The sequence below is a fragment of the Saccostrea echinata genome, unplaced genomic scaffold (assembly GCF_033153115.1).
Source record: "Saccostrea echinata isolate AGI-Se365-2 ecotype Australia unplaced genomic scaffold, CSIRO_AGI_Sech_v1 ptg000064l, whole genome shotgun sequence".
NCBI classification, from domain to species: Eukaryota; Metazoa; Mollusca; class Bivalvia; order Ostreida; family Ostreidae; genus Saccostrea; species Saccostrea echinata.
In genome coordinates, this window is record NW_026889813.1 from 8099606 (window position 1) to 8232500 (window position 132895).

A 132895-nucleotide genomic window follows, 5' to 3' on the forward strand; every position below is an offset into this window, starting at 1 on the left:
TGAGCACTGTTAGTAAACCTATCTCATTCTCTCTCACATTGGCCTCTGTTTTATTCAGCTATTATTTGAATGTCTATCTGACATTATTTAAGAAAATACTTCTTGTCAAAATTGTAAAATTCTGTTATTCTGTTGACCCTTCAATTACATTTACAGTTTTTAACTATCATAGGTGAATAACAAAGTGGAATAACTTCTGTCAGTAGAATACAAAATGATAAATTGACCAAATGGTGCAGAATTTCAAAAACCTTGTAAAAATAATCTTATTTATTTCAGTTTTATATATATTCTTTTTCCCTCCTAAATGTCCAGGCGCAGAGATGAATGGAAAATTTGAAAGAAATAATGCATTTTCACCACAGATTCAACATAGCTCCATCCTAACACCAGAGCCTTTAACCCAGAGGCCATAAAATTTACAATCTTGGAAGAGACACCCTTGCTTATCATAGCCATGCATTTAGTTTGTTTACTAAATACCCATGGGCAGAGGGGAAGATTTTCAAAGAAATACTGCATTTTTAGTATACAGTCAACAGAGCCAAACCCCTGACCCACGTGGCGAAGTGGTTAGAGCGTTCGCTATAAAGTTGCAGAGTAAGGAGTTGATCCTTACGTCGCGGGTTCGAATCCCACTGTGAGACGTGGAGACCGGTCCTTCGGATGAGACCGTATTTTCAAAGAAATATTGCATTATCACTATATTTCATTTTCATAGTATACATGTATTCCACAGACATGCCCCGACATTAACACTCTAATCCTGGGTGACAATTTTCACAATTTTGAAAGTAGCATCCTTGCTCATCATAAGCATGTATTTAGTTCATCTGCTAAGTACTCAGTAGCAGAGAAGATTTTCAAAGAATTCATGCACTTCCACAATTTTGGAAAAGGCAAATTACTTATCATAACCATGTAGTTAGTTTGTCTGTTAAATTCCCAGGGATAGAGAAGATTTTCAGAGAATTGATGCATTTAAACAATATAAAAAATAGAGCCCCTCTCGTAGACCTTGGGCACGTTTTACCATAAAAAAAAAGAAGAAAAAGAGGCCCAAGGGCCTTAACAGTCACCTGAGTATAATACTGACAACAATTTAGAGGATCCATAGAGTATAAGATTAACTGAAAGGTGAAGCTTTGTTCCCCAAAAGCAAGAAAAATAGGGTGATCAGGATCAACAATATTATTTGTCTAGTATTCATTAACAGTTCATAAATTAGGTTCTAATCTGTTCCCCATTTATCACTCTCACCAGACAGTATGTAAACAAACTATCAGTGCTTCTGTACTCTTTTAATTCCTTGTTGAAATCTCTTACACTGGCCTCCCTTGGTCTTTGATGAACATTTAATAAGACAAGTTATTTTTGTCTCATTTTTATTTATCTATTATTTACAAGTCTACCTGATCATTAAAACTATGAAAGTACTTTTTGTATCATACAATAAAAATTCTTGCATAATTCTCCTATTCTATTAACCTTTCAAGTACATTATTTACAGTGATTAATTATCACAAGTAAATGGCAAAGGGGAATAACTCCTCACAATAGACTACAAATTAATAGAGCCCTGGCCTGGACCAGAACACTTGACCAAATGCTCCTGATGTTTAAAAATCTGGTAAAAATACCCTTCCTTATTAAAACTTTTACTTTTTTTGCCTCTGAATGCCCAGGTGCAGAGAAGATTTTTAAAGCATTAATGCATTTTCACTCTATAATTAATAGAGCCCCGCCCTAACATCAGAATCTCTGATCCAGGGATCATGAAATTCACAATTTTGGAAGATGCATCCTTGCTTATCATAACTATGCATTTGTTTAAATAATACCCAGGAGCAGAGAAGAAGATTTTCAAAGAAATAATATACTTTCACTGTATGATCTATATAGCCCCGCCCTAGCACCAGAACTCCTGACCCTGGGGCTATGAATTTCACAATTTTGGTAGAGTCACACTTGCTTATCATAACTATGTATTCAATTTGTTTCAATAATACCCAGGAGTAGAGAAGAAGATTTTCAAAGAAATAATGCACTTTCACTATATGATCTATATAGCCCCGCCCTAGCACCAGAACCCCTAACCCTGGGGCCATGAATTTCACAATTTTGGTGGAGGGCTCAGCGCTTATTATATTCATGCCAACAGTTTGACTGCTTGATGTCCTGGGGTAAAGAAGAAGATTTTTAAGGATTGCATTAATTTTGATGGTTTTAGCCCCACCCCGCAGGCCCCAGGGGGGCAGGGGCCACGAATTTCAAAATTTTTGTTTCCCTTCACCCATAGATGCTATATGCCAAAATTGGTTGAAATTGGTTTGCTGGTTCCAGAGAAGAAGCTGAAAATGTTCAAAAGTTTACGACCGAAGGACGACGGACGACGCACGACAACGGATGAAAAGAGATAGCAATAGGTCACCTGAGTGACTCAGGTGACCTAAACAAAAAACAAAAAAAATACGCCTAAGATCAAAGGTTTAAGTTGATTGTAAAATTTTACAGAATTGATAATTCTGTTTGAAATTCCTAGCTTAAAATTATCTTGTTAAATTCGTTTCAAAACGATTAAAACGATTTTTTAACATTTGTAATATAGAGAGTAATAAGCATAGTTAAATTTTGGTCTTTTGTAAAACTGGCCGCAGAATCCCTGAACAAGGGGCCATGACATTCACAATTTTGGAAAAGGCTTCCATGCTCATCATAACTATATACTTGGTTTGTTTGCTTAATACACTGGAGCAAAGAAGATTTTCCCAGAAATAATGCATTTTCACTATAAAATTACTATTAAATCAATAGAACCATCTCCCGCAGTACCCCTCGCCCGGGGCGGGGGGTGGGGTGGGGGGGAGGGGGGTCTCAAACTTCACAATTTTGAAAGAGGCACCCTTGAATTGAAGTGATATCACTTATTCGAATAGGTGATATCACCTTTTCGAGATGACTAGGTGATATCACCTATTCGAATAATTGATATAACCTATTCGAATAGGTGATATCACCCATTCAATTGGAATGAGTGATATCACAAATTGGAATAGGTGATATCACCTAATTGCAATTCTTACATTATAAAATAATGAATGCTCCCTTCCTCAAGACTATCTAGTTTTCCATTGGCCCCAAGAAAATTTGGGCTGCCCAGTTAATCCAAAACATTATAAAGACTTTATGTTATCGATCCCTGTAAAGATATATAAATTGCACTCGCAGATTAGTTTTGCAAAATTTATTGATAGTTTCTGAGTTCTCTCAGTTATGATTATTCGTGTTCAAAAAGAATGAATTGTATAAATCTTGTCACCTGACTCACGAGATTTTTCGATAACATTAACAAATTATAAACTAAAGTGAAAGTAAACGAGGCTTTCAGAGTCTCTAGTCTTGAGAGGAGTTTTATTTCAAAAATAATTTGAATAGATGATATCACCTTTTCGATTAAGTGATATCACCATTTCAATATGATAAGGTGATATGACCCATTCGAATAGGTGATATCACCAATTCAGAAGCTGAGTAGGTGATATCACTTATTCGAATAGGTGATACTGGTATCACCAATGGAATAGGTGATATCACTTATTCGATTAGGTGGTATCACCTATTTGAATAGGTGATATCACTTTATGGCAGTAAATACCGAAACGGCGCCTCAGAGAGGAAACTGAAAATAATGGAATGTTTGCGACGGACAAAACAAATAGCAATAAATTAAATGAACTTAATACAACATTGAGTTCTTCGAGACCGGTCCTTTGGCTGAGACCGTATTTATAAACCGAGGTCCCGTGTCGTAGAAGATGCTGGCACGAAAAAGATCCCTCACTGTTCAATGGCCCTGAGTGCCGAGTATACGTCAAAATTTGCAGCTCTCCACCGCCAATTTGTGGCGTCTCCATATGAGTGAAAAATTCTGGAAAGAGACGTTAATCAAAGAACAAACAAACAAACACATTAAATAAATTCGTTATAAATGACCCCCCCCCCCAACCGAACAAGCATCCACATAGGAACACTAACTTTATCGGATTTTTTTTTTTTTTTTTTTTTTTTTTTTAGATTTTGGAATCTCGGAATCTCTCTCTCTCTCTCTCTCTCTCTCTCTCTCTGTATTACAAACTCAACGCACGATTAGAAAGGATATACACTTCTTTCATGAGTCTATAGTTATTATTTATATTTAAGGTATCTTCAACCCTATGTGACGTCATAGGTTTTGAGCTTCGTGGATAATAAGAATGATTCTCATTAAAAAAATTGCTTTCATTTGGTGTAATAGAAATATTGTAAAAATATCTTTCAATAGTATATTTCTTTTATAGTTTGTCAATAGTAAAGAAAAAAGTTTGGCAAGGGCAATTACTTCTACTTATGTTTTTTTTTTTTTTCATACATGTTCATATTTATACTTCTAATTGAAAATTTCCATGATACTAGTATTAAGAATTTAAATATATTTATAAAATAATAGTTAAAAGTTAATATAATGATTATTTCGTAAATTCAAGCCGTTTTTAAGCATCTTTATTAAGGTTGTTTACCGAAATGTTCCATATTTACATTTTGATATATATGCTTATATTTTAATTTATGTCTGACATCTTTAAAAAAATGTTGCCTATGTATTTTATAATATCAAACAAAAGTTTAAAAAAATTATTTCTACTTTGAAAAAAAGGTTTTGGATTTTCCTTTATTAAATATAGATATTATTTCTACATATTTATGGAGGATGAATTCTAAAATTAGAAGAACATTTCGTTTTAAATTATATATATTGATATCTTCTATATATTGGATATCATCTTCCACTTTTTCAAAATCCCCCGCCCCCTCCCCCTTTTTTGAAATTGCCGGATTCGTCTAAAAAATGGTGAACAACCTATCAACCCGAATTACTTACCACGCACATGTACATGTATTCAGTTTATGTCTAGTTGACAGATTATTTAATTTTTATGAAATAATATTATTCTGAAATGACCATAAATGAACATGAAATTTCAAAAATGGATAACATTACAATTATTGAAATATGTATCAAAATATTAAACAAAGTGACAATCACTTTTCTCAATGATAACTAAAACGTGTACGTCATATTGCAATGCTGTGAGGAATTTTAATTTCAATAGAGATTGGTTCATAGTAGTTCATTCATTGATGGAATCATAGGAGTTCATTCACTGATTCATTGTCTAGTATTCCCTTTAGGTGTTTAGTGATGCCTTTAGAGTAAAAGAAAAAGGTTTACAGAACTGAAAAAATATATTATGTAACATATCTACCGCAATAAAAATATTAAAAGTTGTAATATCAAGGAAGCTATGAGACTAGTGTTTTAAAATGTTCTTGTGTATATTAATTAAAATGTCTCCAAGCCCGATGTTTATTCACTAAGTATTACATGTGGTAGCTAAACACAGTTTCGTATAAAATCCAGGGTGTTTTCCCAGAGAGAAAAATAATGGGAAGGGATTTGCCTGCTATTTATAGGAGGTCTATATATAAAAGGCCTAAAAACCGGAGTTCTATATCTCGGAAACTAGAGATGGTATCATCACCATTTTTTCATAGAAGTGGTAACTGACCACTAGTACCCTACCCTCAAAATTTCAGACCCCGGGACAGGGGACTTCGATGTCCCCGAGCCCGATGTTTATTCATATAGTATTATATTGTAAGTCTAAAAACCGGAGTTCTATATCTCGGAAACTAGAGATGGTATCATCACCATTTTTTCATAGAAGTGGTAACTGACCACTAGTACCCTACCCTCAAAATTTCAGACCCCGAGACAGGGGACTTCGATGTCCCCGAGCCCGATGTTTATTCATATAGTATTATATTGTAAGTCTAAAAACCGGAGTTCTATATCTCGGAAACTAGAGATGGTATCATCACCATTTTTTCATAGAAGTGGTAACTGACCACTAGTACCCTACCCTCAAAATTTCAGACCCCGGGACAGGGGACTTCGATGTCCCCGAGCCCGATGTTTATTCATATAGTATTATATTGTAAGTCTAAAAACCGGAGTTCTATAGCTCGGAAACTAGAGATGGTATCATCACCATTTTTTCATAGAAGTGGTAACTGACCACTAGTACCCTACCCTCAAAATTTCAGACCCCGGGACAGGGGACTTCGATGTCCCCGAGCCCGATGTTTATTCATATAGTATTATATTGTAAGTCTAAAAACCGGAGTTCTATATCTCGGAAACTAGAGATGGTATCATCACCATTTTTTCATAGAAGTGGTAACTGACCACTAGTACCCTACCCTCAAAATTTCAGACCCCGGGACAGGGGACTTCGATGTCCCCGAGCCCGATGTTTATTCATATAGTATTATATTGTAAGTCTAAAAACCGGAGTTCTATATCTCGGAAACTAGAGATGGTATCATCACCATTTTTTCATAGAAGTGGTAACTGACCACTAGTACCCTACCCTCAAAATTTCAAACCCCGGGACAGGGGACTTCGATGTCCCCGAGCCCGATGTTTATTCATATAGTATCATATTGTAAGTCTAAAAACCGGAGTTCTATATCTCGGAAACTAGAGATGGTATCATCACCATTTTTTCATAGAAGTGGTAACTGACCACTAGTACCCTACCCTCAAAATTTCAGACCCCGGGACAGGGGACTTCGATGTCCCCGAGCCCGATGTTTATTCATATAGTATTATATTGTAAGTCTAAAAACCGGAGTTCTATATCTCGGAAACTAGAGATGGTATCATCACCATTTTTTCATAGAAGTGGAAACTGACCACTAGTACCCTACCCTCAAAATTTCAGACCCCGGGACAGGGGACTTCGATGTCCCCGAGCCCGATGTTTATTCATATAGTATTATATTGTAAGTCTAAAAACCGGAGTTCTATATCTCGGAAACTAGAGATGGTATCATCACCATTTTTTCATAGAAGTGGTAACTGACCACTAGTACCCTACCCTCAAAATTTCAAACCCCGGGACAGGGGACTTCGATGTCCCCGAGCCCGATGTTTATTCATATAGTATCATATTGTAAGTCTAAAAACCGGAGTTCTATATCTCGGAAACTAGAGATGGTATCATCACCATTTTTTCATAGAAGTGGTAACTGACCACTAGTACCCTACCCTCAAAATTTCAGACCCCGGGACAGGGGACTTCGATGTCCCCGAGCCCGATGTTTATTCATATAGTATTATATTGTAGGCCTAAAAACCGGAGTTCTATATCTCGGAAACTAGAGATGGTACCATCACTATTTTTTCATAGAAGTGGTAACTGACCACTAGTACCCTACCCTCAAAATTTCAGACCCCGGGACAGGGGACTTCGATGTCCCCGAGCCCGATGTTTATTCATATAGTATTATATAGTAGGCCTAAAAACCGGAGTTCTATATCTCGGAAACTAGAGATGGTATCATCACCATTTTTTCATAGAAGTGGTAACTGACCACTAGTACCCTACCCTCAAAATTTCAGACCCCGGGACAGGGGACTTCGATGTCCCCGAGCCCGATGTTTATTCATATAGTATTATATTGTAAGTCTGAAAACCGGAGTTCTATATCTCGGAAACTAGAGATGGTACCATCACCATTTTTTCATAGAAGTGGTAACTGACCACTAGTACCCTACCCTCAAAATTTCAGACCCCGGGACAGGGGACTTCGATGTCCCCGAGCCCGATGTTTATTCATATAGTATTATATAGTAGGCCTAAAAACCGGAGTTCTATATCTCGGAAACTAGAGATGGTACCATCACCATTTTTTCATAGAAGTGGTAACTGACCACTAGTACCCTACCCTCAAAATTTCAGACCCCGGGACAGGGGACTTCGATGTCCCCGAGCCCGATGTTTATTCATATAGTATTATATTGTAAGTCTAAAAACTGGAGTTCTATATCTCGGAAACTAGAGATGGTACCATCACCATTTTTTCATAGAAGTGGTAACTGACCACTAGTACCCTACCCTCAAAATTTCAGACCCCGGGACAGGGGACTTCGATGTCCCCGAGCCCGATGTTTATTCATATAGTATTATATAGTAGGCCTAAAAACCGGAGTTCTATATCTCGGAAACTAGAGATGGTACCATCACTATTTTTTCATAGAAGTGGTAACTGACCACTAGTACCCTACCCTCAAAATTTCAGACCCCGGGACAGGGGACTTCGATGTCCCCGAGCCCGATGTTTATTCATATAGTATCATATAGTAGGCCTAAAAACCGGAGTTCTATATCTCGGAAACTAGAGATGGTACCATCACCATTTTTTCATAGAAGTGGTAACTGACCACTAGTACCCTACCCTCAAAATTTCAGACCCCGGGACAGGGGACTTCGATGTCCTCGAGCCCGATGTTTATTCATATAGTATTATATTGTAAGTCTAAAAACCGGAGTTCTATATCTCGGAAACTAGAGATGGTACCATCACCATTTTTTCATAGAAGTGGTAACTGACCACTAGTACCCTACCCTCAAAATTTCAGACCCCGGGACAGGGGACTTCGATGTCCTCGAGCCCGATGTTTATTCATATAGTATTATATAGTAGGCCTAAAAACCGGAGTTCTATTTCTCGGAAACTAGAGATGGTACCATCACTATTTTTTCATAGAAGTGGTAACTGACCACTAGTACCCTACCCTCAAAATTTCAGACCCCGGGACAGGGGACTTCGATGTCCCCGAGCCCGATGTTTATTCATATAGTATTATTTTAGTAGGCCTAAAAACTGGAGTTCTATATCTCGGAAACTAGAGATGGTACCATCACCATTTTTTCACAGAAGTGGTAACTGACCACTAGTAGCCTACCCTCAAAATTTCAGACCCCGGGACAGGGGACTTCGATGTCCCCGAGCCCGATGTTTATTCATATAGTATTATATTGTAAGTATAAAAACTGGAGTTCTATATCTCGGAAACTAGAGATGGTACCATCACCATTTTTTCACAGAAGTGGTAACTGACCACTAGTACCCTACCCTCAAAATTTCAGACCCCGGGACAGGGGAATTCGATGTCCCCGAACCCGATGTTTATTCATATAGTATTATATAGTAGGCCTAAAAACTGGAGTTCTATATCTCGGAAACTAGAGATGGTACCATCACCATTTTTTCATAGAAGTGGTAACTGACCACTAGTAGCCTACCCTCAAAATTTCAGACCCCATGACTTATGTTTAAATTTTGAATTGCGAACTGCGTTCTGGAATGCAGTTCACTTTTGAATTGCGAATTGCGAACTGCGAACTGCGTTCCAAAATCTGATTGCCTATGATTCAACCCTTCCGACAAGGCAGCCTAAGCTGATTGAGACCAGCTTGGGCACTTTGAACTCTATCGTCCACGTAGTCCCAAAGATGTTCGATGCGGAAAAGATGGTCTTTACGGAGACCAGTCAAGTGGATGAATTTGATAGTTTGCGAGAAAGTCGAGAAACAATGGCAGCATTGGGACGGGGGTTGACATGCCGAAGAAAATAGGCAAACGACGCACGCGTGCGCGAGTGAGAAGAACACCAACGTAAAGTTGACGAGTTCACAAACCAAAATCGCGAAATCGATTTCCTTCAGTTTTGGGGTGAATGTAACGACTATCATTATCGGCCGCAGCAGCGGCCGATCTATTTGTGGTTGTGTTAGAAAGTGCACTTGGGGAAATGAGACGTTATTTCTTTATTAGTTCATTAAATTAATTCTTAAATGATAACATGTATAAAATCATGAGTGAAATGTTTTAAAAACTTGCTTTAAACTAAGTCTTCATTGTTGTTATTATGTTTCAATTTCATTATCATTTCTCATCAGATAATTGATAATTTATGATTATAAAAAAAGTTTACAATAGGTACTCTCCATCATGGGAGTGTGTAAGATATGAAAGCAAATCGTTATGATTTTCCGGATAATAATGAAGTGGTAAAGGTGCATGATGAATAAAAATTGAAAAGATGTTCAACTAGTAAAAATTGTTTTGAATATGCTGCAGCTGCGAATGACAAAAGGATAATTTTTTCTACATTTTGCACCGCGCCGTGCAGCATAGCCTACTCTGCAGAAATCATGGGCATTATCACGTGACAAAGATCCAGGATAATTTAGATGACAATAAATTCTTATCACTTATCATTGACTTTATTACATCGATGAATCAATCTGATGAGCAAAGGCACTAAAATTTCTATCTAATTTATTTTTTTAAAATTATTTATTTATTTATTTTTCTTTGTAGGCAGTCTGAAATAAAAATGATCACTCTTTCAGCTTCGAATATCTTGTGCTTTCCTTGCATGGATGCTTTCAAAATTTGGAAAGTACTTTTTGAAATGCTAAATTTTGTTTGCGGCCGATTTGATCCTTTGCATCAATTTTACTTGTAGTCTAATGTAATAATGGCAATTTTAGGGTAATGCGATGGGATTATACAGGTGGCGGGATGAATAGCCCAATCTTGGAGCTGTTACGCGTCAAAGTCATTGTCACGGTTGGTTGAAAACCTTTCTAGGCCCTTTTTGACGATGGATAAGACGTTCTATGGTGGAAAAATTCACAACAAACTGCACAGAAACCTGTTGTTGCCTTTGTCCTTACTTAATGGGCAATGCAATAACCAGACCCCATGAAACTTCCGTCAACCGTACCATGATTGCAAGAAATGTACATCGTCTGTAAATACCGAAAAACGATGTGTTTAACTAAAGTGCAGCAAGTGGTACTAAGAGATGTGTTGAAAAACATGTCGTCGTCAATATGCACGTGTTTTCGGCTTTTTACCACTTTCCCTACGTGACGTCATACATTTTATGGTTGAGTAATTCTGAACACTGACTTTACTGCACAGTAAGGCCAACATTTTTTTATTTTCTGTTTTACGGGAATTTTTTTCAGAAATTTGAGTCGGGGGGTCGAAATAAAAATAAAAATAAAAGCTCGAAATTTAAGCAGTCGGTCAGAAAAATGAAAATAAAATGAAAAAATGCAATAAAAATTTTTACTTTTAATTAAGGATGGAATTTTTTTTCTATGACCTTAATTTGTTAGGGAAAAAGTTATTTGAAAAATTGATGTGTACAAAACACAAAACTGATAATGTTAATGTACAGTGTATCAATGAACTATTTTAAATTTAACTTTCTCTTAGAAATTTGGGGCAGGGGGTGCATTTCTAGTATTAACAGCTTGCAGTTTCTAACATTAATGCAAATCAAACATACAAATCTGTAGTCTTCTCTCAGTTGTCAAATATCATAGTGTCACCACAGTAAAACTTATAGGACTTAAATGTCACATCCCTCATAAACTTTTCAGGAACTTTTACTTTTCGATATTCAGCAAATTACAAGATCTGAGGATTTTGGACTAGCTTTGGCAAAGTTATGGCAAAAATACAGTGAGACATTAAATGGATCAGCTAAACTAAATTAATTTACAGAAGTGCACGTGAGACATGATAAAAAGAAAAGTTGTATAATATTTTTCTCATCGCAATTCAAATTAATATATACGTAGGTGGAAAAAAGTACCCCAATCTCTTTACTGAAAACATATTCTCATCGCAATTCAAATTAATATATACGTAGGTGGAAAAAAGTACCCCAATCTCTCTACTGAAAACATATTCAAACTTCCTCAATCTGTAGTATATTTGATCTCTTTTCATCCTTATATTTTTCTTTCTAAGCATGCTAAATTTCAACATAATTGTAGAAAATATGTACATTTTTCCTATAGTATACACATGACAATATTCTCTTTACTGCAGAATTCAAAAAATTAATTGTTGAAATTGGTTCTTATCCACAACTTTTGAATGATAAAAAAAACAGGTCTTGAATTTAAATAATATTTACAACAATACTCTTCCTTAGTGGTAAAAAAAGTTGTTTTACTAAACAAGAGATAAATATACACTATATCAGCTGTTATTAATAGCTGATGTACATTAATTTGTTAGCACGCAAAATTCCATAAAATGATAAAAAAGGAAATAATGTTTTGTATCAATCAAGCATATATTTTCGTAGGTAATTTTGAATTCCAATATTTGTCATAAAACGAGTGAAAGTTGTGACTCAAATTTCCTCAGTCACGCAACTTTCTACCAGGGGCCTGTTTCACAAAGGTTTCCTAAGATATGTCGTAAGACATAACTTAAGATATGCCTAAGTTATAACTTAGGAAGTTTCTAATATTTGTCACAGCTGTTTCACGAAACAATCTTATCTTAAATTTATCCTAAGACATTTCTTAAGTTGTGTTACGAAGTTATGAAATAACTTCTCCACTCTGTCTACAAATCTTACTGTTTGGAGGATGTCAGTATGAGTAAAAATCTTTAGTTTGAGTCGGGTTTTTTCAAGTAAAAAAACAGCTTGAAAAGGGGAGGGTCGGGAGGTTAGGGGTTACCCTCCACTTTCAAAGGACTTGGACAGAAGTATGGTTTAACCTTGACAAGTTTCCTACACACACACACACACACACACACACACACACAGAGTGACACACATACTACCCCCCCCCCCCCCCCCCGTCACAAGACGTGTATATTTTTAAACTAATATTTGTGCTATTATATGTTTGCCTTTTATTTTGCTCTTTATAAGGTAACGGAGGTTTGCAATTGTTTATTCCCCCCTACTATATATTTTTCTACTAGTATCGTTTCAATTAGAAAATGGAATAAATTTAAAACAATAATTGCTTCGAAGGACAAGCAATCTAACAGAGACCTTATTTTCTTTTTATTTCTTCGCGAATGAGTGCTCCACGTTAGTTGTACATGTTACTGTGTAATTTAAAATAAGAATTTTTCGACAGATAAGAAATTCCAAATTCGCGACTGTGGAAACACTAATCAGAAAAAAAAGTTGAAAAAAGGAAATATATTATAATCTTCATGCATAATTATACCATGACAAATCAGCCCAAAAGGGACAGGGGACCTAATATTCTGTAACACAACATACATTTGGTCAGGGGAAGAGTTGAAAAGAAGTGGAGTCATTAAGCGGAAACAGAGGGAAAATGGTCCAAGTCTTGCACTTCAACGCCTCCTTCCTCCCATGGGAGATAAGATACAAGCAATTTTTTGAGAAACAGCTATATCAGGAGCTGAAGAGAACAAATTTGTTCCCTTATCAAACTATAATCTTTCAAATACTAAATATCGATTCAAATACTAGTAATATTATCAGATTTGAAAATATATAATAATGGTTCAAATTATATGCAAAGTTTAGTAACACAGACAATAGTGTATATAGCGTGGAATTTTTTTGTTAACAAAAATCGTGCTATTTAAATGATAGGGAATTAATCCAACATGTGTAACTATTTTATAGTAACATTGGGAAATCCACGAATTCGAGAGAAATGAAACATTCCATAAGTACAATGTATTTGTAGTTTCAACTTCACCAATGGACATTTTTATATACCTTGGATTAATTTTGACTAATGATACAGACACATCTCTGACAATTCTTAAAATCCCTTTCTTAGGTATTACATACAAAGTAAAGCAGTTATAACCTGAAGGGATCACAATCATTCATATAATAGTAATCCTTTGGATTTTTTCTCTGCCTGAACACACACAGTATCTTTCTGTAAGAATCCTTGTACATGTACCTACAGCCGTCATATTTAGTTTCTTCCTAAGTCATTGATTTACTTGTCTTAAAGTTACGACACAACTTAGGAATATCCTAAGATAAGACGAGGTTAGTGAAAAGGATAAGTAATGAACTTAGGAAAACGTTCTTTCCTAAGATATAACTTAGTCCTAAGTTAGCTTTGTGAAACGGGCCCCAGTTCTACAGTGTTCTGTTCTGTCGTTAATTGTAAAAGAAAACATTATTGTCTTAAAATTAAGTTTAAACAAATCTTCAAGACGTATTTCAATGTATTGAAGCAACTGTCAAAGATAATACGTACTCAAAACTTTTCAAAACAAGCGGTTAACATGGTTAACAGAACCTTAATTTCCACGTGGCCCTCTGCATGACATTTGATCAAGATTACTGTTTCGTCTGTTTCATTCAATCTTCATTAAAAGTTAATCTGAAATTTTATTATTTTTCTAATATATGACATTGACATGTCACTTTTTAAAATGACTACTTAAAAATAAATGAAATCCTCCGATTCTGACATTTTGGCGCTATGCTGTGCAGTGACTATTCACACTTCGAATACTGTGATTGGATGAATATATTTACCTCAGCCAATGACAAATCGCATTTTGAAAGGCTTGTGAAAAGTTTATTTATATCTCTTTTATTTTTTCAGTGACTACAAATGAACTATCGGCGGGAGAAATAAAAATAAAACGTGAATTAGGGACTTTTATTTTTATTTCATTTTAGCCCAAATTAGGGTCGGCGCTCCCGTAAAACAGGATATAAAAAAATGTTGGCCTAACCAAGATATCCCTCTGACCAATTTACATAATTTTCGATTAAGCAGTAAAAAAAAATTCGCATATTATATGTTACCCTGCGTTTCTTTTTCCTTTCAGTATATTTATATGGATTAACCTCATGAAAGGCCTATATTTGTATTATACTAGTATATACATGTATATGTCAGATATAATTATTAATTCATATAATTTATGTTTTTATTACAAGAAAGATCATAAAAAATTATTATAATATTTATCATTTATGAATAAAATGTTTAAGATCTTTTACTTATTTTCAGCCATGTCAGATTTAAATGTAACACAACGCAACCATGGTAACGATACTACGACCATTACCACAAACCTATCTTTTTCCACTTTCGGATCACAGGAAACGGGACAAAGTGTGATTGATTACATCAATTACGTTTTCCTCCCAGCAACTGTTACCATAGGAATCACGGGGAATATCCTGACCATTATCGTAATGAAGTCCAGACAATTTTCTGCCGCTCCCTCCTCATACTTGCTGATTTGCCTGGCTGTCTCAGACAGTGTTCTGCTTTTGATCCAACCGTTAAATAAATCATTTGTTATGGATGTGATTGGTCAAGACGTCAGAGCGTGGCATAGCGCAATTTGCAAGCTGTACTTCGTCATAAGAAGGACTTCGAAAGTAACGTCATCGTGGTTTGTCGTCGGTCTTTGCGTCGAACGTTTTATTGCTGTGTGGTTTCCGTTAAAAGCAAAGTTTTATATGACAAAACGTACACTGGTTGTTGGGATTCTGGCTGTTTACGCTATCACTTTTGCCTTCACAGGCGCGTTTAGTTACGCAACAGACGTGGTGAAGGGAAGATGTCAACCGGACGTTTACGATCGGGAGGATTCGTTTGCTAGAGAAAGATTTGGCGCCATGTTAAGGGCAGGAACGGTCTTGTATTCCGTTGCCCCCTTGATTATATTGGTAACCCTAACACCACTCATTATCGGTAAGCTGATTCACCACAATCAGAGAAGACAAAGGATGACCGGATCCGCTGCAAACAATAATAAAGATGACGGTCGCGTTACAGCTATGCTAATTGGTATCGTTTTTGCCTATATCATACTAGTGCTACCAATTACAGTTCTTCATAACGCCGCATACGAACTCAAGATCAGCGCATTTGCTAGTGACAACGCTGGTTTTGATCTCTTCAAAGAAATTTCCCAATTGTTGGAGCAACTGAATTACGCGTTGAATTTTTTCCTGTATGTGATGACGTCACGGCGTTTTAGAAGCGTTCTGTGGGAAGTAATCACCTGCAATTCTTTTAATTTTCAGAGGTCAAAGTCAAAGAGTACCACCCTTATGTCAAAACTGTCGAAGTAGATATTCTCACTTAAAAGTTGTTTTTCTTTCTAGAAACTTTTGCAAGTACGCATTGTATTTACTTGGAGTATTTGTTTATTTGAGGTTCAAACTCCTTGTTAATTCCAGATTAATTTATGGGGAATAAAGACAAATTTGCATACACAGGGCATAAATACTTCCCTCCTTAACTCCCAATAACTAAACAAAACACCAGACTATCATATCACTTTATATCCAATCTCATTACAAAACATCAGACAATCAGATCACTTTGATCAGTTTTTGTGATCATAATAAAGAATCCCAACAAAATCAAGGAAAATATTTAAATTATGTTTCACAGAAAGGATAGTTGAAAGTCCGGACTTTGTCGTGCCCGGACTTAAATGTCACTGTGTTACATGTATTTGCATTCACTTGCAAAAAAAAAAATCTATCTGGCATTACATCGAGCACTTTCATTGCTTCATTTCACACTTTATCTTCATATAGCTACGTTTTTAGCTTTCTCTCATTGTGTCAAATACAAACTAAAAAAAAAACAACAAAAAAACAAAACAAAACAAAAAAAAAACATAAAAAAATAAACAAACAAACCAAAAAAATATCATTTCCTACCCGTGTCTTAGACCGATCTTATAAAACAAGCCAAACTTCAACACAATTCCTAGAAAAAATCGAGGAAAAATATAATAATATTATATATATATATATATATATATATATATATATATATATATATATATATATATATATATATATATATATATATATAATATCAATGATAATTAATTTTAATTTGAATTGTTGAAATAAAAAGTTCAACTTTGAAAGAACGAAGTTCACTTAGGGCCTTTTATGGCTCTAAGAATTTCTTAAAAGTCATTTTCTCGCTAGTCCATGTATTATGTCGACATGAATTGCTTCATTATCCTCAAATCCTGACAATTTCTTTAAGAATGGCCCCCCAAAAATTACGCAGTTTTTAATATTTTGCATAGACCCCAACCAAAATGTTTCAATGATCCAAAATATTCAATTATATAATGAAAGAACTATTTCAGAATATTGTAATCCATGTTTTATTTTTTGGATCGAGGGGTGGGCCCATATTTGAATTATTTGCTGAAAGTACCTAAAAAATACATTTATTTTCTTCAAAATTCAAGAACATTTCAATTTCACAATTCCTGTTTTTCATACCTGGATACTCAGAGGAAACTTTTTAAAATAGGAAATGAAAGTTCTAAGTCTCTACTTTATATTGATGGTTGAAATGGGACACTGGGACTTGGTCAGTTAAGTATATAGACAGGGCCATTTTATGGATAAAGTGAACCTAGCTCTTTAGAAAACAGTAAATATTCTGATGAAATTCATAGAATAATTTTATCTTATTGTCTATGTATAAAAATTCAATATTTTTTATGTTGATTTGTAAATTTAAGTTGTCATAATATATATTTTATTTCTTAAATGGAATATTTGCCGGGAAGACAATAAAACGATTAAAAAACTTTTAAAGTATCTAGTCGTGACTTCTCTGTGCTTATATACACTGTCTGTTTTATTTTCAATGTTAATATATTGATCTCTAAATAACCAAGATCACCATGTAATAATCTTGCTCGTTTGTACATACACTGTATTTTATACATGTACGTACAATAAGGTAACTTAACTAATTTATTATTATTAATTATGCCCCGTATCGAAGATTCGGGGGGACATAGTTTTTGCCCTGTCCGTCCATCTGTCTGTCTGTTTGTCTGTCCGAAAAAACTTTAGGATTGCCCATAAATTTTGATTGGTTGGAGCTATGGCTTTCATATTTTACAAGTGTATTCCTTGTGAGAAGACCTTTCTTTGGGTACCATCATAATTGACCTTTCGACCTTGGAGTTTGACCCAGTTTTGCAAAATTTATCGAACTTTAACCTTGGCCATAACTTTTGAACGGTGAAAGCTAGGGCTTTCATTTTTTCACATGTGTAATTCTTGTGATAAGACCTTACTTTGGATTCCAACAACTTTGACCCTTTGACCTTGACCTTGGAGTTTGACCTACTTTTGAAAAACTTTAACATTGGCCATAACTTTTGAACAGTTAGTGCTAGGGCTTCCATACTTCACAGGTGTGATTTTTGTGACAATACCTTCCTTTTGATACCAACAACTTTGACTCTTTGACTCTGACCTTGGAGTTTGACCTACTTTTGAAAAACTTTAACCTTGGCCATAACTTTTGAACAGTTGGTGGTAGGGCTTTCATACTTCACATATGTAATCCTTGTGACAATACCTTTCTTTGGATACTATCAACTTTGACCCTTTGAACTTGACCTTGGAGTTTGTCCTACTTTTGGAAAACTTTAACCTTGTCCATAACTTTTGAACGGTTTGTGCTAGGGCTCTCGTACTTCACATATGTAATCCCTGTGACAATACCTTCCTTTGGATACAATCAACTTTGACCCATTGACCTTAGAGTTTGACCTACTTTTGGAAAACTTGTAACCTTCGATATAACTTTTGAACAGTTGTTGCTAAGGCTTTCATATTAAAATGTCTATTCCTTGTGGCAAGACCTTCATTTGGATACCAACAATTGTAATCCATTGACCTTGGAGTTTGGCCTACTTTTGAAAAACTTTAACCTTGGCCATAACTTTTGAAAAATTGGTGTTACGGATTTCATATTGTATTCCTTGTGAGAAGGCCTTTCCTTGGGCACCATTAATTTTGACTATTTGACCTTAATCTTGATGTTTGAACTTTAACCTTTTCCATATCTATTCAATGGTTGCCGCTAGGGTTTTCATATTTCACAGGTATATTCCTCAAAACAAGACCTTACTTTGGTTACCAACATACATGTATTTGATTTGCATTTGAGAAAGTTTAACCTTTGCTATAAGTTGCCAAACGGGGGCATCAGTGTTACACAAACACATCTTGTTTATTTAAGAAATAAGTGTGTATTTGTAATATTTGCTGTGTACGAGCATGATAACTGACCTGGAAATGAGAAAAATCCTTATGCATATTGTTCGACTGGAAGGTAAATTTTTAGATGGGAGATCAGTGTTCTAACACTCTTCAAACATGTGTTCATCATTTCTTCTTTAAAGAGTTCTTGAAAGAATTCTTTAAAGAACTCTTGAGCATGTGAAATTTGCTGATTTTCAATTTTTTAAAAAATTTATTATCATTATTATCATTTTGATAATCATTTACATTTTTTCTACTTTGAACAGTAAGGATAGCAGTTGTAATTAGTATCGAACATAAATATTCTCCTTTCCGTCGGAGGTAGGATATAAGGTGTCAATTATGATGGTTTATAACAGTTTTATTAGTAATGAGTGTCCATATATATACACTGTATATACCCGAGAATGGAGGATGACGTCGTCTCCTCTCTGTTTTGCGGTTTGAGTCTATCGTCTGTTTCATTCATTCTGGCGGTTACCAGGTCAGTATATTTTCTTTTTTCTTGAAAAAGCTTCCAACAATCATTAAGAATTCAATTATTATAAATATCAATTTCAAATTTTTATATTTTTGAATATAAAGTAGAAAAACAAAACAAAAATAAAAATTTTGGACCAAAAATCCAAACTTCTACATATAGAAAATTGTCTGTATTTCCATGTTAGGGGTTTCCTTTACCATATTCTCCAAAAACATACTGTCTTTTATTAATTTTCAATCTTAAGTTGAAAACGATTTGTCATGTAATCATTTTCAGCTTTAGATTGAAAATTAATAAAAGACAATACCATATACAAGGTCTGGTGTTTTAATAGTTCACATTTCTATTTAAAAACTGAGACATGGCTTTTTGTCAGGCACGTAGTATCGATTTTGAAAAGGGGGGGGGGGTTCGGAAAAAAATTTGACAACTTACATGTAGCTTAAAAATCATTCCAAAAAGTAATTATAAAAGAAATTTTAAAAAGTCTGCAGCTACGTTTAGTCAACATTAAAATTACTGGTACTTGATAAGGAACCTTTAGGAAAAATTCCGTCCAGGAGGTATAGGTTATTTCACATATTTGCAGTATAACCGGAGTCTGGCAATTTGAAAGGCAATTTTTGAATATAGATTTAACTTTATCGAGGGAATTACATGCACGAAACCTATTACATATCTGCAACTTTTTCAAAAACTTTTCCCTGACAAATTTAATTTTTTTAGGATTAAAAAAAGAAGAAGAAGGTGCATTGTGACAATTTTTCATACGAATTCATATCCTTTATTAATTCTATGGAGACTCCAAATATGTTTTTAACATTTTCATGTATGTCAATCATAAGCAAAAATGATTAGTGCTGCATCAAACGTAAAAGATCGAAGGACAAATCACACCCTTTTATATAATTAGCCTTTTATAGCCCCCTGAAATCGGCATCGAGAGGGACCTTGAATAGAAATTTAAAATTGTAAACAAAACGTCAATGCAACTATACCCTGACCCCTTTAAAAAGGAATTAAATACGAACGTTTTAAAAGGGAAAATGTTATTGTGACGTGTATGCTTTAAAGAACTTAGGGGGCTGGGTGGTAACGAATTACCCAATATGTCTACATGAAAAGTAAACATTATGGTTTTATAGCCATAAACAATTCATTATTAAGAGAAGGAAAAAAAACACGTTCTCTCTCAGATATTTAATGCATTTTCCTATATTTTTATACGGGGCCCTTTTTTTCCACGAGGTTTCAAAGTCTAAAAAATGGTAATGTTTATCCATCCCTATCATCCTTTCTTGGATAATCTTAATTATTTTCTCTCCCTACATTAAATTTAACCATGTACGATTTCCTTAGAGCCAACGATGAACCGGATATTTTTCAAATAAAATTACTGAAGAGAAAATAGTAAATTTATTACACTTATACATGACAGGCAACGAATTTTATCAAGTAGAGAATTAATTGTAGATCAAGCGATAATTTACTCCGAAGAAGAAGACAAGAACATTGATGTTATTTCCGGTATTATAGTGTTTTTATTATGTTCTAATCCTTGATCCTTAACAATGAAAATGTCCTTTCGGTCGGTTCTATTGATTAAGGTGAACGATAAAACAAAAAAAAGGGAGAAATATCTAGCTCCGTACGTTAATGACCGATTTGGCTAATTTCAATTTTAAATGATGATAAATCACAATCTATCAACCAATCCTTAGCTTAATTTTGTAAGAAACTATAATATTTCATTGATTGTCAATGTTGTAAAGTCTTACGTGCTATACTTTGTGGGAAAGAAAAGGGGAGCAACGGGAGAGCACAAAAGCTTTGGGACATTAAATGTCATTCGTCTGTCCACATATTATAACATGTATTTGACCTTTTCGAATATACTATGATTTTGGCCTCGTGATTTTGAAGTTTGACCTACTTATGACCCCCGATGACAATGTTTGATCAAAGTGTTACATAGGAATAGATAAGAAAAATCTTTAAAAATCTTCTTCACAATAACAGCAAAGTCAAGATTGGTGATATTTATATGGAAGCATCCTCATGTTGTGTAGATTCAAGTTTGTTCAAATCATGGTCCCTAGGGGTTGGGTCGGGCCACGATATGTGATCAAAATTTTACATTGGAACATATAGGGAAAAAACCTGCTGTTGAAGAACAGAAGGGCCGTAGTTTCTAAGCTGCGTGTTTTGGCCCATAGGCTTCTTGCTAATAATTTTAGCATATAGTTACACACCATTTTTAGTGATTTTTAGTGATTCCAGTGCTAAATAAATATTGGACTAACATTATCGATAGTCTATATGATATCTTTACAAACGTTGTAAATAGATGTACCTCCTCCCCCTAAAGAATTTAACCCCCGACCTCAAGGGGAAATCTTTATCATCTCTGGTTTTTCACATCCCTCTTTCTCTTAGAGTACTGAGTCAAACGTGCATTCATAAAATACTATGACGGGAGACCAAAAGTAATAGCTCTTATTAAAATATGACGTTTACATATAGGAAAACACTTTAACAAGTGTTGTTGAAAGGCTACCTTTTCTATAGCTGAATTAATATCTAAAATTTATTTTTAAATCTGTTTTTGTTCCGAGATTTATACCCATGTGATGATTAGGTCTTATCCACAAGTATAAAGAGTTGTTATCAGTCGATAGCATCGTACGTATGCGCATTGCATAACAAAGTTGTAGAGGAAAAAAAAATCCACTAAGAGAATTAATAACAAGAGGCCAATGGGCCACATGGGTCACTTGAGTAACTATGGCCTACTTTATTAGCATTTTTCCCTAATATATTCCTGTGTAAAATTAAGGTAACATATTATGACCCCGTCCTACCCTTAGCCCCCACCCTACCCTCAGGTGTCATGATTTGAACAAACTGGAATCTGAAGATGCTTCCGTATATATATGACCAATCATGGCTTTGCTCTTCTGAATGATTAATTGATTGATTGAATGTTGTTTTAAGCCCAGTTCGAGAATTTTTCACTCATTTAGAGACGTTAACATATACCGGTGAACGGCTTCAAATATAGACCTTTACTCGGCAGTGAGGGTTCTTTATCGTGCCAACGCCTACCGTGACACGGGGCCTCGATTTTTAAGGTCTCGATCATCCGAAAGACCCGCAACTTTTACTTCAACTAGATGAAATCCCGCGCAAGCGCGGGGAATTGAATTTATACCACTACCGACAGAAAATATACTGTAGTTTCTACTGACAGCCCACAAGCTTATAACAGGAAGAAATACTTTGTTCAAAATCCCTCATGAAGTAGATGTACAATTTACGTCTCCCCCCCCCCCCCCCCACCCCTTTTGTAAAAACTTGAAAAGTGACAATTTCATTAAGTGACTTTTATTGTGAAACCTGCTATACTATTTTATGGATATTTTACTTCAGATGCTCTTATTTCATTTCCGTCAAGGATAAAGCAGCGAATATGCACATTTTACTGGTTTTTTTTTTTCGGGGGGGGGGGGGGGTCAAAGTTACTTGGGTCTTGGTTTATAAATATGTATGTACCTCATTGATATGTAAAAAAATTACTTTACTTTTTACATACCAATAAGGTACATACATATTTATAAACCAAGACCCAAGTACCTGTGTAAAAATTAGCTTTTAACGCCCTATGAATAGGCCGAGTATTTGATACATAAGACTGTATTCAGGAGGAAAAAAAAAATGAAATGTATTGATTGAAGCAGAAATTTTTAAGCTTTAATTGTATTTGAACAATACCTTATTCATTAATTTTCTCTTTTCATGTAAGCAAGTTTATTACGAAGTACGAAGTACTGAGGAATATATACAAACGAAGCACTGAGGAATTCATACAAATTTTACCGATAAATTTATTAGGAAAACTTACTACATATATTTAATAGTCTTTCGATATATAAATATATTCACAACTCACAACTTATAGTGTTATCAATCATTTACATTATTCCAATGACCATTCACACAAGAGTTTTTTTTATGTTTATCAGCTATAATCACCCCGTTTTTCTTTTTAACATCGGGCTCGATGCTATATGATGTTCTAGAAGCTTCCGTCAATATTAAGATCGGTGAATGACGAAAATAATTTGCACATTTCCCTTTTTAATCGGTTATCACAACTTATTTCTTTTATATAATTTAATCAAGTATTGATTGAATAATTCAGTAATGATATTTTATGAAATAAATAAACGATTGCTTGTTGTCAGTTTCATTAAAAATTACCCCTAACTTAGATCCGCCAACCGGAAACACCACCGTATTCACGTTTTTGCTATTTCATGGCTGTTTATAGAAATTGAAAGTAGACTTTTAATTTAATGTGCGATACTTACTATGCGAGTGAAATCTAAATATAGTTTACGGACATCTTCTTGTATCTAGTGTATTTATAGAGGAGTTAGTAAGAACCCTGGTGCACCCATTTCGGAGTTTATTTGCAAAATTTATTAATTTATAAGTATAGAAGTGTCGAGCGCTTGGTGAAGGAACAGTTGTTACCTATTTTTTATCGACTTAGGTCAGTCACGGCCGTGATTCGAACACATGACCTTCAAATCACGGAGCGAACGCTCTGCCGACTGAGCTATCGTGACGGACTGTGTTTTGAATGAAGAAGACTCATGGATTTATCAGTATCTTCTCAGGGGCCGAAATTCGGCCCCATTCCCAATTGAAAATGAGTTAAATTTTTCCCAATTTGGCAGTATTTTTTCCCAATTGTTGAACAATGCTTTTATATTTAATTATCTTGGAAAAACGCCAAGTAAAATTGTCAGATTGCCTGTAATTTTTCTATGTTTAACTAATTTAGCAAAGGTACAGGCATAAAACATGTTTAAAAAACTCCTTAAACATCGCGACTTTTAATCCGAATTTCCTCTGTTTTCTGAAAATGGTGATATTGCGTAATAATATAGATTTATTAAGTAATTTCCGCATACTCAATTGATCTATGAGTGAATGTTAAGAACTGTAGGCATTTTTTCAGATAGAAAACATATTTTCAATGTATTTTTACATATTTAAAAAGGGGACTTTGAGAAAATGTGTACTTAATTAGTATAATATTTTGCAGGAGGTTTATAATCTCCAGAGACAGATTCTAATGACCTAAATTGGAATTTCATACACACATGTACTACCAATATTTGTATAGATACTTTATACTCATTGAGTCAAGTTTAGTTGTGTTAGTCTTACTATTATTTATAAGTTATCTTGTATGATGAAGTTGGATCATATTTAATTGTCTGTTTAGTTGCCCAAATTAGAGTTCATGCTAAAATGTTAAATGAATTACATCTGAAACATGATGTAAGCAAGATTTTTAATTTTTCCCAATTTCCTCAAATTGCCGATAATTTTTTCCCAATTCTCAAAAAATGGCGTTTCCCAAAATAGGCTGATAAATCCCTGAGACTTTAAAAGATTTTTCTTATGTACTCCTATGTAAAACTTTGATCTCTCATAGTGGCTCAATCCTACCCCGGGGTCATGATTTGAACAAACTTGAATCTTCATTATGTCAGGAAGCTTTCACAGTTTCATCTTTTCTGACCCAGTGGTTCTTGAGAAGAAGAATAACCCACCCAATTTTCATTACTTCTTAATTATCTCCCCCTGGAAGAGGGTGTGGCCCTTCATTTGAAGAAACTTGAATCCTCTTTACCCGATGATACTCTGTGCTAAGGTTGATTGAAATTGGCCTAGTGGTTCTGAAAAAGATGAAAATGTGAAAAGTTTACGACGACAACAACAACGGTAGAAACGGACAAATTTTAATCTGAAGAGCTCACTTGAGCTTTGGCTCAGGTGAGCTAAAAATGGAATATTACTGAAGGGTTTTTTGTTATTCATTTTCAGTCATGACTGATAACAATATAACACAAAGTGCGAGTAACGACATATCAAATACAAGTATTTCCACAAACCTGTCGGTTTCCACTTCCGGATCACAGGAGTCGGGACCAAGTGTGATAGATTACGTCAATTACGTTTTTCTCCCAGCAACCGTTACCATAGGCATCACTGGAAATATCCTAACCATTATCGTAATGAAATCCAGACAATTTTCCACCGTCCCCTCCTCATACTTGCTGATTTGTCTGGCTGTCTCAGACAGTGTTCTGCTTTTGACCCAGCCATTAAACAAGGACTTTGTTATTGATTTGATTGGTCAGGACATAAGAGCGTTGCATAACTCAACCTGCAAACTGTATTTCATCATTCGAAGGGCATCCAAGATGACGTCATCATGGTTTGTCGTTGGTCTTTGTTTTGAGCGTTTTATAGCGGTGTGGTTTCCCTTAAAAGCAAAGTTTTATATCACAAAACGTACACTGCTTGCCGGTATTCTGGCTATTTACGCTATCATTTTTGCCTTCACGGGTGCATATAGCTATGCCTCGGAGATCGTTAAAGGAATATGCCAACCAGATGTGTATGACGCAAAGGATCCCGCTGCTAGACAAAGATTTGGCGCCATGCTTAGGACAGCGTCGAGCTTGTATTCTATTGTTCCTATGATAATTTTGTTGACTCTGACCCCGCTTATTATTGCTAAACTGGTTCGCCACAACCAGAGAAGAAAAATCATGAAGCCTCAGAGTTCAACTGCACAGAGGAGTAAGGATGATCGCCGCGTCACGGCTATGTTGATTGGGATCGTTCTTGCCTATATCATATTGGTGCTACCAATCACAGTTCTTCATAATGCCGCATACGAGCTCAAGATCAGCGCATTTGCCAGTAACGACGCTGGCTTTAATCTCTTCAAAGAAATTTCTCAATTGTTGGAGCAGCTGAATTATGCGTTGAATTTTTTCCTGTACGTGATGACGTCACGGCATTTTAGAAGCGTTCTGTGGGACAAACTCACTTCCAAACCATTTCACTTTTCAGAAATTGGTAACGAAAAACAGTGAAAGAAATCAAAGCTATTGAAATGAATTTTCTCATTTAAAATCTTTAATTCCTTATTTTTTTTAAATGATACTGTTTGACTTGTTCGCAACAAATCATTCGCGATTCATCCGCATCTATTAATTTTTATTACTCATGAAACGTTCTGCATAAAAAACTCAATAAAAGAAATGGAAATATTCATGAGTTAAAGAAAAATATTATATTATTTTTTGCACAAAAATAAAATTCGATTTACAATACATATTTTGTATCAACATATCATATTGGGGTGGCATCTTTCCTCATTTGAAACATATAATTCTTAGGAGGGAAAGCAATTCTACAATCATTTGGAAAACAAACAACCTTCATACGGGTGAATTAAAAAAAATGACCAAATGCATATTTATCAACCCACACTAAAAATACAGGCAATGATAATAGATTTCTATGTCTCAGCATATGTCTTTAGATAGTGTCTAAATACCTGCCAAATATCTCGTTGATATATCAATTAACAAAAAAGTTATGCCCAAAAATGATGCTAAAATTGTCAGGAGTGCAATACCTTTTTGTGACATTTTGAAATTTTAATATTTTTTGGAGATCTGTAAAATAAAAAATAATGCTTCATGTTGAAAATAAAGACTTTCCTGATAATATTCAAAGTATTGAGCTTTAAATGTGGACTGTTATAACTTTTGTTTAATCAAGTTGTGGTCATGGCTGATGTTTAAAAAAATGTTATACCATGTCAGGAGTGCAACAGAAAAAATGTAGTGTTGCCAAAAAAAACATCAATTGTAAAATTCTGATAGAAAATTAAGACAAAAAAGAATTTTGGAAGTGTAAAATAATAACTGATATATATTTTAAAACTTAAAAATGTTATATAAATCACAAGCAGCATTAATGAGAGTCAAGTATATGTGCATACCCCAAAATGTCAGGAGTGCAACATTTGATGTTTTGCTCCCAAGCATAAAAAAACTATTATCATTATATGATTTTCTGATTTTTATTTTGGAAAATAAAGACACAAAGAACATTTTTACCAAATACATTTATTAATTACAGGATCTGTCTGTGCTTCAGATCCATATTTCTATGGTCAGGGATGCAACACATTTTTTTAAAGATTCAAGTTGTGTGACGAAAAGACTTCTATTCATGCTTAGAAGTATTCATTAATTAATAATGATCTTTTTGTATAATTTAATGCTAAATTATTGACAGTTTTATTATTAAAATCCTTTCTTTTTCAATTTTATCAATTCAGATGTGTTTTTATCTTTTTTGTGATTTTTTTAATGAACGTTAAAAATAAACACACTAAAACATTGTCATAAAATTCAAGTAATTCCTCCTCAACTTCACTGAAACAACAGAACAAGTTCTTATGTAATTTTCACTTCACAATTCTACTTTAAAGGCCCCAATGCATTTGGTCAGGAGTGCAGCAAATATGTTAGAATTATAAATCATCCACTAAGAATAAAAATAAAGAAAAAATGATGAGTAGAATTTTTCTGGTGGGTTACTCTGTTTGTCCTCTAAAGGAAAATATGCTTTAAAATATATTTTATCTTCTAAATATACATTTAAGCTAGTGTTTTGGCATAAAATAGGGTATAATTCCAGATAAAATGCGAATTTTAAATACTTTCATCTGTTTTAATTATGAAGTATTAGAGTATAAGTATTGCACAATTTCATTACCACTTGATGTTGCCAACACTTTATGATTTTTTGTGTTCTATGGTTTTAATTTTAAACTTTACTGCAGTCAGGAGTGCAACAAAACTGCTTCATAATTACCGATGCTTTTTAACCATCTTTACTAAAAAATAAGTTGAAAAAAATGCTTGATACTATTTGATGTTCAAAACACTATGTCTATATCAACAAATTACAGAAATTTTACAGTCAATTCAGGGAATAGTTTTCATCATTTCACATATATTTTAAATACAATTTATATATATTACACTTTGCAAATAATCATGTTTTAAGGTTTTCAAAATATGAAAAACTTGCTGTAAACGATGAAAAATATCAACACGACAAATTGATTTACAAAGTAAGAATGGGTTATTGTGTGTTATTATTTTTAAAACAATGTTAGATAAAATACATATCAGATGTCAGGAGTGCAACACAATAATGTAACATAGGGTCACTTCAAAATCTAGTATTTTTTGTAAGAGAACTCGTATATAACAATTCTTTTTTGGCTTAGATTTAAAGAATTGACATAAACGGACAGAAAAGTGAATTTTGGGGAATTTTATTGCTTCATATTTTTTTCATATTAAAACTTTACAAACGAGAATTGAAAAAATAATGTAAAATAACAATCAAAAAGCCAATTTTTTGTCATATGTACAAGAGAAGATACTCATTCAAGGTCTAGATTTAATCATTTATACCCCTGTTACCATTTTGAAGCATAAAAAACTATAATTTCTTGTGAGTATGTATTTTAGAAAGTCTTTTAAGGTGTAATGATATTTTCTTTTTTCAAAAGAAATTTTACTAATGAAAATTATGAAACTTTTTAATCCAATTGTCTATTCTATTGCCACTTCAGGATTTTAAACTAGAATGCATTTGCAATATGATGATATAAGTGTAAAATATGTTACAAGTAGTTGAATTTTGCCAAAAAAATTCAGGTTGGTGGTCATTTTTTTTAATTCACCCATACTCATCCTACCTCATCTGACCCTAAAAACGTCCAAGACACTCACCCTATATGATCTAATATCATCATTGAAAACTATTCACTTCGAGTCCCCGAAGTCAAAATCACATCCACTAATGAATGCTACCATTATTCTGAATGCACTTTTAAGAAGTTCAGTTTCATGATTCATACACCTTTGTCTTCTAGGAAAGGGTTGACACAATCATTGGCGCCAAATGTCACGAGTAAATCTTCGCGCCTTTTCCTAGGAATGTTCTATTGAATGGGTGTGATTTCTTCTAACCTAGTTTTCGAGTTTAAATTTTTTTTATTTATCTCATTTTTTGGAGAAATAAAACACATCGTATATGGGCAGGTAACACTAAAGCAATGGATTTGCTAAGTTTTCCTTCTTATTTATTTCCCGGTTATAACTTAAGTAGACTAGTCCAATTACTTTCATATACAAAACGCAATTCTACAAGTGATGTTGGAAACAAAGATAGAAGAAGTACATCATATCCTTTATAAAGATTTGAAATAATTAACATGTAACAGACAAAAATTTCTCAAGTGGAAGAACTGGCCATATATACATGATAATTCTGATACCCTCTCGTCATTCATGCAGTGGTTGATGCATTGAAAACACATTCTGCATGTCTTTCATAACAATAATTTCTTGTAAATAATTTCCGTATACATTTCTCTAAAGATAAAGCATTCTTTAGATTAAAAGTTTTTCATTCCAAGACAATAAATGGATATTCAGTCTTCAGGTATATATTTAGATGATGTCATTTTTCAAAATCGACATCCACTTCCACAATAAGGGAAATTGTATGCAGTTTTCTTCATCATGATAATCTTTTGTCAACATTTGGTTAATTTTTCTGGTGTGACACATTTTGACACGCTTCTAATACACAACAATGCGATTACCTCTTCATTTAACTTTGCCATGCACACCCATATATGGCATTAGTTCTTATAATAAGATTTTTAAAACATTATTGTCTTCAACATTCTGGGAGTAAAAATTATTTGTAATCAGAAATTAAAAGTACATGCTACAATTTAGACTTCTTAAGGATATTCATTTCTTTCAATAACATTTGTATTACAATTGGCATTATAAGTACATGTAGTTATCATACTTTCAGCTGTCTTTCGGCATTTATGATCTTCTATGCAGTTGAAACTAATTCACATAACCTTTACACAGCCATATCTTCCCAACATAAATCAATTATATTATAATTTGTTTTTCTTACTTCACTTTAATTAAAAACCATTTAAGGAATCTTCAATATCTTGTCATATTAACTTAAATGTTATCCACGTCATTGCATGTACTGTACATTCACAGACACCTGACGTTACTTATTTTTCTTTTAATAAAAAAATATACCCCCTACCTATATAATCAATTGATTATATAGGTAGGGGTATATTTTTTTATTAAAAGAAAAAAAGTAACGCCAGGTGTCTGTGGATTTTCAGATTTGGGCAAGTTGTTTTTTTCTTTTCCTGGATTCCATCTTAAAAAATTGGACGGAAACATTTATAATTATCATGCTTATACGTTCTGTAGATATTGATTGCTTTTAGTCAGGCAAGCTTTTTGTCAAAGCTATTACTTGTACAGTAGATAATATTCTCTTATTCAATACATTTATTCCGACACCTTGTCATATATTAAAACATAGGTAATCAGAGATTACAGAGCTAATCTAGTAGTGTGCATCCCTAGATGTAACATTTATGCAATTTTGGTCCGATAGAGCTTGCAGTTACTTGGGAATGGAATAACCTAAAAACTTTAAACTAGTCACTCGTCCAGAAAATGTAAGTCATATCCAGCATCTGAAGCAAGTTTGAGAGTGTTCATCCTGTGATACATCATCCATGCAAGATTGGTTTACTTTAACCTGGTCACTCATCTGGAAAATGTCGGTCAGATACAGCATCCAAAGCAAGTCCAGCAGTGTGCATCTTCAGATGTATCATCCATGCAAGTGTGGTCAACATAGGGCTTAAAGTTACTTGGAAATGAGACCTGCTCTAAAAACTTTAACCTGGTCACTCATCCAGAAAATGTAGGTCAGATCCAGCATCCGAAGCAAGTTCAGTAGTGTGCATCCTTAGATGTATCATCCATACAAGTTTGGTCAATAAAGGGCTTATAGTTACTTGGAAATGAGACCTGCTCTAAAAACTTTAACCTGGTCACCCATCTGGAAAATGTAGGTCAGATCCAGCATCCAAAGCAAGTCCAGTAGTTTACATCCTTAGATGTATCATTCATGCAAGTTTGGTCAATCTAGGGCGTATAGTTACTTGGAAATGAGACCTGCTCTAAAATGTTTAACCTGGTCACTTATCCGGAAAATGTAGGTCAGATCCAGCATCCGAAGCAAGTTCAGTAGTGTGCATCCTTAGATGTATCATCCATGCAAGTTTGGTCAATATAGGTCTTATAGTAACTTGGAAATGAGACCTGATCCAAATACTTTAATCTGGTCATTCTTCAGCTGAAATTGCAGCATCTGAAACCTTGACTGGTACAATGAAACATACTAGAAGCATCCCCCCCATTCATCTCTGATTAATATAGGGCACAGAAGTACTTGAAAAGAAAACTGCACCAAGAACTTTAACCTGGGACGCCGATGCCGAGGGTATTACATAAGCTCCCCCAACTTCGTTGAGGTGAGCTAAAAATGTATGTGCATTTGTAAACATGAAAAATATAGAATTCCAAAAATTTAATTTATAAGATCATTGAAACAACATATCTTTGTATTCTTTTTTTCTTTACTTCATTATATATAATTTATATATATATATATATATATATATATATATATATATATATATATATATATATATATATATATATATATATATATATATATATATATATATATATATATATATACACTACTTTTAGCGGCGTAACACAGTTTATGTTGTAATGCAGCATTAGACAGCCGACATCGGCGGGAAAAGCCAAAAGGAGGTAAATCTCATAAAAGTTTGTAACTGTATGCGTTTTTTATCCAACAAGTTGAGTGTTTTGTATCCCCGAGCCGTTGGCGAGGATAACTTAGATAATCAAAGTACTCAGAAGTACACAGAGCTGGCTCATCTACAGAGAAGTGAACAAAGACCGTTTTACATGAAACATACACTGTAATAGCAGATGAATAACAAGATACTGGAAGAATATGTAACACAAAAATATATTTATGACATATAGTATAAATAAAAAATGTTTTAAAAATTAAATAAAAATGCTGTTTGAATTTAACAGCGTAAACAATTTATCACATGTATCGTTTCGGGGTCTTATATCACTTACAGAAGTAAATAAACATTGATGCAGCAAGGTCAAATTTATGCACAAACGAGTCCTCAGCGGGAGTTTTAATTTTCATAAAGGTGTACATCGGGTCATGTGCTCCCCGCATTAGTGTTAGCCTGGTATATAGAATGTGACGCAGACAGGGAGACCTGATGAAAACCTTTCGCATATTTTAAACAAATAATTAATTGTGGAAGAGGGGAGAAAGTACTAGTATATTAACATTAATGGTTTTTTTTGTTTTTGTTTTTTGTTAAGAGAATTTCTTGGTTAACTTAATTTAGTGTTTGTATTGCCTCAAAGGTGGTTGAGCATACGTACTATATTCTTACTCGTAAATCTGATTTGGCGGTGAGGAAGCAGCATTTCCGGTTGAACACCGTAACATAAGCCGGCTATTGCTCTTCGAGCAATGAGCCCGGCTAAAAATCGTATCAAATCAGAATTCATGGGAGATCCTATAAATACGGGCAGATCTCTGGATTAAGGTAAGCTTATTTCAATTTAAATCTGGCAGAACTATACTTCGTTAAATATTTCTTGATTATATATGTTTATTATATCCAATGATACATTAACCTTGAGCTAAGATACAGAATCGGGGACACATGAATTCTGGAATTCCCTGTCCTCATGGTAATATTGTACAAATTAATCAAAAAGGATAAAATCGGTCACCAATACAATACATACTTCCTGATAAGCTTACAATGGGGATTTATCTCCATTTGTGTGTGATTTTGAATTTGTTCGCCAATTACACTCGGAAAATTATTTAAATATTGAGGTATAGCAATTTAAAAGCATTAGATTGATGCAATAAAATTTCATACCTGGGTCCCTCACTTGCCCTTGGGACAACGTTAATAATCTACACTGTTTACAGAATTTATTAAATGTTTCTCATCTTGACCCACTGAGCTAGATCAGTAAAAACAATGTTATATCAATGACTTATTTTAGACAAATTCGCTTCGAATGTTTTAATTGGCTTGTTAAGATGCTATCCTTGTAAAGTTTGAAGAGATTGACACAATCTAGTAAGAAAGTTTTACCTTGGATGAACTACCTTGGTCTTACGATCGACACAGAGAGCATTTTTTGCGATATTTCATTAGTTTTACGAAATATAATTTTCCAGTGCAGATCAATTTTCATCATGGACACCTCATTATCTAATTTCCAGCAAAAAACCAAGCAGAATCCACCCTAAAAAAATTGATAACATGAAAAAGACTCTAGCCGTACACATTTATTAGCATTTCAAGAATTAACACTTTTGGTACGATAGTCCCCCCCCCCCCCCCATCTTTTCTTTTCGTCAGAAATACCACAGTTAATAAAACAATGCCATCCATCATGTCATATACACTCAGTCCTGTCGCTATGAAAAACATATTTTTCAACAGATTGAAAGTAGTGTATGTTTCTCAGACTTTTGCAACAGTCTCTATTATACAGCTTCCGCTGTCGAAATCGTGTCCTCCCTCTGTTGTGACTTTGGACTGCTGGCGTCTAGACACCCGGATGATCTCCATTAGCAACCAACGCGCTACGTCACTTGAAGATTTCCAGTCGAGGCTCTGCAGGAGGAGGGTTGTTCATTTGTTGTTCTAAGCCCTTGTAGTCCTCTACCAGTGACGTCAAGGACTCCAGACTCTCACCGAAATCCGCCACCTCCATGCCCTCTACTGACGTATAATGATGAACATGAGCCTGAAATTTACAACCTTTTTACCGGCAATCCATTCTAGCTCTATCGCATGTGTACATGTAGCATACCAGGAAAAAGATGTACGTGTAGCTTATATAGTATTACATAACAATTTTTGATTTGCTTAAAATTTTATTCTACTTGGACATATTTTGATAGTGAGCTATGAATTAGTGCCAAACATGAATCCTGCTAAAATAAATGCACCTACCGTGAGCACATCGATGAAACAATTTTCTTCTATAGTATATGCACGTGCATTTGACATTATATTTTTATTTTGTCCTTTGAATATTTGCATGCACATCAAACGCCCTTAAAAGGCACAGATATAATATTATGATTACCCAATCTCAGGAATAAAACAGAGGATGAAATACCTTTCTTTTATACAGCCTGTTGAAGCGGTCTTTGAGATCCACAAAGGTATTGTGTACACAAGTGTTATTGGCCAGGGTTAGGAGGGAGTAATTCTGGCCTACAGGGGGTACAGAACAGAGACCAGTTTTCCAGCCTTCATTATTCCAGTGGATAAACTTCAAATTTGGCTTCAACCTACAAATTTTTTTTTTCTTGAAATCAGTAAAAATCTATGTTAAAACTTATTATTCCCATTCATGAATTCATTTTCACAGTAGCTTTGCATACCAATGAATTCGTCTAGATAAAGAGGTTCATGAAAACTGAAGTGACAAAAGACAGCACTTACAAGTATAAAATGTCTAACCGTTAACAGTATAATGAGGTTTGAGCTGAGTACATGTAGTACCTTTCAATGTTTCTCCTGACGTCGGAGATTTCCACGTTACCGCGGACCATTAATGCGCATGCCAGATACAAGCTATGTTTAGGATCCGCTTTAATTAGCTGATGGTCTCGAGAAAAGGCATCCGAGAACATTTGGTCCAATCTGAATAAATAACGATAAAATTAAGAACCTTTCAGTGTAACAAACTTAACTCTATTGAAAACTTAACAAAAAACTCGGAAATTAGCCACAACCATCAACTTAAATTCTGAAATTAATTCAGCAGTGGACTTTTATTTTTTTTGTTTACCTTCTGGGAGGAAGGTGAACATCGGACAGAGAAAATAGTGGTGTCTGGCTGGAAACTAAATAATGTAATCTTGGGAAAGGAACAAGATTCATCGTGATCTCGTTTAAGTCCACGTTTAAAGATCCCTCAAATCTGGCAGAACTATCAAACAAATAAAAAGTACATGGATACATATATTGAAACAATATTTTCATAATTTTGTAAATGTAAAGGTCAGTTGTTATACTGAAAATAAAAAGCAAGTAAATCCCACCTGGTCATGTTTAGAAGCAAATTAGCTAAAATGTTGTTCATACTGTCAAACGGTCTTTCGTCTGATGGCTTCGATAACCCTCCTTCTCCCTCCGAAATGGCGCTTCCGGCCTTCACCCCGCTGGCAGTGAACACTCTCTTGCCAAGCTTGGCTGAAGGGACAGACTGGCTTATCTTATTAACAATGTCCACAAGAGCCTGGTTTTCTATAGGCAACACACAGTCTGCTTTATCAGTCAACTCGCGCATGGCTAATACGCTGTTGTACGGAGACGTCACAACGTCATCTTCTGATGATGGATAAACTGCAGTAACAAATCTTTAAAAAAAAAAAAATAGGAGACACCGCTTAAATGATTGCGCCAGATTGCAGTGTTCTATCCTATATCATCTGCATGTCACGCACATAGAAAGTTGGTAGATTCTCCTTGCAAATCATTTACAAATGCATGGTCAAAGTCCACCCTGAAAACGGGATTCATTGAAAAGTTGTTTTGACAAGATTTGATTCAATTTACTTTTGCTTGAGTGCCAAAAACACATTTTGTTTTGTCAATCCTACCAGGCTCTAAACGCTCTGACCTTCTGCGTAGCCATTATCATTAAATTATTTTCCTCTTGGGATAAAGTTAAATCTTACAACTACTGCATTCCTTCCTACCAATGTCATTTAAAAACGACAAGATTATAAGCATAATACATGTAAGACATCTAAAACGGAAATGAACATTTGTCATATCCCAATTTTCAAGGCAAAAGTCACTCGGTTTTAAGTGCCTTGCAAAAATTGTTCATTCATGTGAGATGTCACCATATCTCGGTGAAGGGCTCAAAAGCCATTGAGCAGTGAGGGTTCTTTATCGTGCCAACGCCTACCCTGACACGGGGCCTCGGATTTTAAGGTTTCGTCCAGAAGACCTGTGACTTTCACTAGTGCCGGGCGCTTGGCGAAGGAACAGTCACTACCTTTGTTAATGTCTTAGGTTTGACGCGGCGCTGGGAACGAGATTCGAACCCTGTACCTCCTGATCATAAAGCGAGCGCCCTACTATTTGGCTACCGCAACCGGTAAAAATTAAATCGAAAATCTTTACAATTTCTTTCTATTGACTATGGAGTTAAAAGATGATTTATCTAATTGTTATCATTGAAGTTTAATTAACCGTCAAATAAGATATTATTTTTCAAGGTCAAAGTTCAAGGTTATGTCAACTCATATCGTTTATTTGTTCACCTGTTTTTAAAAGTGAAGCTGGCGATAAACAAGGTACCCCAAGTCAGAGCTACAAACATGTGAACATGTATTATTTACCAATGTGAAGGTGACAGATCAAGCCTTATAATGTCAACTCTCATTTTTCATAATTCAAAATAGTTCTCATGAAATCATCAATTTACCCACAACAAGAATACAAACGTGTATCATTTACCAATGTCAAGGCAAAAGATTAACTCTATAATGTCGACTCTAGTGATGCTATTTAAAAGATACCTCGCCATATTCACTGAGGTAAAGCTAAATAACTGAAAAAGGGGAATAATGCTAAGGGTAAAAATAAATCCCCAATCTATCTGAATACGAAATTCAATGGCAACCATTTTAGATCATCACAAATAGCAGAATAAATTGTTGCTGCAGACAAACAAAGAATATCTTTGGAATAGAGCACATGTCAGTCCACCTAATTCAAATCATTTGAACAAGTACGATTTTCAAAAATCTCGGATTTTTTTGCCAGAATTTTTCGAGAAAAAATTTTTTAAAAATAGAAAACAACAGCCTACAGCAGACTGTGCTCTTGATGCTCACGACAACTTAATAAGTTTTAACTCAGGTAAGCTAATAATACCTGTACACATCTGGGTACTCGTCAGCCAAAAGGTTCAATATAAAAGTTCCCACCCCGGAGCCCGTTCCTGAAAAAAATGGAAGTCAATTAATGTTGAATTGTTCATACATTTTACAAAGACAATTGCAGCAGCGTTTAATTATGAAATATACAATACAGAATAAAGCAAAAGTCAGTTAACACAATTAAATGTGAGTGTTGTTCAAAGATACAGTGGTACTGGTCTGCATCCAGTAAATATTTGAATGATTACCTTTTTTTTTTTGTTTTATTAGATTATAGATGCCGGAAATGACTTGCAAGCATGACATGCCCTGCACAAGAACTCCTGACTCAGTCGTCAAGAATTTCACAAATCTGGTAAAAACATCCGTGCTAAAACTCTGCTAAATACCCAGGAGCAGAGGGGGATTTTCAAAAAATTAATTGATAATCATTATACAATGCATGATCATTACATCCCCACCATAACACCAGAGTTCCTGGCCCTGGGATCATTAATTTCACAATTTTGGAAGATGAACCCTCGCAAAATCATGCACTTAATTATCCTGCTAAATACCTAGATGCAGAGAAAAAGACTTTTAAAGAATTAATGCATTTTCACTATATACCGGTAATCCCTACACCAGAACTCCTGACCCAGGGGTCATGAATTTCACAAATCTGGAAGAGGCACATACCTTGCTCATCATAGCAATGTACAAGCGAAGTTTATCTGCTATTACCTAGGAGCAGAGAAGATTTTCACAAGATGCATTTTCACTCTATAATACAGGAGGAGAGAGGAGGCTATTCAAAGAATCAATGCTTTGTTTTTGTTTTGTTGGGGTTTTTTTTGTTTGTTTGTTTGCTTGTTTGTTGGTTTTTTTCTTTCAGTTTTTTGCATGTGGGCCTTTCCCGCTCCCATCACAAAATATGATCTAGTCAAGAGGGAGCCTCCTGGAAAAAAATTCTGGTTCATTGATTACGTATCGAATTAAATAACTCCCTAAATCTTAACTGTTCAATTTCATCTCAATATTGTACATATAGAGGATAGGATTTTTTGATATTTTCACGAGTGTGAAGCACGAGTGAAAATATAAAAAAAAAAAAATCCTGTCTCACGAGTGAAAAAAATTCCATATTCATCTATAAAATATTGAATTTTCTGTTTATTACATTTTCTTTGATTTTCCCTTTGCCTCTTTCTTTTCTTAACAGAGTCATAGGCTTGACGTCATAGTTGAGCGGTTGAGACGTCATAGCTTAGCAGTTGTGATTGAAAACATTACATAGCATGGATTTTAGCAACATATTTGGGACGAAATTTGCAGTTTTAGCCCTATCAACATGCTTAGTTACTATCTCTACCTTATGACAGGCCAGAAATTATTTTTTACTTACTTTGATATCCTTTCACACTGTGAGAGAATATCATTTTGGTATCCTTTCACACTGTGAGAGAATATCACTTTTATTCAATAAATAAATCACAGTATTTCACTGTTGAAAATGTAATAAATGTACATTGTACACATTGCGTTTGATCGTTTCGGATTGAAGAACGTAAACAATTCAACTTTTATAATGTCTAATCGTGGGGAGGTTGGCAGAACGGCAAAAATTCAAACTTCCGTTAAAAACAAACATGAATACAGGTCCAAAATTTCGTCCAGTTTCGGCAATGAGTTTGAGAACAAAAATTCGTGAGGACCACTTAACTTGCCCGATATGTTTTGGTGAGTTTGATAAACCCAAAGCTCTGCCATGTTTACATTCATTTTGTCAGGGTTGTCTGACAGATTTCATAGTGAGTCGTGGTTATGAGTCTTCGGGACAATTTCCATGCCCCGTTTGCCAGAAACCAACGATGATTCCACTTGGAGGTGTGAGTGAATTTCCAGACAACCATTTGCTATCAAGTCTTTCAGACACTGTGGTCAAGAAACCAATGGTTCCTCCACGCCCTAAAGGCAGCCCTATTGACGGAAGTCTTCGAAGTGGTAAGTAACTCGAATTTACTCTAAACAGTGAATCACTGTCATGCTTTCGCCTGTTAATTAGTCATCGATTTACTTTGACATGACTGTATTTCTGGACAGTTATAAGGATTTAAAATGGATGGTTATTATTTAATGTGACGTGTAAATCTGCTTAGAATTATGTAATTTTGTCATATGGACATGCAACTGCATTGCATGATCATTTTGTTGAAAAAGATTGAAGATGATAAAGGATGTTTTTCTAAATATAAATATATTATTTTTTGCAGTCTCTCCAGTTTCTGGTAATCTGTACCCACAAGCACCAAGTGACATTCCATCCAACGTACCAGCTACTGCAACAAATGCCCCCTGCAATGATGATCTTTTGCTCAGATTTGGTCATCATGGAACCACCATAGCAGACTTCATGAAACCTTATGGACTGACAGTGGGAAAGAACGGGGAGTATGTAGTAACAGATCTGGCAGGGAGTCGAGTTTTAGTGTTTGCAAATGCTGGTGAACTGATTGGTCGATTTAGCTGTGACTGTAAAATAAGTGGTGTGACAATGACTCGTGACAATTTAATTCTTCTGGCAATAAATGGTGCAGGATCGGCAATAATGAGACTATACAATATGGATGGTCATGTGCTTCAAACTATTGGAGATTATTATCGCTTTGATAAACCCAGTGGTATAGCTATAACTTCAAAGAATCAGACTATTATTTCAAACCTGGAGGGCAATAACATTTATGTATTCACAGATCAAAATAAAATGTCTGTAAAATTTGGATGGCATGGTTCTGGTGACAAACACTTTGATGGACCAAACTTCATAGCAGTGGACAGCAAAGATCATATCATTGTCAGTGACTCTGGTAACAACTGTATCAAAGTTTTTGACACAGCTGGGAACTTTAAAAGGAAGTTTGGCAATCTGTGTTGTCCCATGGGAGTTGCCGTAGACAAGCGAGATAATGTCATAGTTGCTGATGCTGGGAATTTCAGGGTGCAAGTGTTTGACAATCATGGTAACTATCAACGATCGTTGGTTCAAAACACAGATGACATTGCACCTGATGTAAAGCCTTTGAATGTTGCTGTAACAAGAGCTGGAAATGTTGCTGTGATGCTGAGAGGAACACAATTTTCAGAAATTCGAGTCTACAAGTGGTTGTCATAAAAACTTTGTGTCTAAGGACTATTATCCAATCATCAACTTTATCTATGCAATACTGTTATTTTGTTACATTACTTAAATAATATATGAGGTATGGAATAAAAGAACCTGATACTTCATCATACTTGGATGAAACTTATGATCATATACCCCCAGATTACACACAATCAATAACAGCTAGGCTTTGGATTCCCTTCTATAAAGTGCTACTTTTAAGTTGAGCATTTATTGAATTATTTATCATGTGATCTGTTTAACTTACTTCGCCATATAAAATTTTACATACATGTTCACATATATATGTACATAAACCCATTTTATTGACAGATGTAAAGAAATATGTGATAGGGCATTTATGATTCTTTTTCTCTTTTTTTCCATTCATCCTGGTGTTTGTCTATTTTTCTTTCATTTTCATTAATTTTATTATTAAAAGAACTAAATATTAAGAAATTTTGTTATATTGTTATCATCATGATTTTGAATCAACACAATTAAATTTTACACTAAAAAGTGATCATTTACCTAAATCCTCTCTGCTATTTTATAGTAATTTAATGTACTCTCCGCAGATGAATTATTTTCTGTAGAAATTGCATATTGCAAATTTGCACATATTAAAAAAAAGTGAAAGTAAAAAGCCTTTTAAAAAAAAAAAAAAACCTGTGAACTCTTGAAAAGTCATGTTGCTATAGTTATTTGTTGTGTTGTATTAATAAAACATATACCAGTACATGTTATTGATGCTATGCCACCCCTATTCTTTATGAGACCCTTTTCTCTGTCCCTTATCTTGGGTTCATGGGCAATGAAATAAAAATTTAAACTGAAAAAGTTTGAATTTATTTCAAACAAGAGTTGCAAAATCTGGCTCTGAAGTAGGGGTGTAACCATACAGCTAAAGCATATCATGGTATAATCGTATATCATGATACACTGGGACTGTATCACCATATGTATCACAATATTTCACCTTTCATAATTTTTTTATATAATTTGTGTGTCTCTGTTCTGAAATAGGAAATTCCCTATCAATATAAAAGGATACATGTAAAAGTTGTAGATTGTTTCTTCAGTTTAAAATACATTATGTAACATTTAATAGGCTTTGAACATTGAACGCAATAAAAACAGCTTAACAAATTCACTTTTATTAGGTAAAATGCTTAAAATGTTATATTCAAGATAAACAGGTACCAGTAGACAGTTTTTGCACCATGATACAGTACAATTTTTTTAAGTATTGCAATATTTGGGTATATTGTTACACCCCTAATCTTCAGTACTTCAATTTAACCTAATATTGCTCCTGACCAAGGTAACATGAATCAAGGTCAAGGTCATGAGACTCATTAAGGTCACCATCATGGGACAAAGGCATACGAGCATTCTGAATTCATTCATTCCAAGCAAGTGTTGTTAGTTTCTTATTAACCAGAATTTCAAGTTCCCACTGCCTTGTGACTTAATTACTATTGGAAATATGTTCTTGTTGTTCTCCATACAAAATTTGTTCTGATTTTGATACATGTACTACTAACTGAATTTATCACTTGCTTTGCGGCTTTAAATCATGGACACCCTGTTCTGATAATGATTTACTAGTGCTGTGATCAACAGATGAATTATCATTATTATAACAAATTTTCTCTGAAATGTAAATTGCTTTGTTATAGCTATAAATGTGTCATAATTGTTTATTTTAGCCAGAGTTTGAGAAGTCAGTTTTTGTAATCATCAGTTGAAGACTTCAGTAAGAGAGAAACCATTTTAATTTGATGGTTAAACCCCAAATCAGCAGTACAAATGAGTACATCTTTATTAGTTATCTTCATACAAACTCTACCAAACATCACAGATCTTTATGAAACTATAGTAACTATATGTACAAGCACTTCATGGCCGTAGGAACTGGGGGGGGGGGGGGGCAGGCACAGGGGGGCTGTGCCCCCCCACTCCAGTAATTTTGCCGACATATAGAATACTATAGAAAACATAGCTACTATCTGCTTGTGCCCCCTCAATTATAACGTCTGATAACCTTTTTTTTTTTTTTTTTTTTTTTTTTTGCTTGTCTGCTTGTCAAGGAATTTTGGTAGTTGATAGCGCCCCCCCCCCCCCCCAACTGAAAATGTATGGTTGTGCCCCCTCAAAGTGAAATTGCTTTGTGCCCCCTCAAAGTGAAATTGCTTCCTACGGGCCTGCATTTATTGCCACAAAGCTCACCCTGAAAGAAATCTGTGTAAAAATAAACAAAGCTTACCTCCACCCATTGAATGCAGAACAAAAAAACACTGCAGACAGTCACAGAATTCTGCTGCCCTCCGGATAACCTCTGATAGTTTCTCTTTGTACATAGTTCCATACATTTTGTGTCCTACTGCCCTATATAAAACAGAGTGAAAAAATCAGTAAAATAGAACACATGCATCAAATACAGGTACTTATTTATGTAATGATAATAATTTTATAGTGTCCAAGAATAAATCTTGAATACAGAAAAATGATGTTATTGTGAATCATCACGGACAGCTGATATTGCTTCCTGAAGTTGAGTTAATCTTTTAATGCCCCTTTCAAGACATCCAACTGTTATACCTGAAAACTTATGACCTTCTTTGATGCTGTGACCTTCTGCCTACAAGTAAATTTTTTTTGGCACAGACATTTTCTTCATCATAATCAATACCCTCCTTTTCCTTTAAAGTTTTTAAAAACTTAGTACTGCCACCATAACTTTTCTGCTTGAAACTTGCAATTAACATTTCTGTTAAACATTTTTGTTAAATCAATGGAAGTATCTGTGCTTCACAATATTACAGAAAAGCGGGAGAAGACTTCATCACAAACAAGAGGCCCATGAGCTACGATGCTCACATGCTTTCAGAATGAATTTGATAGTAATGTAGATTGTTTATATGTAAATATATCTGAAAAGAAAGTAGAATTTTATGTCATTAATAATTTACTTTATAAGTATTTCATCAGCAAACTTGGGTAGCCTATCTGAGTTTTTTTTTTTTTTATAATTCTGGTATGTCAGTCATAAGGTCTGTGTCTTGGATGTTTTAATCCACCTATGTACTTCCAGTGTCTACAGTATCCAGCATGACCTACCAGTTATTTCCTGACCCTGAGACATCAGTGATGAGCTGCTGGTAATCAAACACTTCTCTCAGTGGTCCCTTGGTCATCTCACTGACCACGCCCTCCTCCATGTCTACTAGGACTGCCTACAAATAACAAAAACAGTGATCTGTAATGAATAAATAAATATGATATATTGTAAAACCGACAGTAAAACCATAGAAATTGATTTGCTTGGTAAATGTTAGTAAGAATATCCGAACCCTACTCTTTGCTAAACATTAAATTTAGCAAAGGAAGTTCCATATAAATAACTGATTTATGAGCTACAATCAAGTACATATTTTATCTCACATTAACTCACTCTTGCTTTTAGAGACTTTATCTTCCCTTGTCCTTGTCCCAAAGGAATATCTGATGGGTTTTCATATCGAGAATCAACATTCCTAAAAAAACTCCCAACAGATTCATCATAGACACCATTCTGTAAAAATGAAATGCAACTCACAAAATTCGCTCTTCTGTTGTGTAACAGGATGAGGGAAAATGTGAAAGACAAACCCGGAATAGTATATAGCCACACGCTTACTGGCAATTATGACTACAAATAATATGAAATGGATCACCCGCCACTAGTTTACCTGCATATTGTACCTACTTTATTGACAGCAGCATGCTCCCGTAATGCTAAATCCCAGAATCTGCACCCAATCTGGTTTCCACATTGACCGACTTGAAAATACAAAAATATTTAATGCAATAATAAAAGGTAAAATTAATGATTCAAAAAATCTTATCGAAATAGTCTCCAACTCCAAATATGCAATAGCTTTAAACAGATTGGGACCAATTTCCCAAATGGGATATAAAAGGCCATTTGGTATATATTATCCCATTGGGGAATGGGAGATAAATTTTTGTCACATTCAGTAAAGAATAGTCTCTTGTATATTCTCTATACAGAGAAACAGTGATATATAGGCTCCACCCAAAAATGAGTCATTTAATTTTTACTATTGACCGGCAAAGAGTTATAATTGATTTTGATTCTGATTAGTAGATTGATTTAATGTGGTTAAATGATATGATGATGACTTCCAAAAAAAAAATATAACCTAAAAATAATAATAAAAAAAAAAAACACAGGGTACTGTAACATAATCATGACAACTTGAAAATTTGCTAGCACTTACAGTCATCGTGCAGATAATGCATGGGAAACAATTGAGTTGAACATTGCATATGTGCTGCTATGCGTTGGGCAATATTTAATCCCTAGGGGGCTAACATAATCAGTGTTGCCTTCAATCCCAGTCAGTATTTATTTAACATTGCAAAACTTTTTTTTAATTTAGCTATAAACTGGTCCAGCACAATACCCTGATAAAGGTATATAGCTTGATAAAGCTATATAGCTTTATTAAGGTATTACAAATACCTTGATCAAGGTATTTTATGTAATGAAAATACAAAAAAAATTCTTAAAAAATTAAATTTAAAAGTCGAATTATGAGTTGTGGTCAGTGTGTTCATTCATGCATGAAAAGTACTCAGGTATCAAAAAGACAGCATAAAAGAATGACATGACGTGATTTTATACTGATTTCTTTGTGTTTGAGTACTTTACATGCATGAGTGAATTTACTGACAACATGGACAACAACTGAAAACTCGACTTTCAGTATTTATTTTTTTTAGGATTTTTTTTTGTATTTTCATTACATAAAATACCTTGATCAAGGTATTTGTAATACCTTGATAAAGCTATCTAGCTTTATCAAGCTATATACCTTTATCAGGGTATTGTGCTGGACTTGATAAACATGTAAATTCGCATAAATATAAATTGAATGCAATAACTTTTGGTAAGCAAATTTTTCCATAACCTTACAGTTTGTGATATTCATTACCAAGAAGTGTAGGATCTTTCGAGGGATAAATCTCCTAAAGTGGGGATACAGAAAAATTTGCACGCTATCATATATCAGAGACAAACATGATAAATAACTATTGTTATTTGTGTTCTCTACTGCTATTTAATTCAATACAAATATTGTATAGCATTCCCTCTATCTTATCTTATGGTTTATAAATCAATGAATTCATCTAAAACAATAACAACAACAAAATATTTACCCTGTACAACAATTGACTGAGTCATTTCGGATTGTTGTGGTGCGTTACGATCAACGTCAAAACAGAGCTCTTTTTTGGTCATATTTTTGGAACTTGACAAGCGCAAGACAGACCCTAAAAATATCTAAGCAATCATACGTAAAATATTCGTATTATAGCCCCTTTCATCGCATTTTGACAATGTTTTGTGATAGCTATATGTACTGATATCTATTTTTATGCCCCCGTATCGAAGATTCGGGGGTATATAGTTTTTGCCCTGTCCGTCCTTCTGTCTGTCTGTTTTTCTGTTTGTCCGCAAAAACTTTAACATTGCCCATAACTTTTGATTGGGTGGAGCTATGGCTTTCATATTTCACATGTGTATTCCTTGTGACAAGACCTTTCTTTGGATACCATCATATTTGATTTTTTGACCTTGGAGTTTGACCCAGTTTTGCAAAATTTTACAAAACTTTAACCTTGGGCATAACTTTTGAACGGTTGGTGTTACGTACTTCGTACTTCACATGTATAATCCTTGTGACAAGACCTTCCGTTGGATACCAACAACTTTGACCTTGACCTAGGAGTTTGACCTACTTTTGAAGAACTTTAACATTGGCCATAACTTTTGAACGGGTGGTGCTAGGGCTTCATACTTCACATATAAGACCCTACTTTGGATACCAACAACATTGACCCTCTGACCTTGACCTTTGAGTTTGACTTACTTTTGAAAAACTTTAACCTTGGCCATGACTTTTGGACGATTGGTGCTAGGGCTTTCAAACTTCACATATGTCATCCTTGTGACAAGACCTTCCTTTGGATGCCAACAACTTTGACCCTCTGACCTTGACCTTAGACCTACTTTTGGAAAACTTTAACCTTGGACATAACTTTTGAACGATCTGTGCTACGGCTTTCATATTTCACATGTGTATTTCTTGTGAGAAGGCCTTTCCTTGGGCACCATTAATTTTGATGTTTGACTTTTGAAAAACTTGGACTTTGACCTACTTTTGGAAAACTTTAACCTTGTACACAACTTTTGAAAAGTTGGTGCTAGGGCTTTCATATTTAAGATGATTTTTTCCTTGTAACAAGACCTTACTTTGGATACCTACAATTGTAATCCATTGACCTTGACCTGTGAGTTTGACCTACTTTTGAAAAACTTTAACCTTAGTCATAACTTTTGAACGATTGGTGCTTCAGCTTTCATATTTCACCTGTATATTTCTTGTGAGAAGGCACCATTAATTTTGACCATTTGACCTTGATGTTTGACTTACTTTTGAAAAACTTTAATTTTTTCCATATCTATTCAATGGTTGCTACTAGAGCTTTCATATTTCACAGGTACATGTATATTCCTCGAGACAAGACCTTACTTTGGGTACCAACATATTTGATTTGCATTTGAGAAAGTTTTTATCCTTGTCGTGCCGTCTGCTAATCAGTACTGATAGAAGTTTGTGTAATTTTCAAGATATTCATTGAAAATTAGTTTTCCGTATTTATTTTTAACTTCATGTTTACATGTTTCCTAAGATTGCTAAGAACGTAACCCCCCCCCCCCCCCCCGCCCATCACTCTGAGGTTAACGACCAGGATTTTTGTTGTTGTTATTTTAATGGAAAGTTTTGGCCTTTTAAAAGCTATCTTTTTCTCTACCAAAAAGGATTTTTAGCCTTTCCTGAGAATGAATTTAACAATCTGCATGCTAATTTAATTAATTGAAGCTTCCTATATTCATGAGCTTTATACACTGTACATGTGAATAATGAATTAAGATTTAGAATTATTGATATTATCAGTAACATAAACAACATTATTTTATTTTTGTCTCTAATATTTATAATATATATGATATCAGATTTTTTTTTTGGACAAATAAGGGTATATTTTTAATCTGTGCTTCCTTACAATTTTCTTTATTTTAATGGAGTAGAATAACCTGTACATGTGAATTCTGGTTTCATGGCATTAGGTTTGTTCACTATTAGATTTATTCCACAGGTGCTTGAGGACAGGAACCCCCCCCCCCCCCGATATAGACCCCCGGGCCTTTTCGACTCTCATAAATTATCTTTCAATGACATATTTGCAGGCCCGTAGGAAGCAAATTCAGTTGTTTTTTTTTTTTTTTGGGGGGGGGGGGGGCAAAGCCATACATTTTCAGTTGGAGGGGCACTATCAACTACCAAAAATTCTTTGACAAGAAAAAAAAAAGGTCATCAGACGTTTCTATTGAGGGGGCACAAGCATATAATATCTAAGTTTACTGTAGTAATCTATATATCGGCAAAATTATTGGGAGGGGGGCACGCCCCCCCCCCCCCCCGTGCCCCCCGGTTCCTACGGCCATGATTTGTGATATAATCTATACCAAAAATTCGAAAAATTAACTAAAACAAACATTTTATAAAATCTACCCCACCCTTTCTCTATATATAAAACAACCTTGTTAATTTATAATTATATATATATAGGGTAGGGTAGTAATTTTTATAAAATGTTTGTTTAAGTCAATTTTCTACGGAAGCCCATTTAGGACCTATCAAAAAATATTTTGATTTCGATATACCGTGTTGTCGAATTTGTTATAACGAATTTAATTCGTTATAACAGTTTCTTTGAATTTGTTATAATGAATTTAAACTGTTATAACAAATTTATTGAATTCGTTATAACGAATTCAAAAAATTGTTATAACGAATTTTATTCGTTATAACGAATTTTATTCGTTATAGCGAATTTTATTCGTTATAACGAATTTTGAACTTGTTGTAACAAATTAAATTCGTTAAAACAAATTTTGAAACTATATATATATATATATATAGATAGATTTATTACGAATTAAATTCGTTAAAACGAATTCTCTAATTTGTTATAACGATTTAAATTCGTTAAAACGAATTCGACAAATCGAACGTTATATCGAATTCATATTTTTCTATAGGCCCTGATTGATGAATTTGATTTAACGAATTTAATTCGTTATAACAAATTTTTGAATTCGTTATAACGAATTAAACTTGTTATAATAAATTTTAGAATTCGTTTAAACGAATTTAATTCGTTATAACAAATTTTTGAATGCGTTATAACGAATTCAACGAATTTCATAACAGATTAAATTCGTTATATAACGAATTCAAAGAAATTGTTATAACGAATTAAATTCGTTATAACAAATTCTACAATTCGTTATATCGAATTCGAAAATATTTTTTGATAGGTCCTAAATGGGCTTCCGTAATTTTCCGAATTGATTATATAGAGATTAAATCACAAATGAGTCTCCATATATAATTCATGAGAAAAAAGAACAGGCCCGGGGGTCTATATCGGGGGGGGGGGGGGGGGGGGGTCCTGTCCTCGAGCACCTAGCTGTGGTTTATTCACCCAAGAACATATTTGACCGGGATCTACATGTATTCACTCAGATATTGGGTCTGTTTGTCCAAGTATAAACAAAGCATATGCTATACATGTATAAAAATTGTTGGGGATTGCACAAATTTACAACAATTTTTTTTTAGTAGAACAAGAGGCCTAAGGGCCTTAACGGTCACCTGAGTATAATTCAACCCTGTAAAGGATCAATAAATGACAATTAATTATATTATATAATAAAACAAAATAAACTGGTAGATGAATGTTGCTAAAAAATAATAGAAATAGAATAATCAGGGATCAATTAAATAGTTCATCTGGTAATCAGCAAACACTCAAAAAGTAGATTTACTTACTTGCCTATATATGTTCACTCTATCTCCACCACCAATTAAACTTATAAAAACACTTTCAGTGCATAATAAACAATTATATACACCCTGCAAAATCTAAATGCCACTAGCTGGCCTCTCTTGCTCTTTGAATAACATTTAATGGACAAAAATAAGGTATTTTGGTCTCAATTTTATACCCCCGTTATCGAAGATTCGGGGGCATATAGTTTTTGCCCTGTCCGCCCGTCTGTCTGTCTGTCTGTTTGTCCGCAAAAACTTTAACCTTGCCCATAACTTTTGATTGGTTAGAGCTATGGTTTTCATATTTCACATGTGTATTCCTTGTGACAAGACCTTTCTTTGTGTACCATCATATTTTACCTTTTGACCTTGACCTTGGAGTTTGACCAACTTTTGCAAATTTTATTGAGACTTTAAAATTGACCATAACTTTTGAACACTTAAAGCTTGGGCTTTCAAACTTAGTAAGTGTATTCCTTGTGAGAAGGCCTTCCTTTGGATTCCAACATCTTTGACCCTTTGACCTTGAACTTGGAGTTTGACCTACTGTTGAAAAAACTTTAACCTTGGCCATAACTTTTGAATAGTTTGAGCTAGGTCTTTCTTGCTTTGCATGTGTACTCCTTGTGACAAGACCTTTCTTTGCATACCAACAATTTTGACCTTTTGACCTTGGAGTTTGACCTACTTCAATTTTGAAAAATTTAACCTTGGCCATAACTTTTGAACAGTTAGGGCTACGGTTTTCATACTTCACATATGCATTCCTTATGAGAAGACTTTCCTTTAGATATCAACAACTTTGACCCTTTGACCTTGACCTTGGAGTTTGACCTACTTTTGAAAAACTTTAACCTTGGCCATAACTTTTGAACAGTTGGTGTTAAGGCTTTCATACTTCACATATGCATTCCTTGTGACAAGACCTCTCTTTAGATACCAACAACTCTTACCCTTTGACCTTGACCTTGAACTTTGACCTACTTTTAGAAATTTTTAACATTGATTGGCCATAATATTTGAACATTTGGTTCTAGGGCTTTCACATTTCACGATCATGTGTATCACTTGTGACAAGAACTTTCTTTGGGCACCATTTGACCTTGACCTTGCCGTTTTTGAAAAAACTTTAACCTTCGCCATAACTTTTCAACGGTTTGTACTAGGGCTTTCATATTTCACAGATATATTCCTCGAGACAAGACCTTTCTTTGGGTACCAACATTTTTGATTTCTTGACTTGGAGTTTGACTTGCATTCAAGAAACTTTAACCTTCGCCATAAGCTGCCATACGGGGGCATCAGTGTTTCACAAACACATCTTGTTACTCATCTATCACATGTACATGTATTTTAAAGTCTACCTGACCATTAATTTTATGTTATACATTAATTCTTATATCATTCTTCTATTGAATATTGACCTATCAACTACATTATTTACAGTGATTAAATATTATAGGTGAGTAAAAACGGGGGGGGGGGGGGGGTCTCTTAAAATAGATACAAAGTTTCCCTACATAAAGACACATGATTAGCACAAGAACTCCCGACTCAGTGGTCAAGAATTCACAAATCTGTTAAAAACAAAAACAAAAAACAAAAACAAAAACACCCTTGCTCAATACTCTGCAAAACATATCTAGGAGCACAAGGATTTTCAAAGAATTACTGAATAATCATTATGTGATCAATAGAGCCCCGCCCTAACACAAGAACTCGTGACCAAGGGGCCATGAATTTCACAATTTTTGGAAAAGTAAGCCCTGCACAGAATTTCAAAGAATTAATGCATTTTCACTACATAATCAATTATAGAGCCTTGCCCTACACCATACATGTACAGAGTGTAACTCCTGGACCCAGGGGTAATAAATTTCACAATTTTAGAAGAGACACCCTTACTCATCATTGCCATGCACTAAGTTTGTATGCGAAATACCCAGGAGCAGAGATTTCCGAAGAATTATTGCATTCTCAATATATATACAAGTAATCAAAAGAGCCCTGGTGTATTAAACCAGAACCCCTTACCCTGGTGTCATGAATTTCACAATTTTGGAAGAGGCATTCTTGTTCATCATGAAAATACATTTATCTCCTAAATACCTAGGAGCAAAAAAGATTTTTCAATTAATGAATTTTCACTAAGTACTTAATAGAGCCTCGCCCTATCACAAGAACACTTGACTAATGGATCATGACTCAAAACTGTAGAAGAAGCATTAATACTCATCATGATATCCATGTACTTGGTCTGTCTGCAAAATATACTGGGTGGGGGCTTATAGCCCCATCCACCAATACCAAGGGACTATGAAATTCACATTTCTCCTTCTCTCATAGATGCTATGTGCAAAAATTGGTTGAATGGTTTCTGAGAAGAATCTGAAAGTGTTCCAACGGATGACTGACAATGCTTAAAACAGACAGCAATAGGTCACCTTAGTTACAAGTGACTTGAGTGACCTAAGAATGAAACATTGTTTCAAAGGGTCATATTAAGGCACATGAAAATCATGGCATACATGTTTCTTGTTCTATTTGTAGGTCATTCTATCCGTCAGGCAATCAATGCTAGTTATTTTTTGAAAATGCTGCAACCACATCAGCAAACTTTCCAATAAAATTAGAATTTAGTTCAAATATCCATTCTAAGCTTTCAAGGCAAATAAAATGATGTTGAGCACCTGTTTTGTACTTTTTGCTTTTTAATTCAAACTTGGCATAAAGCATATCCTTGAGTAACTGGAATTTTTTAATTAGGAATTAAATAAGTGATTAATGTTTGCCGGTCTGTGTAAGACTTGTTGAGAATCCTCTTCTGGGAACATCAACAATTCGGTATTTTAATTTGTTAGCCTGCTCATACACAGAAACATACAAAATACTGAGCTGTTGAGATTCACTATTTTATTTGTACAAAACAAAAACATCTCCAAAACAATGCTTTACTAAAAGTATGGAAAATTGTCTGAAATATCAAACTCGCATCTACATAATTTTTCATATTTAACTCTTTTAGTCCATTAAGTCCATTTTTACATAAAATGTTAGCAATAGGTATCCCTCCAAACCGCCCACTGTACAAGTCCTTATACTAAACATCTACATTAGTCTTTCCATTGCATATATACATGTACACGACTACACGTATCATTCCTGCATTTTCTGATACCATCCAAAACTTTCAATCATTTATAACTCCTTCTGAATAACTGCTCAAACTTTGCATCTAATAAAATGAATAATGATAATGATATATACTGTATATTTGCGTTATGTTGGATTTTTGGGAATTAATTAATTTTTGTGAAAGACTATATATCCAACTTGTATGAGAGTCCTAGAAACATATGCGGGTCAATGGCAAATTCCTTCAAAATAATCTGAAAAAAAACACAATTTACTTATACATGTATATACAAGTATAATGGGTATATTATTAAAAAAGTATCCCTAGTAAAATGTTCCAATTCACTTTACATGATAAACACAAGAATATGCACATGAAAATGCATCATTTTTTGAAAGTTACAAAATAAAGGTAAAACAATATAGATTAAAATAATGCATCTGAATTCGATGCAAATTATTACCAAATAAAAGTATGTGTAAATTACAACACACCTAAAATAATGTCAATAGTATGTTCAGTAACAAAACTAATCTCATACAATATATGTACCTCATATGAAACATACCCAATTAACCAAAAAAAAATTTTCAATTACATGTAAATACATGTATAGTTCTTTGATAGTAAGGAATCAGAATAATCAACAAAAAAATCATATTCTGAGAACTCCACATTCTTTGTAACGTAATAAGTGGTGACACTCAATACAGTTTATGACAGGTTTTCATATTTACTGGAAGATAAAGTCTTCAAATTCAAGAACTTCTTTTTGGACTTCAATCTGAAAAAGTAAGAAAATTTTAATAAAGAGGTTTTTAAAGGTTTTGAACAAGCTCCCCATTTTTTTCCAACTCATTTCTCCCTTTATACCTAGGACCCCCCTCCCCTCCAATTTAGATTTTAATATTATTTTCAATTACTGTATAAACAGCTATATTTTGTTGCATTTTTTTTTTAATGAATTCAATGCTGCAGTAACAAAATGTAGATAATCAAAGATGACAAAGCTCAACAAACATAATCCACTGTACCTTGTTTTCCTGGTCTGTCCATGGAAACACCTCGTCCAGTGCCTGCTGTCATCAACCTTCCAGCACCACCCCTCATCACCTGATGTCCTCTGATACTCTGTCCTCTCCCAATCATGTTCAACGAATTGTTCATTTTTTCACTGCCATGCCGTACTGAATCTGCCCTCCCTCTGCCAACCCCTGTAATCCCCCGACCAACACCCATCCCCACACCCTCCAAGGAGGGCTGTTCCCCAGCTGTGGCTGACTGACCTCTGCCAACCCCTGTGGAGGATAAGGAAAAGGTGAACACAGTGTGTGGTTGTTGTTTGGTTGACTGTGGTTTGGGGACGTAGGTCTGGGGAGCTTTTTTAGGAATCCTTAACTCCCCCTCCTCCTCTTCTTCCTGGTTTGGATCACCTGTTGTCTGCTCTCCTGGTTTATCTGGATTTTTAAAGTACCTAAAATGACAATCAGAAAATAATTTTATTTTTATTACGATTGAGGTGGGTTTGAAAAAATTTGAAATTTTTGGTTACAATATCTTTCTTTTTTTTTTATTACTAAACACATGTATGTAGATATACCTTCTTTCCTCTGGTGGTAAAGCATATTGTGCCTTCATGTGTTTTTTCTCTGCTGATGTAAGTCTAGTTGAAAAAAAAAATCATTTTAAATATTTAAATGATCAGGGAAATTTATTTTTGAAAATGGCGTATTATCTAATAAAGCTTACCCTTGTAGTTGAATTCCTTCCATTTTGGCAAAAATATTTGGATCCACTCCAATACGAGGAAGAAGAGGAATTTCTAGAAATAAGAAAAATGTTAAGATAATGTATTAAAACAGGAATATTTTCCTTATAAAAAATCTTCTCATTTACATGTCCATTATTTATTTACGGTAAGTGATAATCATTATTTTTTTTTTTTTTTTTTTTTTTTGATATTTGATGTAGAATACAATAAATTAAATTCTGCATTCCAGAAGGCAGTGTGATTCTATATGATGAACTGATTGTACGAGTCTGACACCTTTCTCCCAGTCATCATCAGCCTTTAAGTCTATTTGACTGTACGTGGGTAACTTTGTACAACCAGTAAACAGTGTGCTTCCTTCCTTCTTCTGTGCATCTGATTTAAAAAAAAAAACCAATTTTAAAACAATGAGTAATAAAACACGAAAAAATATTTCCATCAGTCACTGACTTAATTCTATATTCAAACAAATTTTTAACTTGTAAATCAATGCTGTAACATTATATGGTGCATGTACACTATTGTAAATATATATATCCATGGGGTCATAATTCGGCTGAAGGACAGACTCTGTTCAATCCGCAGATAGAAAATTATGCAGATTTCTTGGATTGTCATAGGATTTCTTATATGTAGGTACTTTTAGTACGCTGTGACAAATTTTCACAGAAAAATTGTTGCTGTATAGATAGTAACAAAAAGAGAATCCCAAAAGGAAACTAGAAATATGTCCAACGGCCCCACCGAGGGTATATTAGTAATGCAACATGAAATTTTGTATTAGTGTACGAAATTAATGAGAATATCTTGAATAGTTTCTTTAAAATTGAAATCTAAAAAGTTGGATATAGATGATAAATTCTCACCAAATTATGTAAAAGTGCATAAGCTTACATAAATATATCTTAAATGATTTCTTTAAAACTTAGCAAAATGCAAATTTAAGAAAAGTGAGGTAAAGGTCACAGGAAAGTTCAAGATCAAATATTTTTGATGCAGTTGAATAGTTCTCACAAATACGTATCAGCATATTAAGTTTGATAAAAATATTTTGAATGGTTTATTTAAAACAGAGCTAAACATTTACTTAAAATAAATGAAGTTAAGGTCAAAGGAAAGGTCAAGGTCAAAAAATGTTGATGCAGTTGAAAAGCTTACATCAGTATGTATTAACATATGAAGTTTGATAAAAATATTATGAATGGTTTCTTTAAAACTGAGTTAAACACAAATTGAGAAAAGTAAGGTCAAGGTCAAAGGAAAGGTCAAGGTCAAAAAATGTTGTGCAATTGAATAGCTCTCATCAGTATGTATCAGCATATAAAGTTTGATTACACTGTTCTGAATAGTTTCTCAAAAACTGAGCTAAACACTAATTTAAGAAAAGTGAGGGCAAGGTCAAAGGAAAGGTTAAGGTCAAAAAATGTTGATGCAGTTGCATAGCTCTCATTGGGATGTATCAGCATATGAAGTTTGATAAAAATATCTTGAATTGTATCTTTAAAACTGAGCTAAACACTCATTTAAGAAAAGTGAGGTCAGGGTCAAAAGAAAGGTCAAGGTCAAAAAAATGTTGTTGCATATGAATAGTTTATATCAGTTTGTATCAACATATAAAGTTTGATTACACTACCTTGAATGGTATCTTTAAAACTGAGCAAACACTAATTTAGGAAAAGTGAGGTCAAGGTCAAAGGAAAGGTCAAGGTAAAAAAATGTTGATGCAGTTGCTTAGTTCTCATCAATATCTATCAGCATATGAAGTTTGAAAAAAATGTCATGGATAGTTTCTTTGAAATTGAGCTTTGAACTGAGCTCACTAGATGTTATCTTTAAGTAAACAAAATCTTTGAAATCACTTGCATGTATTTTGGTGGGGGTTTAATTTTCATTTTCCCCATGATATGAAAAGACCCACAAATTTATCTCCTCCACAAAGTGTTAACACTGTATTCAACTTACAACACTCATTCCTTCGGTCAGAAAATCAAATCCCCAGGAACCAGTATTTTTCCATCAAACCACAAAAGTTTGACCCCCCAAAAATTGTGATTTTTATTGTCATTCATTTAAGAAATAAGGTATCATTTTAAAACATCTATCAGGCTATAAATACGGGTTGTTCACGAGATCAAATTCCATAAAGCCCAAAGGGCTTTATGGTAAATTTGATCTCGTACCAACCCGTATTTATAGCCCTATAGATGTTTTAAAATGATACCTTATTACTTATATTTACATTTGTGATCTATTTATATTTTATATTTGTCTGTTTATAATCTTTAACGTCTGAAATGTTTTTATTTTTCAAACTCAATGGAACGTTTTTAATCCATTGATTGCGCATCGACCCTTTATGACGTCACTGAGAAATTACGTCGTGCGTTTATGACGCGAGGAACCTGTATTTATACGGATATAGATACGCATTGCTTTCAGTAGTGTTATTTACAGGAAAACATTTGCAAATGTAAATATATAAAAATGGATTCCAAAAAACATTTCTCATTATCTACATGTAAGTCTTCAGGTTGTGCATATAAAGAAGTTTTTGTATATACAATAAAAAAAGTCATATGTGCATCTTCTTAAATGACACATCAATCAACAGAAACATTTAAAATGTATACATGTACAACAATTTAATTCGCTTCATTGCTAAATTTGCCAGAAGAGTTAAAAAATATATTCAGTGATTTTCAGTGATTTTCATATTCACCAAAAGCGATATTCTGTTCCAGTCGTGGTTTATCTGGGCAGTTTTCCAGGTGGTACCGTAGCTCAGGTTTTGGCACCACATGAGTGGCATTCAAGGGACAGCTGGCATACTCTGAACATGGATGGTTCTACAAGCAGAATCTAAACATATATACCATAAATTCACCTTAATCACCAATATATGTACCATGAGTTTAGGTTGACCTTCTGATAAAAGAGATAACTATCACAGAAATAAATGACTTATTCCTTTTGAAATTTTCAAGTTAAATGGCCATTTCTGTCAAATTTTGCCCTGAAAACTTTGCTGAAATTGTGTTTATTTTAATTTTGAATAACATTTCTTTTTGTATGTAATGTAAAATTATTGTTGCAAAATTTCCTGAGTGAACAACTGCACCTAAATCTTTATGTAATTGTGAATTACATAATTATGTAGCATAAGTTACTTTTAAGTAAGATGAATAAATCTTTCAATTATGTACCATAATTCATACAATTACACCATTGTCGGATACCCTCAGGTGATCTTGTGATGAGTAAAAGATGAGATCACCCGTAGGTATCCGATGATGACAATGTACATCTGAAGAACATAAATCCTCTAGAAAACAACAAACCCACTACCTATACTACATGTAAATGAAATATATACAACTTATAGTTCATCCAATGATAATACAGTAAAACTTTAAAAATTTATCTTCGAGTTCAATAGTTTTCCTATGAAATGGGTTTCAAATATAAAAAATACTCACAAACTAATGCCAGTTCAATATTTCAAAAATTTAGATCTTTAAAAATTCGTTATAAAAGATGCACATTTCCTTATTTTTAACCTCTAGGGGACACAAAATCAGTTCGCTATAACCGTAAATTCGCTATATCTTAATTCATAATTGTATCCATAAATTTCATGAGGAATTGTTTAAAATTTTTCCAGTTATTGCAAAAAAATTTACGATATCCATAAATTCACTATTATAATATATATCCATGTTCACACTAAACGAGATTTACTGTACATGTATTGCAAAACGTTTATAATGAAGTGCCAGGGACAGACAATTTCGCTTTGTTATAAACATAATTCGTTATATCCATTAAGTTTTACAATATATTTTAAAGCCACAGGAAATGAAAATCACTTAGCTGTATTTAGCATCCATTCGTTATAAGCAAGTTCACTATAAGCGTGTTATACTGTAAACATTTAAGGCACATTTAAAAAAAAAATCTTATGTAGATGTATAGCAAATATTTGTTTCTAACCCTATCTCATACCAGTAATTTCCGGATTATGTTACCTTGTTTAATAATTTATTAGTTTAGTACTGTAAAATCACTCATTTCTTGAGGTGAAATTTTCATGGTTTGAGGGGAAATGTGGGTTTGAGGGGATTTGATTTTGTGGTTTCATAAGTGTTCAATAACTTTTATATTCTGTAAAACTTCCCAATGCATATTATATTGTAATAAATCAAGCATGTACCTCTACTATAATTATAATTAACATGTCTCTGATACATATTTTTACATAGAAAAGCTCTATTAAATTTGACTGACCCTCCTGCATCTGATGAGGTGATATGGCATGCGCTTGGCTCTTATCATTTCACATTTGTTGTATGGGCAGGGGATCTCTTGCTCAGGATCATATATTTTGTACTGCGCCATTTAGGATGTATACGTCTGTAATTTAAGCAATAAGGAATGAATCATTAGTATTAATATAAATAAAGTGAAGATGCGGTTTTTAAAATAATATTTTGCTGCAGATTCTGCAGAAGTTAAAAACACAAGGCTGTATTTTTTCCCAATAATTTACACGTATCTAGTTTTGACTATTATCAAAACTTGCAAACCTCACCTCTAAAAATGACATTTACATGTATTGTAATAAATTACTGTTCATTTTGATGCATTAGTTCAATTCCTCATTCAATGAATGCTGTTTACTTACAATAAAAGGTCCATGGGCTATAATGCTCACCTGGATCACCTTGATCCTGCTGTTGTTCAGATTTTGCTTTTCTTCAGAGGAAAAGTTTTAATTTTTTTTCTCCTTTTATATTATTATGTAAAATTTTCATCCCCTACTGTAGCCCCACCCTACCCTAAGTGGCCAAGATTTGAATAAATTTGAATCTTCACTACCCAAGGATGTCCTCATATAACTTATTATGGCCTAGTTGTTATAGCAAAGATTTTAAAAATTTTTCTTTCTTTTTTCTCAAGTATTTCCATTTAAATTTAATCCCCACTCTACCTCAAAATATCATATGATCTGAACAAATTTAAATCTGCATTTCCTGAAAATGCTTGTATATTATTATGACATATAAGGCCAAACTTGTTAAGAAAAAACTTGTTGAGAAAAGGTTTACTAAATATTCCTATGTAAAACTTTTATCCCCTATTTGTGGCCCCATCCTACCCCTGGGAGCCTTGATTACACAACCTTGGAATCTTCACCAAGTGAGAATGCTTGTATATCAATACAACTAACCATGACACTTCTTTTTCTTAAGAAGATTCAAAAGTTTTTTTTTTCTATATATATTTCCATGTAAAACTTTGATCTTCCATTGAGCCCCTCTTTGGCTCAGGTGAGGTAAACAAGAGGCCCATGGGCCACATCGCTCACCTGAGTAACTTTGGCCATGCTGTTCTTTACCAGATTTCTTCCCTTGTAATACCTACTGTGGCCCCGCCCTACCCCCAGGGGTCATAATTTGAATAATTTACAATCTACACTATCCGAGGATGCTCACATAAGTTTCAGCTTTTCTGGCCCAGTGGTTCTTGAGAAGAAGATTTTTAAAGATGTTTCCTATATATTTCAATGTAAAACTTGGATTCCCTATTGTAGCCCCGCCTACCCCCGGGGGTCATGATTTTAACAATTTAGAATCTACACTACTTGAGGATGCTTCCATATAAGTTTCAGCTTCTTTGGCCCAGTGGTTCTTGAGAAGAAGATTTTTCCTATATATTTCAATGTTAAACTTGGATTCCCTATTGTGGCCCTGCCCTATCCCCGGGGTCATGATTTTAACAATTTAGAATCTAAACAACTAGAGGATGCTTCCACATAAGTTTCAGCTTTTCTGGTCCAGTGGTTCTTGAGAAGAAGATTTTTAAAGATTTTTCCTTTATATTTCAATGTAAAACTTGGATTCCCTATTGTGGCCCCGCCCTACCCCCGGGGTTCAAGATTTTAACAATTTAGAATCTACACTACTTGAGGATGCTTCCACATAAGTTTCAGCTTTTTTGGCCCAGTGGTTCTTGAGAAGAAGATTTTTAAAGATTTTTCTTATATATTTCAATGTAAAACTTGGATTCCCTATTGTGGTCCCGCACTACCCCCAGGGGTCATGATTTGAACAATTTACATTCTACACTATCCGAGGATGCTTCCACATAAGTTTCAGCTTTTCTGGCCCAGTGGTTCTTGAGAAGAAGATTTTTAAAGATTTTTCCTTTATATTTCAATGTAAAACTTGGATTCCCTATTGTGGCCCCGCCCTACCCCCGGGGGTCATGATTTGAACAATTTAGAATCTACACTATTTGAGGATGCTTCCACATAAGTTTCAGCTTTTCTGGCCCAGTGGTTCTTGAGAAGAAGATTAAGATTTTTCTTACATATTTCAATGTAAAACTTGGATTTCCTATTGTGGTCCCGCCCTACCTCAGGGGGTCATGATTTTAACAATTTAGAATCTACACTATCCCAGAATGCTTCCATATAAGTTTCAGCTTTTCTGGCCCAGTGGTTCGTGAGAAGAAGATTTTTTAATGATCCCACCCTATTTTTATCTTTTCTTGATTGTCTCCCCTTGTAAGGGAACTTGGCCCTTTATTTTAACAATTTAAACTCCCCTTTGCCCAAGGATACTTTGTGCCAAGTTTGGTTAAAATTGGCCCAGTGGTTCTTGAGAAGAAGTTGAAAATGTGAAAAGTTTACAGACGGACGGACGGACAGCTAGACAGACGGACGGACAATGGACAATGGGTGATCAGAAAAGCTCACTTGAGCTTTCAGCTCAGGTGAGCTAAAAAGGGACCCCCCCCCAACAAGCTAATAAACACACAATAGTTATTTAACTAGTTTTGACAATCTTTTCTTTCTTTTTTTTTTTAAATTAATGCTTCATCCCTTTCATTTTTTTTTCACTTTCACTCACAGAATATTATGTACCTCAGATCGATGAATTTACACGTAGCATCTGATAACACAATCTATCATCATGCACATAGTAGAAGGTTATGGGGGGGGGGGGGGGGTGCCCTTCCTTTTCTTCTTGAACATAATCTTTTACTGTTCATTTAATATGAATGTGCTATTTTTTTCTGGCTTCCTTTCCCCATTCCTTTGTAACAGCATTAATTTCTATGCAAAATTGTTAATTTACAAAGTAATCATTTTTTGGCTAAAATTTTACCGTGTTCATAATCATTGTGACTGTATCAAGAAATTCGATTGGTACTCACCATGTTGCGCCATTCTGCCGTTTGGCCACAAAATGCAAGTAATACAAAAAGTAGGTAAAAATAGCTACATTGAGAAGGTTTAAATACCTGTATGTAGCTATTAATAGCTACCTAAGTCGAAATAGTCTGTGGACTGGACCTGTTAAAAACTTCTAAATCATCATTTATGTTTTAATTTAAATCCTCGTATTCAGACAGGCATTAACCCTTTAACCCCCAGAGACGCATTTGGACGCATTTTCACCATCACAGATATTACATTGTTGGTGTTTTCTAAATATTCGAGTTATAACAAAACAATTTATATTTTCTGAAACTAGAGAAGAAACTAAACATTTTTTTACTTAAAGTTTTTCTGTCCCTTGTTAAGAAATTATCATAAACTTGAAGTTAATATTGCACATCCTTGAAGGAAGTTGATAAAATTACACATAAATGACCGATTTTGTGCTATCTTCTGTTGGCTTTATCTTAGTTACAACACAAAATAAAACAATAAAGTGCCCCGCCACAGCATGATACGCCCGTCAAATATTGTTCAATTGTCATAAACAGTATAGAATGCAAGAAAATCATGTCTACCTTGATACAAGGATTTGAAGGATTTTTCCATTCCTTATAATATTCGTTTATACATCTCCTGTGGTTTAGACATTAATTATAACAAATATTACATTATAGATCCTCAACTGGTTGTGTTAGAGCTTGACAAATGCCCATCTGCACCCCCCCCCCCCCCCAGCTTTCAGATTTGTGAGACATGATGCTCTGAATTAGTTGATATTTTCAAAAAAATCAATAAAAATATCATATTACACAATATCAATTTAGTCTTAACAACTTTATCTATTTCAAATTAATATTAAAAATAAAAGGCTGACCATCAAATGACATATGCTATAAACTGACAAGCAGTTCTTCTGTCTAATTCCCAAAGGATACAGATAAGAGCTGCTTGATCAGAGATCCTCTAACAGAAATGATTGAGACAGCTAGCCTCCCTACACTGAACTCATTAATTAATCTAACTGGATGCATGTCCACTCATTACTCCCAACAGATGAATGGATCTATACATGCTATCTGCTTTGTAGTGCAATAAAAATGCATATTTATGTCATTCTGAAATTAAATTTGAAAACAAAGATCTTTTTTATAATTTGTTGAAAAGATTTATAAAAGGAAACAAAAAACTTGTGTAATCTTGATGTTCATCTTCATTTTTAATAAGGTTCCAGCATTACTCTCAGATTTGTAGGGACTATCTACCATAATTAAAACTTTTTTTTTTAAAATACTTGATTTTTTTAGATTTAATGTCAGACTGGTTTTAAGCTGCAATTCATACGAACAACAGGCATGCTGATTCCAATATCACCCCCCTCCCTAGTATAATTAGTTTTAATTAATTTAAAATTATACAATATCAAATTAGTTTATTATACAATATCAAATTAATTTATCATACAAAATCAAATAAGTTTTAATCACTTTTCACAAAATTCATTTTAAAAGTTAGGCTAGCCAACAATTTAATCCAACTTGGCTGATTCTTTTTGCCCAGTTCCCAAGAGATATAGATAACACCTGCTTGATCAGAGATGCTCTACCAGTTAGCTCCTCACACTAAACGCATTAATTTCTCTCTTATTTGATGTGCAATTTTCTGTTATCAAATTCTCCTTGACCAGTGCTTGATAATTACACCCATGGGAGAGGTGGAATTTCTCTTATAACATTACAATTGTTACAGATTGCTGTAAAGTATATAATGAAAAAATAAGTATTTTCTTGATTTAACATTTTTTTTTAATAAGGATACTGCAACACTCTTGCATTTTTGGGGATTGTGTAATCTAATAGTAAAAAGACAGTTTTTTTTAAAATTTCACTTAAATTAAAGGTCACAGTGACCTTGAAATAGGTCGCGACACACCTTCTACCTAAGATGCATAAATTGGCCAAGTTTGATGATTCTAAGTCCAATAGTTTTCTAGTTATGTGCCGGACAGGATTTTTCCATATTTGGCCATAGCATCTTAATTAAAGGTCAGAGCGACCTACTTCAAATATGCGACACACCTTCTACCCAAGAAGTATCAGTTGACAAAGTTTGATAATCCTAGGCCTAATAGTATTAAAGTTATGAGCCAGACACGAAAAAGCTAACAGACGGACGGACGGACGGACATGAACGCCATAACATAATATGTCCTGTCTAAAGACGGGCGTATAAAAAGAAATGCCTAAAAGTTGGGAATTTTCCCTACATTTGTTATTACGGACATTATAAGGTACATGCATCAGTTACAGAGATAATTTCTTGTTGAATTTTGGAACTTTTACAAATAAAACACACAAAATGCACTATGACGTCATTTGACGTTTTACATGCACAATGAAATCGTTTATAAGTGAAGTGTAAAACAAACTGATTATTTTGATATATGGAACAGATTTATTTTTTTTTTAAGGTTTCACCAAAGGTCAACATGACCAGAAATTTATTTTTACAACAGCTCCAAAACTATGTGAGGTATAAAGTTTAAACTTTCACAGTTTATAAATATATCATTGATTAACAGATAGAAAGTATCACTTAAAAACAAATATACAAAAAAATATATTTTTTGAGAAAAAACAATTTCAAAAAATTTGCATATTTTTAAAACATGCACCTGCTTAATTCTGTACTTTTAGTGAAAACCATCATTGAAGAAGTAATATATGTTTATCAATGAAGGGCAAGTTGGATGAATGGTCTCTGAAAGGCTGTTATTGAAAGCATGACATGTATAAAGACAAGACCCCTTTAAAATCCGCCATTTGCAATGTACTTTCGGTTTCAAATCTTAACATTTGGACAAAATAAACAGGGAAAACAACTTTCCAGAGGCTATCGAAGTCCAACTTGCCTTTCATTGATAAACGTATATTGTTTCTGCAATGATGGCTTTCACTAAAAGTACGAAATTAATTAGGTGTATTTTTTTTAAAAATATATGCATTTTTTTAAAAAGAATTTTTCTCGATAAATACTTTCTTTAAGTATTTGTTAGCAAGTGATACTTTCTACATGTTAATCAATGATATATTTATAAACTGTAAAAGTTTGAACTTTATAAACCACATGGTTTTCGAGCTATTGTAAAAATAAATTTTTGGACACGTTGACCTTTGGCAAAACCTTAAATGAATTATTTGTAAAGAAGAGTTAATGTACGATGCATTTTGAGATAAAAAACATGTAATAAAAGGAATTTTCCTTAACTTTGGGAGAGATATTATATACATGTACTAATAGTCTTCTTTGGTCCAATGCCCCGATTGTGCTCACCCATTGTATCAGAAATCCCTGTCGAATTCTGTGTGAGTCCTGCATGTAGTAGGAATAATTAATCAAATAATAAAATATTATTGTTACCATTTTCCTAATCTTTGGATTTCTTATTTGTAAAAATGAAATAAATATACAAGCATAAAAATCTTTCTTTTAAACACCATTTTAAATTTGCTTTTTTTGAGTACTAGTATTTTAAATGTACTTTGAAAAGAAAAGTGCATTTTTAGGAAAACGACAGGATAGACAACGGAGTTAGCCTTTATTATTCTTTTTTAATGATTAAAAGATGAAGAAACTGTCACAATAAAAAAATTATCAAAAGCCTCCATAATTATAATGAAATCATGGGGAATAGTAGTGGGTTTTAAATTTTCTTGTCGATTTTTGTTTCCTGCACAAATTGCATGGAAATGACACGAAAATTTTTCTTTTTTTCAAATGAACATGAAAATAAAAAAAATAAAAGATACATCGTGATATTTTAAATTTTTTAAAAAAATCAGACTTTCGTTTGAATTATTTCCCTTTCTGTTACCACGGTTGTTTTGTAAGCAGGAGGAGGGGACAGGGGGATAGCATGGAAGTACATCTAAGTTTAGGAAGCAATTCAGATTCCGACATTTCTACTGCGACTTTGAATAAAGAAATAGAAGAGAATGGTGTTTTGTCAGACACACACAGAGATGCCGTCACTGAGTTGTAAGAAACTCGTTTATCTGTGTAAACCGTAATAAGATGGATAGGGCTCCCCCTCCAATAACCATTCCCTTTATATCGCAGCTTCAAATTGCTTACGACACTCAGACAGCTGTAAAGCCAAAGCCTTGCAGATAATGGACATTGTGTAATTGTATAAACTCTTTCTATCAAATAAACTGACCAGTATAACTAACAAGAGGCCCATGGGCCACATCGCTCACCTGAGCACATTGGCTAGACTAAGGCACAAATCAGTTCAGTAATGAACGGGGGGGGGGGGGGGGGGAGGGGGGCTTGAATTTTAAACTACCTGATGATGCTTCCATGTCAATAAAATGAATTTGTTGTCCTTGAGAAGATTTTAAAAGAATTTTCCCATTTCTTTCTTTGTAAAACTTTGATCCCCCATTGTATCTCCTCCCTATCTCTGGGGTCAACATTTGAACAAACTTGAATCTACATTACCTGAGGATGCTTCCAGATCAATAAGACTAACATAGCTTTTCTGTTCTTGAGAAGAAATTTTTATTCTATATGTTCTTATGTAAAACTTTCGATCCCCCATTGGGCCCCACCCTACCCTGGGGGTCATGATTTGAACAAACTTGAATCTACACTACCTGAGGATGCTTCCATATAAATATGACTCTTCATGGCCTTACTGTTCTTGAAAAGAAGATTTTTAAAGATTTTTCCTATATATTCCTATGTAAAACTTTGATCCTCCATTGTGGCCCCACCCTACCCCCGGGGGTCATGATTTGAACAAACTTGAATCTACACTTCCTGAGGATGCTTCCATATAAATATGACTCTTCATGGCCTTACTGTTCTTGAGAAGAAGATTTTTAAAGATTTTTCCTATATATTCCTATGTAAAACTTTGATCCTCCATTGTGGCCCCGCCCTACCCCCGGGGGTCATGATTTGAACAAACTTGAATCTACACTTCCTGAGGATGCTTACATATAAATATGACTCTTCATGGCTTTACCGTTCTTGAGAAGAAGATTTTTCCTATATATTTCTATGTAAAACTTTGATCCTCCATTGTGGCCCCACCCTACCCCCGGGGGTCATGATTTGAACAAACTTGAAACTACACTTCCTGAGGATGCTTCCATATAAATATGACTCTTCATGGCCTTACTGTTCTTGAGAAGAAGATTTTTAAAGATTTTTCCTATATATTCCTATGTAAAACTTTGATCCTCCATTGTGGCCCCGCCCTACCCCCGGGGGTCATGATTTGAACAAACTTGAATCTACACTACCTGGGGATGCTTCCATATAAATATGACCAATCATGGCTTTGCTGTTCTTGAGAAGAAGATTTTTAAAGATTTTTCCTATATATTTCTATGTAAAACTTTGATCCTCCATTGTGGCCCCGCCCTACCCCCGGGGGTCATGATTTGAACAAAATTGAATCTACACTTCCTGAGGATGCTTACATATAAATATGACTTTTCATGGCTTTACTGTTCTTGAGAAGAAGATTTTTAAAGATTTTTCCTATATATTTCTATGTAAAACTTTGATCCTCCATTGTGGTCCCGCCCTACCCCCGGGGGTCATGATTTGAACAAATTTAAATCTACACTTCCTGAAGATGCTTCCATATAAATATGACTCTTCATGGCCTTACTGTTCTTGAGAAGAAGATTTTTAAAGATTTTTTCTATATATTTCTATGTAAAACTTTGATCCTCCATTGTGGCCCCGCCCTACCCCCGGGGGTCATGATTTGAACAAACTTGAATCTACACTTCCTGAGGATACTTACATATAAATATGACTCTTCATGGCTTTACCGTTCTTGAGAAGAAGATTTTTCCTATATATTTCTATGTAAAACTTTGATCCTCCATTGTGGCCCCGCCCTACCCCCGGGGGTCATGATTTGAACAAACTTGAATCTACACTACCTGAGGATGCTTCCATATAAATATGACTCTTCATGGCCTTACTGTTCTTGAAAAGAAGATTTTTAAAGATTTTTCCTATATATTCCTATGTAAAACTTTGATCCTCCATTGTGGCCCCGCCCTACCCCCGGGGGTCATGATTTGAACAAACTTGAATCTACACTTCCTGAGGATGCTTACATATAAATATGACTCTTCATGGCTTTACCGTTCTTGAGAAGAAGATTTTTCCTATATATTTCTATGTAAAACTTTGATCCTCCATTGTGGCCCCGCCCTACCCCCGGGGGTCATGATTTGAACAAACTTGAATCTACACTACCTGGGAATGCTTCCATATAAATATGACTCTTCATGGCCTTACTGTTCTTGAAAAGAAGATTTTTAAAGATTTTTCCTATATATTCCTATGTAAAACTTTGATCCTCCATTGTGGCCCCACCCTACCCCCGGGGGTCATGATTTGAACAAACTTGAAACTACACTTCCTGTGGATGCTTCCATATAAATATGACTCTTCATGGCCTTACTGTTCTTGAGAAGAAGATTTTTAAAGATTTTTCCTATATATTCCTATGTAAAACTTTGATCCTCCATTGTGGCCCCGCCCTACCCCCGGGGGTCATGATTTGAACAAACTTGAATCTACACTACCTGGGGATGCTTCCATATAAATATGACCAATCATGGCTTTGCTGTTCTTGAGAAGAAGATTTTTAAAGATTTTTCCTATATATTTCTATGTAAAACTTTGATCCTCCATTGTGGCCCCGCCCTACCCCCGGGGGTCATGATTTGAACAAAATTGAATCTACACTTCCTGAGGATGCTTACATATAAATATGACTTTTCATGGCTTTACTGTTCTTGAAAAGAAGATTTTTAAAGATTTTTCCTATATATTTCTATGTAAAACTTTGATCCTCCATTGTGGTCCCGCCCTACCCCCGGGGGTCATGATTTGAACAAACTTGAATCTACACTACCTGAGGATGCTTCCATATAAATATGACTCTTCATGGCTTTACTGTTCTTGAGAAGAAGATTTTTAAAGATTTTTCCTATATATTTCTATGTAAAACTTTGATCCTCCATTGTGGCCCCACCCTACCCCCGGGGGTCATGATTTGAACAAACTTGAATCTACACTACCTGGGGATGCTTCCATATAAATATGACCCATCATGGCTTTGCAGTTCTTGAGAAGAAGATTTTTAAAGATTTTTTCCTATATATTTCTATGTAAAACTTTGATCCTCCATTGTGGCCCCGCCCTACCCCCGGGGGTCATGATTTGAACAAACTTGAATCTACACTTCCTGAGGATGCTTCCATATAAATACAACTCTTCAAGGCTTTACTGTTCTTGAAAAGAAGATTTTTAAAGATTTTTCCTATATATTTCTATGTAAAACTTTGATCCTCCATTGTGGCCCCACCCTACCCCCGGGGGTCATGATTTGAACAAACTTGAATCTACACTTCCTGTGGATGCTTCCATATAAATATGACTCTTCATGGCTTTACTGTTCTTGAGAAGAAGATTTTTAAAGATTTTTCCTATATATTCCTATGTAAAACTTTGATCCTCCATTGTGGCCCCGCCCTACCCCCGGGGGTCATGATTTGAACAAACTTGAATCTACACTACCTGGGGATGTTTCCATATGAGTTTCATCTTTCCTGGCCCTGTGGTTCTTGAGAAGAAGATTTTTAAAAGATACTATTCATTTTTCACTAATTCTTAATTATCTCCCCTTGAAAGAGGGCGTGGCCCTTCATTTGAACAAACTTGAATCCCCTTCACCCAAGGATGCTTTGTGGCAAGTTTGGTTGAAATTGGCCCAGTGGTTCTTGAGAAGAAGTTGAAAATGTGAAAAGTTTACAGACAGACGGACAGACGGACTACAGACAAAATGTGATCAGAAAAGCTCACTTGAGCTTTCAGCTCAGGTGAGCTAAAAACTAATTGACTGCATGCTTTGTTTTAATACTATCACTAAATCCTCTTTTATGGAAGTATTATTTGTAAATTTGTTTGTATTTCTGGGAAGAAAAAAGGGGAAAACACATATTTTCAGAAATTATGGGTCTTATTCGTTGCTAAGGCTACTGCGACGTCATTCTACTCTGCATAATTAAATACTTTAGAATTTTACCTTTCAGAAAATATATAGGTTGCTTTATGTAAAAGTAACTAGGAAATGTCTAAATTTCTATTTGAATTTTTTTAGTTGGTTTTGCAAAGAAATGCAAAATCCCTGGTAGTTAAAGGGTTAACAGAACAAATAACCACCATCTTGATACAGACTCCCTTTTGCAGGTTGGGACCAATTGCCAAATGTGATATAATAGCCTGTTTTGAATATATCCCTAATGGGATATAAATTTACAGTGCAAAAAATGAAATTTTTTATTTTGGCTATAAATATCATCAGGGACATATATATAGGTCCCTGATATCATAAATTCGCATCAACATACTTATAAAGGAATAGCTTTTGGTTTACAAGGTTTTCTGTATGCCCACTGTTTAGGAGATTGATCCCTCGGAAGTTCTTAAACTTCTTGGGGATCAATCTAACAAAATGTAGGGTTGCAGAAAAACTTGTATGCCAAAATTTATTCCTTTTTAAGAATTCTGATGCGGATTTATGATATTTATAGCCAAAATGAAAATTTCCATTTTATGCACTGTGAATTTATATCCCGTTTAAGATATCATATCCCAAACGGGCTATTATATCCCATTTGGGCGATTGGACCCAACCTGTTTTACTCGACAGGCAATGCTTGTGTTTGAATGAAATTGGCAATCGACAGGTCATTCTTACAGATTCTCGATTCCAAGCAGAGAGACGTTTTTCTCCGTACATGTAATTTATGCGTCCACTAATTACACTTCATTTTACCTTATTTGACTGACCAAATTACATCTTTTCTAAACTGTTACTCAAACTGGGCAAATTCTCAGCTTCCCGCAATTTCATTACGTCATTTGACGTTTGAAGACAGTCGTTCGTATAATAATTCATACAGTAAACTAACGGCAACACTGGTTTCTTCTTTATGCATGCACAATTTTTTCGGCATTTTAGACAATGGAAACTTTTTTAAAATTGCATACCCTAAGCAAATATAAAAAATGCACCCTGACTCTCTCTGTTGGAACATTTTATACAACAAAACTATACATGTATCTAGTTCAATGACTTTATTTACCAATTAAAATACATGTAGGGCTCTCAAGGGATAAAAAGCAAGTACATTGTTAAAACCTATAAACGGTCAAAAACATGCAATATACATATGCGCAAGAGAAATGTGTTGCATGACAGAAAACAAACATAAAAAGGGGGAATAGATAGTTTTCAGTAGACCCAAATTAGCAAGAGTTATTTTCCGTTGGCCGCCATATTAGGGGGCAACATGCTCATATTACTTCAATATTACTTCATTAAATACAACTTTAACTTTTTATACTGGGGTAGGAAGCATTGTTTTTCTGAAAAATATACATTTGTTAAAGCCTCCTTTATTTCATTATTTTTATTCTATAAAGATTTTCCCCCAAATATTTCTGCTACATCCTCTTAGATTTGGTAAGACAAAGAGGAAAAATTACCAGGTTGACCACTAAGATGGCGGCCAAGGGAAATAACCCGGAGAGAAAATACGTCATATGAAAACTATCTATAAACCAAATAATATATACATGTATATGTATGCATACAGATGTGTATGTATATACATGTATAAACAAATCTATATTTTGTTCAGAACTTATGTAAATTTAAACATACATATATTTACTCTTTCACATGCTATATTTTTATTTTGCAACCATCACAGACACTAGTGGATTGGGGGGCTGTTATCCCCTATTTTGAGGAATCCTGGGGATCCAACATTTTTAGCAAGTGTCAATATACAATTTGTAACAAATAAATAACTATTTTCATTGCGAAGTTCCCTTGCTGAGATTTTAATGAAGAATCATACTGCAGAAATAAAGTGCTACTGTGATACAAAATGAAAAAAGAAAGGCCTAGAAATATATTTACGTACATGTATTTTGAAGACTTTAATGTAGCACACAAACAAGAGGCCCAGGGGCCACATTGCTCACCTGAGCACTGTGGCTAGGAAAAGAGGAAAAATCTGTTTAGTATTGAAAAGCTTAAATGCATAAGTGGTCCCAACCTACCCCTAAAAGGGAGTGGGAGGGGGGGGGGGTATGATTTGAACAAAATTAAATCTACACTAACTAAGGATGCTTACATGATTTTTTGACTAACTGTGACTTCTTTTCTCTACAAGTTTGAACTTTCATTGTGGCCCCACCCTACCCCTGGAGGTCATGATTTGAACAAACTTGAATCTACACCACCTAAGGACGCTTCCATATAAATATGACCAATCATAGCTTTGCTGTTCTTGAGAAAACAATTTTTCCTATATATTGCTACATAAAACTTTGATTGTCCATTGTGGTCCCACCCTACCCCCGGGGGTCATGATTTGAACAAACTTGAATCTACACTACCTTAGGGTGCTTCCAAATAAATATGACCAATCATAAGTTTGCTGTTCTCGAGAAGAAGATTTTTGAAGATTTTTCCTATATATATTCTCCTATGTTAAACTTTGATCGTCCATTGTGGCCCCACCCTACCCCTGGGGGTCATGATTTGAACAAATTTGAATCTACACCACCTGCAGATGCTTCCATATAAATATTACCAATCATAGCTTTGCTGTTCTTGAGAAGAAGATTTTTGAAGACTTTTCCTATATACTCCTATGTTAATTAAAACTTAAATCTTCCATTGTGGCCCCACCCTACCCCCGGGGGTCATGACTTGAACAAACTTGAACCCACATCACCTGAGGATGCTTCCAAATAAATATGACCAATCATAGCTTTGCTGTTCTTGAGAAGAAGATTTTTGAAAATTTTTCCTAAATACACCTATGTAAAACTTTGATCTTCCATTGTGGCCCCACCCTACCCCTGGGGGTCATGATTTGAACAAAATTGAATCTAAACTACCTGAGGATGTTTCCATTTAAATATGACCAATCATTGCTTTGCTGTTCTTGAGAAGAAGATTTTTGAAGATTTTTCCTATACATTGCTACGTAAAACTTTGATTGTCCATTGTGGCCCCACCCTACCCCCGGGGGTCATGATTTGAACAAACTTGAATCTACTCCACCTGAGGATGCTTCCATATAAATATGACCAATCATAGCTTTGCTGTTCTTGAGAAGAAGATTTTTGAAGATTTTTCCTATATATCCCTATGTAAAACTTTGATTGTCCATTGTGGCCCCACCCTACCCCCGGGGGTCATGATTTGAACAAATTTGAGTCTACACTACCTGACAATAATTCCACATGAGTTTCATCTTTCCTGGCCCATTGGTTCTTGAGAAGAAGATTTTTCAATAATGCCATTTATTTTTTGATATTTCGTAATTATCTCCCCTTGGAGGGGGGCGTGGCCCTTCATTTGAACAAACTTGAATCCCCTTTACCCAAGGATACTTTGTGCCAAGTTTGATTGAAATTGGCCCAGTAGTTCTTGAGAAGAAGATGACAAGAGGCCCATGGGCCACAATGCTCACCTGAGTCAATATGGCCCTGCTGTTCTTTGTCAGCAGATTTCTTCTTCTATATATTCATACGTAAAGCTTTGATCAACTGTTCTAGGCATAATCTATCCCCATTTGCCATGTTTTGAATGAAATTGAATCTAAACTTTCTGAGGATGCTTCTATATTCATATAACTAATCATGGTTTTGCTGTTCTTGAAACGGAATTTTAAAGATGTCTGCCATCCTACCCTGGGGGGAAGGAAGGGAGGGGGGGTTCAAGATTTGAACAAACTTGAATATACACTACCTAAGGATGCTTCCATATCAATATGACTAATTATGGCTTTGTTGTTCTTGAGAAGAAGATTTTTTAAGATATTTCTTATATATATTCTTTTGTTAAACTTTGATCCCCGATTATGGCCCCACCCTACTACTGGAGGATGCCTTGAACAAACTTGAATCTACAATACTTGGGGATGCTTCAATATCAAAATGACTAATCACGGCTTTCCTGTTCTTGAAAAGATTTTAAAAGATTTTTCCTATTTATTCCTATGTAAAACTTTGATCCCCCATTGTGGACCCACCCTACCCCCGGGGGTCTTGATTTCGACAAATTTGAATCTACACTACCTAAGGATGATTCCATATCAATATGACTAATTGTGGCTTTGTTGTTCTTGAGAAGAAAATTTTTAAAGAATTTTCCTATATATTCTTATGTAAAACTTTGATCCCCCATTGTGGCTCCACCCTACCCCCAGGGGTCATGATTTGAACAAACTTGAATCTACATTACCTGAGGATGATTCCATATCAATATGACTAATTGTGGCTTTGTTGTTCTTGAGAAAAAGATTTTTAAAGAATTTTCCTATGTATTCCTATGTAAAACTTTGATCTCCCATTGTGGCCCCACCCTACCCCCGGGGGTCATGATTTGAACAAACTTGAATCTACATTACCTGAGGATGATTTCATATCAATATGACTAATTGTGGCTTTGTTGTTCTTGAGAAGAAGATTTTTAAAGAATTTTCCTATGTATTCCTATGTAAAACTTTGATCCCCCATTGTGGCCCCACCCGACCCCCGGGGGTCATGATTTGAACAAACTTAAATCTACACTACCTGAGGATGATTTCATATCAATATGACAAATCATGGCTTTGCTGTTCTTGAGAAGAAGATTTTTAAAGAATTTTCCTATGTATTCCTATGTAAAACTTTGATCCCCCATTGTGGCCCCACCCTACCCCCGGGGGTCATGATTTGAACAAATTTAAATCTACACTACCTGAGGATGATTTCATATCAATATGACTAATTGTGGCTTTGTTGTTCTTGAGAAGAAGATTTTTAAAGAATTTTCCTATATATTCCTATGTAAAACTTTGATCCCCCATTGTGGCCCCACCCGACCCCCGGGGGTCATGATTTGAACAAACTTGAATCTACACTATGTAATGAAGGTTTCCCATAAGTTTCAACTTCTCTGGCCCAATGGTTCTTGAGAAGAAGATTTTTAAAAAAAGACACCAAATTTTCACTTATTCTTAATTATCTCCCCTTGGAAGAGGGCATGGCCCTTCATTTGAACAAACTTGAACCCCCTTCTTCCAAGGATGCTTTGTGGCAAGTTTGGTTGAAAATGGCCCAGTGGTTCTGGAGAAGAAGTCGAAAATGTGAAAAGTTTACAGATGGACGGACGGACGGACAGATGGACAGACGGACTACGGACAAAATGTGATCAGAAAAGCTCACTTGAGCTTTCAGCTCAGGTGAGCTAAAAATGTGAAAAGTTTACGACAACGCCAACGGCAACGACGACAGACAAATTTCAATCAGAAAAGCTCACTTGAGCCTTCGGCTCAGGTGAGCTAAAAATCATCTGAATATGTGTTTATTCTAAACATCCACATCACCTCACCATTTCTAACCTGTCTTAGCACCAACTAACTAAAGTTAGATCTATACCTTAAAAGAATATTTCAAAAGCATCTTGGTTTCAATTTTTTTAAATAAAGAGGATATTCACACATATTCAAACATATGTGCTTAATGTCAATGTATGAAATACTATTTACACGTTAATTATGAAGAAAACTATATACAAAACTCAAAAAAAGAAAAAATCTCTGACACTATAGTTGGAAAAAATTTGATCAACTTGCAAAAATCTCTAAATTTTTCTTGATTCATTCTCTTGTTGTAACTGATCTCTTTCAGCTGTCAAACTTCTCTTCATGCCAACTTTTGCAGCCTAAAAAATAAGAAAGTTTTATGAAGAACGAAACCCTTAGAGTGTATAATATGTGTACTGCATACTGTACCAAATGTAGGTCTCCTATATGGAACTGTACTCTGTACATTTGTATGTTCTAAATACATGTACTATACAGTGTATGTGTACTCATTACGTACAGTGTATGTGTACCCATTACGTACAGTGTATGTGTACTCATTATGTACAGTGTAAGTATACTGAATAATGTACAGTGTATGTGTACTCTTTATGTACAGTGTGAGTATATTGAATACTGTACAGTGTATGTGTACTGAAAACTGTACAGTGTATATGTACTGAATAATGTACAGTGTATGTGTACTCATTATGTACAGTGTATGTGTACTCATTACGTACAGTGTATGTGTACCCATTATGTACAGTGTATGTGTATTCATTATGTACAGTGTGAGTATATTGAATACTGTACAGTGTATGTGTACTGAAAACTGTACAGTGTATATGTACTAGGGCTGGGACGATACAACTTTTTCTATATCGATACGTATCCCGATATTTGAGCCACGATACGATATGTATCACGATATGTTTAATTGATTATAAATTCTTTTTTTATATTGAAATGAACAAAACATTTCTTCACAAATAAGAATAATTTATGCAAAGAAGTTGTATATCTTTTGTAAAACTTAATTATTTTACACAAGTGGTGTTAATTATTATGAATTTCATATTTATATTTATATTAAGCATATTTATTTTATATATTAAACCCAAAATCTTAAGTAAACAAAGAAAAACATATGTCAGAATTTTTTAGGCGATATTTTGATATTTCTTTATACGTATCGATATGCGTATCATCCTCACATTGAATCGATATTATCGATATCTCGATATATCGTCCCAGCCATAATATGTACAGAATAATGTACAGTGTATGTGTACTCATTATGTACAGTGTATGTGTACTCATTATGTACAGTGTAAGTGTACTCATTATGTACAGTGTATGTGTATTCATTATGTACAGTGTAAGTATACTGAATACTGTACAGTGTATGTGTACTGAAACTGTACAGTGTATGTGTACTGAATAATGTACAGTGTATGTGTACTCATTATGTACAGTGTAAGTGTACTCATTATTTACTTAATTCAATTTCAATTTATTTATTGACAACACCATCATACATTGGCATACAGTCATGAATACAACAAAGAATAACATACATAAAATCAATAAAAAATTATTCCAGTAAGCATATCAGTTATGTTGAAGTTTTTCTTTTCTAATATAAAAGCACTTTTTCAGAAAGTTACATACTCTTCTGGCAATTTTAATACTTGGAGGGTTGATATGTCAATAATAGGGTTTTCCTTCATGTAACACTGAGCATTAAATATATCGCAATATTGTAATCTATACTGATCATAACTAGGACAATAAAGTATAAAATGTTTTTCAGTGTAAGTATACTGAATACTGTACAGTGTATGTGTACTCATTATGCACAGTGTAAGTGTACTTGTTATGCACAGTGTATGTGTTCTAAATTACAGTGCAACTAGTATGTGAACTAAATATTGTACATCATTGGTGCACTGAATATGTAGTGTATAGTTTATATGTATGAATGACAGAAACGAAAAAGATAAGTGTAGTGCTTTCCTGTATATTATTGGTCAAGAAGGCAGAGAAATATTCAACACAATGATAATACCAGATGAAGATGTTGACAAAATTGATACACTGTTCAGTAAGTTCAAAGACTATATTGTGCCCCTAGGGAACATATCACAGTTTGGAGACATAGGTTTCACACCAGAGTTCAAGATAAAATAGAAACCATTGACTAGTATGTCACAGATTTGAAAATAATTTCAAAAAACTGCAAATTTGGTGTATTAGAAGATTAAATGCTAAGAGACAGAATTGTATGTGGAGTTTATTCAGAGAAAGTTAAAGAAAGATTACTTAGAGACAATGAACTCACATCAAAAAGCTTTAAGTATGTGTTGTGCTAATGAAGAGTCACAAAATAGATTAAAAGATCTACAACATGAGGAGCGTGTTGATGCTGTAAAATCTAAACAGTCTGTTAAAGTGTCTACAGGAAACAAACCCTCACCCAAGAAATATATGAAGGGAAATGTGTATCAACCTAGAAAACAAAGTGTGCCAAATAAACCTACCAACACAAAATCCTTTACATTTGGAAAATGTGGAAGCCATCATGAAAAAAGGAAAATGCCCAGCATTTGGGAAAAAATGTAACAGAAGTTCTACAACCAGAAATTCTTAGATACTTACCGGTACATGTAGGACATTTCGGCATTGAGAAAACGAAGGCTCGTGCAAGAACTGTAGTTCATTAGATTGGAATGAATACAGACATTGCAGAGATGATATCCAAATGTAACACCTGCATGGACTTTAGGAAAAAGAATCCAAAGGAACCATTGCGACCAACACCTATCCCAAATGGTCCATGGCAACTAGTAGGATCTGATTTATTTACACTGAACAATGAAGATTATTTGGTGATTGTAGATTATTACACCAAATTCTTCGAAAAAGCCAAACTTGAAAACACCAGAAGCAAAACTATCATCATGCACAAGAAGTCAGCAATTGCTCGCCATGGTATCCCATTTGAAGTGAGGAGTGATAATGGACCGCAGTACATATCCAGAGATTTCAAGGATTTTGCCAAGAAATGGTCAATCAAACATACTACTTCAAGTCCATACAATCCACAAGGAAATGGACTGAAAAACTGTCCAGACAGTAAAACGTATGTTGGAAAAAGCCAGAGTTGATGGAAAGGATCCATACATCAGTCTATTGGAATATTGCAATACTCCAACAGATGTTGACTCTCCAGCGCAACTACTGATGAGTAGAAAACTTAGATCTATTCTACCTATCACCAAAGAACAGCTCAGACCTAAAGTTATTCCAGCAGAAAAAACTTATGAAAAGAGAAGAAACTCACAGAATCAACAAAAGAACTATTTTAACAGTGGACAGAAAGATCTTCCATATTTGAAACAAGGACATAAGGTGCGATTCCAACACAGAGGACAATGGATGCCAGGATACGTGAAAGATAAAATTCATGACAGATCCTATAGCATCGAAAACTTGAATGGTGATAAAAATTGACTTGGCTATTAAGAGGCTGAGTAATTCAGAAAAACTATCTGCCACTATTAAGGAGCCAGCACTTTTGATACCTCCTCCTTTGTCAGAGTGTACCCCTCCTCCATCTTATCTTCCAGCAGCTGAATCTGTCTCAACTTCTTCTCGATCCTCCTCAGCTTTTTGTCCCCATCCTTCACACTGTAATCTGATTCCAAGTCTTTTTCTGCTGTAGTTTTAAAAGGCACACTGATTTAGATAACTATTTCACTACATGTACTTACTGTTTGCTTCAGCAATCCACACTCATTAAAATGTCGTCTTAAAAATAAGTAGATGTACAATGTCTTACCATTTTTGTTTTGTTGAGGCATTGCAGCAATCACAGAGGAGAATGGGGATGACATTCCTGAAATAATCAAGAGTTCAGTATTAACTTCCTCTTCTCTGATGTTTCCAAAATAATTCAGGAGAAATGAAATCTTGTTTTAAATTCAAAATATTTGCTTGTATATACTGTGAAATCACTAATTTTCATCGGGTTTGAATTTTTGTTGTTTTAAAGGTATGATGTAACCCATGAATTCATGTCCTCCACGAAATGCAAAATTTCAAATGTTTAACAACTCAACAATTTGTCAACCATGAAATCAAATCCCCACAGACAGACATTTTTTCCTCAAACCTTGAAAAGTGGATCTCTTGAAAATATTTGATTTTACTGTAATTTAAAATTTTATAAAAACTAACATGTATATCATGAACTCAAATTGCAATACATGAAACAATTGAAATGCAACAACATCATATACTTTTCAAGCAACACATTCATGATATGAATAATCAGTTTATTTGGTCGTACAGAACATACTAACCATAAGATGCTCTGTTTCCTCGACCAACTCCCACACTAAACTCAGGGGTGGTCTTCAGGCCCTCAAGACCTACAGCTGCTGGGGTTCCTTTCTGGACAGTCGAAAATGGACCACTATTATTGTGGTTAAACCCCTTTCCTAGAGGCATATTTCTATTTGTTTCAGCAATAGTGGTTCCCCTGCCTACTGCTTTGATGGAGCCATGGCCCCTCCCCCTGCTTCGACCTGGCCTTTTATTCTCTTCTCTACTCGTACCATTATCTGTAAAGAAATGAATGTAAAACATACAACTTAATTACGCTGACATTTACAACTCTCTGACCCTGAAATGTTTTTTTGCTAATTTATATGAACCATCTCAGTCTGTTACCTGGTAGTCCTCTACCTACACCTGTCATAGATAAAGAATATGCAAACACTGCTGATGGCTGCTGAAACGACTTATTCTGATTGGATAGATAAGTCTGGGCTGCCGTTTTAGGGAGACGCAGCTTCGACTGCTCATCCTTTAATGGCTGTTCTGTTTCTATGTTGTGTGACAAGTACCTGTTATAAAGTGAAATACCCTAATTAAATTTATAACAATATTTTATACTGGTCATTTTTATTTACTCCATGATATTCAAAGACAAAGGGTAATAATCTCAAAGACAAAGGGTACTAATTTACATGTATGTGTTTTAGAAACTGAAAAAAAAGCTGAGGTTTACTGAAATGCTACATTATTTTATATATTTCTTGAGATTGATTTATTGCAAAAAGCTTCTTGTTTTAAAATCATATCAACTGCAATTTGAAATGGTTGTCTGAGTGATTCAAATTCAAAGTAACAAGAACTGAATATGTATAGGAACCCTTTTAATTCTATAAAGAACAAATGTCATAAGAAAGCTTAAGACAAAAACAAAATTCACATCATTAATTTCTGTAAGTAAATGTCTGAAATCACATAATATCAATTATATTTTGATGAACATTGATGATGCCATTTCTAAATTTTGTGAGACAGTAATTGAGGACAATTGTTTTCCATTAACAATTAATGCCATACACCTTCTATCTTCTGCAGGAAGGTACATTTGTTTTGCAAACTCTTTCTTCTCTGATTTTGTCAGTCTAAAATATCCATAAACAACAATAAATAAACATACCTCTACATACACAAATACAAATTTATATTTTTAAGTAAAGAATATATTACCCTGGGATAATCATATGGTCTTGACGAGCAAAGAACTGGGGGTCCACCCCAATCCTGGCCACAGAGGGAATCTCTGTAAAACACAATTTATTGTGCATAATAATTGTAAAAACAACTATGCTGCAGTATCTCAAGAAATTATAAATCTCATCATCTTTTAAATTGAAGATACCTAACATTAGACCAAAGAGAACATTTTAAACATCTTATATCTAAAAGAAAAGATATCAATATAAAAATTTAATTTATCATAAGCCTTGTCTTTTTTCAGTATATTCTTTTAAAACTTTGGACCCCTATTGCAATTTGCAACTGTGAACTTCTAGCATATGAGACAAGAGTTTAAATTACATGACAATTTGCTTTTACAAATTGAATGTACCGTATCCAATGTCAACTCAAAACAAACTGGACTGACAGCTATTAGGGCCATAATTTCGAAGTACTAACGACTGCTTTTTATTTCAAGTTTTTTTTTTGAAACAGAAATTTTTGCTGGAGGTAGATGTATAGATTTACCATCATCCCAGTTTTCCTCGCTGTTAATTACAACATTATCATACACAGGTAGATCTGTACATCCTCTAAACATGGACGCATCTTCTCCATTCCTCTTACTACTCTCTGTCAAAACAATGGACAATGTTCAACATTTTCTTTAGGGACATTTATTTGCAAATGACAATTTTATGTTCAGTTAGTTTTCAAACACAACAGTAATGTCAAAGTGCAATTTAAATAAAAATAAGAGGCCCAAGGACCTAGAATCAGTTGCATAACAGTGTCACTATAACCTACTTCTGAATATGCAAATAGCTGTGCTTTAAGGCACTAAGATGTACCAACTGAAAAGGTCTGATGATTCTTAGCATCTGAAATATCTCGGTATTTTTTTTTTTTAAATGATAAACTGTACATTACAGAGAGTAGGTCATTGTGACCTACTTTTTGTGTGCCTCTCTATCAGGCCTCAAGAACCATATTTGGTTATGCCAAAGAAAATTATAAACTTATAAATATGCAAGTAAAATATCTTTATTCCATCTTCACATGTGGAGAATGTTCACATATGTCCCTGTGTTTGAAAACTAACTGACTAACTAACACAAGACCTTCCTGACAATTCCTTTTGAATTTCTTTTAACAAATATATTTTTATATATGACATTACATAGTTGTTTTACCATGAGCTAGCATCGGTTCAATCACTGCCTTGTCTGGACAATTTTCTAGATGGAAGCGCAGCTCTGGTTTAGGCATCTCGTGTCTTGCATTGAAAGGACAGGTGGCAAATACACTTCCTTTGTGGTTCTGCAAGAGAGTATATTCAAAAGTGTAAAAGTACTTCCTATTGGTCAGTCAAGGAGAGTCAGGACAGAATCTCATCTTAACTGACTCTGGTTTGTTGTTAGACAATACAGCAAGCCATTTTCAGTTTTTTTTTAATGGGGGGGGGGGGGGTATAATTACATGTACTTTGAAATATATAGATGTGTGTTTGTCCATATATTTCATTTAAAAAAAAATGTTCAATGTTATAATTTTATTTTCTTGAGTATGAGAGTTTACTGGAGTATGACAGAATCCAGAAAGAGGTTTCTGTAGTGCTATTACTGAAGCGTGTAAACTGACCTTTCTGCACTTCATGAGATGATACTGCATCCTTTTGGCTGGAAAGACATGTGATTTGTCATAAGGACAAACTTCATCTTTGTCAGGATCTGGAACTTTGTACTGGGCCATATTGTCCTTGCGCTTGTTGTGATGTCACTAAAGCATAACAACAAACAGGGGATTATAATACAAAACATAAATGTTTCGAAAAAGTATCAATAGGCTTAACAGGTCTAGGTGGCCTCCATTTTTTGGAGGACAGTTTTTATCTTCTGATATTGGAGAAGAATACAGTTTCACCATCTACCAGACCTTTCAAAACAACTTGGCTGTAGACTCTTAGCCAAACAAAGAACAGTAACTTTTGCATTTATTAAAATGACTTATGAACCATAATTATGCTGCTTTCTCAACCAAGAATGATAAAAGGTGTAACTGCAGATAATAAAATGTATATATTGGATATATATATCACAAACTTCAGTGCCTTGCTATTACAATTTATTTTCCCTTGGATTGAAATGTCACACTTTCATTGGTTTAAAGTTAAACATGAATGTGACTGCCAGCTATACAATGTATTTCTTTATCTGGCAGGTGAGAATTAATATCCGGCAATACGGCAGAAGTGTTGTGTTTACATTTCAATATTAGAGATAATTTATATTACAGAAAGCACTTTCCATAATGTTTTCTTTTTGAAATTAGATTAGCAACCCCTTTAAGATTTGTAATGTCTGCATCACAAGTGATGTAGTGTCGAGACAAGAGAGGAAAAAATTTAAAATTAATTTTAAAAATGATCATGATTACAAGTTAAAGGTGCTCAAAGATTTTTCATTCAAGATGGTAGACAGACATCTCAGCCCAACGACACCTCGGCCTGTGACGTCTGACACCTTGGCCCTGACAGGTCGGCCCAAGATTATTGACACGTCGGCCCATATAAAAGACAGCTCGGCCCAAGCGAAATTTTATGATAGAAAAAATTAATCCAGTGTCTAAATTGTTATTATTATCGATGTAATTATTCTTTCTGACGGACAAACGATTTTAAAAAAAAGTCAAAGGGGGGGTCTATAATAGAAAATTGGTGAACTTCCCTAAGCAAATCAGATCAGCACGTCCTTAACTAACATCTATCTCTTGTGAAAAATCCCCAATATATACACTTAAGTGAAACTATAATATATATCAATATTCTATCTTAACACTTTGCATTATTTCTCTGACGATCTGAAACATCTGATATTATTGTTTATACTTATGTCAGTATAAATAATCGTATAAAAAATGGTTTAAGTACGTAAAATAATTGCATTATTGATCTGAACTTCATCGTATGTTTCATCATATTCAATGTTTGATACAGATAGCTAAAAATAAAATTTAAAAAAATCTGGGTTTTGATGCAAGTGGAATTCTTCAGAAATAAATGGATGTAAATGTTCTGAATGACTGTCTCACAATTAACCCTGCTCGTAATTATTCCCCCATTGTTGCCAATATGACAAGCACTGGAGACTCCAAAGAATGTACCGCGGCATCTTATTTGTTTATCGGTTAGCACTTTTAAATTATAATTGTCTTTTTATTCCTTGATTATCGTCAATCATGCAGCTTGTGGAAGGTCTTTTTATTACTAAAAATAACCTTGATCGTTTACTTTTTTCGGTCAAAATTTTATTGAAGTTGCAGATTGGAAATATATAATACTTCCTAATAAAAGTTTGCTTGGGCCGAGATGACTTATGTATGGGCCGAGGTGTCTTAAATTTTGGGCCGACCAGTCAAGGCCGAGGTGTCATTGGGCAGAGATGTCAATGGGCCAAGGTGCCGTTGGGCTGAGGTGTCTGACATTCTTCAAGATTACTCAACATGTGTTGGTAAAAGCTGAGATCGATAATTTTGAAGAGTCTACAGTACAGACAACGCGGATCCTGTACTAGACCGCGTCCCCTCCGCGGTATGTTAATCCTTTCCGCCTTACACCGTCGTAGGTTTTGATCGCGGTACTACCTGCGACCGTGTGTACACCGCGGCGGGGCCAGCTACCGTTATTCTTGAGCTTAGATGTTGTTACCTGGAAAGTGTTGTCGATTTTTTATAGCGTCGAAAAAAAGGGGGGGTAAGCCATTAAAGATCACGGCCTACATTAATTAAATGAATTTTTAATTCAATTTTTAAGTATTATCAAATTGTATAATAATATTTTTTTATTTATCTTTTTTTTAATAGTCACTAAAAATTAAATAATTCTCAAATTTAAAAAGGGAGCTTATAATGCCAGTGTGTGTGGTAAAATTGGATGTGAAATATCGTCAACTGAATTATCGTATATATTTATTAAAATCGATAATTCCACCATAAATTGCTAAATAATCCACCTTGTAATAGTAGCATTAGATTTTTTAAAAATGCCATATCGTTTCTTTAAAATGCATTAAATACAGTGTTCACCATTAGCCAGTGCAGTTGTGTTCTCGATTACATGTAGTTATGCGTTTATTTGTCTGGGAGATTCTATCATTATGTCTCTGTATACATATCTATTTTAAATATAAGCATGAAACACGATGCTACTAGATGGAGATGGTAACAGTATAGTATTAAAGAATAAACACGTGTACATTTAGGATTAACTTCTCACAAATATTATGCGCTAAAGATGTAAGACTATAGAAGAAATATCAACATGATCTTTTTTTTTTTTTTTTTTTTGGTTATTGTTGTAAATAAAATCATTACATTCTATTCAGTATAATTTCATATCTAGATTTGACTGTATTTCTATTTCCTTTCTTTTTGAAATCGATATAATAATCATGCCCATCAACAAAATTCACGTACATGTATCGTCAAATCGGAATGGTTAGTTTAGTAAAATTAGTTTCTGTGGCTATAACTTCATAAATTGGCAGAATTAGGCAAAGTCCTTAAAAAATTAACTGACCAATAAAGTGATAAACCAGCTACAGCATGTACAGTAAATTCTATCTGTTCAAAGAAACGACTACTTTGAAACTGAGCAAAATTTGATTCACAAGCAATTTCATTTACAATTATAATATGAATATTTTGTTTTATTCGATGGGCTCGATAAATCAATAAACTGATTTCAAGAAAAACCATGCACGTGCCGTAACATTCTGTATGTTTCTCTCTCTCTTTCTCTCTCTCTTGAAATTCTACTTAGATATACAGGTAAATGTATAAACAGGGACGTAAACAAAATACATATACTTATAAAACGTAATTTGGTTTATTTTATTTTATTCAAACTATATTAATTAATTTGTGTCGTATGGCTAGACAACGATGTGCACATTCAGAGAGATTTACCCCAGGTACTCTAGGGCAATCGCATGTGTGAAACCCCCAGGGCATGTCGTTTCCTGCTCTGGGTCTGCTAATCCCTATACACAGGAAATGATCGCGGTTAATACTTAATACTCAAAGAAACAAAATTTGTTAAAGTTAACGTTAGCATTTGATTTTTACCTTGAATATTATTGAAAATAAAAGTGTTGTAAGTGTAATATCCCCCTTCATTTTATTTGTTCTGTGGAGTTCATCACCATGCATGTACACCCTATGTTATTTTATTGAACTTGTAAATGGAGAAATATTTAAATAAAAAAAGACCATCGTTTACCAAAGAAATAAAAATCAAGGTGAAGAAAAGATTATATTTTTTATTGATAGCTTGTAAACCGTTCACGTGCCCACTAACTGTATACTCTCGGCTTCGAATATTACGGCTTTCCAGTAATTTGACACTTTCAGAAAAATGCTTGCACATTTATTCAAAAAAGTGAAATTAATTAAATGAATTATAGTGTTCTAAATTTGGTAAAAATACAAAAACATAAACAATATAAAGATGTACCTTTTTTCATAGGAATGTTTAAAATTGTTAATCGGAACTTGCACTGACTATTGTTTAGCATGTGCACATCATTATTGCAGTTCGCATATAATCTGAAAAGACGTTTTAGTACTAATAATTTCAATATTTAATTTTGTTTGATGCTAAACTCTCAAATAACACAGCTTATAAATATTTTTCTTGATTCTATTTAAACAAAAGATGCCTTAGTATTGATACATGTATATAGTTTTAAAAACAAATCAAAAAAAGTTTATATCTTCTGCTTTACAAATTCTTTTTTGGAGTATGTTTATTATTTTCTATTCATCGTTGCGAAATAAAAGAAAATACTTTATATTAATAAATAAACATACACTGGTTATTTTTTGTTACTACAGGGAAATTTCGCAAATTCTCATTCGGGGAGATAACTCCCATTTGTTTACGATACTAGTTGATCGATGATTTAACCGCGGTGGGGACAGGTAAGTGATGAATTTCCTGCGGAGGGAACGTGGTTTACCTGTCTCGCCTGGCCAAATCCCGCGTTGTGTTTATACCGCGACGGGGCGCAGGAAATACGGGATCTGCGATGCCTGTACTGTAAGTATTATGATGTTCATTTTGGAATGTTAAAATATTGTAATAGCAAGGGCAAAGTTATAAAAGTTCACAATATAAGTCCATTAAAACATTGCTTTGAAAGCTTATGTTATCCTTAAATGGGTTGTATTTTTTTTTTCATCTTCTTCTTTTAGTTTAATTGTTCCACTATAAATCTCTTAGTTTAAACACTTTGACAATTTAATTTATAGACGACTAATCTTTTATATGTGCATTTCTTCATGCCGTTAAACTCTCTCTCTCTTTCTCTCTTTTAAAGATTTTTAATGCAGTATTGATATTTTGTTGAACCGAATCTGTTAACGAAATACATTATTCAGAGAGAGTCGGGAGTCTGCAAAACTAGTTTTACCGCCTGCCGACATAAAAGTGTGTAATGCAGCTGTAATATACTGTGAAACCATGGGCACTAGAAGTTACTGAAAATATATAGTATGTTCATGTTTAAAAAGGCATATATACTATATAGGCTCCATGTGTATTTACATGGACTTCCACGTCCAGGTATGAAACCGACGTCTCTATACGAAACAAGCGCCTGTGAAGCGTCAAGTCTGCAGAAAACAACAACTAGCCTAATGATTTTGTTGTCTTTAAAAAGTTTTTCTTCCTCTTCAAAATATAAACTAAACATAATATTACATGATGGAAAAAATCTTACCTATATAATTAAGAAGTTCTGTTCAGAACTCATTTCATCACTTCCTAGAACTTTCTCTTCTGTAATAATGGATGCTGTAGAACTAGAGCTAACCGCCACTGTTTCGTACATTTCAAGATCATCAATAAAACAGCATTTAGGCACTCCCCAGCTTAATTAATATTGTTTAAAAAATATTTGTATCATGTGTATACATCTAGACTACTACATGTGGTAGATATATATTTTCTTTAACAAGATATATAAAAAGCGTATATATTTATAGTATTTAAAGAAGTTTTCATGAAATTATGATAAAAAAAACTTTGCCGAGGAAAATTTACCCGGCAAAAATTATTCTGTTATTAAGAAATAAATAACAAGTTTAAAAACTTCAATGGGAATTGAAGTGGGTCGGTCACGTGATCAAATCCTGTGAAGGCCGAAGGCCTTCTCAGAAGATTTGATCACGTACCGACCCACTTCAATTAGAAAATAATGTGGTTTTCATGGGGTTCGAACCCTAGCGATAAAAATCTAGAGTATCATTTTCTTTTGAAATTAACTCGCCTAACCACTACGCTACACAACTCTGGCTGATGAATAATGGCATTTAAATCAGGTTTGTGATATATGTCCCTTAACTAAATGGACTTTAATTATTTCTTGGAAAGATGCGGATGTTGCATTGGCGGATCCAGAGGGGGGGGGGTTCCGGGGGTTGGAACCCCCCTTTATTTTTGCAGAGAGAGAGAAAGAGAGAGAGATTTCTCAGTGTAATATAGTTAATTTAACGTCTAATATTTTGAATAAAATAAGTAGTTCAATCTCTGCCCTTTCTGCTCGCTAGATAGAGGGTAGAGTCTATTACTTAACCAGTCAGGCAGTTCGGAAAAACAAATTCCGGTATGACTCTAGATTATGTAATTGGAGAGGGAAGGCCTAACCCGATTGAATTGAATGACCTAATAGTTTATGTGTTTTTCATATAGATGTTGTAAAATCCTTTTTAGTCTAGGTATCATTAAGTAAAGCAATTATTTGAACTTAGGTAAGGAAACTGCTTATATAATTTTAAAAAAGCACAAATATAAATTAATGGAATGGAATTAAGAATATTAAAGAATGGATTAAAATAGCTAAAAAAAAAAAAAAACCCTGTCCGCATCCACCAATCAACAAAGGAATCTAAAAATTAAAAAATAACAATAACCCCAATCTCACCCCCGAAAACTAAACAAAGGCAGTTTAGAACTTGGTTATCAATTTCAAGCAGGTATGTAAGGGAGTCCATTTGTTTCTTTCTGACACGTTGTATCATCTTTGAAAAAAAAAACGAGGGGAGGAGGGGAAGAAAACAAAGGCAACTTGCTTAAAATAACTTTGACAAACCAACAAAAGAAAAAAAGAAGGGGGGGGGGCAAACTCGAAAATCTTTTGTTGTGTGTATGTGGGTGTGGGGGGGGGGTTAAGGTTAAGACTCCTTTCACAGCAAAATAATGTTTATACTTATTCATACACATTTGCCTAGTTTGCCTATACTGCCAAAAAAAAAGTGGTGGGCTAGGCAGCTTTTCAACGAACATTTTAAACAGTAAAAGGATGTGTCCCCTCCCCGCCCCGTGATATACTACGACCCTGTACATGTATTTATTAAGGAAACGGAACAAAAATACTAGTACATCTGATTTACACACGAAATAAACATAAAATATAAGTGAAAGTAACGGTTAAGCAGAACATAAACGGTCACTTTCATAGCTATCCCAGGTTGGTTAAATCCTTATCCAGTCTGGAAGGAATAAAAACCATTTGCTAAGAACATAATCCGCTCAGGTAGACACATTATTATGGCACGCCGATTGCTTCAAAATTATTTTCTGCACGACCTAAGACAAAAATTACACGAGTAAGTAAAAACTTACACAAAGTGAGGAAAATATACACGAAGCTATTGAAATTTACACAAACTATAGAAAACTGCACAATCAACAAAATATTTACACGATATAGTGAGGAAATTACACAAACGTAAAAACGAAAACTGCACGAGTGAGAATACAACATCGACATAATATGCTACGCATCCTCATTGCGCACATTTCATTAATATTCATTAGAGAACAGTTCAATGTGGCTTGGATGCTTGAAACATACTATTATAACAAAAGGAGGAGTAACGTGTTATAATCCTTTTTAAAAGATTCTTTTAAAATTCCGCTAGACTCTCAAGAATATATAAAACGTATATGATACATATAGATAAAATGACAGGCACACAATCTTAAACTTGTAGTATATGAACAACCCCGAATAAAAAACATTCTACACAGAATACTTGTATAGATAACGTAAAAAAGGGGGATGCATACTACCAGTTGTGTGTTTAATTGTTGGATTTTTTAAAGTATGTCATTCCTCTATATAGCAATTTCTTTTGAAAGTTTAAAACAATGACGTATAGGCCTAAATAAAAAAAAAAATAAAAACATGTGATATAATACAGGAGAGTTAACAACAAATCAAACTCTTCTCCTCCACCACCCACTGTGTGTACTTTTGGTAATAATCAAGGATGTGCATGCGTGACCTTTTCATACAGAGATCCCTCCCTGCTGGTTCTGGAACGAAAGACACCTGTACGCTAATCGATTTAATAGCTATTTGACACACCAATAATACCTTTTGATTAAAGATTACATTACTAGCAATTCATACAAAAATTTTGAAGCAATGTTGCGGTCATCTGGGTTGTGGAATTTGACCGAAAACTTTTTGGAAGTCAACAGTAAAGAAAATCGAGCAAATAATTGTGCAACTTAAATTTTATTATTGAAACGCATATCTCGCTTTTTGATATATGTATGTAACAAACTACATGTAGTCTTAACTTTTGAGCAACGTGTGGTGATTTCATAAAACTCCATGAAAATGTAGCAAAAATATAAAGTCGTTTTACTTATGTGAATTAAAGTTTAATTTATGTTGTTTTTAATGTATCGGCGGTAGTCTACTTTGAATATTTAAATGCATATAAAGGAGGTAAGAAAATTTAAAATTATAAAATACAGGCACGTAATATCGTTTTTGAAAGCGTTTGGAGGGGGGGGGGAGTCAATCAGATTTTTTTTTTGACAACCTACCTGAAAAAACCTTGACAAGCAAAAAAAAAAAAAAAAAAAAAGTGTAAAGTGTAAAGTGTCCAAACTCGAAAATCCTATTTCGTGGGGGAGGGGGGTTCCACCTTCCACTTGATTTTCGAAACACATTATAATACCAAATTACTTTGATTTAAACTATCCTACAACAAAGGGAGGTGGCAACCAGCTTTTCAGTGGAAATTTACAATAGAAGTAGGTTATGTTTGGGGAAAAAAAGGGGGGGGGGCAGATCCCTCCTGATGCTACGTGCCTGAAATATTTTCTAAGAATTTAAGGGTACATAAAATAGTCTATAGCTATCAAAATCAGGATTGCAATTCAACTGAACTGTAACGATATTGTAAGACCAAATTCAAGAAGACATACAAGATGAACTTAATTAGCTGGGACTTGGCTACACATGCATATTTATTTTCAATGCAGATTTTGACAATAATAAATTTGCACACGGTAATAAAACAAAGATTTCTTGAGGTTTATATTCATCATATGTTTTCTTATATTTATTCGTAGTCACGCTCGAAGTAAAACAAGACCTGGTTGATGCCATTGATACACATGTACAATAATGCTATAAAGCAAACTTTTTAATTACTTGTACATGTATACGTACAAAATACAAATTGCATAGATTATAGGCTTTTTAACTCATAATCTGAATTTTCAAAAATGTTAAATATGCACATGAATAGTCTTTTAAAAAGTGGATCTTGTATCAAATATGTTCCTTGAATGTTATTGACGATTATTTTCATTTTATAATTATACAGTCATGTTCTTTTTATAATGACTATAGATTTGGGTAAAAAAGTGTTATCACAAAAACTTAGCGTTCGGAAAATAATTAAAATTTTATGCATACGAATTCGAAATGTAAAGGAAAATTGTTATCTTGGAAAATATTTGTCAAACCTCGAGCTCCATAAAGAACATGATTTATTTGCTTTATTTAAGAGTGATAAAACATTTCTATGTTCTTTCTATTTATTATTATATCCATCCCCATTTTCTTATTTGTCATGGCCGTAGGAACCGGGGGGGGGGCACGTGGGGGGCGTGCCCCCCCCCCCCCCAATAATTTTGCCGATGCATACATTACTATAGAAAACATAGATACTATATGCCTGTGCCCCCCTCAATAAAAACGTCTGATGACCTTCTTTTTTTTTTTTTTTTTTTTGCTTGTCAAGAAATTTTTGGTAGTTGATAGTGCCCCCTCAACTGAAAATGTATGGCTGTGCCCCCCCCCCTCCCCAACTGAAAATGCATCCTACGGGCCTGTTTGTAACATAGTACGTAGATGTATTTAGAAATTCACTGTTTTAAAATTTCTGATGTGTCATTATGGTCCAACGATTTGAAACTTTAATAAATACATAGATTCAGATGTTGCGACTCAATCTATCCACGAACCAGATCCGCCACTAAATATTTGTTTTACCGGTGCCAGGATTTATTTGTTATTTCATTTGGACAAATTTTAAGTAACAAAACACAATACCGCATGTACATAAAGCACATAGAGTATACATATTTTCCCTTTATCTGGTCCTTTTTATAAAAAGTGAAAACATTTATCAAGTAATTGCCATTACGAATGACGGTAACCCTTGTTTTTTATTGAGTAGTTTATGACTGAAAATATGCGATATCATGGAAGGAATTCATAGCAGTGTAGGCTACAGATATCCAACCAAAATTGATATCCTCATATTTTATAAGTAAAGATACATGTATAATTAGAAATAAAATATTTTTTTTATGTTTGACTTTAAAAACATACTGTTTATATATAAGGTCAGGTAATCCAGACTTTTTAATCTTTTTGAAAATAAAAAATATATCCAGCCAACTGAATAATTCCTATTCCAAATTGCCCAAATGAATTCATAATCAGTACAAATGAGAAGTACCAAAACAAATTCTACAATTTAATGATTACAATCAGCTATAATTCTGCCATCATTTTCATAAAGAATTCAGTTTATTAATCCTTTTATTACGCATGTGTTAATTTTATTTTATACAAGTACTTTCAGTTAAAGTTGTATCTATAAGTTAGAGAATTTTATAAAGCCAAAGAGCGTATATATTACTTTCAGTTCGGAGTCGAGTGCATCATATGCAATGGTACTCCCCCCCCCCCCCCCCCCCCCCGCATTATAACACAAACATGCGATTCCTTTCTTGTCACAATTTAAGTCCGGCATCATATAATACCTCCATATTTTGGCTAGGATCTCGGTCAATATAAACATATTATAAAAATATAATATCTCCGAACAACTTTTAATTTTTTTCACACAGTTCACAAGAAAACATTTCATTCGCTCGATTGGCATTAGCTAGAAATCGGATCGAGTTTTAGCGAAGAAATAAAGAAGCAAACAAACATGCATATCATCGTCAACGCCATTTTCTATCGATACATCCAGCATTCATAAAGAGATAAAGAGTACAGAAAACCAAGAACACAATGAATATTCTATGTGCATAATAATGATATGCGCAGCTGTATGCGCAGTAAAATTGTTTGTGTAATTTTTAGTTTCCTCTGCTCGTGCAGTTTTTGATTTTACGTTTGTGCATTTTATACCCCTTAATCGTGTAAAAAATTTCGGATTCGTGTATTTTTCGTTATGTTTGTGTTAAAATCTTTCAAACTATGTGCAATTTTTACCGATACGTGCATTTTTATTTTACTCGTGTATATTTTTCATCAAGCTCGTGTATAAAATCGTGATCGTTGTGCAGAAAATAATTTTGAAGCAATCGGCGTGCCATACATTATCAAGTAACTTTTAAAACCTAAAACTGAACCTAAAACATTCAGTTTGAAACCTTACCAAGTCGGGCAGAAATTATGAATAAGGCAAATTAGAAACCTAATCCACTCATGCAGGAACTGCTAATAGTCAGTTTAGAATGTAACCCAGTCAGGCAGAAACATGAACAAGTCAGTGAAGAACCTAACCCAGTAAGGCAGAATCATAAACAGTCAGTTAAGAACCTATAGGCAGGAACATAGAACTGTCAGTTTAGAACCTAACCCAGTCAGGCAGAAACCTAACCCACTCAGGCAGACTTATAAAACAGTCAGTTTAAAACCTAACCCAGTCAGGCAGAAACCAAACCCACTCAGGCAGAGTCGTACAACAGTCAGTTTAGAACCTAACCACTCAGGCAGAATCATAAAACAGTCAGTTTAGAACCTAACCACTCAGGCAGAAACCTTACCCACTTAGGCAGAGTCATAAAACAGTCAGTTTAGAACCTAACCACTCAGGCAGAAACCTTACCCACTCAGGCAGGGTCATAAAACAGTCAGTTTAGAACCTAACCCAGTCAGGCAGAAACCAAACCCACTCAGGCAGAGTCATAAAACAGTCAGTTTAGAACCTAACCACTCAGGCAGAATCATAAAACAGTCAGTTTAGAACCTAACCACTCAGGCAGAATCATAAAACAGTCAGTTAAGAACCTAACCACTCAGGCAGAAACCAAACCCACTTAGGCAGAGTCATAAAACAGTCAGTTTAGAACCTAACCACTCAGGCAGAAACCTTACCCACTCAGGCAGGGTCATAAAACAGTCAGTTTAGAACCTAACCACTCAGGCAGAATCATAAAACAGTCAATTTAGAACCTAACCCAGTCAGGCAGAAACCTATCCAAGTCAGGCAGAATCATAAAACAGTCAGTTTAGAACCTAACCACTCAGGCAGAAACCTTATCCACTCAGGCAGAGTCATAATACAGTCAGTTTAGAACCTAACCACTCAGGCAGAAACCTTACCCAGTCAGGCAGAGTCATAAAACAGTCAGTTTAGAACCTAACCACTCAGGCAGAATCATAAAACAGTCAATTTAGAACCTAACCCAGTCAGGCAGAAACCTAACCCAGTCAGGCAGAATCATAAAACAGTCAGTTTAGAACCTAACCACTCAGGTAGAAACCTTACCCACTCAGGCAGAATCATAAAACAGTCAGTTTAGAACCTAACCACTCAGGCAGAAACCTTACCCAGTCAGGCAGAGTCATAAAACAGTCAGTTTAGAACATAACCACTCAGGCAGAATCATAAAACAGTCAGTTTAGAACCTAACCACTCAGGCAGAAACCTTACCCACTCAGACAGAGTCATAATACAGTCAGTTTAGAACCTAACCACTCAGGCAGAAACCTTACCCACTCAGGCAGAATCATAAAACAGTCAGTTTAGAACCTAACCACTCAGGCAGAAACCAAACCCACTCAGGCAGAGTCATAAAACAGTCAGTTTAGAACCTAACCACTCAGGTAGAAACCTTACCCACTCAGGCAGAATCATAAAACAGTCAGTTTAGAACCTAACCACTCAGGCAGAATCATAAAACAGTCAATTTAGAGCCTAACCCAGTCAGACAGAAACCTAACCCAGTCAGGCAGAATCATAAAACAGTCAGTTTAGAACCTAACCACTCAGGCAGAAAGCTTATCCACTCAGGCAGAGTCATAGTACAGTCAGTTTAGAACCTAACCACTCAGGTAGAAACCTTACCCACTCAGGCAGAATCATAAAACAGTCAGTTTAGAACCTAACCACTCAGGCAGAGTCATAATACAGTCAGTTTAGAACCTAACCACTCAGGTAGAAACCTTACCCACTCAGGCAGAGTCATAAAACAGTCAGTTTAGAACCTAACCACTCAGGCAGAATCATAAAACAGTCAGTTTAGAACCTAACCACTCAGGCAGAAACCAAACCCACTCAGGCAGAGTCATAAAACAGTCAGTTTAGAACCTAACCACTCAGGCAGAAACCTTACCCACTCAGGCAGAGTCATAAAACAGTCAGTTTAGAACCTAACCACTCAGGCAGAATCATAAAACAGTCAGTTTAGAACCTAACCACTCAGGCAGAAACCTTATCCACTCAGGCAGAGTCATAATACAGTCAGTTTAGAACCTAACCACTCAGGCAGAAACCTTACCCACTCAGGCAGAGTCATAAAACAGTCAGTTTAGAACCTAACCACTCAGGCAGAATCATAAAACAGTCAGTTTAGAACCTAACCACTCAGGCAGAAACCAAACCCACTCAGGCAGAGTCATAAAACAGTCAGTTTAGAACCTAACCACTCAGGCAGAATCATAAAACAGTCAGTTTAGAACCTAACCACTCAGGCAGAGTCATAATACAGTCAGTTTAGAACCTAACCACTCAGGCAGAAACCTTACCCACTCAGGCAGAATCATAAAACAGTCAGTTTAGAACTTAACCACTCAGGCAGAATCATAAAACAGTCAGTTTAGAACCTAACCACTCAGGCAGAATCATAAAACAGTCAGTTTAGAACCTAACCACTCAGGCAGAAACCAAACCCACTCAGGCAGAGTCATAAAACAGTCAGTTTAGAACCTAACCACTCAGGCAGAGTCATAAAACAGTCAGTTTAGAACCTAACCACTCAGGCAGAAACCTTACCCACTCAGGCAGGGTCATAAAACAGTCAGTTTAGAACATAACCACTCAGGCAGAATTAAAACAGTCAATTTAGAACCTAACCCAGTCAGGCGGAAACCTAACCCAATCAGATAAGTAGTGTCTGGAGTATAAATATCAAAATACTAGTATATCATTGAATAAACAACTGGTTCTTTATATGCAACAATTGGTCTTGTTAAAGCTGAACACAACTCTTAAATAGGCTTAATTAAGCCATATTATTTTTCTTGTTTCCTATGTCAGCACTGGAACCCACACCTGACTAATTTAACCTGGTCACTGTTGGGTGTAGTGCATGTATATTTTTGTTTACATTTTGTTTTATTGAGGGTGCATTTATGTTTATTTTACTTTGTAATGCATTGACCAGTGCAACTGACATCGAATATCTTTGGTAATTATTTTTCTTGAAGTGGCAGAGGCACACAGATGTCATTTCTGTTGTGCCCAAGTCCATCATAATGACATGAAAGAGATGTCTGTTCAGGTAAACTCTGTAAAGCTAAATACATTGAACATGTTTTCTGTGCTTTCTACATCTTTATTCTTAAATTCTCCCATATCATTCTTGAGGTGTTGATTTCTCAAAGTTCAATTTTCACCATTTAAGGACAGTGCAATTATAGACTTACTCTGTTGTCCAATCCACTCAGTATATTTGTATTTTATATTTCACTTTATAATCACAATTCGTGTGTATAAAAAGGAAGTTTTTTTTTTTTAAATCACCACCTTTTTCTTTAATTTGAATTGAAAATGAACACAAGAAAATCTACAGAAGTTCATAACTTTATTGCTTTCAATCCGTTTTGTATTCTCTGTGTACATTACTACATCATTCATCAAGTGAATTATAAAGGCCTAAAACAATGAAATTACAGTCAAACTTTGATACCTCGGACTCAACGGAACTGAGAAGAAACTTGGAGGAATTGAGAGACCAATGATGAAATATAAATACAAAAAAGTGACTGAAACTTCCAAATCACTTTGAATTATCCATGGTATTTGAGATATCAGTGTTCAAAATACTGAAGTTCAACTGTACTTAGAGTTCCCTTAATTCCCCAGTCTAGGTTCTTAATGAAGCAAAATATAATCTAACAAACATGTAGTAATGTGACTGAGGTTACATCAAATTCTTCAAATAATAAACAACATAATATTATACAGTTATGGAATGGGTATGAGGGAAATAGCAAATTTATGGTTCCCCAAGGGAGGAAACTATTTCCCGAGGCAGCGAAGCCGCCGAGGGAAACAGTTTCCTACCGAGGGGAACCATAAATTTGATATTTCCCAAGTACCCATTCCATAACTGTTTTATTATACCGAAACAATCATGGGAGATTTATTAAACTAGAGACTCAGACATTTTTAAAAACAATACAGAGGTATTTAAATAATCACAATTGCATATGATCAAAAATATTGTAAGATAACTAATGCATCAATACCGAGGAAAATAGAATTATTAAAAAAAAATATAAAATAATTTCACTGACACTTCGAAGGATTATTGTTGCCTTCATTTTGCTAGAATATTTCAGTATGATTTTGACATCGCATGTCGAAATGTTTTGACGTCATACTTACATTGCTAATAACATTACGTCACAGACTCGAGATTCCTTGAATGCTCCGCCCACTGTTCATTTTAATTGGTTAAAATTATTAATATTCATGAGGGAGTAGTCCCAGGGAGTAGCTCCGATTTTTCAGGGAGTAGTCCTCAGATGAGGGAAATAGTATCTTCTCAGGGAAATAGACAGTTTTATGGTATTAATTTTATATAGAGTAATAACAGTAGAGGTATAATAATAAAATCTACAGTACAATGTTCTCTGTGTACACTTCTATATCTTTCATTAGAATGGATTATATAGGCCTAAAATCAGTAGAATTTCGTGTTAAATGCTTCAGCCAATTTCCTTGAACAAAGTTGCCCATGTGGCACAGTAGTAAGAGCGTCCGCTCTAGAGTCACAAAGTAAGGAGATGATCCTTACGTCATGGGTTCGAATCCCACTGTGGGACGTGGATACCAGTCCTTCGGATGAGACTGTATAAACAAAGGTCCTGTGATACAGTAGGTGCTGACACAAAAAAGATCCCTCACTGCTCAATGGCCCCGAGTGCTGAGTATAGGTCAAAATTTGCAGCTCTCCACCAGCAAGTGGTGGCGTCTCCATATCAGTGAAAAATTCTCAAGAGGGACGTTAAACAACAAACAAACAAACAAACGATCAAAGTCTTTATGTACATGAAAATAATTAAATTATGAAAACAGAGCTTCTAACAAAATCTTCTATGAAATATACATGATGTAATACAAGAATTATATCTACAATACAACACACATGCACACATACATCTTTAACAATGATATGCTATACTATATACAGTGTTCAGTTTGTTTTACGATGTAAAGCTAATCTCAGCATCTTCTTAAAAATTATTGACAGGCTGGTTTCTTTCAAGCACTGGCACCAAGTGAAAAGAAGACGTTCACAGTAGGATTTAAACATTAATTAGCCCCAAAAAATGCAGATCAATAAGAGACAAGTATAAATCTAGTACAATAATACTGATTGTGCATCATAAAATGATATACATGTCACTGACATTGAAGAACAATAAATTGCATAAACACAATGAAAGTGCTGAAATTTTTAACTACATTTGATTTACAGCGAGTTGGCAATAAATAAACAAAACATTTCACTAAAACATAAAGTCTCAATCGACTTATGGACCTGAATTTTTTTACACTACAATGATTATAAATATAGACTGGTGACTAGAAACCAAAATGTCTTAGATTTGTACATAAGACTTATACATAGAATAGTGTAGCTAATCTTTCTGATCAAATTCTACAGCTGCATGCAGAGAATATGACAGATGATTTGGTGACAATAATTGACCTGCATGCCAACACTTTCACTGAAAGGGAGTGAATATTCCCTCGTAAGTGCAAACATGCTATATGTACATTTGCAATGCAACTGATTTGTTGTTTGTGATCTTAGTTAATCATACTTATAAGTTAAATTATAGACATTTCTATTTTAAAACATCTTTTATTCCTATCCTCATATGTCAGGCCAGTACTGTGGCAAACTAAATTTGTAACAGCTTCCTTTAGTATCACAATGGAAGGCACTTGTGTCTCATTCTGAAAAAAAAGGAAAAATTTCAATATAATAATATTCTATATATATATATATATATATATATATATATATATATATATATATATATATACATATATATATATATATACATATATATATATATATATATATATATATATATATATATATATATATTAGGGATGTCAACGAGTACCCTGTTAACTGGGTACTCGATCGAACGTCCGAATATCGAATACTAAAAATGGTACTCGGTTACTCGGATATGTATTTTTTCTTATTTCAATGTACATATTTTTTCAAAAACTTATCAAAAAATAACTTAAATATGCATATGGGTAATTAGCGTGTCATCATCTACACATGTAAACACCCAATATAGCCTATGGCTGTGTATACAGTAATTAGTGTCCAATCACCTGGTACACAGCTGTTCTCACCTATTGTGGTCCTTAATTTTTTTATGGCTTCCATGATTGTTTTTCAGTGAACATTGTTTAATATGGACTATTATCTTCAAATCATTTTTACATAATTTAGTTAATATACGGCGGCGAAATCGGACATGCATAGAAATGCCCCTACCCACTTCAAAATGAGTAAAGATTTAAAAAAATGTTTAAAGTCAGTTTCCATAGTAAGTTTAGTGTATACAGGGGAAACAACCAACATATGAAAAAATATTAGACTAGCGATCCAAACAACATCCGTTCCTTCTCTTTCGCTAGTCTAATCATCACAAATCTGCATAACAGATTGTCCTCCTTTTGCATTGATGAAATAGATCCTAAACAAGAACTGTAAACTATCTGTAATTTTGATGTATTAATTGCGTCATTTGTGTTAATTTAATAAATAAATTTAGTACCAAAAATCATTTCTGTTGGACTCCATGTCTCCATGTTTACATACATTCATAAAAAGCGATAAAAACAGCTTTGGGGTTTAACAAATTAACAATTAAAAATTAACAAACTTGTATTTAAATTTATATATATATATATATATATATATATATATATATATATATATATATATATAGTGAAATTGTAGTAAAAGTCCACGGTATAGGTAGGTTATAAATTAAAATAAAATCCAAGATAAACAAACAAGTTCACATTTAATTATTACACTAAGCGCTTTCGCCGTGAGGCTCTTCAGAGTGTAACAAAGTTTATAAAAACAATACAACTTGGTTGTTATGACGTCGTTATTGTGACGTCATAAAGGCAGCATTATATATTGGCGCAGGTAAATGTCATTAGGGCGCCAAAAGTAGAGAATTGAACATATGTACATTGTGATGAAATAGACTGCTAATTTTAAGCTATAATGTTCAATTTACATTTAGTTTAGATTTAAATAATTTAACAAAGTAATCTTCCTTGGCTCTCCGTAATTGTTCATTATTTTCTAGAACTTTATAAAAAGGAAATATTAAAAAGTTTCCATTCGCACATGAATCAAAATGTTCACTGCATGGCGTATTCCTGACAGAAGGGTCCCGTATTTGTTGTTTATGGACTCTTACGCGGTCAGCTAGTTTGTTACCGGTCTGTCCAATGTAGTTTTCCCCGCATGAAAACTACATTGGACAGACCGGTAACAAACTAGCTGACCGCGTAAGAGTCCATAAACAACAAATACGGGACCCTTCTGTCAGGAATACGCCATGCAGTGAACATTTTGATTCATGTGCGAATGGAAACTTTTTAATATTTCCTTTTTATAAAGTTCTAGAAAATAATGAACAATTACGGAGAGCCAAGGAAGATTACTTTGTTAAATTATTTAAATCTAAACTAAATGTAAATTGAACATTATAGCTTAAAATTAGCAGTCTATTTCATCACAATGTACATATGTTCAATTCTCTACTTTTGGCGCCCTAATGACATTTACCTGCGCCAATATATAATGCTGCCTTTATGACGTCACAATAACGACGTCATAACAACCAAGTTGTATTGTTTTTATAAACTTTGTTACACTCTGAAGAGCCTCACGGCGAAAGCGCTTAGTGTAATAATTAAATGTGAACTTGTTTGTTTATCTTGGATTTTATTTTAATTTATATATATATATATATATATATATATATATATATATATATATATATATATATATATATATATATATATATATATATTGTGTCTGCTTTCCTTTGATACCAAATACAAGAGACCCATGGGCCACATTGCTCATCTGAGCACATTGGCTAAGAAAAAGCACAAATCAGTTTAGTATTGAATAGTATTTGATTCCCCATTGTGGCCCAACCCTGGCCTAACCCCAGGGGTTATCATTTGAACAAACTTGAATCTACACTACCTGAGGATGCTTCCAAATCAATGACTGATAATGGCTTTAATGTTCTTGAAAAGAATACCGGTTATTTTTAAAGATTCATTCTACCCCCGGGGATTATCATTTGAACAAACTTGAATATAAACTATGTAAAGAAAGTTTCCTATAAGTTTGAACTTTTTTGGTCAAGTGGTTCTTGAGAAGAAGAATTTTAAAGATGCCACCACATTTTCACTTTTTCTGAAATATCTTCCCTTGAAAGAGGACATGGCCCTTCATTTGATCAAACTTGAATCCCCTTTACCCTAGGATGCTTAGTGGCAAGTTTGGTTGAAATTGGCCCAATGGTTCTGGAAGAGAAGTCAAAAACGTGAAAAGTTTACGGACAGAAGACAGACAGACTACAGATAAAATATGATCGAAAAAGCTCACTTGAGCTTTCAGGTCAGGTGAGCTAAGAAGTATATGTAAGGAAAAGTCCTGAACTTCTATAATTTTCTTGGATGTTCTTAAATAGAACAGGACAGGACATCTACTGCATAAATGTATCAGAAGGAATAAACTTCCAAACTTACCAAGAAAAATCAATCAAGATCCTTTCCAGTTCTTCATTTTCATAGTTAAAAAAAACTCTGCTCCAAAAACTTAACCTGGGACACCAACACCAATGCTGAGGGTATCACATAAGGTTCCCCAATTTCGTTGAGTTGAGCTAAAAACTAAGAAATGACTTTTTGTATTATATTCTATGACATTTCTTGTATAAGTATCTCATTCAATTTCAATTACATCATTTACAATGATATATTATCATAGGGGAATAGCAGAGGGGAATAATTTCTCTCAGTAGAATATAAATTAATGAAGCCCAGTTCAAGCCCTTCCCCAAACCCGGACACTTGACCAAGTGTTCCAAAATTTAAAACATTTGTTAAAAATGCCCTTGCTCAACACAACTTTGTACTCTTTTTGTCTCCTAGTTGCCCAGGAGCATAGATGAAGATTTTCAAAGAAATAACGATGTTCAGATTCCACACAGCCCCACATAAACACCAAAAGACCTGACTCAGGGGGCTATTATTTTCATAACTTTAAAAGAGGTATCCTTGCTCAACATAACCATACCATTCATTTGTCTGCTTAATACCACTAGGTAAAGAAGAAGATATTTAGAAAATTTATGCATTTCACTATTTTACCTAAAGAACACCTAAACACTCTGACCTAGATTGGGCCATGAAATTCACCATTTTGAAAGAGGCACCTTTGCTCATCATAACTATGCTTTTATTTTTGGTTAGCTCAATATCCAGGTGCAGAAATGAAAATTTCCAAAGATATATTGCATATATATATACTTTAATAGGCCCCCAAAACACCAGAACCATTGACCTTGGAGCACCACATTTAACAATTTTAAAAGAAGTTTCTTGCTCATCAAGCACTAAATTCATGTGCTAAATACCCAGTAAAACCTCACCCTGACACCAGAACCCCTGACTTTGGAGCCACTTATACTTAGATTACCCAAGAGCAAAGAAGATTTTCAAAAGAAACACATACCGGCACACAAGCATCAATAAAGCCCCACCCTAACATCAGATCCCCAGGGCCTGGGGCCAAGAATTTTACAATTTAAGTAGAGGTGCCCTTGCTTATTAGAACCATGCACCTAGTTTACCTGATAAGTTATACAGAGAGGAGAAGGTTTTTAAAAAGAATTTATCCATTTTCATTATATGATCATTAGAGCTCTGCCCTAACTCCAGAATCCCTAACCCTCCTTCATGAATTTCAAAGTTTTGGTAAGGGCTCAGTGCTTATTACAATCATGCCAACAGTTTGACTGCCAGATGTCCAGGAGTTACGATGAAGATTTTGAAAGATAGCACTAATTTTGATGGTTTAAACTCCACCCCTCAGTCCCCAGGGGGAGGGGGGGAGTGACCATGAAATTCAACATTTTTGTACCCCTTCACTTATTAATGCTATTCCAAAATTAGTTGAAATTGGTTCAAAGGTTCAAGAGAAAAAGCTTAAAAAAAGACCTATAGTTTATGACCAACAAATGACACACATCCACAGAAAAGTGACTCAGGTGACCTAAAAATATATTTCTTTGTACATAACTTGTCTCCTAATGCGGTCTTATCCTATATGGGGGTCATGATTTGCATAAATTTGAAACTGCACTACTTGAGGATCCTTGCTTATTAGACTTCCTTAACAAAGCCAAGCTGCTCTTCAGAAAAAAAAAGATTTATAAGTATTTTTCCTATATATATGTATTCCTGTGTCAAATCTTTCCTGATCCTAAATTCTGGGACCACAGTTTGAACAAATTTGAATAGATCTACTCTTTTGTCTAATCCTAATATAAACTCCTTTAGTTGCATGATAGGCTTCTTGATTGTAAACATGACCTTTTATGCACTATAGCTACATATAATCAGTACAATATAAAACAAGAGGCCCATGAGCCACAATGCTCATCTGAGGAATACAACCCTTCTTCATCAACAGATTCTTTTTCCTGTACATATTCCTACTTAAAATTTGATATCATATTGTAGCCCCACCCTTTTCCCAAGAGTCATGATTAACAAACTTGAAATTACACACCCGAGGATGCTTCCATGTAATCATGACTAATCATGACTTTGCTTGAGAAGATTTATACAGATTTTTCCTATATATTTGTAGGTAATACTTTCATCCTCTACTGTGTCCCCACCCTACCCCCAGGCATCATGCTTTGAAAAACTTGAATCTAAAAAAGTTGTTGTGGGTGCTTTATTGTCAATATGACTAATCATGCCTTTGCTGTTCTTAATACAAAATAAGATTTTCCCTATGTATTCCCATGTAAAACTCTGATTGCCCGCACTTGCCCCACCATACTCCCAGGGACATGAATTGTATAAAACTTATTTTATTCTATGTCAGGAAGCTTTTACTTGGGTTTCGTATTTTCAAGCCTAGTGGTTCTTAAGAACATTTGAACGATCATACCAAATTTTTACTGTTTCTTAATTATCTCTGCTGGGAAGAGATGTGGTCCTTCGTCAGAATGAATTTCCTTTACCAAAGCATGCTTTGTACGAAGTTTGTTTGAAATTGACACAGTGGTTCTAGAAAAGAAGGTGAAAATGTGAAAAATTATGAAGGAGATGGACAAATGCACAAATTTTGATCAGAAAGAGCTCACTTGAGCCTCCAGCTGATATGAGTTAATGCTAAATAGAGATGTTAGTGTGAAATAATTAATTCAGGAGGTAATTGAATTAGATCCCTCTTCCTTAAAACTTTGATCATTTTTTGTGGTCCCATCCTACCCCAGGAGATCATGAATTGAACAAACTTCAATCTACACTACCTGAGGATGCTTCCCCCACTTCTGCCCCACTCTACACCCCGTGGTCATGATTTGAGCAAACTTCAACCTACACAACCTGAGGATAATTCAATATAAATATGACTGATCATTAGTTTGCTGTTCTTGAGAAGATTTTTAAAGATATTTCCTATATATTTCTATTTATAAATTTGATCCCCTGTTGTGGCCCCATGGCTAAGCTGTGCTTAAGATGAATATTCTTTAATGAGTTTTCCTATATATACCTATGTAAAAATTGTTCCCCTGTTGTGACCCCGCCCTGAAAAAAATAAGGCAGAACATTCAAGAACTTAATGAAAATTGTGGACTTCCTGATACCACATCAGAGCGGAAGGACATGCCAGATATAATAATGCCACCTTCAGTGCCATTGGAATAACCCCATTCCAAGCTGCCACCAATGTGACTTATACCACAAGTGAAAATGTTACTCAGAGGAAAAATGTTGTGGCAGTGTTGTGTGGGAATAAACTATGCAAGAAAGGCAGACACCTGAGAAGCAAAGGAAAGGAAGTTATCTGCCTAAGACACGAAGACTGCACTGCAACCATTCCTCCAGAGGCCACCACTGAAGATGAGAAGAGATGGGCTGCAAAATGGTGAGTTACAAAGTGATGACCGTCCACTAGTCATTTCCCATTTCACCAGTGATGGAGATGGAGCAGCTGCATCTGGTGAATCTGAAAAACAAGGACATGTCATTGAAAACCTTAAAGACTTGCATCATTTCTTTGACTCTCAAAGACAACAGAAGAAATGCAAAACTGCGAAAAATCCAAAACTGTTAAAATGCATGTACTGTATATATCTCAAAGAAAATACTGTAGATCTAAAAGATATCAGCTCTACAATAAAACATAGGTAATCAAAGATTACATAACTCAACTCAATGAATGTCTGTGTAAGGCAAAGTCCCACACTAAACAAATAACCTAGTAGTGTGCATCCCTAGATGCAACATTTATGCAATTTTGCTCTGATAGGGCTTTACAGTTACTTGGGAATGGACTAATCTAAGAACTTTTAACTTGCCAATTATCCAGAAATCCAGCATCTGAAGCAAGTTTGAGAATGTTCATCCCTTGATGCATCATCCTTGCAAGTTCGGTTCAGAAAGGCCTTATAGATTCTTGGTAAAGGACCTGAACCAAAAACTTTAACCTGGTCACTCATCTGGAATATGTAGATCAAATCAAGCATCTGAAGCAAGTCCAGTAGTGTGCATCCTTAGATGTATCATCCATGCAAGTCGGGTCAAGGTACAGCAAATAGTTACTTTAGAATGATCCTGCTCCAAAAACTTTAACCTGGTCACCCATCTGGAAAACGTAGGTCAGATCCAGTATCCGAAGCTAGCCTGGTAGTGTGCATCCTTAGATGTATCATCCATGCAAGTCTGGTCAACATGGGTCTATAGTTACTTTAGAATGAACCTGTTCTATAAACTTTAACCTGGTCACTCATCTGGAAAATGTAGGTCAGATCCAGCATCTAAAGAAGGGTGGTAGTTAGCATCCTAAGATGTATCATCCATGCAAGTCGGGTCACGATAGGGCTTATAGTTACTTGGAAATGAGACCTGCCCTAAAACTTTAACCTGCTCCAAAATCTTCAACCTGCTTTAAAAACATTAACCTGGTCATCTTTTAGCTGAAATTGCAGCATCTGAAACCTTGACTGGTACAAAGAAACACACTATAAACATCTTCCATGCAACTCTGATTTATGTAAGGCATAGAAGTGCTGAAAAAGAAAACTGCTGCAAAAACTATAACCTGGGACGCCGGAGGTATCACATAAGCTCCCCCAACTTCTTTGAGGTGAGCTAAAAATCTAAAGACACTTACAGTAAATCAGTAACAGATTCAATATTAAAAAGGAAGTTGTGTGAAAAGGGAGGGGGGGAGGGAGGGGAGTGGGGGGCATTGATGCTGTGTATTTAATTTAAATGTATGAATTTTGTAATTAATAAATAATTTGTAAATTTATAGACTATATAATAATTGTTGTTATGTTTTATTATGCACTGATTCTATTCAACTGTGTAAATGGGGAAAATGTGGAAATGTAAATGATGTATAATTGTATGAGTAAAATGTGACATTTTCTTATATGAGGGAGTCCATACATGTAAAACTGTTTTAATTTTATCTTATTAAAATTATTTTAATTAATTATCTTGTTTTTCTTACCTATCTGATGAATACAACAAAGGTTACAGAGGTGATTGGTAGAAATACGGGTGTCAAAACTCTCTGTTGATGACCAGATAGCATACTGCATTGTATATCCGCCATTACTGATCTTAAACATGGGAGACAACTCCTGAAATCAGAGAAATTGTAGTCAAAATGAGAGTTACCTGTTACTCTTTAGGTCCGACACAATGAAATAATTTCACTACATGTTACTATATAGCTTCAATTAAATTAATTAATTAACTAAGACTCTAAGCAGATAATCAATGAAAGAGAAAATAAAGATTAATGCTTAAACAAACAAGAGGCCCAAGGGCCTTAACGGTCACCTGAGTACAATACAACAATTTAGAGGATCCATAAACTGATAAATGAAGCTCTGTTGCCCAAAAGCAAGAAAATAGTATGATTTGCATCAACAAAATAATTGGTCTAGTATCTATCTGTCCCCCATTTATCACTATTACCGTGCAGAATATCAACAAACTGTCTATTTTTTAACCCCATATTTTTACTTCTCACATTGGCCTCTCTTGGCCTTTGAAGAACAATTAAAAAGGATAAGTTATTTTTGTCTCAATTTTATTCATCTATTATTTCCAAGTCTACCTGGGGCCATGAATTTCACAATTTTCGAAGAGGCATTCTTCCTTATAACCATGCACTTCCTTTGTTTGAAAAATACCCAGGAGTAGAGAAGAAAATTTTGAAAAAATTTATGCATTTTCCCTATATAATCAATATAGCCCCGCCCTTACACTAGAACCCCTGATCCAGGGGCCATGAAATTCACAATTCTGGAAAAGGCAACCATGCTTGTCATAACTATGCACCAAGTTAGTTTATTTAAAATCCAAGAGCAGAGAAGATTTTCAAAGAACTAATGCAATTTTACTATATAATCAATAGAGCCCCGCCCTAACACCAGAACCCCTAACCCTGGGGCCATGAAATTCACAATTTTGGAAGAGGCACTCTTGCTCATCATAACTATGTACGTAGTTACTTTATTTAATACCCAGGAGCAGAGAAAAAGATTTTCAAAGAATTAATGCATTTTCACTATATAATCAATAGAGCCCCACCCTAACACCAGAACCCCTGACCCTGGGACCATGAAATTCACAATTTTGGAAGAGGCACTCTTGCTCATCATAACTATGTACTTAGTTACTTTATTTAATACCCAGGAGCAGAGAAGAAGATTTTCAAAGAATTAATGCATTTTCACTACACAATCAATAGAGCCCCGCCCTTACACCAGAACCCCTGACCCTTGGAACATGAAATTCACAAGTTTGGAAGTGGCACTCTTGCTCATCATAACTATGTACTTATTTAGTTTATTTTATATCCAGGAGCAGAGAAGAAGATTTTCAAAGAATTAATGCATTTTCACTATATAATCAATAGAGCCCCAACCTCACACCAGAACCCCTGACCCTTGGGCCATGAAATTCACAATTTTGGAAGAGGCACTCTTGCTCATCATAACTATGTACTTAGTTGGTTTATTTAATATCCAGGAGCAGAGAAAAAGATTTTCAAAGAAATAATGCACTTTCACTAGATGATCTATAAAGCCCCACCCTAGCACCAGAACCCCTGACCCTGGGGCCATGAATTTCAATCATAATTTTGGTAGAGGGCTCAATGCTTATTACAATCATGCTAACAGTTTGACTGCTTGATGTCCAGGAATAAAGAAGAAGATTTTTAAAGATTGCATTAATTTTGGTGGTTTTAGCCCCACCCCTTAGGCCCCAGGGGGGCAGGGACCATGAAATTCAAAATTTTTGTTCCCCTTCACCCATAGAATGCTATATGCCAAATTTGGTTGAAATTGGTTGAGCGGTTTCAGAGAAGAAGCTAAAAATGTTCAAATGTTAACACACATTGCACGATGACAGACAAAAACGGATAGCTATAGGTCACCTGAGTGACTCAGGTGACTTAAAAATTGAGACCAGAAAAAATACACCCGACAGTAATTAACAGTAAACATATCTACCCTGAAATACACGTAGGCTTCACATGTTAACAAACATACTACACACCATCCAGGATGTTGCACCATGCACACCTAAAAAAAAGTTCCCTTTAATTAAGTGGGACAATTCTGCTAAAGATATGATATTCTTAACTCATGAGTCCAAAATTAATACTGTAGGCCTAAAATAAGATGCCAAAAATGAAAAAATAAAAATAAATTGTCTCTCGTTATATATACAACTACAACTGACTAAGTTCATTTTGATTGGCTGTTTCCTTTGAACATACTCACGTCTTGTAATGAAATCTGTATTCATTTCTGAAAATATAAATGCATAACATCAAAATCACTTTTCTTAAAGTTCTCCTCAGAAGAATATTATCTATGAGTGAAGGCAATGTCTATCATAAATTGAATGTTCTAGTAGTGTGCACATCTACATGCCTTACCATACAAGTTTGGTCTAGTTAGGAATTATAGTTTCTTGGGAATGTCCAAAATAATCATCCTGAAAATAAATGTCTTATCATCCACTTAAGTCAGAAGCATCATCCATGCAACTTTTTGTACAGGTAGAGCTTATAGTTACTTGAAACTTTGGTACTTTGTAAAAGTTTTATGGGCAAGTTCATTCCCAAGTAACTATAAGCTCTACGCTTAAAGTTACTTGGGAATGAACTTGCCCATAAAACTTTTACTGGGATGTCAACACACTTCTAAAGCAAAAGCTCATCTCGACTTTGTTGAGGTGAGCAAAAAATATTCAGTTTACTGCCTTTTGAACATTTGTTGTCACATTGTAGAATTGGTAGTGTTTTCTTTAAATATGATTAATTATTATGCTGAGGAGTGTCCAAGAAATGTAAAACAATGTATTCTCTGGGGGAAAAAGTGATTCTATCACACCATCTAAGTTTGTTGGTATGCCAGTCTAACCTACCAAATGAACCACTTGTAGAAATCTTTATGGATGAGGAATTAGTGTCTTATAGTCATCCTGCCTCCCAATGATGGCATCATCAGAATCTGTCTCCATTCACTGTAATTATGACAAACTATTGCATAATTTTAAGTTGAAAGGAAAGCAAATGATATTTATATGAAATAACAAGATGTGTTTGTGAAACATTGTTGTCCCCTATGGCAGTTCAAGACAAAGGTTTGGATTTTTCAAATTTAGGTTGAGGTCTACAAGGTTAAAGTGAAGAGTTCAAAAAGTGTTTGTATTCAAAGAAAGGTCTTGTCACAACAAATACCATCTTCTCTAGTCAAAGGTTTCTGATCTGCTACTCTCCTTACAAACCCTTGGCATATGGTGCTGTCAAAAGATGGGAAGTACAGTCTAAGCAAAAAGTCTGAATCAGATCTGTTCATCAATTTTTAAAATCTCTTATACAGATAAAATGCAGGAATGTTTTTGAACTCAGTCAAATTAGTTTATCAGCTAAAAGACATGTTCAGGACATACATGTATATCAAAACATATAAACAAAGTGATTACAGTCTTTTGTCCCTTTTAAGTCTATTTGCTTTAAGGGGAGGGGATGGGTGGGTACTGATTACAATTACTCGCCCAAAACCTTCAATTAAATTACCATTACCATTACAAGGATTTTGAAATGTAATTAATTAAATTACAATTACTTTGCAAATGTAATTAATTAAATTACAAATTACATTAGGAAAAAACGTATAAAAATAAACAATGATAAATAGTCATGAACATTCATTTATATTCATATACATTTAGTAACTTTTTTTTTACATGAAGTAAACATTGTTTAGATGTTATGAATTTTTTAAAAATTGTGTCCCCTAACCTACATCCATCAGATTTTTCTGCCACAATGAAGATATTTTACACTGGGGCATTTGTGACATGAATACTTACAGGTAAATACTGACTAATAGCAAGTTTCAGGGCTTATTATAAATATTATTGACCCTTTTTGGTCCAGGGTCCTGTACCCTTTTGATTGTAAATTTTTCATAGAAAAGTGGCAAAATTGGGAAATGTTGTTGAATTTTATTTATTTTTTGATTAAAGAGTTAAATAGTGGACTTGTTCCCTATATACACATAATATATATCTTTAAAAATGATTTAAATTTCAAAACATGTTATTTCTATATATAAACAGCATCAAAAAATTGAATTTGGTCATCAGTTGGGAATCGTTACCTCAATTTAGGGAAAAAAAGAGAGCCAATTTTCAACTGGGACATGGTCCTTTTACAGGACCCGGATGCTGTTTTACATTAATTCATGTGTCCATTTTTAAAGCTTTCTGATATATTTATGGAAAACAATGGGTGCATTTTGCCTTGTTTCCTGCTTTTTTATCATCCTAAGCAATATATCTCAAAATGTTATATTTGACATATTGTGTGTCAAACTACTGTCTTCCCACAAATTTTTAATATATTATAAATATTGGTGTTATAACACCAAATTATATATTACAAAAAAGATTTGTGGGAAGACATAGTCAATGTATGTGTACAAAACTACCATTAGGTATATACTAGTCAAAATGAGTGTAAAATCTCTATTTAAGTTTAGTGTCAATATGAACATGACCCTAGGGCACTACTTAGCACCTGTTAATCACTTCTAAGACAAGCTGTAGGTATGGAAAACAAAGAATTAGAAGCCAATGGACTAGATATTTTAAGTGTCAATTCATACACAACTTAATGGAAATTATTTATTTTATTTTTACATTATAAACAAAGAGATAAATATGATTAAAAAGTTTTGAAGAAAATACTTTTTAAAGAGGAAACAGCAATTCACTAAATAAAGGAAATATATGATTAAAAAAAAATTATTATAGAACATTTTGTAAAAATAAATCAGTTAACCTTTCTTGAATAAAGTGTATGGGATTTGAAGGGGTGGAGGCTATTTCTCATTTATTAAACACAGGTGTAATTGAATGTAATTGAAAAGTAATTGTGAATTACATGCTTTTCTCAAAAGTAATTAATTAAATTACAATTACATGTAATTGAAAATTGGGTCAATTACACATTACTTTCAATTACATCAAAATTCGTAATTAATTACAGTCAATTACCATTACACATTACCATTACCCCATCCCTGGTACTAAATAGCATCTTTTGATTTTATCAAATGACAACTATGTTAACCTACCTTTTCTCATCTTTGCTCCAGCCTTTTCTTTCTACTTGTTTTACCTGGAAAAATTTCACAAAATTTTCATTTTAGGTGTTGTACTACATTTTAACATCTTAGAATTTTATGAAATGGGATCTTTTTTCACAGTTTTCATCAAAAGAGCAGATCTGAAAAAAAATAATGACCTTCTTAAGAGATATATGAACATGTATATGCCCATTATGAAAGCATTTCAATATTCTAAGAAAATAAACCACCAAATACATGTACTTGTTTTTAACAAAAAAATACTGTATAAGTGGAAATCTTAGTGAGATGCCAATTTAGAAATTTACCCCCAAATTTTTAGCAAGAAGTAATTTAAGTGATTTTGTAATATCAAGAGAGAAAGCTATAACAGCCAAAATAGAATAAATTGTTAGCAATATTCAATTTTAGCAATCTCAGTTCCCTCACTAAAAATGCCAAAATTGAATCCTCCCTAAAAATTCTGCTTCTATGGTAATTTGAATTCACAGAAATTATACTCATTTACAGAATTGCAAATGATTTCTTGCAATGACAAAGAATTTAAAATAAGTATAGACGATTATAAAATACAATAAAAATCTTTGAGTATATCTGGTGCAGTTTTTTGGGGTTATCAAACACATTTTTAAAATTGTTCTTTCATTTGCAAAAATTCCAGTGAAGTAAAATATGAAACTAGGAACATTACTTCATCAACCAAACAATAATAAAAACAAAGGGGGAGTTTCGATAAGGCGGTTTTTCGGCCCCTCACGAAATTTTCTGAAATTTTTTATATTTTGTAGAAAAACTCCTTATCGTCCAAAAAATATGAAAATAATTTATGTGAAGCATTTTCCGGTCACGTGATAATTGAAAATTTAAGTATACCCCCTTTTGTATATTTTTGGAGTAGACATTTTTATAGGGGGAAAGTGGATTTTTTAAATCGTCAAAATAATAAATGAAATAGGGTAAATATGAATAAAGACATAAATTAACCAATTTCAACAATTTTTTTTACGGAAAATGGTATTTACCTTACGCGAATATTTTTTTTTTAAGGTGCGATATTTTTCTGGTGTGTTAAATGTTACTTTTCTTTAAAAGAGGACGAATTGATCTTATAAAACATAAACATATATAGAAAGTTTTAACATCATAATTAATCGACAGTTTATATGTAAACTTTACAATCAATATTTAACATTTTCCCATACGAAAAATGCAAATGAAAAGATATATGGACATGAGATAGGTAAACGTAAAAACGTCATATACAGGGATATGCAATACATTTTCATCAATGAGTTTATACAACTACATATTTTATAAAAATATACCTTAATATCATAAAATTGAAATTAAAGAGGCTGGGGGGTTGTGGCCATTTTTAGACTATATTGATCTCCTTTAGAAGAAGAGCTCCATATGAAGATATAGAAAATGATCAAATTTTAAAACTAAAATTTTGGAAATTTTTCTTTGCCGAATGATAGTTGACAGCTTAAGATATCATATCTAAAAATTAAAGTTAAATCTGGTGGTTAATTTGTTGACCCCCCAGCCTCCTTAAATAAAATGTTTTGAAGTAAAAAGATTAAAAAATAAATGCAACTTTATATACATACATGAATAAGAAGTTTATTTAAAAGAATCATATTGCTATGTAAGCTGGTACGTTGTAGGTGCAAGGTAAGAAAAATATTTTATCTGGCAGCCACCACATAATTATTTGGCGGCCACTAGAAAAATATATCTGCCAAATAGCTTTCCTGCAGCCAAAACATAAATAACTGGCAGCGACCAGAAACTTATTTGGCGGCCAACACATAAATAACTAGAAGCAGGCAAGTAAGTTTCTTGCGGTGTAAACATGTAATCTTGCTAATAAGGCATGAAACTCCCAGATTTGACTACAAACAGAAGTTGTAGATGTCGTTAAAGGCAGAGATTTTAAGCACCGCCTTTAAAAATACCTGGTCTGTGTACCTCTGTCAATCAAGTGCATTAAGGTACATCATTGGGTGCTACAACTTGATTGGCAAACCACTAAATTTTTTCTGGCAGCCGCCAGATATTTCAATGGCAGGCCAGATAATATTTTTTTTTTTACCTAGCACCTACCGGCTTCAGTATATTGCAATGTATTTGATAATATGAATAATATTAATTACAGTCAAAGATATTTTATCATGATACGTAATATGTGAATAGCCAAATGATGGAAAAATCTATAATACATTGAGTGTTTCCTTTTCATTATGAAACTTAGAAGTATTTGCCTGCATCATGTTTTCAGCATAACTGAGAGAATCCCAGCCAGGACTAATTTCCTATCGCTTCCCCGCTCTCCATAGATACTTAAGTTGCTTCACCAACTCTAGTCACTCCTCATTTAGAGAGTTTTAGAATTCATTATAAATGATTTGCTAGACCAAAGCGCAGTTCGAAATACACGTGTAAATGCCAAAGATATGTGTTTAATCCTTAATCAGGCAGACATATGCGCCTAGACATCCAGACTTAAAACAATCCACGTTCCCTATATGTCAATCACACGGAAATACATGGGCACTTCTCTAGCATGTTGGAGCGTGAATTTCTATACAAGAAAGTCAAAAATATTTGTATTTTTGACTTTCTTGTAACTATGCATGATAAATAACGTTAAGGAATGGACTTGCTTTAAAACTTTTTTGTTCAGTTCCAGCATCTGAACCATGTCTGGTAGTGTGCAATCCTAGATGCATCATCAGTGCAAGTTTGGTTATGATAGGGCTTATAGTCACATAAGAATGAGACACACTTCAAAATCTTTAACCTGCTCTATCATTAAGGAAATGTAGGTCATATCCAGTATCTAAAGCAATCTAATAGTGTGCATCTGTAGATGCATCATGAAGCAAGTCTGATCAACAAGTGCTTACAGCTGCTCTGGTCCAAAAACTTAAACCTGCTTTTAAAACATTTACCTGGACATTCTTTGGCTAAAATCCAGCATTTGAAACCTTACTGGTGACAAGGAAACATGCTAGATCAGGTGACTGTGATTAATATAGGGCATAGATATACTTGAAAAAAAATCTGCTTCAAAAACTTTTACCTGGAACACCGATGCTGACGGTATTACAAAAGCTCCCCCAACTTCGAGGAGGTGAGCTAAAAATGTGACGTTAGCGTTAACGTTATATGTTGGCGACAAAAATAGTATCAAAATGAAGACAGGATACGATAATGTTTTCTACTGTTAATACATGTATAATCGAGAATCTTCTTTAATTCAACAAAATATGCTACTTTTGGCTTAGTATTTTAACACAGAGTCAGATCAAGAAACCAGGAGTTTCTACTTTTAGATATGCATGTTATGCAATTTTCAATTTTTGGATATGAAGTGCACAGGCGACACTCATCATATTTCAAGAAATTAGTGTGCAGAGTATATCTAATTACTGAACAAATTTAGGTGAGTGTCCCTCATGCACTTCATATTCTAAACATCGATTTATAAATGCCACCCTCTTATATTTTCCCATGAGCCTAATGTTAACGAATCTGAGTGTACATCTAAGTATGTATCAGCTACGGTGTTAATTCTTCTCATATTAACTTTTAAAATATAAATAACAAAAGTTAACATATTTATCTTGAATACTAAACTAGTTTTGAAAAAATAAATTGAAATTTATTTTTAAGAAAAAGTGGGCCGCTGAGCAGCCTTATCGAAACTCCCCCTTTAACATCAAAATTTCAAACTCAGAATGTCTGGATCTAAACTGACTTGTTTTGTTCCAGCTTGACTGGGTTAGGTTTTAACTAGAGTGGGTTTGATTCTAAACTGACTTATTCATGTTCCTGTCTAACTGGATTAGATTTCTACCTGACTGGGTTAGGCTCTAAACTGACAGTTTTATGATTCTGCCTGACTGGGTTAGGTTCTGAACTGACTTGTTCATGTTTCTGCCTGACTAGGTTACATTTTTTCCTGACTGGGATAGGTTCTAAACCGACAGTTTTATGTTTATATCTGACTGGGTAGGTTCTAAACTGACTGTTTCATGATTCTGCCCGACTGGGTTAGGTTCTTAACTGACAGTTTCGTGATTCTGCCTGACTGGGTTAGGTTCTTAACTGACTTGTTTATGTTCCTGCTAGGAGTGAAACGGTTCACCGCGGTATCGATGCACCGCGGTATTTTTTCTCGGTTTGATACACGGTGCAAAATCTCTAATTTTCGGTTCGGTTCATTTTTCGGTCGGGATCGTTATTCAGTCGGGTTTGGCATAAGGTATAACACGTTACTCAGAATAAATAAGTATAGAAAACGTAAATTATTGATGACTGATAGCTTGTAAAATAATTTTTGACAGTCAAATAATTTTAATCAATTTCTTCTAGTCAATTTGCAAATAAAATTCGTAAAATATGTGACTAGATTTAGAAAAAGAAAGCATAAAACAACGTAGAATTTGTTTCCTTCTATCAAAATGTATCGTATCGAAAATAACCGAACCGAGACAAAATTATACAATACGTATCGAACCGTGAAGGAGGTGTATCGTTTCACCCCTAGTTCCTGCCTGACTGGGTTAATTTCTTAACTGACTTGTTCATATTACTGCCTGACTGGGCTATGTTTCTACCTGACTGGGTTAAGTTCTGAACCGACTGTTTTATGCTTCTGAATGGGTTATGTTTCTACCTAACAGGGTTGGGTTTTAAGCTGACTGTTTTCTGATTCTGTCTGACTGGGTCAGGTTCTAAACTGACTTGTTCATGTTCTTGCCTGACTGGGTTAGGTTTCCACCTGGCTGGGTTAAGTTTCTTCCTGACTGGGTTAGGTTCTAAACTGACTGTTTTATGATTCTGCCTGAGTGGGTTAGGTTCTAAACTGACTGTTTTATGTTCCTGCCTGAATGGGTTAGGTTCTAAACTGACTTGTTCATATTACTGCCTGACTGGGTTATGTTTCTACCTGACTGGGTTAAGATCTGAACTGACTGTTTTATGTTTCTGACTGGATTATGTTTATACCTGACTGAGTTGGGTTTTAAGCTGACTTTTTCTGATTCTGCCTGACTGGATTAGGTTCTAAACTGACTTGTTCATGTTTCTGTCTGACCTGGTTATGTTTAATCCTGACTGGGTTAGGTTCTAAACTGCCAGATTTATGTTTCTACCTGGCTGGTTTATTTTTCTACCTGATTGGGTTAGGTTCTTAACTGAATGTTATACAATTCTGCCTGACTGGGTTAGGTTCTAAATTGACTTGTTTATGTTTCTGTCTGACTGGGATAGGTTTCTTCCTGACTGGGTTGGGTTCAAAACTGATAGTTTTATGATTCTGCCTGACAGGGTAATATTTCTGCCTGACTGGGTTTGGTTCTAAACTGACAGTTTCATGATTCAGCTCGACTGGGTTAGGTTCTTAACTGACTTGTTCATGTCCCTGCCTGACTGGGTTAAGTTCTAAACTGTCTTGTACATATTACTGCCTGACTGGGTTATGTTTCTACCTAACTGGGTTAAGTTCTGAACTGACTATTTCAGTTTCTGAAAGGATTATGTTTCTACCTGACTGGGTTGGGTTTTAAACTGACTGTTTTCTGATTCTGTCTGACTGGATTAGGTTCTAAACAGACTTGTTCATGTTTCTGTCTGACTGGGTTATGTTTAATCCTGACTGGGTTAGGTTCTAAACTGCCAGTTTTATGTTTCTACCTGACTGGCTTAGGTTTCTACATGACTGGGTAAGGTTTCTACCTGACTGGGCAGGGATTTATCAGTACCTTCTCAGGGGCCGAAATTCGGCCCCATTCCCAATTGAAAATGAGTTAAATTTTTCCCAATTTGGCAGTATTTTTTCCCAATTGGTGAACAATGCTTTTGTATTTAATTATCTTGGAAAAACACAAGGAAAATTGTCAGATTGTCTGTAATATTCATCTATTTAAGTCATTAAGCAAAGCTACAGTCATAACACATGTTTAAAAACACTGTAAAAACATCGCCAACTTTTAATCCGAATTTCCTCCGTTTTTCTGAAAATGGTGATATTGTGTAATTATATAGATTTATTAAGTTATTTCTACCTACTCAATTGATCTACGAGTGTATGGTAAGGTCTGTAGGCATTATTTCAAATAGAAAAATATATTTTCAATGCATTAATACATATTAAAAGAGGACTTTGAGAAAATGTATACTTGCAGGAGATTTATATATTCTCCAGAAACAGATTCTGTAATGACCTAAATTGGAATCTCATACGCACATGTACTACCCTAAGTTGTATAAACACTTTATACTCATTGAAGTCAATTTTACTTTTATTAGTCTGTTATTCATAATTGATCTTGTATGAAGTTGGATCATATATATTGTCTGTTTGGTTGCCCAAATTAGAGTTCATGCTGAAATGTTAAATGAATTACACCTGAATACATGATTTAAGCAACATTTTTAATTTTTCCCAATTTCATCAAAAAGCCGATAATTTTTTCCCAATTCCCCAAAAATGGCATTTCCCAAAATAGGCTGATAAATCCCTGCTGGGTAAGGTTTCTACCTGACTGGGTTAGGTTCTTAACTGAATGTTACGCAATTCTGCCTAGGTTCTAAATTGACTTGTTCATGTTTCTGAACTGACTGTTTTATGATTATACCTAACTGGGTTAGGATGTGAACTGACTGTTTTATGTCCCTGATTGACTGGGTTACTTTCCTGAATGGGATAGGTTCTAAAATGAATGTTTTATGATACGCTCCGACTGCGTTAGGTTCTAAACTGACTAATTCATGTTTCTTACTGACTAGGTAATGTATCTTCCTGACTGGGTTAGGTTTTAAACTGAGTGTTTGATGTTTCTACCTGACTGGGTTAGGTTCTAATATGACTGTTTTATGTTCATGCCTGACTGAGTTAAGTTTCTATCCGACTGGGTTAGGTTCTTAACTAACAGTTTTATGATTCTGCCTGACTGGGTAATGTTCTAAACTGACTTATTCAATTTTTAGCCTGAGTGGGTTTTGTTTCTGCATTACTGATTTGGATCTGAACTGACTAATTCTTGTTCCTGCCTAAGTGGGTTAGGTTTCTGCCTGACTGGGTTAGGTTCTAAACTGACTGAAGGAAGTCACTTTAAGTCTGGGTAAGCTAGGTTCTAAACTGACTTTATCATGTCCTTCCCTGACTGGAATATATGTTGTTCTGAACAAGATTCCTAAATGACCACACTCAAGTTTTTGCTTATTCTTAATTATTTCCACTTGAAAGGGGGCATGATCCTTCATTTAAATCTTTACACAAGGATACTCTGTGCCAAATTTGGTTAAAATTAGTTTCAGAGAAGAAGAGGAAATTGTGAAAAGTTAACCAAAAAATCAATGATGTAAATGACTACATGCTACAATCTAATTGAAATTAAATCCTTTGATCAGCTCACATATAATCGCTACACAAAGTGTGTAGGGATCATATGTGAGCAGATCAAAGGATCTAATTTTAATTAGATTGCACATGCAATGGACAAATTTGGATCAAAAAAGCTCACCTGTGCCACTGTGCAAAAGGAGGAAGGGGTATTGATGCTGTGTATGTAGTTTATATATGTTCTATTTTTATTACATATTAAAATTATTTTCAACAATTACCTTGTTATTTTACCTGTCCAAAGAACATGACAAAAAAGATAACAGGGTGATTGGTAGAAATATAGGCATACAGGTGTCAAAACTCCCTTTTGGTGAACAGTCTGCATCACTCATTGTTTATCCACCATTAGTGATCTTTAACAGAGGAGACTATGTAGGTTTCACATGTTGACAGTCTACACACCATTGAGTAAACTACATCATTTCCAACTAAAAGAAATCTTTTTTATTCACAATAAATGGATTGAAATATGCTGCTCAAAATAACTTCAAAATATCAATAACTTCCTCATTCAATTTAAAAAAAAATCTTATTGAAAATACCAGATCATAAGTTTAGTTTAAGTACACTTCATACTTTCTTGGACGTTAACAAACCTAGATGAAAATGGCAGATAGGCAAGTTCAATTGCTGGTGATCAGACACAAGAAGCTCAGGCAGGTCCAATTGCTGGTGACCAGATACACTTAGTGGTTTGGATTGTGCTGACCGGGATGTCGGCATGGGTGGATTAGAGCAGCTTACAAGCTATGCAGGAGTCCAAGTTTGATTCCCTGTCAATCCTTTCCAGTTATAATATTAAATTAACATATGAAAAAGCATAGATATTAGCGAGCGCAGCGAGCAGCGCAAAGCGCCGCTCATCACTCGGAGCTCTAAAAGCAATGCCTGGGCGAAGAGAAAATTCTGACTTTGCAAATTGATCCAAATGAATTTTTTTCCACAGTTACCTGTGGTCCCATAATGCTTTGCGAATTGCTTCTCCCCACAAACAACGTTCTCGCAGTAGCAAGAAGTTCCAAAAAAAAATATACACCCACGTTGATTTGATGGATATATAGCAGACAAATAGTAGATTAAAACTTCTTTATTAAAATAAGCCCTGTTCAGACTTTGTTTTGGTAATGCTACTTACAAGCGACGTTATATGACGTCAGAGTCTAGACGTACTAAAAGTCTCGTGCAGTTTGATAACTTTGAAGAGCCAGATCTAAATTAAAACTGAATATAGGTATCTGCGCTCACCCTTACGGTTGCACCGTCAACATATTAAAAATGTACAAGACATTGTACGTTCGAAAATTACAAAATAATTCCCCTACTCTCGCACTGAAAGTCTTCAAACTTCTATACATTTATAATATATATATACACACTTTTGAATAAATTCACTAAATTCTAAAGAAAATAAGGAGCTGTGTAAGAGTGTAGGGTGCTAACTTTATTGAAAAATGAGAGGGGTAGATGTTGATTATACTAGGCCTACGTTTTCTAGTGGGGTTTCTTACATAAACCATAAAAATACACCTCACCCTCCGGCCGCCAGTCCGCTTCTTTTTTCTTATACAATGCACATAACACAGCTCATCGATGTAGCATCAATGTTTCGGTGTATTTTTCTTTGTGACCTCTTCGTTTCTACTTCCGTTTCATTTTCAGTTCTTGCTAATCATGCCAAACGTTATTTCTCCCGCCGCTAAACTAACTTCGGGATCGATGTACTCAGCTACATAATATAAAACTGAAACCATACCGGAATTAATTTTCCCGAACTGCTTGACTGGTTAAGTAATAGACTCTACCTAGATAGAGTGTCCCGTATTCCATCCTCCAAGTACCTTCAGAACCTTGGCCCCGACCACCCACAAGTAACATGCAAGATTTCACTTTGATATCATTGGAAGATTCCAGCGACCTTCAGCTATGCCACTGACCATCTTCTGAAGTAACTAACTTTAAACAGTATGAATAAAAAGTCATGAAAGGGAGCATACATAAGAGATTATTATGGTGATATTTTAATCTATAAAGAGAAAGGTGTAAAATGCTCCAGTGGTATACGGGGGAAGTGGGTTCACTTTTTCTGAGAATAATCTTTTGCTGTAGTTTTAATATGCAAGTTTTGATTTGTATGCTCCCCCATTTTGTTGCTGGAAGTTCAAAATACGCAATTCAAGCATTTGAAACCAAAAAAAGTGCCCGAAAAGTAAGAGGATCCCCCCCCCCTTTACCCCGAAATAGGATGTAAGAATGTGGCGCACAGTTGCTTTTTTTTTTTTAACTTGTCAACTCTGTTCGGAGGTTGGCCCTTTTGATAAACCATTGCTACGGACTTGAAGTGCCTGTGGCGTAATTCTATGCATGAATGTTGGGGGCACCGACCTGCACCTCCCCTTTCAAAAATTGCTAGATCCGCCCCTGTGTTGTGTCGTGTATTTTTAAGACTTAGTGGGTCTTTGCTCCATGTTTTTGTAAACCAAAAATTGTATATTTTTATGGAAACTTTGAGGATAAACTTTTTAAAAACTGAATGGAGCAAAGATCCAATTAATAATATCGAAAAAATTGTGTTATACATGTAGTATGAAACTAGAAATATGTCCATAGGACATGATACCCCAACAAGGGTATATTAGTTATGCAACATGTAAATTTGTATTAGTGTATGAAGTTAAATGAGAATAGTTGAAGTTTCTTTAAAGTCATATATGGCGTATTTTTAATAAGTTCAGACAAACTTAAATTAAAAAAGATCTTTCTATTTGTTTTATTACTTTATATAAAGATAGGACTTTCCTGTAAATTACACAATATAAATCAATCACATTTAAAAGATATTAGAAATTTAAAACAATAACCGATTTATTTACCGACTCCTCATTTAATTAAAAGACAGTTTAAAATCAATTTAACTATGGAAACATATGAGTTCAAAATCGGTGAAATTTTTAATTTGAACGTAAATAACATAAACATGTTTATATACACTCGATCAGTCTCGTATTTTTATTTTTTAGCTCAGATACGCCATATATATATAGCTTTAGAAATGAAATTGAAATCTAAAAAATTGGATATAGATGATAAATTCTCATCAAATTATGTATAAGTGCATAAGCTAGCATAAAAAATGGTTTCTTTAAAAAAGCAAAATGCAGATGTAAGAAAAGTGAGGTAAAGGTCACAGGAAAGTTCAAGGTCAAAAGTTTTTGTTGAATAGTAATGGCGGATCCAGGAATTTCATAACGGGGGGGGGGGGGGGGCGCAGTAGAAGGCGGGGGGGGGCTGCATCGAAGCCCCCAGCGGTTCCAGGTGGGGGTCCCCGGAAACTGACGAATTCTAATAAATAAGAGGTGTTTTCCCCTTGATTTTAGGATAATACAAACAAAATTCTAAAAAAATTCAAACGGGGGGGGGGGGGGGGGGCGCACGCCCGGCACCAGTGCTGGATCCGCCTTTGAATAGCTCTCACTAATACATATCAATTCTGCCTGTACTGTTGCACAAACTGCGTCCATATACGCAAAATGACAAGCCTGTTAAAGGGAAAATAATGCAGGCTGATCCCTCCATCTTTGTGTTGCTGCAGCCTCCAGCCACACATTGTCTACCTCTGGAATCTACTCTGGGGACAGGGGTCTCCGTCATCCTCAGTTTATACGGAAATATCACAATAATCCAACGAAATATACGCTAAAAACTAATTCTAAATAAAACTACACACTAATACTACAGTCACTATACAACAAAAGTTCACACAGGTCACTACAATTTTAAAGTTACACAGTGAGTCAAAATCACGTGTTCCTTTTAAGATATCTAGCTGTATCATAAAGATTTATGAAAAGTGCGAGTATAGCGAAGATATGACAACTAAACTGCTCTGTAAAGCAAGAAAAGACTGCACAATACAAGTGCTGGAAAAACAAAGGTAACGTATCTACCGTTTCGTTGTTATCGTACATGTCAAGGTCACGCCACTTTTATTTTTAGCGTAAACTTGTATCAATTGGAGCATGCAAAGGTGAGAAATATGTTCTAATAATCTTTTTTGAATATTGTATCGAAATTCTTGGTCTTGGTCTTTAATTGAGACCATGGTAACGTCTTCAACTTTTCTGCGTGTACAATAAGGAGGAAGAAGTACAGCAATGTTTTTGTCTTGGGCCATACAAAATTTTTTCTTCATAAAAGTAGATTTTTTAGGTTCTGAAACCTGTAATTTTCTGAAACCTAATACTATCCGGAATTGCATGGATCATGCAAAAATTCTATGTTCGTCAATTTTCCCGTTTGTGCGTCTCGGTGTCGCTTTAAATAAAGCTCTTAAAACGTCCTCGTAAATTCACACTTTCCTTTGTTTTCAAAATAGCCGGTCCATGTAGTGACGTCACACTGAAACAAAGGCCAAAACCGCGATTCAGAAAACCGCTCAGGTGTGAATTTGGGTTTTCCCCTAATATCTCTGTTAATCGTGCATCGATTTCGATGCTTTTTTTTTTTCATTTGGATGGTTTCTTATAAAACTGACCTAAACACAAGTTTAAGAAGTGAGGTCAAGGTCAAAGGAAAAATCAAGGTCAAAAAATGTTGATGCAATCGAATAGCTTACTTCAGTGTGTATCTTCAATGGTTTCTTCAAAACTGAGCTAAACGCTCATTTTTAAGAAAAGTAAGGTCAAGGTCATAGGAAAGGTCAAGGTCAAAAAATGTTGATGCAGTCGAAAAGCTAACTTTAGAATGTATCAGCAAGCATACGAAGTTTGATAACACTATCTTGAATATTTCTTTAAAACTGAGATAAACACTAATATATGAATAGTGAGGTCAGGGTCACAGGAAAGGTCAATGTCAAAAATGTTCATGCAGTTGAATACATGTAGCTCTCATAAATATGTATCAGCATATTAAGTTTGATAAAAATATATTGAATTGTTTCGTTGAAACTGAGCTAAATGCAAAGTGCCACGGACAGAACGAAGGACATGACAAACTCTTTATGTCCCAGCCATATTCATGGCAGGCATAAAAATGATCATTTTTGTCCTCTTTAGTGTGTATCTATTTCATAAGCAAATAATTTCAATCTTTGTAAGAATTTTGCAAATTGTGGAGATTTAAGATAAAGTATACTTTAATGTTGGATGAATTATCAAAGACAATTTTGTTATAATTGAGATTTAATTTTTCACCTTCCTGTTTGTCGCAGTATATGCATTTCGCTCGCCTTGTTTGCCCATCTTCTTTGAAATCTGTTTCATTCTTAAATATACAAGCTACATTCCAGGCCTCACCATTAGGCTAGGAAGAGATTCCTTAGACTTATATCATTATCAGCTTTACAGGCCCGTAGGATTCGGGGGGGGGGGGGGGGTGTTCCCAAATTATTTTGCAAGTATATATACTCTCTTGTTCTGCAGAAGTATTTAGCCATCAAACTTTTTACATACAAGTTACAACTGAGAACTAAATTTATTGTGATATCAGACAGTATTAATTTATCTCAAGACAGTCGTGGAGGTTCAAGAAGTATATGGTACATCTTGAATGATGGGACTTGAGGGGACTACCATTTAATTCTGAAAGGGGATGGGGGGTTTTGAGCATTTTTTTACTGTCAGGTTATTTGGTCCATGTATTCATGTGTTAAATTTTGATCGCCCAGTGGCCATACCCTACCCTCCTGGGTCATAATTTGATCAAATTTGAATCTACACTACTTGAGGATGCTTCCATATAAATGTGACTAATCATGACTTTGATGTTCTTGAGAAGAAGAATTTTAAAGATTTTTCCTATGTAAAACTCTGATCATCCATAGCGGCCCACCCTACCGCTGGGTCATGATTTGAACAAACTTGAATCTGCTTTACAAACTTTAATCCAATTTACATTGAGAGGTGGGACTTACATATTTATGTTCACATATACTGCATATCACATCCTTTCATAGAATATCAAGACCCTGTGTATTTGACCCCTGACCTTCCTCTGAGCAAATATCCATTTTCCTATTTCACCATGAGGGTAAGTATAAATTTATTTTACTATCTGTAAAGTCAAAATGTTCTTGGAACATTTTAGTTTCCTCATTTCAAAGTAACTCTCCCTGTTTCTGTCATTTTTTTAAAGACTAGAAAAAAAGAACAAGTAACATCTAAATTCCTTTATGTTAAACAAAACTGGAGTGATAAAATATACATGAGCACTGTAAAATACATTGTAGTATATAAAACCATCCTGGTTAAGTGTAAAATGTTTACTTCCAAAACAATTTTATTACCATCACCAGTATGTCATGTTTATAATGGGCATCAATCTGACAAAATACAACTGTATTGTCTACATATTTTGACATTGCGATACTGAAATTTAGTACACAGATCTAATTTGTATCGGCATCAAATGCAATACAGTTTAAATGTCTATATTTTTGATGACACTGCAACAATAGAGTTGCATGTAAGTACACTGTCAAATCTCATTGTGTATCTTCAAAGATTTGTCCAACAAAAAATTTAGCTACTTTTAGATTTGACTTTGGATCAAAGCATTTTCAAAGTAGTGAGTGAAAGTAAAGTACTCTGTTTTGTGGCCTCAAAAATATGGGCTTGACAAAATTTTTGCACAACTGTGAAAATCACCTAACATCTGAAATTCCATATATGGCAAAGGTCATAATCCATTTCTACACAAACAAGACTATCGTGTGAAGTATGGTGCTAAATGGACATAGCACAAGTAATGACAAGCTAGATAAATTCTGCAAATAAACAAATGACTGAATGACAAAAGAAATCATATCTGCTCCTACATTACATGTTTATATAATAATATCTAAACAGCTTCAGACAAACCTCAGACATTAATATACTGATATTACATTACCATCTAACATGCAGAGCAAATGCTTCGAGTATTGAAATAAAACTCCCCTTTAAAACAACTCATATAAAAGGGTATAAAATAAAAGATGCAAAGTTCCTGCAAAACATCTGAGTGATTGCTATCTATATACAGTACAATCCTTTCCTTCCTGTTGATCATTTATCCATTTACTTGTTTAATCTGGCATTCTCCTGTAGGTTATCTCTCTCCACTGTTAGACTCTCCTTCATATTTACCTTTGCAGTCTGCAAAAATGTTTAAAATCAACATGAACAAACTTAAGCAATAACCAAACTTTTTTTAAACATGTATACATACATTGTCATGTACAATTACATGTACATGCATTGAAACAACAATCAAAATACATGTATAAACCGATGTCAGGCTGTGGCCTTGTAGCATGTTTATCAAGATGTTCATATGTACTCATCTATTTTAATTCAAAGTTATAAGATGTGCTGATTTATAAATAGCAGATTGGTGCAAGTCTAGAACGGGAAATACATACTTCAAAACGGTATTGTACTGCTAACTAGATGATAAACACCTTGTAAAAAGTGACCAGACAAATGTTTAAAATTCATAATTGTACAGCAAAGTAAAAATACCTACATTACATAAAGATTGCAATGTAAGAGTTGATCTATTCCAATGACTATATGGATATCAAAGAAATTTTATCCCCTAATCAGGTGGTACTTAAACATAACTAACATATCCCATCATAGATCATCCTTAGACAGAGGGGTACATAACCACAGCTAACATATCCCAATAATATCTCCTCCTTAGACAGGAGGATACATAACCACAGCTAACATATCCCAATAATATCTCCTCCTTAGACAGGAGGCGGGATACATAACCACAGCTAACATATCCCAATAATATCTCCTCCTTAGACAAGAGGATACATAACCACAGCTGACATATCCCAATAATATCTCCTCCTTAGACAGAAGGCGGGATACATAACCATAGCTGACATATCCCAATAATATCTCCTCCTTAGACAGGAGGCGGGATACATAACCACAGCTTACATAAACATTCAGTTGCCCGCGTGGCGCAGTGGTTAGAGCGTCTGCTCTACAGTCGCGAAGTAAGGAGTTGATCCTTATGTCTCGGGTTCGAATCCCACTGTGGGATGTGGAGACCGGTTCTTCAGATGAGAACGTATAAACCGAGGTCCCGTGTCGCAGTAGGTGCTGGCACAAAAAAGATCCCTCACTGCTCAATGGCCATAAGTGCCGGAGTATAGGACAAAATTTGTAGCTCTCCACCGGCAAGTGGTGGCATCTCCATATGAGTGAAAAATTCTCGAGAGGGAAGTTAAACAACATACAATCAATCATAAACATTCATACCTCCTCCTTGGTCAAATTGTACCCTTCTTCCAGTTTCTCCTCTAGAAGCTCAATTTGCCTCAATTTCTTCTCGATTTTTTTCAGCTTTTTGTCCAAATCTTCCACCAACTGAGAGCCTTCAGATTCCAAGTCTGAATCTTTTTCCTGCGCTGCTCAAAAACAAATTGATTAAACTGAACTTTTTAAGACATTAAAAAAAACTCAGAAGTGTAAAACATTAAACCATTATATCTCAAAGGTATTATTGTATATAAAGTGCATATTTCTGAGGGTAAGAGCTGAAATTGACACTCCCAACCCAACAGAAAACAGTTGTCACTTGACGCGTCAGCGGAGGTTGACAATGGTTGTCCGAGAGGTGTCAATTTCAATTGATACCCTCAAAAACATACACTATTTATTCACTGTCATTGATATATGATGTTCAACAAAAAAAATTAGAGATTAAGTTAAGTTCACATTCTGAACAGATTTCAAACTCCCCACTTTGGTTTTTCTCAATAAGATGGCTTCTAAAAAGATTCACCGACCTCTTTAATGTTTGTTTTATACTAAGAATGCCCTTTATCATTTTACATTTCATTATTGTTGCACTCAATTGACATCAATTTATTCGGTTTCTTCAAACACACAACTGATGTTTTGTGAATCTACAGCGAATTGTACATGCATAAATTACACAAGTGACACTGTTGTTGTGGTACCCATTGCCAAGTATGTTGCTAATGCTGAGGGTAACATTATGAATTGTTAAACAACATTTAAACCAATCAGATTTTAGTAAGTATTGAGTAACGTGAAAGTATAACAATATTTAAAGTTATTTCTTACCATTATTTTTTTGTTGGGGCACTGTAGGAACCACAAAGGAAGGTGGTGAAATTGTCCCTATAAACAAAAAAAGATTGTATGTAAATATACATTTTAAAATTAGCACACTAAAAATTAAACACAATCTTTCTCATCACCAGATAAGCATTTTCATTAACTACATGTAGTGAATTCAAAGACATTCTTCTTTTCTTTGTATGCATTGTTTTAATAAAAAATTAATGTATTCTTGAATTATAGGGCAAAGAGCTATGTTCACTTTATGCATAAAATGGCCCTGTAGATATACCAATTTATTGACTAACACCTTATGTTCCATTTTAAACATCAAGATAAAGTAGAGACTTAGGGTTTTCATTTCCTATTAAAATTTTTCTCCTTAAAGTCCAGGTCTTGGAAAACAAGCTTTATGGAATTGCAATGTTCTTGAATTTTAAGGAAAACAGGTATATTGAAGTACTTTCTGAGAAGAAAAATAATATGAGCGCACCCTCTGATCTAAAAAATAAAACATGTTTTGTAATCCTCAGAAACGGTTCTATCAGTAAATAATTGCATATTTTAGATCAGAGATAGCGCTCATTATTAAATATCAAAAAATAGTTTTAAAAATTGGCTGTTTTTGTTGAATTGTTCAGGATATGAGGAAAATACGCATTTCATGACGTCAAAATGCATTGACTAGCCAGAAAATTACGTCATTTTTGGTAGATTCGCAATCGCCAAATGTCTTATTAGAAATGAGATTTCATGCACTGTCAACTAAACCTAAGCAGTTTCAGTTTTTCAGAAATTCACAGGGCCAAAAAAGGCCCTAAGTGAGCCTTGTTCTTTCTGGGGCCAAATTTATGGTCTTATTGCACACTTGAGGGATATTTTTCAAGAAATATGGGGAATATAGGCTTTTCTGTTGTGTTATTTATTACAAGATATTCATCGATCAAGCACTTGGTAATAATTTATTGAATTGGTATGATGAGACATATTTCCATGCTTTAATAATAATAATAACTAGATGAGATCTCGTTGCGAGCAACGAGTAGGTCTTCCGTCCGATTTTTCGATGAGATGGGATGTGATTTTTATTAAGTTTTCGTTAAATGATAATGATATAAAGATTTCCCTCCTTAGATTTCATTCTTTGGATTTATATAACGAATTAGATAGATTACATGATCAGTACGTACTGGTCCCTGCTGACAAAGCAGGTAACAACATTGTCTTTGTTTGCAAGGCTCATTATATTAAATGTATTTTAGAGGAACTTGGATTTAATTCTACAAGTGGTAATCCAACTTATACTCATAGTTCCCTTTCTAAGGAAGATATTCTTCAAAATCATATGTCAGTTTTGAATATTTTTAATATTCCAAACAACCAAAATGAATTTGAATTACCATATTTATATTGGATTCCGAAACTTCATAAAAATCCTTACAAACAAAGATACATATTGGGTTCCAGTAAATGTTCAACCAAGCCTCTATCTTTACTCCTCACTAAGATATTAACAGTGGTGAAGGAGAAACTTCAAGAGTACTGTGCAACAATATATTCGAGAAGTGGTGTAAATCAGATGTGGATACTTAAAAATTCCAAGGAACTTTTGGAAAATTTGAAATCACAAGATTTTACCAAAATCAACAGCTTAAAAACTTACGACTTTTCAACTTTGTACACAACCATTCCCCACGATAAATTAAAGTCCAGGCTTTTTGATATCATTGACAGCTGCTTTTTCAATAAAAATGGAACTCGTAAATATACTTACCTTGTCATTGGTCATTTGCAAAATTATTTTGTTAAAAAACATTCTGATTGTTCACACAAGTACTCTGAAATTGACATTAAAAAGATGCTTGAGTTTCTGATTGACAATATCTATGTGGTTTTTGGAGACCAGGTCTTCCAACAATCTATTGGAATTCCCATGGGTACCAATTGCGCCCCGTTATTAGCAGACCTTTTTTTGTATTCATATGAAGCAGAATTTGTTCAAAATCTTCTACGTGAAAAGAAGAAAACACTTGCTGTGGCCTTCAACTCGACATTTAGATATATCGACAACGTATTGTCAATTAACAATGGCTATTTCCATTCTTATGTCGATACGATATATCCTTGTGAACTTGAGATAAAAGATACCACAGAGTCTGACACATCTGTTTCATATTTGGATATTTTACTTGAAAAAGACGTTAATGGTAATCTAACAACCAAGCTTTATGATAAACGTGATGACTTTAACTTTTCAATCGTCAACTTCCCTTACTTATGCAGCAATATACCTTCATCACCTGCATACGGGGTATATATCTCTCAGTTGATTCGATACGCAAGAGCATGCTCTACGTATGTACAATTTCTAAAACAAAGTAAATTATTGACAAATAAGTTGATGAAACAAGAATATCAGCTGTCTCGTTTAAAGTCATCATTTCGTAAGTTCTATGGTCGATACAATGACCTTGTCAGCAAATACAATTTATCATTGAGTCAAATGCTGACTGACGTTTTTCATACTAATTGTTAGGCCATTATTTACACACTGAATTGTCAACGGATTTTTCCGTTATTTCCCGATCATGACAAGGAGCACACGGCGGGTGTGACCGGTTGGCAGGGAATGCTCACTCCTTCATGGCATCTGATCCCACCTCTGATGTTTGAAAGTCCGTGTTTGCTCTGCTCCTATTTTGTATTGATTAATGGACTTTTGAGATTGAATACTGTTCGTTATCTCCATATATTTCATAACATAATCTTGAACATCTTTCGTTCAATTTTGCTACTCAAAATGTTTCCCCTTTCCAAGATATGAATCGTAAAAGATTTAGCATTCTGGCCCGTTTTGGCTCCTAATTACACAATAGAGAATCAAAATTTTACAACATATTGTTGCATATTGTTTCGTTAAGAATTTTTGCTTCAGTAATTTATAACAAATTCTTGGTCATTTGAGAGTTACATATTAGTCTTTTGGCCCCTCTGATCCCCTAATTTGAAGGGTCAGCCCCTTTTTCTTGATATCAATTGAAAAGACTTGTGATTTTAAACATTTTTTGCTCAACAACTATTCAGAAGTTTCTTGTCATTTTCGAGATATGTAGAATAGAAATATTTAGGGGACAACCCTTCAAGTCCTTAATGGGGCCGTTTTGCAAAAATTGATAGGATGCATACTGTTCAGAACATTATTCTGAACATCTTTTGTTCAATATTGCTTATTAAGATATCTCCCCTTGTTGAGATATGAAGCGTCAGAGATTTTGCATTCTGGCCCCTTTTGGCCCCTTATTACGCAACATATGATCTTAATTTTATAATATATAGTGGCAAATCTTTAAGTTAAACATTATTGCTTCAGTAACTGATAACAAAATATTGATAGTTAAAAAGCTATAGATGAAAGACTGTTGGCCCCTTTGAGCCCTTAATTTGTCAGCCCCCATTTCTCAATATCAAATGAAAGACCTTGTGATTTTGAAGATTTTTTGTTCAACACCTATTCAGAGATTTCTTTCGGTTTTGGAGATATACTGAATGGAAATATTTAGGGGCCACCCTTCAAGTCCTTAATGGGGCCGTTTTACAAAAATTGAAAGGGTGCATATTGTTTCGAACATTATTCTGAACATCTTTTGTTCAGTATTGCTTATCTTAATATTCCCCATTTTCGAGATATAAAGCATCAAAGATTTAGCATTCTGGCCCCTTGTGACCCTTATTACGTAACATATGATCAAAATCTTATCATATATTGTTGTAAATCGTTAAGATAAACATCTTTGCTTCAGTAATACATTACAAATTATTGATTGTTAAAGAGTTATAGATGAAGGACTTTTGGCCCCTTTAACCCCCTAATTTCAGGGGTCAGACCCTTTTTCTTGATATCAAATGAAAGGTCTTGTGATTTTGAAGCATTTTTGTTCAACACCTATTCAGAGATTTCTTTTCATTGTAGAGATATGCTGAATGGAAATATTTAGGGGCCACCCCTCCAAGTCCTTAATGGGACCGTTTTGCAAAAATTGAAAGGGTGCATATTGTTAAGAACATTATTCTGAACATCTTTTGTAAAATATTGCTTACTAAAATATTCCTCCTATTTGAGATATAAGATTTAGCATTCTGGTCCCTTTTGGCCCCTTATTACGTAACATATGATCAAAATTTTAAACAAAATAGTTGTAAATCGTGAAGGTGAATATTTTTGCTTAAGTAATTTATAACAAAATATTGATCATTCAAGAGTTATACTTGAAAGACTTTTGGCCCCTCTGAGCCCCTAAATTGAGGGATCAGCCTTTTTTTCTTGATATCATATGAA

The 132895-nt window shown here is 34.4% G+C and overlaps 7 protein-coding genes and 1 long non-coding RNA gene across 15 annotated transcripts in view; 3 read left to right on the forward strand and 5 right to left on the reverse strand.

The window, feature by feature from the left end:
• Positions 1-14746: 14746 nt before the first annotated feature.
• Positions 14747-15820, forward strand: LOC133175725 (thyrotropin-releasing hormone receptor-like). Its single transcript, XM_061310832.1, has one exon. The coding sequence runs from the start codon at positions 14747-14749 to the stop codon at positions 15818-15820; it is 1074 nt and encodes a 357-aa protein (XP_061166816.1).
• A 9360-nt stretch (positions 15821-25180) lies between these two features.
• LOC133175726 (neuromedin-U receptor 2-like) lies at positions 25181-26239 on the forward strand. The gene has a single exon (XM_061310833.1). It carries the CDS (start codon positions 25181-25183, stop codon positions 26237-26239), a length of 1059 nt encoding a protein of 352 aa, XP_061166817.1.
• A 7503-nt stretch (positions 26240-33742) lies between these two features.
• On the reverse strand, positions 33743-45593 carry LOC133175773 (tubulin epsilon chain-like). Its single transcript, XM_061310886.1, has 11 exons — positions 45523-45593; positions 44045-44118; positions 43751-43870; positions 43417-43532; positions 42563-42684; positions 37147-37213; positions 35298-35615; positions 35045-35185; positions 34756-34896; positions 34367-34541; positions 33743-33988 (listed from the first exon to the last, which is right to left on the reverse strand). The coding sequence occupies exons 1-11, from the start codon at positions 45545-45547 to the stop codon at positions 33830-33832; spliced, it is 1458 nt and encodes a 485-aa protein (XP_061166870.1). The 5' UTR covers positions 45548-45593; the 3' UTR covers positions 33743-33829.
• Positions 38780-40679, forward strand: LOC133175645 (tripartite motif-containing protein 2-like). The gene is made up of 2 exons (XM_061310758.1): positions 38780-39134; positions 39404-40679. The coding sequence occupies exons 1-2, from the start codon at positions 38780-38782 to the stop codon at positions 40300-40302; spliced, it is 1254 nt and encodes a 417-aa protein (XP_061166742.1). The 3' UTR covers positions 40303-40679.
• A 7323-nt stretch (positions 45594-52916) lies between the features above and the next one.
• On the reverse strand, positions 52917-70327 carry LOC133175763 (uncharacterized). The gene is made up of 8 exons (XM_061310874.1): positions 70273-70327; positions 58457-58582; positions 56892-57018; positions 54449-54547; positions 54151-54223; positions 54002-54064; positions 53436-53875; positions 52917-53185 (listed from the first exon to the last, which is right to left on the reverse strand). The coding sequence occupies exons 2-8, from the start codon at positions 58565-58567 to the stop codon at positions 53181-53183; spliced, it is 918 nt and encodes a 305-aa protein (XP_061166858.1). The 5' UTR covers positions 58568-58582; positions 70273-70327; the 3' UTR covers positions 52917-53180.
• A 4025-nt stretch (positions 70328-74352) lies between these two features.
• On the reverse strand, positions 74353-82360 carry LOC133175762 (uncharacterized). Its single transcript, XM_061310872.1, has 10 exons — positions 82067-82360; positions 81619-81745; positions 80954-81058; positions 80435-80507; positions 80287-80349; positions 79604-79779; positions 79234-79494; positions 78711-78767; positions 78454-78587; positions 74353-75228 (listed from the first exon to the last, which is right to left on the reverse strand). The coding sequence occupies exons 1-10, from the start codon at positions 82175-82177 to the stop codon at positions 75148-75150; spliced, it is 1188 nt and encodes a 395-aa protein (XP_061166856.1). The 5' UTR covers positions 82178-82360; the 3' UTR covers positions 74353-75147.
• Positions 82361-98073: 15713 nt separating this feature from the next.
• LOC133175758 (uncharacterized) lies at positions 98074-121269 on the reverse strand. Of its 7 annotated transcripts, XR_009719323.1 has the most exons (13): positions 121006-121269; positions 120070-120255; positions 119692-119901; positions 112042-112085; positions 110139-110200; positions 109823-109921; positions 109332-109390; positions 109174-109200; positions 108901-108972; positions 106884-107016; positions 105184-105371; positions 101870-102013; positions 98074-99010 (listed from the first exon to the last, which is right to left on the reverse strand). It is a non-coding gene; the product is annotated as an uncharacterized LOC133175758 (long non-coding RNA). The 7 variants fall into 7 exon arrangements; XR_009719319.1 differs by lacking the exon at positions 109332-109390 and having other exon boundaries at positions 120070-120246; XR_009719318.1 differs by lacking the exon at positions 109332-109390 and having other exon boundaries at positions 119692-119826.
• Positions 121270-125624: 4355 nt separating this feature from the next.
• Positions 125625-132895, reverse strand: part of LOC133175761 (uncharacterized) — a 29653-nt gene continuing 22382 nt past the window's right edge. For both annotated transcript variants that reach the window (XM_061310870.1, XM_061310871.1), the window contains exons 9-11: positions 128563-128619; positions 127732-127880; positions 125625-126606 (exon numbers count right to left, since the gene is read on the reverse strand). In XM_061310870.1, the coding sequence (XP_061166854.1) occupies positions 126529-126606; positions 127732-127880; positions 128563-128619 (284 nt within the window). In that variant the 3' untranslated portion in view covers positions 125625-126528. The remainder of the gene's footprint in view (positions 126607-127731; positions 127881-128562; positions 128620-132895) is intronic.

Excerpts from the sequence above, each read along its gene's own strand:
- LOC133175725 (XM_061310832.1), top strand. The coding sequence starts at position 14,747 with ATGTCAGATTTAAATGTAACACAACGCAACCATGGTAACGATACTACG.
- LOC133175726 (XM_061310833.1), top strand. The coding sequence starts at position 25,181 with ATGACTGATAACAATATAACACAAAGTGCGAGTAACGACATATCAAAT.
- LOC133175645 (XM_061310758.1), top strand. The coding sequence starts at position 38,780 with ATGAATACAGGTCCAAAATTTCGTCCAGTTTCGGCAATGAGTTTGAGA. Across the intron at positions 39,135-39,403 it reads TGACGGAAGTCTTCGAAGTG|TCTCTCCAGTTTCTGGTAAT; the intron begins GTAAGTAACTCG and ends TATTTTTTGCAG.
- LOC133175773 (XM_061310886.1), bottom strand. The coding sequence starts at position 45,547 with ATGACTCAGTCAATTGTTGTACAGG. Across the intron at positions 44,119-45,522 it reads TCAGTCAATTGTTGTACAGG|TCGGTCAATGTGGAAACCAG; the intron begins GTAAATATTTTG and ends TGTATTTTCAAG. Across the intron at positions 33,989-34,366 it reads ACAGGCTGTATAAAAGAAAG|GCTCATGTTCATCATTATAC; the intron begins GTATTTCATCCT and ends TGTAAATTTCAG.
- LOC133175763 (XM_061310874.1), bottom strand. The coding sequence starts at position 58,567 with ATGGCGCAGTACAAAATATATGATCCTGAGCAAGAGATCCCCTGCCCA. Across the intron at positions 57,019-58,456 it reads ACCTCATCAGATGCAGGAGG|AACCATCCATGTTCAGAGTA; the intron begins GTCAGTCAAATT and ends TTCTGCTTGTAG. Across the intron at positions 53,876-54,001 it reads TTACCACCAGAGGAAAGAAG|GTACTTTAAAAATCCAGATA; the intron begins GTATATCTACAT and ends TTGTCATTTTAG.
- LOC133175762 (XM_061310872.1), bottom strand. The coding sequence starts at position 82,177 with ATGGCCCAGTACAAAGTTCCAGATCCTGACAAAGATGAAGTTTGTCCT. Across the intron at positions 78,768-79,233 it reads AGGAAACAGAGCATCTTATG|GAATGTCATCCCCATTCTCC; the intron begins GTTAGTATGTTC and ends TGATTATTTCAG. Across the intron at positions 75,229-78,453 it reads ACACTCTGACAAAGGAGGAG|GCTGCAAAAGTTGGCATGAA; the intron begins GTATCAAAAGTG and ends CTTATTTTTTAG.